The 144,179-nt window shown below is 36.6% G+C and overlaps 1 long non-coding RNA gene across 1 annotated transcript; it reads right to left on the reverse strand.

The window, feature by feature from the left end:
• Positions 1-27,010: 27,010 nt before the first annotated feature.
• Positions 27,011-56,350, reverse strand: LOC147343537 (uncharacterized). The gene is made up of 3 exons (XR_015156094.1): positions 55,715-56,350; positions 42,908-43,022; positions 27,011-28,585 (listed from the first exon to the last, which is right to left on the reverse strand). It is a non-coding gene; the product is annotated as an uncharacterized LOC147343537 (long non-coding RNA).
• Between the last annotated feature and the right edge of the window lie 87,829 nt (positions 56,351-144,179).

Below are 144,179 nucleotides of genomic sequence, written 5' to 3' on the forward strand. Positions count from 1 at the left end.
AGTCTCTTCAGTGCTTTATTTTTTCTGTTCAATCAGTCCCTATAAATCTCTTCATTCCCTGCTGAGCCTGGGCCCCATATTTGGTAATCAGAACCGTTCCATTCTAATATCTGATATTCTACAATGTTCTACACATTCCTATCCAGTAACTTGGCATCAGTACCAGGGTTCACTGTTTATTGTTACACCCAGACAGTATCCCACTTGGAAACGGTCACACAGTTGTGCATTTGGGATGCAGCATTCATTTCTGAGTTTCAGGAGACATCTTCTCAAGCCATTCATTGTCCTCTGTCAACCGCATTCTCTTTCTGCTGCCAGTGATCTCAAACCTTCACCAGTCTTCTCAAAATCTGATCTCCTCACCCCCGACATATGACAATTCCTGCCATTTACTGAGAATATTTTAAACATCTGGAATGGTTCTGTATGTTTCACTTCACCCATTCTATCTTCTAAAATATTGACAAACCCCTGTCCATCTATACCTATCTAATCTATTTCCTTTTAGGTTCAGGAGGTGAAAGCTGCTTCAAAGTCAAATTGTTCACCTACGCTATTAACCCAAACCTCTATTGCTTCATTCAAGGCTTTATCCAATCTGTCCCTTCTCTGTCTGTGTCACCACTCACCTCTTCTCTAAGAACTATTTCTCTAGATGAGTTTAGCTCTGCAATAATTAAAAACAGACACAGTCACCATACTCTGGCACACATGTGTGCCTGCATGCACACAGACCTTCCCCTGGACTCTTCTCCCCTCTTGGCTGCCTCTCTCCATCACGTTCATGAAATTTCTCTGAAGAGCAATTTCCAATCATTGCCTCTGACCTTCCAGCTCTGGCCCCTGCCCAACCTTCTGCCTTCTGGCTTCACATCCTTGGTCCACAGTGACGGCTTTAGTAGGATTCTAACAACCTGTTTGCCAAATTCACTGAGCATTGCCAGTTGTCGTGCTGGACTTTATTTTGACTTTTGTCTCTGCTAGTCACTCTGTCCTTCTCCAGACCCCCATTCCCATGTCGTCTGTGACTCTGTGCCACTCAAGTTAGACTGACACCATCCCCCCAGTTCTGTTCTGACTCTCTGCTGCTGCTGCTGCTAAGTCACTTCAGTTGTGTCCGACTCTGTGTGACCCCATAGATGGCAGCCCACCAAGCTCCCCCGTCCCTGGGATTCTCCAGGCAAGAACACTGGAGTGGGTTGCCGTTCCCTGCTCCAATGCATGAAAGTGAAAAGTGAAAGTGAAGTCGCTCAGTCGTGTCTGACTTTTAGCGACCGCATGGACTGCAGCCCCCCAGGCTCCTCCGTCCATGGGATTTTCCAGGCAAGAGTTCTGACTCTCTAGGGCTTATCATTTTTCTTTTTTCTTAAATTTTAATTTTCCACGTTTTTGTGATTCCATAACTGTCATATTGATTTTCTCGACCATCATACTCTCCCCAGGATTAGATTGGTAATATCTTATTAGACTGTAATATCTTGTTAGATGGCGCTGTAGTGCCATGTGGGCATGTCCACATGGATGTCTTCTTCCATAGCATCTGAAATTTCCAAAATTAAACTCATGATTTTTTTTTTCTCCTGAGCTGATCACGCTTCTATTTTCTTCATTTTTAGTCATTGGCACTACTATGTGTACGCAATTCCTGATAGTATGAAAGACTAATACCTAACTAGCATTTATTGGGTTCGTAGTATGTGCTTGACAATGCCAGGTACCTTATATGAATCATGTCAACTAATATTAACAGTTTGTGAAGCTGATGGCACTTTATTTCCATTTTATAATTTTGGTATATGAATTGAAATGTGTTAAATAATTTGCCAAAAGTCACTCAGGAAGAATAGCATTGGGATGCTCATTGGGAATGCATGTTGACCATATGGTCCTTCCTGGGAATGATTTTTTACTTTTCTTTAACCTTCTATTCTGAACAGTCACCTTGTCATTTTACTTCTCCAATATTTCTTGAGCTTCCCAGGTGGCACAGTGGTGAAGAATCCACCTTCCAATGCAGGAGCTACAGGAGAGGCAGGTTCGAGTGCTGGGTTGAGCCCTGGTTTCTTGAACATGTTGTCCTCCCCAAAGTCTCTCCATCTCATCAAAATACCCTTATATTTGTGCTTACTTTTACTATGTTGAAATATTGCATTGATACCCTTTCTTTCTTAAGAACTGTATACTTCTTAAATACATTAATCTAGCAATCTACAGGGGTTAATCTACAGGGATTCATATATGAATATATATGAGAAAAGCAAATCAAGATGAAAAACAGACACACTTTCTGGAGTTATTCTTCCCTGTTCAAAGTGTTTGCGTGGTTTCCACTGCTTCTGAGATAAATTCCAAACTCCTAAATGCATTTTGCAAGGCTCTGTTGACCAAGCCTCTGTGCACACACACCCCCAGCTCCCTCACTGCTGGTTCCCCTTTTCATTAGAGATGCATACTGCTGCGGCTCTGGCTGCAGCCTGCACTGTCCCTCCCTCCTTCCTTTTGCTCTCACTGCGGCCTCCTCCTGGGAGCCCTCCCCCTGCTCTTTCCCTTTAACTCTGGTCACTCCTGCAGTCCCCAGCCAATCAATCACCTGTCCATATCTGCTCCTTCTAACTGGTATGTCTCTGCTTCCAGAAAGTCTTCCTTGAATTTCAGAGCAAAATAACGACCATTTTCTTTTTTCCATGTTAATTTTTGTGATGTCTTTTGATGAACTTGTCATTTAGGTTTATAATCATCTATTTAGGGGGCTTCCCTGGTAGCTCAGCTGGTAAAGAATCCAGCTGCAATGCTGGAGACCCCGGTTCGATCACTGGGTTGGGAAGATCCCTAGGAGAAGGGAACAGCTACCCACTCTAGCATTCTGGCCTGGAGAATCCCATGGACTGTGTAGTCTGTGGACTGTGTGTAGTCCATGGGGTCTCAAAGACTCAGACATGACTGAGCGACTTTGACTTTCATTTCTATCTAGGCTTCTTGAAATCAGGGTCTATATTCTTTATATTCTATTGCCTAACCCTAGAATGCTCTATTTCCTTAGTGTGTTATTTCTTTTTCCACAAATAATAGTATTATTCCACAGAGTAAATGAATTTTGAGTTCGATCCTGAATAATAGGTTTAGAAATTGATTGACTAAAGGAGAGGAAATATATTTGAACATATACCTGACCATTTTTAGGATTAATTTTTCACTGTATCAAGTTGCACGGAGTCGGACACGACTGAAGCGATTTAGCAGCAGCAGCCTTTATATTTATAATAGTCCATGTGTTTTTTTGTACCATGTATTCCACACTGTATTTTTCATGAACTATGCATATATTTAGAAGGTGAGTAATGAACTAGGTATGGAAACAAAACTGTTTCCTAAAATCGGTTGATTGTGTGATTAATTATAAAGTACATTAAAAACTGCACTGAGTGACATGGCATCTATGGTTGGCAATAGACATGCTGGGGATAATTTATTATTAAAGACCTTTAACATTTAAAAAACCCAATTAAAAAAACTTATAATTGATGGATAGGAAAATTTCTCTTTAAAAAGCAGCAATAAGATTAGCAACATCACACAACCTCCAGGAAAATGCTGATCTCAAATAATAATAAATCATCTGCCTGGTCTTTGAGTGAGTTAAATATCACTGAAGAAACTTCACTGATAACACCTCAGGCTATGATCATGTTAGATTTCTTTAGATGATAAGAAATGGAGATCAGTCAGGGTAGGGAAAGGGGGGTGGAAATTTCAGAAAAGGAAAAAAAAATCTCCATCCTTATAGATGGCAGTCTTTATTTTCCTTTCTGATCTGAGACAGTCACTCTGACTCTAGATTAGTAGCTTAAATTCTTACTTCTCAGAACCAATTGCTTTTCTTTTCTAAGGCTGCTCAGTTACACATCTCCATTAGATAGTGAACTTGAGTGAAAATATTTGACAATAGAAAAAGATCATCACTATTTAAAATGCTCATATATGTTCTTATACAAAAATAAAATAAAAATTTCATATGAAAATTTTGTCAAGTTTAATTCTAAAATACTCTACATTTTAGTATTTATTATGATTTTCATATTTGTTTCTCAAACATTCAAAAATTAGCTTTGCTCTCTTAACTCCTTTGATTTGTTGATTTCTTGGGAGAGTTTTAAAAAATAATTTAAACACTTGTTAAAATAGCAGAAACCTGTTTGATAAAGTTGAATTGATTGAATTATTTTAAGATATTCATCACTGCATGTCCCTTCAGTATTATTCATCAACCTTTCTACTGAATTTTATTTTTTCTGATGTATCTTATGAGTAAAGGCATATGTTAAGGTAAATATTTTAAACTACTTTGACTGATGTAGTAGAAGATGCTGATGAATTGGAAAATCAAATGTTTCAGAGAACAGCTAGATTGGAAGAGAATGTGTTGTTACTTCCAGAAAAATTCCATTTTCCTGGCAAAATAATAAACATAAAATCAGTAGAAAGTGCCCTTGGAGACTTGGCAGCTGTTGTGCAAATGAAATCAGACCTGGTTATGTGAAGCAGGTTCATTTGGAGACGGAAAATGTGACTCTCTCAATCTTCATTTTCTGGTTAAACAGAGGCTAATAGAGTTTGTGGTCTTGTCACAATACCTCTTTTAAAGGTACATAGAGTCTTTAAAAGGAGACTAATTAAAAAAATTAAAGAGTGCCTGTCTCATCAAATGCTATAAACCTCTTCATTATTGATCTATTCCTTTGTAACAGCAGGAGAGTTGTTTATGTTAGAAGTTGCTCAGGATTCATAGAGAAATAGTTTCTGCTTTTCTGTAGTTGTTAACATTTCCGTTTAAATACAAGTAGGGGACCATCAGAGTTTTGCTAAATTCTTTGTTGCTGAAATAAGGCTTAAGAGAAAAAAAAAATTATATATATATATATATATATACACACACACAAATCGTTGCCATCTTTGGCAAAATCTTTTTGGCAACATATTCTTTGCCATCACTATAGTAAAAAAAAAAAAAGTCTTTTGTGCAATTTTATTCCACCATAAAAGCAAATTTCGAATTATGGATACTAGTGAGAAACAGGAAAACAAACTTAAAATGTGGTAAAGTTCATTTAAGCATTTATAATAAAGCTTAATTCGTATTTTATTATTTTTCATAGTGCGTTAGTACTAAACTGAAGTTGGCTTTGTATTACCCATCAAGAAATGAGTTCTGCAAACATGATGGGACATAAAATATAAAACAAATTTTAGTGTAAACATTTTGTAGGCAAAAATGTACTTATTCAGAAATCTATACCCTTTAAGTGAAAATCACTCAGTCGTGTCTGACTCTTTCTGACCCCGTGGACTGTAGCCTGTCAGGCTCCTACACCCTTTATTCCTGCACCCTTTACAACATATCATAATTAATATTATTTTAAGTAACACTTGTGTGTGTGTGCTAGGTCACTTCAGTCGTGTCCGATCCTTTGTGACCCTGTGAACTGTGGCGCCAGACCCCTATGTCCATGGGATTCCCCAGGCAAGAATATTGGAGTGGGAAGCCATTCCCGTTTCTAGGGGATCTTCCCCATTCAGGGATCAAACCCGGGTGTCTTGCATTGCATGTAGATTCTTTACTGTCTGGGTCACCAGGGAAGCCCCAAATAATACTTACATTGATTTAAAATATTGTCTTATTTTTATACCTCAGAATAGTCTCCACCAGTCTAGAGAATTGATTAATTTTTGTTTTATTTCTCACCAAAAATTTTATGAAATCTCAAAGAAGTGATGCATTTTAGTCTTTATTTTTATATCTTTGCTATCTTCTTCAATTTTCGAGAGATTAATACGCAGAAAGAAATGATCAAATAGACAAAAAGATAAAAGGAAAAATGATGATTTGCATTATTCCTGTAAAATCAATTCCAGAGTAATTAAATTCTGTTGCTGCCAATGCAAAATTTTATTGAAATTGTGTTGATATCTATCATTGAGGAAGTGCCAGTTTCTGTAACAACTTGATTACTTTGAGAGAAATTGCATTTTCTGTCAGCATATCTCCTAATCCTACTACTTTTGTCCAAATGATTAAAATGTGAGCAGGAAGACTCAAGACTGACTTTGTCATGTTCTCTTCCTCGAGGCCCTTGTAGTTTATAATATCTCAGCTTTTGCCATTTCTTTGTCCTTCCTCGGACCTTGAGATTCATGTATTTGGTCACATACTGACAAAAAAAAAAAAAAAAAAAGAAAGAAAAACATGTCCAAAAACAAACTCTTAATTGTTCTGCAAACAGACGGACTCCACTTGCCAACTTTGCTCTTGAGCTCCATCGCATGTGCGTGGTGGGCACGGTGCTGGGGCTGTGGGGGCAGCAGTGACTGCCCTCGAGGCTTCGCTGGCTTAGCCCTGGCCCGTCTCTTAGTCTCCCGTCCACAGCCCTGCCCCACTCAGGGGCCCTGGCATTCACCCTGTGCGTTCTTCCAGACCTCGCTTCCAAACCTAGGAAGGTTTTTGGCCATCCCCCACCTTTGTTTCTGATATAACTTCTGAACTCAAAAGGAATCCCTTGCATCCCATACTACTTGGCTCAGAAGTCATCAGAATTTTGAAATGAAGATATATTATACTTCCTTATTTTCTGTGTCCGTAATTTAGCTGATTCTGTATATCTCATTTCTTGTGTCTTTTGTAAATCAGTTTTTGTTAAATCAACTCTATTTCCATATCACAAACAATGCCTGCTTTGTGTTATCTGTTGCTGTTCCAATCCTCTTATTCCTCTTTACCACCTGGTCATAGATCACTTACCTTCTAAGTCCCCCTGAAGTTCAGTTATTCCTGGAAGACTTTACATCTCCAGTGATCATTTACCTTCAGCTTTTCTGTCATTCTTGCACGTAAGGGTCAGAGTCAGTCCTTAATTATTATCTAATCTTTCTTTCTCACTAGTTTGAGTTGGTTAAGTGCTTTAATGGTTTTCCATTGATCTGACAACAAACTAGAAAATCCCACCGTGGCTCACAAGGACCTTTACTCTCTGACCCATCTTTCCCTCAATATTAGCATCTCTCTGCCACATCCCATGATGACAGAGTCTAGTCAGGGCGGGGCCTCCACATTTTCACAAATACTCTAGTCTTCCTCAAGTTCCTAGGCCTTTGCACACACAGATTCTTCTACCTGGAACAGTCTCTTTTCATCAGACCTCCCTTCCACCTGTGGCAGACTTTGGAGAGTCTAGATGGTCGCGTCCTTCTCCAGTCTTGTTTATCAGGCCCATGGGAGCAGGCACGTCCTCTGTGCCCTCTCGAATACCCTGTAAGAGTCCTTTCCCGGGACTCACTGTTCTCTAGTGCCTTCCCTTTCAATGTGTGGAGGTCAGAATATGTCAATCCCATTCCATGTTTTATTCCCAGCATTTAGTGTATGTTTGTTGAAAGCGTGGAAAAATTAAAGTACTGCTGGTGTTTTCATTTATTTAGCTTAAGTTTTCCCTTTAGGTAGTTTTGAAGCTTCCCATGAACCTAAAGCATATCTAAAGCATAACTATATTACATTTAGTAACTTTCCTAAAAATACGTCAAGCAGAGGTGCTGTCACTTTTCACACAGGATATGGTTAATTAACTAAACCCTAATTCTGAAAAACATTTTTATTTTTTAGCATTCATGGTACTAAAGACTATGTATCCTTACTTTACTAGTAGAATCATTTATTTGCAGTTAAAGGCAAAGTACAAAAATGTAACAAGATAAAGTTTAGGGAAAAAAATACTCAAGTTTTCAACATTAAGTTCTTAGCAGTTATGAGAAAGACAACTTATTAACAGTAAAAGGGAACTTATCTCCAAAACAGAAAGAGACTCACAGGCATAGAAAACAAATTTAGAGTTACCAAAGGAAAAAGAGAGGGTGGGAGGATGGATAAATTAGGAGGTTGGGATTAATATGTACACACTATTATATATAAAGCAGGTAAGCAGCAAGAACCTACTGTATAGCACAGGCAACTGTAATTAATATCTTGTAATTGAAAAGGGAAGAGAATTTAAAGACTCATATATATTTCATATATATATACACACATGTATTTCAAAGTGAGCTAAATAAATGCATTTTTGTTTGATAAAACCACTAGTTCTAAGGATTAACTTTATGATGTTCTGATAACAACAGAGGGGATTTTAAATAGTAGATGTGCATCTGATGAGTTCACATATAGACTTAAAATTTGTAATCATCATGTGCTCTGGAAGTAGAAGGAGATCTGAAAAAAACATCCAGTCCAATGCCCATGTATTTTAAATAAGAAGAATAAAAAGGAAGAAAATTATAAGAAGTTCTCATAAGCCTAGGACAAGCTTAAGAAAAAACTAAGATTAAAATTTCAGTTTCAAACCAAGATTAAAACTAAATTATCACCCTATACTGTGTAAGATGTTCCTCAAAAGCTGGATGATAATTTGGGTTCAAAGACACCTGACATATGATTTACATACTGAACACAGTACAACTAATTCTAAATAGTGCAAGATCAAGAGAAAGACTAGATAAATTATTATTTAATGGGAAGTATGATATGAGAAATGACATACAGATGTATGTATTGTTTTTGTTTGGTTAGTTTGACTTTTATTGAAGTATAGTTGATTTATAATATTGTGTTAGTTTCAGGTGTACACCACAACAATTCATATATATATATATATATAAACATATATATGTAATATATATATATATATATATATATAATTTTGGTGGAGGAAATGGGAAACATTGCTTACACAAATTCTGACACCTTCTCTTGTGGTTTAGAAAAGTGAAGGAGACAGAAGGCAGAAGCGTGTACAAAGACAGGAGCGAAATGGTAGGACAGAAAATAAATGCAATGTCAAAAACGTTTTGAAGGCCAGGAAAGGTGCCGCGCGTGTGTGCATTAACCTAAACGTGGAGGAAGGAAAGCAGGGAGGCAGGGGTGTTCTTCTCCCGCGAGTCCTGACAGGAGGGGTTTCCAGAAAACAGCTGGCAGCGTGTGCGGCGTTTTACTCACGTCTGGAGACAGCTCAGTAAAGCAGCTTTTCCTTTTCCGGAAACACACCAATGCACCGAGACGAGGTGAGCCATGTGGTAGCCCCCGCTCTCTTCTGCCAACGGCAGGCTTGACCCTCGCGCCATTTCAATCATTTCTACAGCCAGAGAGTGGGAAATTGTAACTCTGGCAGGCTCTCCTCGGTGCCTTGACTTTAAGAGCTTCAAAATAAAAATTTAACAAAGGTAGTTTAAATTTAACTATAAATGCTCAGTCAATAGATCATAATTTCATGGGTGCTTGAACCGTTTGACTTTACTTTTTCAAGACAATAAATATCTTTTGTGCCAACCTGTAGCTTGCATTCAGGAAATGATTCCATACAAAGGAAAAAAAAAAAAAAGGAATTTAGTGTTTTGAAAGATTTTCTGTCACATAAAAATATTGTTTTGAAAATTAATAATTGTTGGAGTCATTTGATAAAACTATAAACACAAATCAAAATTTAATTTTTCTTTACAATCTTCTCAAAATATAATAACTCAAGCCTATGTGTAAATATTTCATTTTAATTATAGCTGACTTGCCAAATATGTATAGAAAAACCTATTTGTGTTGAATGACAGATTTCAAAGTCAAAAAGTTAAATTATTTTTTACTGAATATAAGTTTTAAAACTCTAAGCCACCTTTTTTCTGATCTTAATTTTAAATTACATCATCTGTTGAAAACTATCCACAAATAAGGACAAAAGTATGTCAAGTAACTCACTGGGATGTATATGTAAATGTGTTGGTTTTAATATAATTAGAGAATAAGCTGAAATCAATCAAATTGTTTACCTCTATGACTGAAAAATGCATCATGGGTGGGGGAATATATGTTTTCTCTAGACTCAGTGAAATATTTGAGGTTTGAAATAATAGCATTTTTTTTCCTTAATTCAGTTTATCAACTAAAAAAGTTTTATAATCTCTGCAGCATTTTCTACAAATATTTAATGACTGTCTAAGGGATTCGCTTGCCTTCAGAGTAATTATAATCTCATATGAGATATATGTCTGCAGTATATGATATAAGATGAATATTCCTTAAGGAAGTTACAAAAAATTCAAAGAAAGCAAAATTTTAGTTTCAGCATCTGATACAGTTGTAGAGCTGACCAGATAGTCTGTCTTTATTTTATAGTTTATGAAACAGAGGTCAGCAAGTTACTTCATTTTTTCCAAAAAGTGCTAAGACTGTAGTAAAAAATCATTAATTTGTTTTAAATACAAGAAAGAATGGCATAAGTATCATGGGACAGTGTAACTGAGATATGAAGACCGGACTGACACGTCAATTGAACGTGTCATAGTGGCCTCAACTTCCACGTCTGCAAATGAGAGTTTGCATTATAATACTTGTAAATGCCCCATCCAGCTCATAGTGTTTACAATTGTATAAAAAACTATTAGCAGTAAATTATATATTTGCTATGATTAAATGAAAAGCCTAATTTTAAAAGTATGTGGTTTTTCTTTTTTTTTAATTTTATTTTGTGTTTTGGAGGAAGAGGGTTTTAGTTGCTAAGCAGAACAGGTGGGGAGATTTGGGAGAATGGCATTGAAACATGTATAATATCATGTATGAAATGAGTCGCCAGTCCCGGTTCGATGCACGATGCTGGATGCTTGGGGCTGGTGCACTGGGACAACCCAGAGGGAGGGTATGGGGAGGGAGGAGGGAGGAGGGTTCAGGATGGGGAACACGTGTATACCTGTGGCGGATTCATTTTGATGTTTGGCAAAACTAATACAATATTGTAAAGTTTAAAAATAAAATAAAAAAAAATAGATAAACTCAACCTAACTTTATTTCACTCATGTTTGTGCTTGGTTGCATAGTCGTGTCCCCTCTTTGAGACCCTTTGACTGTAGCCCGCCAGGCTCCTCTGTCCACGGGATTTTTTCAGGCAAGAGGACTGGAGTGGGTTCCCATTTCCTCCTCCAGGGGATCTTACAGACCCAGAGACTGAACCCATGTCCCTGTGTTTCCTGCATTGCAGGTGGATTCTTTACCGCTGAGCCATCAGGAAAGCCTGGCAAATTTGTTCATACTTAGTATCATCAGCTGGCATAGAGCAGTATGCTTTTTCCAAAGGGTTTTACCATTCCTCCTGTTATATACTTTAAGCTACTCATTTGTTTATCATATTATTAAAGGTAGCCTTAAGGCCAGAGCCTGTTAAATGATCACAAATCCCAAATTTAATGAAGTAGAAATTAGTGACATTTTATTTCATTTTTTTCCCCGCATAATATCATACAATAAAAACCACACTGGCATTTTACAATATCTGGAGGACATAATAAACTACAGCAGCTATTCAAATAAAATCCCAACACCGTGGCTAAGGCTAGAAGGCTGACGGCTGTAGTAAAGAAGAGATCACAAATTCATTAATGAGGGTGCTCTTTATAATTGGATTATCTAGTCTTTTATTTGTTTTAAGTCATATATTATTCATTCAGTGGCCATTTATTGAGTGCATAATACTTTCCAGCTAAGAAAATTGAAGGGTGGAAGTGTGAAGTGATTACAAAAATAGAAACTCGAGATGAAGATGAAAGTAAAAGCTCAGGATTGTGCATGGGAGTGCAATGGATGGTGAGTATGAGGTGGAGAGACAGAAGAGCTTTGGAATGCTATGCCTGCACTAAAATCAAGTCAGACTAGGAGCAGGATTTATTTAGTCCTGAGTGCTTAGCATTTATCCTGGAGCAAGAAACTAAAAACAAACTGGAGAAACCAGTGGGCACTCAGTTCATCTGCTCCCTATAGTAAACTCTTTTATAGATTATAGATCTTTCACATATATAATTTTATTTGGCACACAAAACAAATACCTATTTATTTATTGTTTCTCCTCCGTTTATCTGCAACAGGGATTTCAGTTTGAGTCTATATTAAATTGTGCTACATTAGGGAATATCTAATACAGAGGTAGGATGGGCAACAAGAAAACTGTGTTCATGAAGACTGATTTATTTATCATAGGATAAATCACTGCTTAGGAATCAAGTCCCGTGCACCAAGAGGTTGGCTCAGAGAGGAAGTCTTAGTTTTCAAAGGGAGGTAGAATTCTAAATGCAGTCTGGAGACTGCCAATGTATTTATTTCATGGTTGAGCCAGCAGTTTTGGCCTGAGGTTCACAGAGACCTGTAAGTAACATTTGAAATTATACTTCTATGAACTTTGTGAAATATTAGGATGCCACTAATATCCCTTTGAAATGCCTTTAATAATATACCAGAAAGAGGACTGAACAGGACTGAACGTATATATATATGACTTTCCCGGTGGCTCATTGGTTGAGAATCTGCCTGAAATGCAGGAGATGCGAGTTCAGTCCCTGAGTTGGGAAGATCCCTTGGAGGAGGAAATGGAAACCCATTTCAGTATTCTTGCCTGGAAAATTCCAGGGACAGAGGGGCTTGGCAGGCTGCAGTCCATGGGGTTGCAAAGAGTCAGACATGGCTGAAATGACTGAGCATGCTTGCATATATATGTATATATGTATATTATACACACACACACACACATATATATATGAAGAGAATTGTAGGAATTGGCTCACATGGTTATGGAGTCTGAGAAGTTCCAAGGTCTCCTTTTTCATGATTGAGAACCTGGAAACCCAGTGGAAAAATTTAGCTCTGATCCAGAGGCCTGAGAATCTTGGGGCCACAGCTGTAAGTTCAGAGTCTGAAGGCCCAAGAACCATAAGCTCGATGGTCCTAGGGTAGAGGAAGGTGGGCATCCCGGTTCCACCAAAGGGAAAGAATTCAGCCTCCTTCTCCTTCTCCTTTCGTTTTGGTGGGACTCTCAGGGAATTGCATGATGTTTACCTGCATCAATGAGGGTGGATTTCTTTCTTCAGTCTCCTAAATCAAGTGGTAATTAATCTCTCCCAGAAACATTCTCACAGATATACTCAGACATAATGTATTATCCAGTCGCTGGGCATCTTTTAGCCCAGTCAAGGTGACACATAAAATTAATGATCACAAGATCTTCCTCAGTAAGTTATCTAGAGCCTGCTATGCAAATAAGTAATCTAAAGGCACTGATGATTGATATGATCAGTGGTGACACCAAGACACCAAAACCGGAAGAGATCGTGGGCTCAGCACAGATGTTTAGTGACGATCGCTGGCAGAGAGCGGCTATGCCATGTAAATTTGTAATGTGGAAAGCAGTGCCCAGGGACGTACCTTGCAGGAACGTGGTGGCAGCACATGTAGAAACAGCTGCATCTGTAGAGATCTGCCTTGTCTGGGAATCATGCAAGAGCAAGGCTGGAAATTTTGGTTAGACAGCTCTGGTTCTCAGCAGAAGCCGACGTTCTCAGTGACAGGCAACCCTCCCCTCAGAGAGTGATCGCCACACCTAGCAGAAAACACTGACAGTGGACACATGGCCAAAGAGAACGGACTTGTTTATGGGGTGTGTTCCCTTCTGGGGGTTATTTTCTCTTGGTTTTGCCTGACTTCAAAGATGTGATTCCACTAACCTCTCAAACTGTTCCTTTTCTGTAATCTCTAAGGATGCAGACTTGGAGCACACACTAAGGTGTTTTTGTTTTGTTTTTTTAAGCAGTGTTTTTGAAGATGGAAGCTATTTGTAAATAGGTTCTCAGAAGGAGTCAAAAGTAACTCAGGATTGCCCTACTAACATTGTATTAGTAGCTTCTTTTAATAAAGAATGCATTTATTGGCTACACTGGATCTTAGCTGTAGCACGTAGGATCTTCAGTCTTCCTTGCAGCCTGGAGGATCTTTAGTTGCAGCATGCAAACTCAGTTGCGGCAGGTGGGATCTAGCTCCCCAACCACAGATCTAAGCCGGCCCCCTGCATTGAGACTGCAAAGACTTTGCCACTGAACCGCCAGGGATGTCCCACTAAAAGCTTCTTCTTAAAGTCAGTGTGATAGAGAGAAAGGCAGGATGGAGTTGAGGAAGGAAGCTGAGAGTTGAGTGAGGAGACTCAGCGTCTGTGGGATGTATTTCGAGCTGTGTGCCCAGGTCCTCCTGTCTCATTGCTCTGAGTGTTCCAGCCCCAGAGCATGGTAATTTGAAGCACCATCGGAAGAACTCAAATGATTACCCTGAAAAACCACCTATGGAGACTCAGACTAGAGCATTTTGAAGATGTTCTTTGCGTTTGTCTAATCTGGCATTTCTTCCCCAAGATATTTTCTTGACTTGGTTTTTCCCTCCACTCAAATCCTGATGCAGGATGACCTTCTCGGGGAGGACTCTGTTCAGCCTGTCAGTTCCAGTCCTTCACCCATCATGACTCTGTCTACCCTTCTAACTAGACTATGTCTCTTCCAAATATACTATTTATTTCACTCACTTTTTGGTTCTTTATTTGTCTCCCCACCCCACCCCCAGTCCCATTAGAATGGAAATTCCATAGGGTGACTTGTTTTTGCCTGTGTTTTTTTTTTTTTTGCTTCTCTGTCTGTTGTGCCTGAAATAGTGCCCGACATAGAGTAGGCATTTCTTAAACATTGGTTGACAAGTGAAGCGATGAATAGAAATTGTAATGCTTTATGAAAACAAACAAACAAAAAAAAACAGCTGACTGAGTCTAATACGATGATGTAAAAGCTGTGCACAGTTATTAAGGACGTTTCATGCCTACAGTATTTCTTCCCGAAACCATGGCAGTGGCATCTTGGCTCGTCTTCCTGCTTCCAGCCTCCTTTTACAGCACACTGTCCATGGAGGAGTAAGACAGCTGATGTCAGCCTCGGACCCTCCAAGAACTAACTAACTAACCCCCTGGAACTCTGAAAGACCTAACTCTTCAACTCTGCAATAGAGCTCCCATTGATCTTGACTGAAACCTGGAGTCCTTCTTCAGCCCATTACATCCAGACATCTGCAGCCTGTCCACACGCTCCCTGTGATTCAGAATTCTCCTACCTTGCTGGTCTTTTTCACCTTCCTCCTGTCTCCCTGGTTATTCTACTGGCATTTGTGCTTGTTTTTCTTGCAGTTTAGAGCAAACTTTGGTATGGTTGGCTTGTGTGTATAAGTCATGTCTAAAAATTTTATATTTTAGCATTTTAAGAATGAGTTCAGTTCAATTCAGTTGCTCAGTCATGTCTGACTCTTGGGATCCCATGGACTGAAGCAATCTAGGCTTCCCTGTTCATCACCAACTCCTGGAGCTTGCTCAAATTCATATCCATCAAGTTGGTGATGCCATCCAATCATCTCGTCCTCTATTGTCCCCTTCTCCACCTGTCTTCAATCTTTCCCAGCATCAGGGTCTTTTCCAGTGAGTCAATTATTTGCATCAGGTGGCCAAAGTTTTGGAGCTTCAGCTTCAGCATCAGTCCTTCCAATGAATATTCAGGAGTGATCTTTAGGATGGACTGGTTGGATCTCTTTGCAGTCCAAGGGACTCTCAAGTGTCTTCTCCAACACCACAGTTCAAAAGCATATTTTAAGAATAAAGATGTGTAATTATAATAGAAGGAACACATTAACATTTTGTAAAACAATAGACACTTATATTTGCATATGAATAGTATTTATCAATATCTGTAACACGAAGCCATTGGTATCAAAACTTCATTTGTACATGAAAAATATAATGAAGCACCTATTATGCAGTGGACTGCAGAATTCAAAAGAGTAGTGAGAAGCTACAGTCCTAGTAGTAGGGGAGATGTAAAATGAGGTCTAGTTTGTTAGAAGACTGCATTATAATACCTAGCATTTTTGGAGTACTTCTATGTCCGGGACTATTTATTTAAATTGTATCTTCACAAAAAAATTTTGATGTAGATATTAGTGCAATCATTGTACAGATGTGAAAGATGGAAGTCAGGTGCGTGCATGCGTGCTAAGTCGCGTCAGTCGTGTCCGACTCTGTGCGACCCCAGAGACGGCAGCCCACCAGGCTCTCCCGTCCCTGGGGTTCTCCAGGCAAGAATACTAGTTTAAGTTAATTCTTCAAGATCTTGAATATAGAAAATGGGTTGCTAGGGCAAGTGTATCTGGCTTCAAAGCTCATGCTGCCTCTATAAGATGAAAGAAGTCTCAGATAAAAAGGAGCACAGTGGGAGGTGAGGGGTTAATCAGAGCACTCTGTGGTCAGAAAAAGCTTTCCACAGGAGATGGCCTGAAGCAGTGTGGAAGGACTGGGGAGTGCAAACACACAGATGAGGCTGAGGAAAATGATTCTTTCTGGAAAGTGCAAGTACTTCGGTATAATTAGAATATAGAATGAAAGAGAATGGACAGAAGTGGAGTGTTAAGACAGAAATGCGTGCAGTGCAAGGAGACTTGACTTAACCCTGTGGGTTACCACATCATTATGCAAAGATTTCAGCAAAATTATACATGGACCACAGTCTTAAGAAAGATTGGGATAAGGAGGAGATCTTTAGGAAGATTTGCAGTTTTTCAGGGGAGAGATGGTGATGATTCTGAAAGAAGAAACAGGTGTGACATGTGGAGAGCAGTGAAGGGACTGAATTCACATGTAGCAGGTAGAATCTATAGGAATTATTTGGATTTGGGGCTTGAGGCTGTGGTAGGAATTTAGAATAAAAACCCAAAGTTCGTGTCATGATGACTGTGTACCATTAAGGAATTTAGAGAAACACATTTCCTCTGTTAGTTTAAAAGTGCCTGAGGAACACTGATATGCTCACTGAACTATTTGAAACACAGGTTTGGAGGCCAGTATACCTTTTAGCTGTGGCTCTAGAGACGATGTGCCGTGTGCTAAGTCGCTCAGTAGTGTCTGATTCCGCACCATGTGGACAGTAGCCTGCCAGGCTCCTCTGTGCGTAGGAGACTCTAGGCAAGAATACTGAAGCAGGCTATCGTACCCTCCTCCAGGGGATCTTCCCAACCCAGGGACTGAACTGGCATCTTTTATGTCTCCCACATTGACAGTCCGCTTCTTTACCACTAGCGTCACTGGGAAAGCCCCTAGAGACAATGACTGTACATAAATCCCAACCCGATCACTTAAAATCTGTGAATAAATTGCTAAATTTCTCTAAACTTCAGTGTCTTAATCTATCAAATGGACAAAGTTTGTATTTCATGGAGTGTCCCCATGAAAATTGGATCGTTTAATCTATGGATTGCTTATAAAACAGAACCTAACAGATGTTTTGTGATTGTGACTACAGTTTCTACTGTTCCTTGTAATTTTGGTCTGTACTACTAGCACAGAAGAAACACAGTATCTTTAAAGAGCAATGAAAGAAGCTGTGCCTACATCTGTATATTAATACAAAAGAAATTAGGCATAGAGAAGCATATCTTATTTTATGCTCTCTTCACAGACAATGATTTTTTTTTTTTTTTTCACAAATTGAAGATCTGCAGGTACTGTATTTTGAGCTAGTCTATTTGGATTATTTTGCCAATGGCATTTGCTCACTTCATGTCTCTGTGTTATGCCTTGGTAAGTCTCACAATATTTAAAACTTTTAAAATTATTGTACTTGTTTTGGGGATCTGTGATCAGTGATCTTTGGTATTACTATTACAAAAGATTATGACTTGCTGGAGGCTCAGATGATGGTTAGAATTTTTAGCAGAAAGGTTTTTTGTTTGTTTGTTTGTTTTTTAATAAAGTATGTATGTTCTTTTTCGGGCTTCCCAGGTGGCTCAGTGGTTAAGTGCCCGCCTGCCAGTGCAGGAGACAAGGATTTGATCCCTCGAATGGGAAGATCCCTGGAGAAGGAAGTAGCAACCCTTTCCAGTATTCCTGCCTGGGAAATCCCATAGATAGAGGAGCTTCGTGGGCTACATTCCACGCAGGTGCAAAAGAGTCAGACATGACTTAGTGACTAAACAGCAGCAATGTACTTTTTTTTTTAACACACTATTTCACACTTAGTAGACCACAGTATAGTGCACTTGAAACCAAGAAATTCAGCACCTTGGTTTATTGTGATATTTTCTATATGGCAGAGGACTTAGAACCCGCACTATCTCTGAGATCTGCCAATACACGCTTATGAGTGTGTTAATATATCAGTAAGTGCGAGTTGAAGACCTAGTGTGAGATCATCTGGAAAGACTGGACAGCAGAAGGAAGGAACACTAAGACTCAAACTTTTGGGAACACCTGAACTTAATAAATAAGAGCAAAAAGTGAAAATGTGCTTGGGGGTGATTAGTCTGAGAGCAGGGGAAAAAGACAAGGGAGTGGGTGTTAAGAAGCCACAGGAGTTGATGAAGGAGAGAGTGATTAACATTTTAAATAATGCAGAGGTATAAAGAGAAATGAGAGCAACTTGTCAATTTAGAGATAGTAGAAGGGTGTCAGCGGTTGTGGTAGGGTCAGAAAAGGGCCAGAAATTACTGGGAGGTCTGAAAGTGGAGATCATGAGAATAGACTAATCATTGTCTTTAAAGTATAAAGGCAGTACTCATAATTAGTGCAAAAGGTCATGGAGAATAAGAGGAAAGGGAATCGAAAGGGCAAGCGGATGAATTAGTTTTTGAAACTTTCAAAACATTATGATGGCCTTGTTGATGTCTTATTACAATCTCTATGATTAATAAGATTGTCAATAAAAATGAGATGAAATATACAAATATCAGTAGTAGTATATAAAGAGGAAATGGCAGAGTGTGCTCAAAAAGCCAGAAAACAGAATGAACTTCTTTCATTTGTTTTAACACCTTTATAGATATGGAATTTACACACTACAAAATTCACGCATTTAATGAGCACAATTCTGTGATTTTTCATGGATTTAAAGAGCTGTGCAGCCATCACCATTATCTAATTTCATTCCCTCTCTTGCCATCCCTACCCAGTTGCAGGCAAACACTAATTACCTAATTTTCTATAGATTTGTCTGTTCCAGACATTTCTGGATCATGGGCTATTTTGGTCATTTCTAATGGACTTCTTTCACTTAGCATAGTGATTTTTGAAATATCCATGTTCTAACAGGAATCAATACTTTATTCTATTATTTACTGAATAATCCTCCATTGTATGGAATGCCAGATTTACATCAGTTGGTGAATATCTGGGTTGTTTCTGTCTTTCGGCTTTTTTGAACAATGCTGCTATGAACATTCATGCACAAGTTTCTGTGTGGATATATGTTTTAATTTTCTTGGGTTTGTAACTAGCTGTAGAATTTCTGGGTCACCTGGAAATTCTATTTAACATTTGGGCAACTCCATTTTTACATTCCCTCCAGCCCTAAATCAAAGCTCCAATTTCTACACATTCTCTTTCCCCCTTATTATTTACTTTTTTTCTTTTATAAAAGTATAGAATGAATTTGTTTTCATATAACAGGGAAGTTATAGTTTTATACAATATGCTCATTGTGTTTTTCTTTAATCTGCTGATACTTTTTCAGTAAAGTGGCCCTAAATTTAAAGCCATCAATTCAATTGTTAATGAGAAAATACACCTATTCAGTACACTATTTTCTCTGGGATCACAGATTTGGGGGAACACTGCCAGATATCTAGAATATACATATAGTTGTGTCTAATGCTTTTGAACTGTGGTGTTGGAGAAGACTCTTGAGAGTCCCTTGGACTGCAAGGAGAGCCAACCAGTCCATTCTAAAGGAGATCAATCCTGGGTGTTCATTCTGGGTGTTCATTGGAAGGACTGATGCTAAAGCTGAAACTCCAATACTTTGGCCACCTCATGAGAAGAGTTGACTCATTGGAAAAGACTCTGATGCTGGGAGGGATTGTGGGCAGGAGGAGAAGGGGACGACAGAGGATGAGATGGCTGGATGGCATCACTGACTCGATGGACGTGAGTCTGAGTGAACTCTGGGAGTTGGTGATGGACAGGGAGGCCTGGTGTGCTGCGATTCATGAGGTCGCAAAGAGTCGGACATGACTGAGCGACTAAACTGAACTGAACTGAATGTTAATGGGATATCCATTTCGGCAGTTGTGTCAGTGTTAATAGAGTAATCCAGTTTGTAAGAATTTAAAGTGTCATCGATGGAAACTCTGTCCAGCAGTCTCCAGAGCCCCTGTTTGATTTCTTCTGTTCGATTTTTGCTATGGTCCTCCATATGTCCTGGCATTTCTTGTTCCTGTCCTTTTTGGGAGCCTCATTCTTCTTCTACTGGCTGATTCTGGGAACTGCTCTGAAACCTTTCAACCTATTTCCTTTTTGTGTTAATCAGGGAATTCAGTGTTTATTTGAAACTAAGAATCATCAGTCATAAATCTGTGGTATTGTTTTCATGACTAATGAGCTAGGACACAAAAGCTTTGTTTTCTTTTTGTGGAAAAAAAGTGATATGAAAGGAAATATTAATTCAGCAAAGATGAAGAAAATCCCTGACATGGATAACTCATAAAACTCCCAGAGAAATGAAAACCATTCACACAAAAATCTGTACACAGATATTTGCAGCAGATTTATTTGTTAACAACCCCAAACTAGGAAGGACCAAGATGTTCTTTAGTAGGTGCTGCTAAGTCACTTCAGGAGGGATGAGCTAATAAAAAACACAACACCTAGGTTCAGGCTCCAGGATGAAAAAAATTGCACTGGATGAAAAAGGCTGGATCCAAAAAGTTATGTACTGGCTGATTCCATCATATGACATTTTTGAAATAACAAAATTTTAGAAATGGAGAGCAGTTTACTAGTTGACAGGGCTTAGGAAGGAGGGGTAATGCAAAGAAACCTGTGTGGTAGGAAAATGTTCTGTATCTTGACTGTGTTGATGTCAATGTCCAGATTGTTAGTTGCACTACAGTTTTGCAAGATGTTAGCACTGGGAAAACTTTGGTAAACGTGCATATGTTTTCTCTCTATTAATATTAAAAAACTATGTGAGTCTTTAGTTATCTTTAAGTTAAAAAATTTCTTGAAAAAGTCCATTGAGCAGTATGTACTTTCTCATGAGAAAAAAGAAAGACCTGATCTAAAAAGACTAAAAACTTATCGTTTTGATGTGTGGATTTTCTAAAACAAAAAACATTTCATTATGCTTCATGCAGAGTTGCTTATGTCCCTATTTTTTTTTAACCCACAGACAATTTGAGGTACCTTGGTTTCTTGGTGCCATGGAAAAAATACCGCTCCTTGGCACTTCAGGAGTGAGACAGATAAAGAAAAATTATTTGAAAAGCCTCCTTCAAATTGTAACATTCATCCTAGATCAGTGACATTTCATTGAATATTTTAAATATCAAAGAGAAGTGAAAGCCTCACAATTTCTGTTTAATAAGTAAATAAAAGAACTAATAACATCTGTCAGTTGTGTGCATCCTGGCACGATCAATGAAGTGTAATTTGGGGGGAACCTATTTGAAAATTTCAGGGACCACTGATTTTTTTAAAATAGAGAAATGTGACTTTACTGGTGAAAACGTCATTTGAAAGAAAAACTTCAGACTGCTTTGTGCAGTGGAAACCATTACAGACTTGATATCATATATGATTTTGGTTATTTGGTAAAAAAATGAAGCCATAGCTCTGAATCATGATTTTTCGTGAGCTTCTCTGTCATCAGAGATTCTGACAGATATTCTTAAAAGTATTTTCTTGCTATCCTAAACTTTTTCAAGGCACTTAATGTCAGGAAACTTCTTAAGAATTTTGCTAAGAAATAAAAGTATGATAATATTATATATATATATATATATATATATATATATATAGTTTTCTCAAAAGCATCTTGGAGCACTTGGTTCAAATTCAGGTGAAACTTGTGGGTTTTTTTTTTTTTTTGGTGCTGTTGGTTTGTTTTTTATTTTGTTTTGTGTTTTTCAATACAGCAAAATTCTCAGGCTAATGTTAGAAGAATAAATCTGACCTGAATAGTGCTTGGGTCATTTATGTGAATAATGAAAACATTTATGTAAATAATGAAAAACCATCTTTAGTTAAGCTCTGAGGTCATCATTACAGTACTGCTGGAAACAAAGGTGGGAGCCATTGTGCAGGGAGAAACTACAGGCAGCTCAAATTTCCCAGTGTTTGAAAAGTTAAGCCTCAAGTGGACTAAAATGACAATGAGTAAAACCTTGTCTGTTTATTGATTGGAAAACTCTATAAACACCTTAAAACACTGCAAACCATCATGAACATAAATTCTTAGATAACCTTAAATATGAAAAATATATTCAGAATTCTTTCTTACTAACAGCTGGGAACAGTGAAGAAGAACTCGCTGGAGATAATTTCCTCAAATTGAAGACAAAGACAGTAATGAGTCATAGCTTCAAAAGTGGATCCTTCAGCCACATCAACAATGGCAATTTTATTTTTGTATTTTTTTTAATGACATGGATTTTATAGTCAGGTTTTCTAATTCATATATCAGTGTTGTTGTTCAGCTGCTAAGTCGTGTCCAACTCTTTGTGACCCCATGGACTGCAGCATGCCAGGCTCCTCTGTCCTCTATTTGAAATTTGATCAAATTCATGTCAGTTGAGTTGGTGATGCTATCTAACCATCTCATTCTCTGTCTCCTCCTTTTCCTTTTGCCTTGACTCTTTCCCAGCATCAATATCTTTTCCAATGAGTCAGTTCTTTGCAATAGGGGGCCAGAGTGTTAGAGCTTCAACTTCAGCATCAGTCCTTCTAATGAATATTCAGGACTAATTTCATTTAGGATTGACTAGTTTGATCTCCTTGCAGTCCAGGGAACTCTCAAAGAGTCTTCTCCAGCACCACAGTTTGAAAGCATGAGTTCTTTGGCACTGAGCCTTCTTTATGGTCCAACTCTCACATCCATATATGACTGCTGGAAAAACCATAGCTTTTACTATGTGGACCTTTGTCACCAAAGTGATGCCTCTACTTTTTAATACACTGTCTAGGTTTGTCATAGCTTTTGTTACAAGGAGCAAGTATCTTTTAATTTCATGGCTGCAGTCTCTTATAAATACCAAATACAGAATATATGGGATATATTTTGTGAAGACTAAGTCTAATGTTTAAACACTTTAGCTCTCTTTAAGAAAAGAACTGTGAAATCTCGCAGACATCTATTTTTTGTGCAGAAATAAAATTTGAGGTCTTTTTTTGCAATTTTACTTGCGAAAGTTTTAAGTTTATTTTTCAAGAAGCAAAGAATTAATTGCATGAAAAATTAAAAAAAGAAAGCCAAATTACTTATAAAGATTATATTATGAATTCTCTACACGTGAAGAAATAGCTTTTAAATTTCAGTAAAATAAGCAAAAGTCTAAAATCAAGATTATTTTAGCGCTGGGACACATGCACACCATTATATACTGTTCTCAAATAGAATCAAGGCTCCACTCACTAAGAAATACTGATATACAGGTCATTGAAATGTTTTTATCTTATTTGTATGTCCATCTACTTCCATCTTCATACTCTACTATTTCTGGTCATCAGGAAGTCAGGGTAGATCCCTTTTTATTATCTATTTAATGTCATCTTTCTTTTTCTTTTCTTATTTTTTAATTTTTATTTATTTATTTTAAGAAAAGACGCTCTCTACTATAGGTGAGATCCTTGTAGCAGCATGTGGGCTTAGTTGCTCCACGGTGCATGGGATCTTAGTTCCCTGATCAGGGATTGCCCCTGTGTCCACAGCCATGGAAGGTGGATTCTTAACCAGTAGACCACCAGGGCGCCCCCATGAGACAAAATAGACACTAGTTCTGTTTTGTCATTAGTGACTTACTATCTCACAAGGCAAAATAAGTCTTGGTGGTGGATTGGAGCAAAAGTTTTATTGACTGAAGAGCTATCTCCAAGGTATTATCTATGAATTGGCTGGCATGATACTGCAAAAAATATGGGGGTTGGGCAGAGACAGACCTCGTTCATTGCTTTTACCAATAATTTGGTTTATGTATGTGCATGTTTTGTCTGTTAATGGTTCTATTTTATGTGGATATTGAAAAGCTAACAATAAAACATATAATCAGTGACTATAAATCTGTGGTCAGGAGTTCTAATAAAAGACTATTCTGGAAAAACACATATGAAAGAAAGCTAAACTGCTGGCAAATCAGTATAGGAAAGATCAGAGAAAACCCAGGAATCCTGGTTCCAATGATTAGATCAGTGTTTATAAACCTGTATCTGGAGTAAGAAGCCTCTTTGACTTTGCTTTTCTGCAAACTAAACGGCATTTACTGAACACTAATTAGATGTTTGAAAGGTATGATAGTGTAGCTTTAAAGTTAGAAACTATAAACCTCTTTTGTGGATGAAAGATTTAAAACAGAGAAAAAACACAGGCCAATAGTCTAGGATTGATGTCTGTGTACACTGGAATCCAGTGTGACTGTGGACAAGTCACTAACTTCTTCTGGGTCCCCTCATTCTCACTCTGTGAACTAAGAAAGATGGAACAGTTAGGAGTGTTTCAAAATAAGATTTTAAACCTAAAATTTTATGGTCCTCCTTAAAGCACTAAACACCCATATGCTAATTTTTCTTTCTAAAGAGGAACTTGAACATCTTTAGAAATTTAATTTTAATGTGGTCAAAATCTATTTTAATGTAATCATTACAACAATAAAAACATTATAGTTAGAAATGACTACAAAAGATGACACTAGTTTTTGGTTTTATTATCAGTTGTAGTTTCTAGAGAAGTAAAAATTTAAAAATAGCAATAACATGCAAGTGATTTACATAAAAGCTTCCTCAATAAAGTAATATGATCACAACTGTTTCTAATTCACTAAAGCAGCAACAAAAAAGATTTACATATATAACTGAACCATTTTGCTCTATAGCCTTGTAAATCAACTACTCTTCAATAAAAAATAAAAAAGTTTAGGTGTATCATGCAATGCAGTTAGGTTCACTTAGATTAAAAAAAAGAACTTATAGCTACTTCACTGGGTGTTTTATATTTTGCCATCAGTCTTTTGGTATATTTGTCAATATTTGATAATTAAGGAATTAGACAAAGATAGTTTTGTGGGTACTTTCTGATATCACCACCTAAGCTACTATGTAAGTATTCATGGACCAAAGTAGTCTAGTCCAGATTTTGAGAGGGTCATTTGTGCTGTACTGGAAGATCACCTTGGATTTACAGTCCTGCCTGTGACTGCCTGGGTTTGACTTGAGCTTTATTTCAGTGGGCAGATTCTGGCACAAAAGAAAACAGCAGGGTAAAAAGACAGAAGGAACAGGGCTGCGAGGGAAGTTTTGTGCATAAAGGTAAAGAGGAGTGGTTTGAATTGCTAAAAGATGAGAGACTAAGCCACTTAGATCTTTTAAAGTACAGAGACAGTCATTTTTAAGCAAAAGCAAGGCTCGGCACTTCAGAGAGTTCAGAGAACTTGGTCCTGGAGCTCCTGGAGCAGCCCCCTCCAGGGACTGAGAGACCGCGCCGGGCTCTCAGCTGTCAGGACAGACAGACGTCTCTATCAGATGGAGGCGGTCTGAGCTGGAGCGAGTGCTCCGCAGCATGACACCCTGGGAGCACGCAGCAGGCCTGGTGAACAAGGGCTCCCTGGTGTACTCTGATTTATCTCTATCTGTAAAGTCACTCCTGATAGAGTCCAAAAGAGAGACTGATCAAGAGCACGATCACTTGACATGCTTTCAGACTGTCCCCGCCTCCCTCAAGCTATTGTCCAGGGCTGCGAGGAAACAAAAGCATCAGAGGCTGGTCCAAGCAGTCTTTCCTTTCCTTTGACTGTGTTCAGTCGCTTCACTTGTGTCCGACGCTTCATGACCCCGTGAACTGTAGCCCACCAGGCTCCTCTGTCCGTAGGATTCTCCAGGCAAGAATACTGCAGTGGGTTGCCATGCCCTCCTCCAGGGGATCTTGTTGACTCAGGAATCAGACCTGCGTGTCTTATGTCTCCTGCCCTGGCAGGCAGGTTGGGACCTCTGGAAAGAACTACCACCGGAACCACCCTCACCTCCTGTGCTGGTGGAGAACTACAGGTACTTACACTGGCATTTTAAAGGCCATCCGGCTGATTGGCTGTCCCACCAATTGATGGTACTCATCATCTGAGAATTTATCGAATGCCGTCTATGGTGCACGTGAATGTGAAAGTGTTAGTTGCTTAGTCGTGTCCGACTCTTTGCAACGCCATGGACTGTAGCCCAGCTGGTGCCTCTGTCCATAGAGTTCTCCAGACAGGTATACTGGAGCGGATTGCCATTTCTTTCTCAAGGTGATCTTCCTGACCCAGGGAATGAATTCTGGTTTCCTGCATTGGAGGCAAATTCTTTACCATCTGAGCCACCAGGGAAGTCCCTCTGTGATACTGACAGTTGCTGACAAACTTCACATGCTCCTAAACAGGCAACTGGATCTCCTCTCTTGATCATTAGCATGTGTCTTGTGCTGTGTTTCATTCCCTGATATCTCTGGAATGATCATATAACATCTTCATTTCATTATACTTCCGGTTGCCCAAAGTCCAGACTGTATTGGATCTGTGATAGGATTAATGGGTAAAAACATGGGCATCATTATTTGGTTTCTGTTGGAATTGTCTATCCTTTGTAACTTACTGAAAGATAGGACTGAAATAAAATAAAAGCAAGTATTACTTTTTTTTTTTTTTTGAATTGTCTATCATTTGAAACTTACTGGAAGATAAGACTGGAACAAAAATAAAAGCAAATATGATATTTTTAACACAAGATACTTGTAAAGAAATTCAACTCATATATTGGGTTAGTTTTGAAAGAAGATGCATAAAGATGCCACAGAGAGCATGCATTCTGGATTTTATATTGTTGAATCCAAAGGCACTTACATATTTTGGCTTTGCTGTTGATAGACAGCATACTATAGCCAGAGATGCAGTTACTTAAAAGTATTATTTTATCAAGGTTTTAAATAGGGCAGGGGAGGATTAAAGATTTTAGGAGTGGTTGTAAAAAAAAATAAAAATAAACTCAGGGATTGACACAGTTGAATAAAATGTATTATTTGTGAGAGAAGAATGATGTAGGCCTAGTAGTAATTATGAAGAATTTTATAACTGAGGTTTTGCTTCCCCTTAAAGTCAGCGAAGGCAATTTTTAAACACCCTCCAAAAATTCTTCTTATTGAAGATAAATATATACATATTTTGCTTTTAATTACCATTCCCAAGATAGGAAACACCTAGGGAACTGAACTATGTCTTCTATACCACTGTAGGCAGATAGTCAAGTAGAATATTGTATGAATATAATAGCTTTCAGTAAACATTTGTTTATTATAAGGTAAACTATTAATATTATTCCAATAATAGTAACAATGTGTTGGATGATTATAAAATATATCTTTTAGATCCATTAAATGTTTTAAGTTAAAAAAATCAATTCTTCCATAGGGTTTGTCCTATTTTTTGTTTTAAATTTTTTGTGCATATCATTATTTTTGCCCTTGCAATATTGTCAACTGGAAAATTGCACAACCTAAGAGTTGAGAATTATATTTTATTTGGCAGACATCCTGAGGACTTCAGTCCAGGAGACAGCCTCTCAAATAGCCCTGAAAAACTGTTCTCAAGAGGTAATGGAGGAGCCAGGATATACAGGAGATTTTGCAAGAAAGACCAGGCAGTTGGAAAATTAAAATATTACTATTAATTAAAGGAAAAACAGACATCTCAAGGTAATGAGTTTAGCACTTTTGTACATCTAGGAAGATGCAAGAATCTGGACTCATTGAAATCATTCTTTGCTACGCCCCTTAACTATCCATGGCCAGGATCCTGTTTATTTTTTTTCCATCCTGAATCCCCTCAAGGTGCATAGTCTGGGGTGGCTACCATGACTGATGGCTTGATGACCACAGCATCCTTTGTTTACTGATACAGCAGGTGACTTCCTTTGTCTACAATCCCTAGTTTCTCCCAACCACTACTGCATTATTGTGTCTTTTGTTTGACTTTTCTATTTTTCCCTTCATAAAACTTGTTATGAGACTACTCCCAATATTCTGAAAGAGATATTCCCTTTCTAACTTTATTATAATTTCTCTTTTACCTATATTCAAGACCGAAATATTCATATTATATCATTTATTTCCCAGTTCACAATCCTTGGATAGACTGTGTGAGCTCTTTTGAAAATTATGATTTGAAAATTAAGAAGTACCCAGGTACCTTTTCAAAATTTTAAAACATAGTGTTTAGTGATTCCTTCATTAGAATCTCAGATCTTCTCAAATCTTCCAGAAAATACTGGGACTTATGGAAAGAGAAAAATGTCATTCGGCCTACTGAGTGTGAGAGCTCGACATCTTGAGTTTTTATATCCTCCTCTGACCTATTGTGTGCTTCTATCACTAAAGAAAAACACCGTGCTAAAATACACTCAAAACAAAGGCACCATTCAGTTTCTGACGGTGGAGGAGAGGGAAGCAGACATTTTCCCCAAATTTGCACGTCATGTCTGTGGCCTTGTGGAGCCATTGTTTGGGATGCACCTGTGGTTGTGGTTGGGGCACCAGAGGTACTGAGGAGGGGCAGGGCTCTTCCCCAGCTTCCTCCAGGAGCTGCAGCTGGGAGCAGAGCCACTGGCTGGCCGCACGCACACGCGTTGCTCACTGGGGTGCAGCTGTAGTCTCGCTGTATCTAAAAAGGAAGAGTTACATGTGATGAATATGTGGCATTCGTATCCATTTAATGAAATTTTAAGTGTTGATTTTTCAAATATGTAAATCCATGTTATCCTGTAGAAAACTGGCTCACTAAGAAGACTTCTTGACCATCTGCTTCTAATGCCCTCAGAGAGAGAAAGAAGCATCATGTGATAAGAACAAAAATCTACTTGGGATACGTTTGTTAACTAATTATGATCCAGCACAACTGGTTCATTCAAATTATTCATAAGCCATGTTGATATGTTTTAAACAAGTTCTGATAAGTAGTGAAAAACTTCTAAATGAACAACTGTTTTAGTAATAAAAATTTTGTGAATAAGATTATGGCTATTTCAGTGAAGTTTTGTTGATTAACTTTCAAAAAAGTAATAAGTGGTTTCATGTCTTTACTCAACTATGTATAAAGGTATAAAAGTGTTAGGCCCTCAGTCATGTCTGACTCTTTGTGACCCCATGGACTGTAGCCTGTCAGGCTCCTCCGTCCATGGGATTCTCCAGGCAAGAATACTGGAATACATTGCTACTTCCTCTTCCAGAAGATCTTCCCGACCCAGGGATCAAACCTGCATTGCAGGCAGATTCTAAACAACTATGTATATATTCCATATATTTTTAGGTACAGATAAGATTCTCTTTCCTTTGGTTATTCTTTTAAATTAATTCTAACTTCTAACACATCACTATTAATATGCACCATTTCCCTTGTGCAACAAGTTTGATGATGGGTGTGATATATTTGACATTATAATTCATATTTAAGATGCTAATAAGCTCATATTTATGTTTTAACACCTAATCCAATTTTGAAAGTAAAAATAAGAAATATTACTAGCACTGAATTTAAGCAATGAAAAATAAGTCATATATGGGTTCTGGGTTCCTTTTAAGCTGCCCATTCTTAAAGCAGTTTGTTAATGCAAAACTATGGAGAAGGTAGGTGTTGCAAGAAGGCATCAGAGGCCAGACACACTGAAACAATACTCACAGAAAACTAGTCAATCTAATCACACTAGGACCACAGCCTTGTCTAACTCAATAAAATTAAGCCATGCCCATGGGGCAACCTAAGATGGGCGGGTGATGGTGGAGAAATCTGCCAGAATGTGGTCCACTGGAAAAGGGAATGGCAAACCACTTCAGTATTCTTGCCTTGAGAACCCCATGAACAGTATGAAAAGGCAAAATGATAGGATACTGAAAGAGGAACTCCCCAGGTCAGTAGGTGCCCAATATGCTACTGGAGATCAGTGGAGAAATAACTCCAGAAAGAATGAAGGGATGGAGCCAAAGCAAAAAGAATACCCAGCTGTGGATGTGACTGGTGATAGAAGCAAGGTCTGATGCTGTAAAGAGCAATATTGTATAGGAACCTGGAATGTCAGGTCCATGAATCAAGGCAAATTGGAAGTGGTCAAACAAGAGATGGCAAGAGTGAATGTCAACATTCTAGGAACCAGCGAACTCAAATGGACTGGAATGGGTGAATTTAACTCAGATGACCATTATATCTACTACTGTGGGCAGGAATCCCTTAGAAGAAATGGAGTGGCCATCATGGTCAACAAAAGAGTCCAAAATGCAGTACTTGGATGCAATCTCAAAAACGACAGAATGATCTCTGTTCGTTTCCAAGGCAAACCATTCAATATCACAGTAATCCAAGTCTATGCCCCAACCAGTAAGGCGGAAGAAGCTGAAGTTGAACGGTTCTATGAAGACCTACAAGACCTTTTAGAACTAACACCCAAAAAAGATGTCCTTTTCATTATAGGGGACTGGAATGCAAAAGTAGGAAGTCAAAAAACACCTGGAGTAACAGGCAAATTTTGCCTTGGAATATGGAATGAAGCAGGGCAAAGACTAATAGAGTTTTGCCAAGAAAATGCACTGGTCATAGCAAACACCCTCTTCCAACAACACAAGAGAAGACTCTACACATGGACATCACCAGATGGTCAACACCGAAACCAGATTGATTATATTCTTTGCAGCCAAAGATGGAGAAGCTCTATAGTCAACAAAAACAAGACCAGGAGCTGACTGTGGCTCAGATCATGAACTCCTTATTACCAAATTCAGACTTAAATTGAAGAAAGTAGGGAAAACCACTAGACCATTCAGGTATGACCTAAATCAAATCCTTTATGATTATACAGTGGAAGTGAGAAATAGATTTAAGGGCCTAGACTGATAGATAGAGTGCCTGATGAACGATGGAATGAGGTTCGTGACATTGTACAGGAGACAGGGATCAAGACCATCCCCAGGGAAAAGAAATGCAAAAAAGTAAAATGGCTGTCTGAGGAGGCCTTACAAATAACTGTGAAAAGAAGAAGTGAAAAGCAAAGGAGAAAAGGAAAGATATAAGCATCTGAATGCAGAGTTCCAAAGAATAGCAAGAAGAGATAAGAAAGCCTTCCTCAGCAATCAATGCAAAGAAATAGAGGAAACCAACAGAATGGGAAAGACTAGAGTTCTCTTCAAGAAAATTAGAGATACCAGGGGAACATTTCATGCAAAGATAGGCTTGATAAAGGACAGAAATGGTATGGACCTAACAGAAGCAGAAGATATTAAGAAGAGGTGGCAAGAATACACAGAAGAACTATACAAAAAATATCTTCACGACCCAGATAATCACAATGGTGTGATCACTGACCTAGAGCCAGATATCACGGAATGTGAAGTCAAGTGGGCCTTAGAAAGAATCACTACGAACAAAGCTAGTGGAGGTGATGGAATTCCAGTTGAGCTCTTTGAAATCCTGAAAAATGATGCTGTGAAAGTGCTGCACTCAATATGCCAGCAAATTTGGAAAACTCAGCAGTGGCCACAGGACTGGAAAAGGTCAGTTTTCATTCGAATCCCAAAGAAAGGCAATGCCAAAGAATGCTCATACTACCGCACAATTGCACTCATCTCACACGCAGGTAAAGTAATGCTCAAAATTCTCCAAGCCAGGCTTCAGCAATATGTGAACTGTGAACTTCCTGATGTTCAAGCTGGTTTTAGAAAAAGCAGAGGAACCAGAGATCCAAAGCCTTTGACTGTGTGGATCCCAATAAACTGTGGAAATTCTGAAAGAGATGGGAATACCAGACCACCTGACCTGCCTCTTGAGAAATTTGTGTGCAGGTCAGGAAGCAACAGTTAGAACTGGACATGGAACAACAGACTGATTCCAAATAGGAAAAGGAGTACGTCAAGGCTGTATATTGTCACCCTGCTTATTTAACTTATATGCAGAGAACATCATGAGAAACGCTGGACTGGAAGAAGCACAAGCTGGAATCAAGATTGCCGGGAGAAATATCAATTAACCTCAGATATGCAGATGATACCACCCTTAAGGCAGAAAGTGAAGAGGAACTAAAAACCCTCTTGATGAAAGTGAAAGAGGAGAGTGAAAAAGTTGGCTTAAAGTTCAACATTCAGAAAACGAAGATCATGGTATCCAGTCCCATCACTTCATGGGAAATAGATGGGGAAACAGTGGAAACTGTGTCAGACCTTATTGTTTTGGGCTCCAAAATCACTGCAGATGGTGACTGCAGCCATGAAATTAAAAGACACTTACTCCTTGGAAGGAAAGTTATGACCAACCTATAGATAGCATATTCAAAAGCAGAGACTTTACTTTGCCAACAAAGGTCCGTCTCGTCAAGGCTATGGTTTTTCCTGTGGTCATGTATGGATGTGAGAGTTGGACTGTGAAGAAGTCTGAGCACCAAAGAATTGATGCTTTTGAACTGTGGTGTTGGAGAAGACTCTTGAGAGTCCCTTGGACTGCAGGGAGATCCAACCAGTCCATTCTGAAGGAGATCAGCCCTGGGATTTCTTTGGAAGGAATGATGCTAAAGCTGAAACTCCAGTACTTTGGCCACCTCATGTGAAGAGTTGACTCATTGGAAAAGACTCTGATGCTGGGAGGGATTGGGGGCAGGAGGAGAAGGGGACGACAGAGGATGAGATGGCTGGATGGCATCACCGACTCGATGGACGTGAGTTTGAGTGAACTCCGGGAGTTGGTGATGGACAGGGAGGCCTGGCGTTCTGCGATTCATGGGGTCGCAAAGAGTTCGTCATGACTGAGCGACTGAACTGAACTGATGGAGAAGGAAATGGCAACGCACTCCAATATTCTTGCCTGGAGAATCCCATGGACAGAGAAGCCTGGCAGGCTACAGTCCATGGAGTCGCAAAGAGTTGGACACAACTGAAGCAACTTTACTAATGCAAAACTAGTTGAAAACTAGTTCAGATACTTTGCATTAAGATAACACTTGGCTTGAAAGGTAATTATTTAGATAACCTTCGTTAGTTAGAGTTCAGAAAAGAGGCAGGGCTTTAAAAAACAGTTTCTAATGAAACAGGAGAGTATTCCAAACCTATGTTGGAAATGTTTGAAATATGTTTAAAACTGACACATTCAAGAAAATAAAATAATTAGCGATAGTAGAGATAATATATCGTTTTCCACTCTTGCTGGCATCAGCCATTATGTGATCCTCAGCTTAGTCTGTATCTTCAATTCTAAGATGTCAATATCTGTACAAGGTACCATTGATTTAACATCAGCTTTCCTGGGGGAAAAACAGAAATGGCTGGCAAGTTGCTTTTAAAAATCCATTGTAGGATGCAACCCAATTTAAGAAATGTTAAAATGTGAAGAAATATTGGTATTGGAATTGAGAAAATGTAGTAATGCACCTGTCTATTTACAATCTATGATATTCCAAATGAATCCCAGCATTTCGCTGCCAACAGTATTTCATCCAGAATGAATTTCCTTACCTAAAGCTATTATAGCTTTGCCAAGGTTGTTGTAAATACGTACATAATGATGAATCGGTACAGGTTGATATGAAATTATTTTTTCTTTTACTTTTAACTTTTAATGTTTTACTGAAGTATAGTTGAGATATCAAGTTATTGTATTATCACTCTGTCTCTGTAGTCAAATTTGTCAATATATGAAACATATTTTGAAATATTTCACCAAATGGCAACATCGTGTTACTAGGTGTGAAGAATTGTCCTTTGGGATATAGGAAATTTATATATTACTTTGATGAAATAAAAATCATGAGAACAAATAAATCATTACAAGATGAATTATTACTACCAGAGTCTTTCTTCCCAGTAAAGATTACTCATGAGAACAGTTTCAGGTAGAAAATGGAATCCGATTTTGTGAGATAGATTCTATTTAAAGTTACATGTTGATATTTGAATTAGCATAGTATAGAGTGAACCATTAAGACCAAAAAATGATATTATTAATAAAATAAATCAAACGTGTTTATTAAGATATGAAGCCTTCTAGTAATAAGATAAATAGATATGTTTTAAGAAAAAGGCATAAGTTATCCATATTACCTTTAAATTGGTGTCTTATTTACATGATATTTATATAAAATATTTTAAAATTTCTTAATTCGAGGTTTACACATGATATCAACATAATGAGTTCCCAAAACAAGAACCTTGCTTACTTTAGGTGAGCTCTTAAATTGAAGTATACTCTCAAACTAACACTTAACATTGGGGTATATAGATAAATACATATTTATCTTACGTGTTAGTACAAAATTGCCACTAAACTATTGTTTTTGTTGTATAGACCTATGCAAAACAAGCAGAATGGAATGAATTCAAATTGTCTCAATTAAGGCTGTCTTATAGGTTTCATTAGGCATGTACCAGTTTACAATACATCTGGACTATAAAAGAGGCATAATGAGTACCTGAACTAACATTTTGATGTTGTTCAAATTCCTCTGTGGTGTCTGTACATATTGGCGAGTCTGAGTAGGACAATAACTTACTTTCTTTCGTCTAGTGTGAGTCATGGTTATGCTTGGTGTGTGTGTGTATGTGTGCATTTGTGTATGTATCCAATTACTAGATCTGGAAGTGTAATCAACAAGGTCACAGAAGCAGAAGCCCAATGTGTGAGGCTTTGGGCCATTAATTTATAAAAATAACTTTTCAAAAGTTAGCCACTTTACAAATAGCAATTTAATATTAAGTAAAATAATATAAATGAGGGGAAATCCACTCATTTTCTATTATTTTAACAATTTTTCTTTCTTCTTTCCATTTCTCTACTTTTTGTCCTATTTACATATATTTTTCAATATTTTCTTATTACAAGAGTAAAATTTTGTATTGTCCTTTTTAACCTAGTATTTTAAAATATAGGACTCCTAATGATTATGTTCTGCAATAGTTATATAATATTCTTTTGAGATGATTTTAAATGTTTTTAAACAACTGGATCATTATAAAATTACATACCTCATATTTTAACTATTTATTGATGCTATGTGTAACCAGAATATTTTGCAGTCATAAATAAAACATATATAAACAGCAGTTATCAAAAAGCAAACAAACAATAATATGATGCTCAGAGTCAAAAAATAAAGTAATAACATATGCTATAATATTCAGACATAGGGAGATGCAACTGCAATAAAAAGCAGATTGAAGAGAGGTAAATTAAGAATGTATGTTGAGAATATTTTGCACTGGTTTAATTGTACCATTTTCACTAGAAGAAAAAATAAACATATATTTCTCATATATTTAAACTTTGTAACTACATGTTCTATTGAGAAACACAATATGAGAAGCATATTAAACTGTATGCTGTATGAATTTACAATTTATTCTCACTTTTGATTCTTGTTGCCTGTTTGAATATATCCTTATTATCAAAAGTATACATTTGTGTGATTTGACTTTGTATTTGCAAAACGCAGCTGTTTATTATTGATGTTGGTTAATTATATTAAATAAAACATCTGTCATAGTCAATAACACTTATAATGAATCAGTGTAATATAGAATATCACCTTGAAACTAATGATTTATCATTTATCCTTATAATTTTTAGAATTATTTATATATATTTTCATGTATATAAACATATGTATATACCTGTATATGGCTGTGGTGATAGTCTAAAGTAAAATAAGAAAAATGGTTTTTTTTAAGTACTTCTCAAGTATAAAATGTTTGCTTCCCTTTAATAAACATTGATTCCATTGCCCTGTGGTGAAAAGATCTACTTAATAAAGTACAGTATCAGTTGCTTATATCTACCAACAACTGAGATTTTGTTGAGCTTTATCTTCTCTTTTATATTAATGAAAAGTTTTTATGAATTTCAAACACAAAATGCACAATCACTAAATTATTTTTACCTGCATGAGTGTTCCAGGAAACCCACCACCCAGGTAGCAAGTTTTTACCTACTAAGTAAATACATGAAATGGGGCTTCCCTGGTGGCTCAGTGGTAAAGAATCTGCCTGCAGTGCAGGAGAAGCAGGAGACGCTGGTTCAGTCCCTGGGTTGAGAAGATCCCCTGGAGAATGGAATGGCAACCCACTCCAGTAATCTTTCCTGGAGAATCCCATGGACAGAGGAGCCTGGCGGGCTACAGACCATAGCGTTACAGAGAAGCGACTTAGCAGGCATGCACACAAATACGTTAAATACTTCACTTACTAAGTATCGTGATTAGCCACAATAAGAATAAATGAATTTGATAGAAGCAAGGTAGTGAGAAAACTCAGAAAAATCTAAAGATAGACTCAATAAAGTTAAGATTAGAAATTAAGTAGCAAATTCATTAATCAACCACTAGGTAACCTTTCTATTCATTTGTAATAAATATGGGATATTTTCATGGATGGTGATTGCATATTCAAAACATTAGAAAAGTTTTTAACATCTCTTGACTGGTACCTTTTAAAATCTGGATTATATTGTGATATTTTGTTATTTACTGAAAAAAAGAGGTAATTGACCTCCAGAGATCATAATTTCAAGATTATTTCAAAGAATTGTAACAAAAAATGTATAAACTCTGAAGAACATGTGTAATTTTTGGTCTTCACTCAACTAAGTATGGGATTAGATTAGATTCAGTATCCACATGTGTACTAAAAATCTGTGCTCTAGAAAAGTAAACTTTTAAGAATAAAAGGAAGAATCTGAAATGGGAACAGAGAGACAGAGTAGTAGGCAAAAAAAACATAAAGCTAAGAAACTGGCTCTCACATTAAAAGAGATTTAGTTTATATTCAAGAAAATTTCCCATGTTGTTCATGGGGTTCTCAAGGCAAGTATACTGGAGTTGTTTGCTGTTCCCGTCTCCAGTAGACCACATAGCCTGGCATGCTGCAGTCCACGGGGTTACAAAGAGTCAGACATGACTAAATGACAGAATAATAATGAGCAATAACAACAAGGAGACTTTATAAATCATCTAGTAGTCCTTGGGGTAAAGGATGCAAGGAATCAAACTCCAGTTTTGAACCCAACTTGTGACCTAGTTCCAGGATTGCAAGTTGGGCATGAGCTGGAGAAGTTAAATGCATGCTGTGTTTATACGAATTATAAACCACAGAGTGTGTGTGTGTGTGTACATGCAACTTATGTAAATATTCAAAATTCAGAGATTATAAACTCTAAAGTAGAACAATGCATTTGACTAAGATTTAAAACTTGTGAATGGTAAAGAAAGTAGTACATATATGTAAATGAACTTATATGTGTATGTATATCTATTTCTATATTAAATTAGTTATATGCATATCTGTGTGTATGTGTGTGTGTATAACAGAAAAAGTGTTAATAGACCCAACTGTACATATAGCTCATACAAAGCAATGAGAAAATGTCCAACAACTCATTAGAAAAATGGTCAGAGGAATAGGGTATGGGGTAACACGTTTAAAAAAGAAAAGAGTCACATCATTTAAAAGATTGAATCTCAAGAATATTAAGTAAAAATATACAAAGGTTAGTAATTATGTAATAGATAAGGTAGCATTTACTGTTTTTAAGTAGAGTAGGAAGATTGACTTTTGAAATACTTTATCCAAACTGGAAATGTGCATATATTTTGTCATATCAATTCTAATAATAATTCTATTAACTTGAATTTGATCAATTCTAATAACTTGAATTTGAAATGAGTAAATATTGAACCAGTGTTCAAAGACACTAAGATGTTCATTTCAGTGCTATGTTGAATACTACTTCTAATTTTAGTATCATTATGTGATGGAATATACATACTAAAAACAATCATGAGGATATTGAAATGTATTATGTAGATCAAACTTTATTGATATGAATGTTGGTTATACTATATTTTATAGTGTGAAAAGCCACATCATAAAATAGAATACCTACGCTTTTTACAGTAAAATTATTATGATTATATATGATAGGTGAGGGAATATATCTGGAAATTTATCAAAGTATAAATCTGGGTAATGGGGGGAGGGAATTCCTTTATTCAAAATATAAATCAGGGTGAGATGTGCGAGGGAGAACGATCAGATTATATAGTGTGACCAAATCCCAGAGAGGAATATTTGAGCATATATTACAGGAAGTGAGGGAATAAGACTTGAAGAAGGGAGTAGAGAGGACTGTGGTAAGAGAGTCCTTGCAAAGCAAGAAGGAAGTGCAAAGGCCATGTGGTGGAGACATGCTTGTTTGGCTTAGGGGCCTATTGCAATAACCCAGGCAGAAGATAATGGTGCCGTGTACCACACTGATAATTTTGGAAGCGATGAAAATTGACAGGATTCTGGAAATACTGTGAATGTAGTTCCAGATGGATTGCTGGGTTGTTGAATGTCGAGGGTGAAAGACAGACAAGAGGAAGAAAGTTTCAGACCGGGGCTGTATTCCTAACTTTGTTTAATTTAAATGAATTTAAATTTATATTCAAATGGCCATCCAAGGCTACTGTTAACCATATTGGACAGTGTGCAGCTCCAGGCAATGAGGACGTCAAGGGGACAGAAAAATCGAAGCCTGAAGTATTATTGGGCACCCCAAGTTAAGCCCTTAGACGTGGGGATGGACGAAACAGCGCAGGGGACAGAGAGCAGTGAGGTGGCAGAATCTGAGAGGGAGCCTGGCTCCTTATTGGTCAAGTGGAGAGACCGTTTCAGGATGAATTCAGGAGGGGCTGCTCCACTGGGTCAAGTGCTGGTGCGCAAATGGGTCAGACCATGGCTCAGACTTGACTGCTGGGTGTAACAGTGAGGATGGGACTTCCTGAGACTGCTCCATCTTGACAGGTCTCTTGAGCTGGTCGTTTTGGGGAAGAGAAAAGCCAGTCTTTCTTTTGTGTGTGTTTCTCCCTTCCATTCCCTAAATTACATTGCAAAGCCTTTGAACACATTTTTTTCTGCCTTTGGTATCTTTTGTATGAATAATTGCCTGATGCACTGCGGTTTTATTTTAACTATTTTAAAGGGTTAGAAATACAAATATTTTAAATAAAATTTATATATTTATAAATATATATACAATGCATTTTATAAAATATTTATAAATATATCAAAACATATTTAAATATTTTTATAAAAGATGTATTTATAAACATATAATATGTGTTTTATATAATACTTACATATTTATAAATATATAAAATATATTGTTAAAAAGTTTATATTTCTAACCCTTTAAAATAGTAAAAAAAATCCCCACTGGATTAGGTAATTATTCATACAAAAGATACCAAAGCTTCCCCAAGGCAGAATACTGGACTGAGTAGCCATTCCATTCTCCAAGGGATCTTCCTAACCCAGGGAACAAACCAAAGAACCAAAGTCTCCCGCACTGCAGGTGGATATTCTACCAGCTGAGCCACTAGGGAAACAGAAACATAAATACTTTAATTTTAGCTATCATTTATCCTTATAACTGTCCCATTATTAGTTAATAAATACATTAGTTTAAAAGATGATCAGTCCAAGGTTTGATGCACAATACTGGATGCTTGGGGCTAGTGCACTGGGACGACCCAGAGGGATGGTATGGGGAGGGAGGAGGGAGGAGGGTTCAGGATGGGGAACACATGTATACCTGTGGCGGATTCATTTTGATATTTGGCAAAACTAATACAATTATGTAAAGTTTAAAAATAAAAGAAAATTAAAAAAAAAACCTAAAAAAATAAAAAAAATAAAAGATGATCAAACATAAATACATTAGTTTAAAAGATGATTGAAAAATAAAAATACATTTTTTCTGATTATTAATTAATAATACATTAGTTTACAAGATGACCAAAAATAAATACAATATTTAAAAGATGATCAAAAACATGTGGTTCAAAACTAACAGAACTATTTAAATGATGAAATGGAGGAAAACTAAGATTCTTATTGGTTGATTAGGAAGACTTTCAGCAGGGATCCATGATTTTAAAAAGGGGTTAGTCAGGTGCTCAAAATATAATACTAATGTTACGGCCACAATTAAAAATAATAATCAGCCAGTAATGTCTAATGAGCTCCTTATCGCCAAGTGCAAAGTGCAAGTCTGTTGTGTCTGAATCTGTGACCCTATGGACTATACAGTCCATGGAATTCTCCAGGCCAGAATACTGGAGTGGGTAGCCTTTGCCTCCTCCAGGGGATCTTCCCAACCCAGGGATAGAACCCAGGTCTCTGGCATTGCAGGCGGATTCTTTACCAGCTGAGCCACAAGGGAATCCCACTTTTTGCCAAATTCAGACTTAAATTGAAGAAAATAGGGAAAACCATTAGACAGTTCAGGTATGATCTAAATCTAATTCTTAACGATTATACAGTGGAAGTGACAACAGATTCACGGGATTAGATATGATAGAGTGCCTGAAGAACTATGGATGGACGTTTGTGACATTATATAGGAGGCAGGGATCAAGATCACCCCCAAGAAAAAGAAATACAAAAAGGCAAAATAGTTGTCTGAGGAGGCCTTGCAAATACCTGAGAAAAGAAGAGAATCAAAAGGCAAAAGAGAAAAGGAAAGATATCTTAATGCAGAGTTCCAAAGAATAGCAAGGAGAGATAAGAAAGCCTTCCTCTGTGATCAGTGCAAAAAAATAGAGGAAAGCAACAGAATGGGAAAGACTGGAGATCTCTTCAAGAAAATTAGAGATACCAAGGGAACATTTCATGCAAAAATGGGCACAAGAAGAACAGAAATGGTATGGTCCTATCAGAAGCAGAAGATTTTAAGAAGAGGTGGCAGGAATACACAGAAGAACTAAACAAACAAACAAAAAAATCTTCGTGACCCAGAAAACCACAATAGTGTGATCACTCACCTAGAGCCAGAATCCAGGAATGTGAAGTCAAGTGGGCCTTAGGAAGTAATCACTATGAACAAAGCTAGTGGAGGTGGTGGAATTCCAGATGAGCTACTTCAAATCCTAACAGATGATGCTGTGAAAGTGCTGCATTCAATATACCAGCAAATTTGGAAAACTCAGCAGTGGTCACAGGACTGGAACAGGTCAGTTTTCATTCCAATCATAAAGAAAGGCAATGCCAAATAATGTTCAAACTACTGCAAAATTGCACTTATCTCACATGCTAGCAAAGTAATGCTCAAAATTCTTCAAGCTAGGCTTCACCAGTATGTAAACCATGAACTTCCAAATGTTCAAGCTGGATTTAGAAAAGGCAGAGGAACCAGAGATCAAATTGCCAACATCTGTTGGATCATAGAAAAAGCAAAAGAATTTCAAAAAAATATCTACTTCTGCTTTATTGACTACACCAAAGTCTTTGACTGTGTGGATCACAAACAAACTCTTTCCAGGCAAGAGTACTGGAGTGGGGTGCCATTGCCTTCTCCAGACAGCATATTAAAAAGCAGAGACATTAGTTTGCCAACAAAGTCTGTCAAAGCTAGGTTTTTTCTAGTAGTCATGTATGGATGTGAGAGTTGGACTATAAAGAAAGCTAAGCACTGAAGAATTAATGCTTTCAAACTGTGGTGTTGGAGATGACTCTTGAGAGTCCCTTGGACTGCAAGGAAATCCAACCAGTCTATGCTAAAGTATATCAATCCTGAATATTCATTGGAAGGACTGATGCTGAAGCTGAAACGCCAATACTTGGTCACCTGATGCAAAGAACTGACTCATTGGGAAAGTCCCTGATGCTGGGAAAGCTTGAAGGTGGGAGGAGAATGGGACGACAGAGCATAAAATGGTTGGATGGCATCACTGACTTGATGGAGATGCGTTTGAGTAGCCTCCGGGAGTTGGTGATGGACAGGAAGCCTGGCGTGCTGCAGTCCACGTGGTTGCAAAGAGTCAGACAGGACTGAGTGACTGAACTGAACTGAACTGAGTAATGTCTAATTACTTATAAAACCAATGATTATTCTAACTAAGGAAATAGCTTTCGCTAATTGTGTGAAAGTGTTTTTAGGCTGAAAGATATGATAATGTCTGTGATTATTCAACTAAAGAAAATAGCACTAATTTTGTGTACTTCAAGTAAAAGGTAAAACAGTGAATATGAGTATTGCACTGTATAATTAAATTAAATGATTAAATAAATATTGTGTTCAAATTTCATATTTTAATGTGTTTTAACTGTTTTCTTTTACATTTTAATATGAAGACTCTTTAATTAAATGTAAAAAAAATACATAACCTGAATCAAAATATGTCTGACAAATAAGTGTATCACTGAGTGAAAATGGAATAAGTATTTTTGCTTCTTTATGAACCTCCTGAAAAAATTAGGTAAGACTTTAATGAGCAAGTACAATTTACAAAGTTCACTACAGAATATAAAAAAGTTAAATACTGCATGAACTAATGCTTATAAACTTTTACCTTCAAGCAACTTTTTATTTTGGGGCAACTGGTTGAAGTCAGTAAATTTTTATGAAAAGTATTAAAAACATTATCCACCCAAGACTTCTGGCTTATTTGGCAGCAAATGAAATACAGATGATGTAAAAATACATGAAAATTGAAAATATACCCAAACTTTCCAAAATCACACTTTACTCTTTTCTTACTCAATCCCTTTGACTGTACAAACAAGCGAAAGAATACAAAACATTCAAAATCATAAACCTACGACACAGAAAATTACTGTTTCCTCAGGTGATTCTACAGTTTTCAAGTAAACACGTCTGGCTATAATTTGTGAAACTACTAACAGAAAACAACTCATCTTCAATCAATTCAACATTTTGACAACTTTATTATCACTTTGGACCAATGTGCATTAAGTCTTTATCCTCTATTCTCAATCTTGTCAGTGCTGTATCTTTCCAGGCTGATTCTTGAAAACAAATTGTTCATTGTTATTTGGATTATTAAATTGTCCAAAGGTTTCCCTCCTATATACAAATGCTTTTTTTTTTTTTAAACCAGTTACTGAACTAAAAATATTAGATGAAATCCTCAATATTAAAACCACCATTCACCATAGATTTTTAAAAAAAAGAAAAACTTACATAAGTCATGATTAACTTTGAAACTTCTTAACGACATATTTCTTGAAGTGGGTTATTTCTTGAGGTTATAATTTGTGCACTCCTCCAATTTTTCAGCCAATTGCTTGATTTTGCCCTGAAGAAACAGGCAAATATTTTTACATTTCTCTTGCTATAGCATCAGAAATTTGTCAGCAAATCTCTACACCATTGATTGACATACTGAGTTTTGTGAAAGCTAAGAGTAAGCGAAAGAAACGTTGTGAAATTGAAAGTAAACATATATATAATCAGAAACTATAACCACAAAGAGCTAACAAATTTCCTTCGTGTAAAATTAGCTGTAATTAATGATCTTGTAAAGTATATTCTGTATAGAATTTTTTAATGTGAAATGATGATGTGAAGAAAATGTATATAGGATGAGTTATTTAACATTTTCAGAATTCAATCCATACCAGCCTATCCATGTTTTTTCCATATAGAGACACAGTATATACCGTTAACTTAGTTTACTCTCAGTGATAAAAAATCTGATGTCTTACAAATATTTCTTGTCCAAACATGCCTTTATATGATGTGGATTAGTGTAGTGCTGATTAGAGACTCAGTTTTAACACTAATGACATAGTCATTGGAAAAGACTCTGTTGCTGGGAAAGATTGGCAACAAAAGGAGAAGGGGACAGCAAAGGATGAGATGGTTAGATGGCATCACCAACTCAATGGACATGAATTTGAGCAAACTCCAGGAGATAATGGAGGACACAGGAGATTGGCAAGCTGCAGTCCACAGGGTCACAAAGCATCGGACATAACTGAGCAACTGCATGACAACAACAGTACAGGATTAGACAGAATTATCTTATGTAACTATTGACTTAAACTGCTCAATGCATAAGCAGTTTTATAAGTGTAAATTTTGTTTTAAATGTTCCTTAACATTCACTCTTAAAAAATCAAGAGGTCTTTATTTATATATATATATATATATATACACACACACACACACACACATATATATGTATATGCATACATGTGTATATATTCCCTCATGTATATGGAAACTTCAAAAATGTTGCATATATTTGAACCATATTCTGAGAGTCAAATAAATATTTCCTTTTTATTTCCCATGTGTATTCTGTAATGATTTAACTCAGGCATTTAATATTTTAGCATGTTAATATTCATATCCTTATTGTTTAATTTCATGCAAATATGATACTTAAGAGGATTCAATTCTTATCAAACTTATTCAGTATATTTTCTTAGTATTTAAAATTGTATCATATATCTATACTTTTTTAATATCTATAAAATTGAAGTCTTGGCTGTAGTGTATTCTGTATCATGACAGTCCTTACTCAGTTGTTCAAAATTTTCTGTATTTTCTGTATTCTGTATCATGACAGTCCTTACTCAGTTGTTCTCATTTTCTGTCGTAAATAGTTTAGTCACAAAATAGCATAAATTCTTGGAAAGAATGTAGGATTAACATCATGAAAGTGGTTTGACTTTTTACTAGCAAATAAGTGATTTAAGAAAATAACAATATTTCTTAGCTTTGTTTTCCTAATATGTAATGTGAAGATGATAGTGATATTCCTTGTCTCATATATGAGTGAAGAATTGATATATAGTATTTACATATATTGAGCAATTACTGTCAGTTACTATTCTTTTGTATTATTGTTATACACATTTGTATGTTCATTTTTAGCCAAATATCTAGTGGCTCCAATTGTGGATTCAGTGTGTGAGAGTGAGGCAGACACTTTGCAAGGAAACAATGAGTGTGGGGTGTTAGGGGTAAATGGACAGTACTCTTCTCTGCATACTGAATCCCAAATTGGAAGTCCGAATGCACTGTTCATCTCTGACCATTATTTGTATTTTCAGTAATGGCTTGGTTCCCAGGCATGTTTACCAAAATATAATAAAGCCAAAATGTAGATACCTTAGTTAAATATTCTGGGAATTTAAATACCATTGAGAATATTGTTACAGCAGATTATATACTATACCCAAATATGTCCTGGAAATCTGACCTCTTTCTTACATATGAATTTCCTGTACTATAATAAAGAGCCTTCTAATTTTAAAATTCTCTGGCCAAAAAACAAACAAACAAAAAAAAAAACCCAAAAAAACAAAAAACCCCCCCAGAAACCTCTTTTGTTCCACAAATTACAGATTTGTTAATGTCTGAATACTAACTTTAGAAAATTTAACACAGAAAAATATCACTGGGGCACATTAAGACCTACTTATCTATATGGGTCTGTAAAGAAAAGAAACTGAAATAAACAACTAACAAGTAATATAAAATGTTGGCCAATCTAGTCAAGTTCCTTTTAAGTAATTTGTTTGAATAAATCAAATGGAGAAAGCTTGGCAATATCAGCCTGGTGACAAACAATAGTTAATTTCTTCAATTAATCATCTTGATTATTTGTGCAAAAACCTTGGTTGAGTAACAGCTGCAGAAAGCAATGAAAGATATATAAGTTTTGAGCTCAAATGTTGGTTTATAAATAATGTCATTCAGAACCTACTATGTTTTGTCTTTGTTTTATTTTTTTGGTCATAAAAACAGATCTTCTAAATATGGCATATGTGTGAAGTTTACATACTATTCTTTCTCAACCCATGAAATTTTAAGAGCCCTTTTGGTGCCGGGTGGCATAGGCATTCAGGAGGCAATTGAGTTCTATTGTCAACCATTCCTATGGGGCAGAAAGATGTTGTCCACCAAGAATAGAAGAGAAGGCTGAGAATGAGAGTCCTTGCTAAGAGCAAAAGAGACCTGACTTTCATTGATTGCTTTCCACAAGCTAAAAGAAAGCCAGTGCACAAGGTCCACAAGCCAGAGCATGGGTGAGTGTGAGTAGAGGCATGAATGGGACCGGAATGTTGAATGCAAGGATCACCATCTCCTTCTCCCCATCCTTTTAGTGTTTGCATCAAGCTTATAGTTCTGTATTCTCCAGCAGGTCACCAGCTCATTATAAGGTTATTGTCTTAACTAGAAAATTAATATCTGATACTGAAAAAAAATCAGTGCAGTGATTTTATATGAAATTCCTCTGTTGGGTCATGGCAATAAATATTGCTACCAGTATCCTACTCCAAGCTTACAAAACAATCAAAAATCACTTCCAAGTAGTGATGAAAAATTTTTTCAAAACTGGTCAGGGATTGACTGTAATTTTGCCAATGTTTGGGTAATAATGGTTTCCTCTTTCTAACAACCCTCATTAATGTTTCTCATAGAACTGTTGTTGGTTTCCAGTAATCATGACAATGAATCCTTGAGCAGCTTCAACTTAATTATTCACCCACCTAGAATTTCTACATTTGCATGAGCATAGTATACCAAACTTAATGGAAACTGAATCATAATACCCTGAAAGGTAGCACATACATTCTCAGTCATCAGTCAAGAAGGATTTCCCCACAGACTTCCTGGTTAGCTATTATATATTGCACAATGTTCGTCAAATCTTATAAGGGAGGGATCAGTGGTCATCACTGTCAGATCGAATGCAGGAAATGTTCATCTGGTCAGTGCTTCAGCATATATTTCTTGAGTGACTTTATGACTTAAAGGATTGACTGCATGCTGCAGTATATACTATACTGGTCGTACAGAGGAATAAGCAAAATGAGAAGGTGGGCTCAATCAACAACAAATATAATAACATTTTTGAGAGAATGTTTGTATTAAAGACATTCAGTGGCAATTACAGACATTTGTATACACACACACACATACACATACACATGTACTATTTCAGTCACTGAATAGTCCTTTTTAGCAATTGAAAAAAGATGATCATATCTGTACATAGAAACCTCATGTTCACAACATAAGCAAGAGTAGTTAAATTGCTTAAGTGAACAGGTGAAAAACATCTATCTTAAGTGATGCAAGACAATATAAAAAAGAGTTCTGACAATTCAGAGTCCCATAAGTGTTAAAGCAAAATATTATCTCTAAAATGTGAGAGCATAATGAAGAAATCAAAGTAACAAAGAGATTATAATGGAACAGAAGGAAATGAAGATCAAGCAGTCAGACTCTAGGAGGAAATACTGAAAGCATAAAGAAATGTACAAAAAAAAATTCTAAAATGAAACCAAAATAAATACATTTTTCAGTTGCAAAAATTGGCTGGGACATGATTACTTTTTGAAATATTTATCAAAAAATAAAATAGGATAAGTATAAATATAGACGTTACTAGAAAGGATATGAGAGAGTAAAGGGAAATAACAGAGAGCTAATGCATACATTATGGGATTCATAGACAGAAAAGTGAACAGATAAAAAGGAAACTTGCAGTTATAATTGAAAATACTTTGAATAAAATTCTTAATCTACAATCAATTCTTTGTCTTGGAATTTTATGTAGAATTATTACCAGTATATAAAATTATCTTTTGAAATTCCTTAATAGCAAGGATTCACAATTACACAACCAGGAAGGGAAAAAATAAATAATGTACCAGAGGCAAAGGAGGTATTAAAAATCAGGCTGGATATACTAACCAGTCAGAAAGGTGGTGGTTTCCCAACAGTTAAAGCTACTGTTGACTGACATCAGTAATGCATTTGGTGCTAGAGATTTTTAGTGGAGGAGGTGGGGAGACGCAGGTCTTTTATCACATTATTTATTCTTTAAGCTGCCTCCCCTCACAGTGAGGGAGATTGTAAGGGTCACATTAGGGGACTTCTGCTATTACTCCCTGTGACAAACACGAATCCATGAAATTCTAATTTTGGGAGGTGCAGGCAAGGGTGTTAATGCATTTGTATTTAAAATGTTTTTTTTTTTTTAATTAAGCAATGGTATCTTGAAACCTAGCAGTTTTCATTACTAGATATTAAGTATATTTCCATGAAGACAGCTTAAAACATATCAGTAGCCTTAAATAGCCTTTGCATTGTCAGTCCTATCCATTTGGTTTGATTTTTTTTTTTTCACTTCACTTCACTTTATTTTTTTTCTTTTTTAAAAAAATTATTTATTTTTTAAATATAAATTTATTTATTTTAATTGGAGGTTAATTACTTTACAGTATTGTATTGGTTTTGCCATACATCAACATGAATCTGCCACAGGTGTACACGTGTTCCCCATTCTGAATCCCCCTCCCTCCTCCGTCCCTGTACCATCCCTCTGGGTTGTCTCAGTGCACCAGCCCCAAGCATCCAGTATCATGCATTGAACCTGGACTGGCAATTCGTTTCATATATGATATTATACATGTTTCAATGCCATTCTCCCAAATCATCCCACCCTCTCCCTCTCCCACAGAGTCCAAAAGACTGTTCTATACATCTGTGTCTCTTTTGCTGTCTCACATACAGGGTTATCATTACCATCTTTCTAAATTCCATATATACGTGTTAGTATACTGTATTGGTGTTTTTCTTTCTGTCTTACTTCACTCTGTATAATAGGCTCCAGTTTCATCCATCTCATTAGAACTGATTCAAATGAATTCTTTTTAATGGCTGAGTAATACTTCATTGTGTATATGTACCACTGCTTTCTTATCCATTCATCTGCTGATGGGCATCTAGGTTGCTTCCATGTCCTGGCTATTATAAACAGTGCTGCGATGAACATTGGGGTACATGTGTCTCTTTCAATTCTGGTTTCCTCGGTGTGTATGCCCAGCAGTGGAATTGCTGGGTCATAAGGCAGTTCTATTTCCAGTTTTTTAAGGAATCTCTACACTGTTCTCCATAGTGGCTGTACTAGTTTGCATTCCCACCAACAGTGTAAGAGGGTTCCCTTTTCTCCACACCCTCTCTAGCATTTATTGCTTGTAGACTTTTGGATCGCAGCCATTCTGACTGGTGTGAAATGGTACCTCATTGTGGTTTTGACTTGCATTTCTCTGATAATGAGTGATGGTGAGCATCTTTTCATGTGTTTGTTAGCCATCTGTATGTCTTCTTTGGAGAAATGTCTATTTAGTTCTTTGGCCCGTTTTTTGATTGGGTCGTTTATTTTTCTGGACTTGAGCTGTAGGAGTTGCTTGTATATTTTTGAGATTAGTTGTTTGTCAGTTGCTTCATTTGCTATTATTTTCTCCCATTCTGAAGGCTGTCTTTTCACCTTGCTTATAGTTTCCTTTGTTGTGCAGAAGCTTTTAAGTTTAATTAGGTCCCATTTGTTTATTTTTGCTTTTATTTCCAATATTCTGGGAGGTGGGTCATAGAGGATCCTGCTGTGATGTATGTAGGAGAGTGTTTTGCCTATGTTCTTCACAAGGAGTTTTATAGTTTCTGGTCTTACATTTAGATCTTTAATCCATTTTGAGTTTATTTTTGTGTATGGTGTTAGAAAGTGTTCAAGTTTCACTCTTTTACAAGTGGTTGACCAGTTTTCTCAGCATCACTTGTTAAAGAGATTGTCTTTAATCCATTGTATATTCTTGCCTCCTTTGTCAAAGATAAGGTGTCCATATGTGTGTGGATTTATCTCTGGGCTTTCTATTTTGTTCCATTGATCTATATTTCTGTCTTTGTGCCAGTACCAGACCTATATATATAGAGAAAACTATAAAACACTGGTGAAAGAAATCAAAGACGATATTAATAGATAGAGAAATATACCATGTTCATGGATCAGAAGAATTAATATAGTGAAAATGAGTATACTATCCAAAGCAGTTTATAGATTCAATGCAATTCCTATCAAGCTACCAACGGTATTTTTCACAGAGCTAGAACAAATAATTTCACAATTTGTATGGAAATACAAAAAAAACCTTGAATAAACAAAGCAATCTTGAGAAAGAAGAATGGAACTGGAGGAATCAACCTGCCTGACTTCAGGCTCTACTACAAAGCCACAGTCATCAAGACAGTATGGTTTGATTTGAATTGTTCCTTGTTCAAGAGGAACAAGTCTGTTCCTCTCCCTTTGCAGATTGGAGAGCACTGAATCTGAGGATATCCCCGGATATTTTTCCTCTAGAGTCAGCTTGCTGTAGAAATGTGAGATTTATTTGTATGAATTCTTTTTAACAGATCTCTCACAATATTTAAATACGTATTATTTTAGTTAAACATAATATGATTATGCATCTCTTAATTATATGTAGAAGGATGAAACTGACTTCCCTATGACTGCTTCAATACCAAAAGCTAGTTTATTAATTCGTCAAAATATTCTAGGTCAATTTTATGATGATCATGTAACTGTTGAAACAAGCAAACAAAAATAATATATTTCCATCTTTCTTAGTATCCTAAATACAATTTATCTTTTTAATAGAAATATATGTGATTAAGATCAGTCTGTATGTGGAGATTCATTTCTTAGTGGGCAAGTAAAAGAAGTACTACTGGGCGTGAATTAATGCACATCTTAATATATGTTTGGTGGGCCTGATGATTTTTTGTATCATATACAAATTACATTTAAAAAATTCTTAATGATATGTTTACATAGTCTTCAGAAACTTATTATGTTCAGGAAAATATTCTACCATTTTCTTGTTGTTTTACACTGAAATTCTGTCAGTGTATTTAATAGTAAGACAGTTTGAATTTTTTTATTTTTCAGACTTGAATGAAGCGATAATGTAAATTAGAGAAAGGAGATAAAAATAACCTCTGGATATTCCTCTTGTGTGAGATTTATTCTGGATGAAGCATTAGGATCGTTACTGGAAGCGTATTACTGTAAGTATTTTCAAATGAAAGTAGAATGTTAATTTTTGGCCTTGATAATGTCGAGTGGGGTGCATGTTAACAGATTTAAGAGTAACATATATAGTGTGGGAGCAGTAATGGGGGAATACTCCAGACTGCTGAAACACTGGTGACGAGAGCATAGTAACCTGGAAAGAAAAAAATAATCCTGGATATAGAAGAACTTCATTATAGAACGCATATTTGATGAAAACACAAGTAAAGTGAGGGGCAATATGATCATTTTTTCTTACTTTCTCTTGGTGATCTTTGCCAGAATACATTTAGTAGTGTAAAAATTTTCTGACTAGAAAGTAAGGTATTCATAAAAATATACCGAGAAGAATGATCATGTTACTATGAATAATCAATACATTATTAGATACAGGTTAGAAAAATACAGAATGAAAACTTTTATAAGGCAGGCTGCTTAAATTTTGAATGATATTTGTAAATTTATCAAATGATCAGTAATAATTGCACCAAGTTCAGTTATTAGAATGCTTAATCTGTAGCTAATTTAGTTATCAAAACCTCTTTATTCACAGCATGTGCAATTTAATTATGTAAAACTATTGTATTCATAAAGAATAAAACAAACAGCAACAACAGCAAAAAAAAAAAAAAAAAAAAAACCTTTGTAAAAGCCTTGTAAACTGACCTGAGGGCTTGATTTGGTCATATAACTGAAGAAATACATTTTCCACATAATATTTCACAGCACTCTGCTGTAATTCACGGGTAAGTGCTATTATGATTGGTAAAGAGGTGGAAATGATAGCCATTTGCTGGTGGAATATAGGTGGCAGGTTATTACTCTTAGGTGGCAATGTCTCTGATGGCCCTGTGAATTACACAGCAAAACATAACCTCTGGGGGAAATTCAGGGTGATTGCATTTAGTAGTAAAACCCCCAGACAACTAGGGTTTCTTTAGCTTTTGGAATTATATGCAGCAGTCTCAGATGGTACTCAGAACTCATGAGTAGGAGTTTCGGACAGGTCAGGTCCATGCAAAACAGACAATTACAGATTTTGACACCCATCATTCAGGTTACAAAGAGGGTACAGCAACCTACTCCAGTGTTCTTGCCTGGAGAATCCCATGGACAGAAGAGTCTGGCAGACTACAGTCCATAGAATTGGCCAGAGTCAGACACGACTGAAGTGCCTTAGCCTGCAATAATGTCTTGCCTGTGACAAGATACAAGTTTTGCATTGTGTTATTAATCAGAAAGTATATTCAGATGATGGAAGTTTTTTTTTTTAATACCCTGTAACATCTAATATTTTCTTCCTAAATCTGAGCCTAGAATTTGAGAAATTCTTTGTGAATGAAACAACTTGTATTTCATTAGTTTTTTCCAGAATTACAGAGGTATTATTTCATATATGTGGTGATAACTTAGGTTTTCCACTTCAAAATGTGAACCTTTTATTTGTAGTATTATTTTACCCACCTCCAAGAATTGGGGCACCGGGACTAATTCATATTTTAAATGGGTAAGTAGAGGTTTTAAAATCAGTGTAAGACTTATTTTATTTAGCTGGGTCATAATTTTTATTCTCTCATCTCATAAAAGTTTGTATTCACAGTATAACTGAATAATGGGATTGATTTAAAAACAAATTACCACTCAAAGACAAAAATCAAATTTATTAAATGTGTGACTTGTTCAACTAAAGAAGGGATGTAAAGACAGTCATTTTTAATGTCTTCCATAATATAATTTGTCTAAGTTAGAATCATAGACAAGTTTTCATGAACATAAATATTCCTTTGAAATATAGAGACTACCTTGAATGAAGGTAAATTTATATTGTTGGTGACTAGTGACTGAAAGAAATTTGTAGGCTGCTTTAAAACTATTAATCTTCCTTAAAAATAGCACAGGCCATTTATCAGAACCATATTGTTAAATACAAATTTGCAGAAATAGTATGTATCATTTAAGAATAAGTGATATTTGAAGCCATACAGTTTATTTAACAGACTTAAATTGCCTAAAATAATATTCAGTCTATAAAATTTTCTTTGATCTAATCACTTTATTATTATTTTGCATGTTTATATATATTTTGTATCAATTTTTTATAACCTTGATTATAAGGATAAATATATAGAAGTTCATTTATACCAAGAAGACAACTTTGAAAAAGAAATTCTATTAAGCAAAACGTATTAAGCCCTCTAGTGGTATTAATATATAAAATATTTCATTGTGATATTTGCTTAGTGAAAGCAGGTTTTTGGTGTTTATTTCTTCCTTAAGTACATGTATTTAACTTACCCTAGACATCAGCTGTTTCCATGTTCCTGTTTGCTCTATTTGGCAGATAATTTGTGCCATACTTTAGGTATTTTTTCTAAAAATGAAAATCTTTACTTTAGGATTAAATGACTAGACTTAATGTTGAAGGAATAAGTAGCCTGCTGCTGCTGCTGCTAAGTCGCTTCAGTCGTGTCCGACTCTGTGCGACCCCATAGATGGCAGCCCACCAGGCTCCCCCGTCTCTGGGATTCTCCAGGCAAGAACACTGGATTGGGTTGCCATTTCCTTCTCCAATGCATGAAAGTGAAAAGTGAAAGTGAAGTCGCTCAGTCATAGCCAACTCTTAGCGACTCCATGGACTTCAGCCTACCAGGCTCCTCCGTTCATGGGATTTTCCAAGCAAGAGTACTGGAGTGGTGTGCCATTGCCTTCTCCAAATAAGTAGCCTACTAAGTGATAAACCATATGTTTTGAATCAGTTACTTTTGTCCTTTAGTCTAATGTTAAAAGATATTTGTATTGTTCCATACACATAATGATAATAATATTTTAAGAAAAACTATATTATTTATGAATTTAAGAAAGATTTCCATTTAAATAAACAACATATGAAGGATAAACTATAATTAACTCCTTAGTTCTTACTGAGATCTTTCATACTATTTAAGGTCCAAAGGATATTCATACTTAGTGATGTTTCCAATGATTTTTTTTTTCTTTTCAGATTATGGCTCTTATTATAGAAATTCTATACTTAGAAAGGAGCTTTAGTTGGCAGAGCTACAGAGTGTGTTTCAGTTATTAAGGAACACATTTTAATCTCATGCCAGCAGTATTTGCATTTCTTTCTTAAAGAAAATTTGAAGTGTTAACATTTGACACATTGCTAGAGAAAACTGAGGAACATCATCAGTAGAACTGGAAACATAACATGGACGAACCTAAGATGCAAAGATGAGTCTCAGAGATGACCTATGTTCAGAGGTGAATTCCTTGATTCCCTATCTTTTCCTGTAACTTTATTTTAGATTCAAATGAGCCTAACAGTGTAACCACTAAATGTACTCTGGTAGAAAGTGCTATAGGAGGTTTTTGAAGATCTTCATCACTTCTCAGCTCCATACAGTGCCCTTTACTGTAAAATGAGGACAGTCATAGTCCTGTCTTACCAGTACTTCCGAGGCTGGAGACCTTTCTTCTGGAAATGCGTGCATTGTTACTGCTTCTCACTGAAGAATTCATGCAGTTGGTGCACATGTGGTTGGTCTCCTTTTAACTCTACTTGTGAGAGCCTTGTTCTCAGAAGTGTCCAATTAAAACTGATGTAAAACAAAATGCTAAATCTGACTGATCTACTCTTTCATTCTCTAAGCCTATGGCGATGGAAAGATATGATACATTCTTATATCTTTAGCTTTCACTCTGAAATAAGTTCCTCTAGAAACTTGAAGAAGGAGAAGGCAATGGCAGCCCACTCCAGTACTCTTGCCTGGAAAATCCCATGGATAGGGGAGCCTGGTAGGCTGCAGCCCATGGGGTCTTGAAGCGTTGGACACGACTGAGCGACTTCACTTTCCCTTTTCACTCTTATGCATTGGAGAAGGAAATGGCAACATACTCCAGTGTTCTTGCCTGGAGAATCCCAGGGACGGCAGAGCCTGGTGGGCTGCCGTCTATGGGGTCTCACAGAGTCAGACACGACTGAAGCAACTTAACAGCAGCAGCAGCAGAAACTTGAATAAGTTGATGTTTTATGCTTGTGTGACAAAAACACGTGTATTTACACATCTGCTCTCAGGTTATCCTAATTTTTCCTCCAGTCATTTGTGTTTGGGGTGTCTTCATCACGTTTGATTTAGTGACATCACAGACACAAACTCCAAAAAAGGAACAAAGAAACAGGATATTCTGGAACTTGCATATTTCTGACTCAACCTTTGTCTCTAACTGTGCCCTCAAAGACTTCAGGTCCCCTATAGAATAAGCTGTAACTGCATTACAAAATCTCTATGTCTGCTAATCTGAGAGTATCCTAGGTATAAACCATGGACACCGCAAGGTTATATCCTCCTATAAAATGGAAATATCAAAATATTGTTCTGCTGAATATTCTCCCTTTGTAACCTCCTGGCATCATCCAGCTCTTTCTAAGTTCTTAAGGGATGAGCTGGACTGAGCAGAGCTGCCAGGTGTCTGAACTGTCAGTGAAGACAGTAAGCCAGAGTGAAAGTAATAGTCAAGCCTTTAATCACTTGCTGTAAATATATAAGCAAGAAACTCATTTGGAGAAATCCCTGTCTCTGCCAAAGATCCCAGCTAAGGAGGGCTCCAAACTGGTTTGAAATGTGATGTGTGTAAGAACGAGGTTGTCCAGGGGGCCTGAAACTCCTTCCAGAGACAGTGCACTGGCTGTGCCTGGTGAGGGGTGGGCAGGGGGCTGTGGTCAGGCCTGAAAAAGCATACAGTATGCAGAGGGTTTGGGTCTGAAGTGAAACCCCTCAATGGCTATCATCTTACTTGCTAAGTTTATTTAAGCATGGCCTCTGAACTCAGCTTGAGTTTCAATTAGGGAGTCAGATCCAATAAAATTGGTCTTTTATTTAGAATACTGTCTCAATAGCCTTATCCAATGAATTTCAACATAAAGAGGCTCTGACTCTGCTTGGTGTGAAATGTTAGTGATACTAAGATAAATCTCCCTCCTCAAGGAGTGCCTTTCCACTGGAGAGTTCAGAGAGAAAACATTATTTCTACAAACAGGATTGTAACAACTGCAGCATGCTTAGTCTACACCAGCTTGCTCAAAATGCACTGCTTTACCCTCCCCGCTGCTCACTTACTTGTGTACTATGGTCGTCTTCCAATCTGTGGATGTGAGAACAACGATTAAGTAAGGTTAAGAGAGGTTAAGTAAGCTGTCTGCTGGTAAGTGGTGAAGCTGAGTTCAGAGGCTACGTACTTAAGTCATTGCATTCCGCTTCTACTTGAAAGTATCCCAAGGTTTGAGATATGTGTAAAATGTTAGGGGAGAAGTGAAAAGAGGTACTTGTTTCCTGTGGGAAGTGGTCAAATGAGAATAAATCAAGCAGAGAGCAAAACAGGAGAGGCTGAGAATGCAGACAAGGGCTGGCTGGAGACCAAAGATGAACACTTGGAGGAGGCGAGACAAGACTGTCTCAGTACGCTGTTTTATACTGGGTGTTAGTGAACTAGAGCTCCAGGGAGGGGAGACAAGAAAATGTCCCATGCGGTTTTCATTTTTATTTGATGAATGATGCCTTACACTGAGGTAATAGTATACAGGGAGGTTTTGAGAAAGGTAATCTTTGCTTTGGGAATCTTGAGGATGTGAGAACCCACTGAACTACCAGGTGAAGGGAGTTTGCAGACAGTTTAAGTATGTAAATCACCAGTTGGAGGAGAAATGGGGTCTGGGGAGCTTGGGTCTCCAGTGAGAGCGTGGAGAAAAGGAAACCCCAAAGGCATCAAAGGGAAGGTCGGAGCAGGGCAAGAAAAGTCAGTCAAGACAGCTCTAAAGAGAAAGAAGTGAAGATGAGCCCACTGCGAAAGAGAAAGTTAAGGTCAGAGTTGAACTTCCCTGGGAAGGACTCCCTACTTAATAGGACTCAGGTTGTGCTGATCAGCGGCGCAGAGCGTGAGGCCCACATCAGGAGGGAAGGTCCTGGACAGTCAGTGATGGAGAGGCAGTGGGGAAGGAGGTCATGGGATCAAGGTAGGCTTCCTTACTGCTTTTTGACTCTTGGGTTAGTAGTTGAATGTTTTTTTAATTTCTCTTTTTAATTAGAGTGGGATGAAACTTAGAAAAAAACAGGAGAGAGAGAGAGAGAAGTGAAGATACATGCAAGGGGGAATACAGCTGAAAGCACGTTCCTGCGATCTGTTCTCAGGTTGAGATGCAGGCCTTGGCGTCAGGGCCTGTACCCCTTCCTCCACAGTTCTTTGGCGATGCGCTTTAATCTCTCATAGCTTCAGTTTCCTCCTCATTAACATGTGGATAAAAATAGCATTGATCTAAGAGGGTAATTGTGAAGATTAGGTGTTACAATGCATGAGACAATGATTTACAGGGAGACCTCATGGTCAAGCTTGCTGTTATTGTCAGCCTCAGAAATGCAGGGCTCTATAGATGAGCACATCACAGGAGACGAGAATAAAGGGGAAATGGTTGATATTTCTTGAGGCAAATTTGAAATATGAGACTCAGGGAGATAATGCCATATTGTTTAGTTGACTTAAGCACTTATACCTTTTTAAAAAGAATTACAGAAAACTAAAAGTCAGGACTCCATTTGTCCTAAAATTATAAACATCTGCTCAATTCCAAGATGTTTGGAAATAAAACCTTTAATGTCCTAAAACTCTATACATCTGTTTGGGAAAGTATATATATATAGATAGATAGATAGTGAGGCATATCTTGTTTTTCTGTAGGTGAGCTGGCAATATTATACTACTGAAATATAAAATATAACAAGCGTTCTTTCTTTGGCAAAGGAATTGACTGTTTAATATGGTCCTTTCATTGTTGTTTAATCGCCCAGGTGTGTCCAACTCTTTTTGACCCCACTGACTGAAGCCTGCCAGGTTCCTCTGTCCATGGAATTCTCCAGGCAAGAATACTGGAGTGGGTAGCCATTCCCTTCTCCAGGGGATCTTCCTGACCCAGTGATGATCAAACCCAGGTCTCCTGCATTGCAGGCAGATTCCTTAAGTCTGAGTCACCAGGGAAGCCCTATATGCTCCTTGAAGTGATAAAAAAACCTGTCTAAAACAGTTCTAACATACAAAGAGTAGGAAAACCATCACTATCTCCTTCCATTTAATTACTAAGGAATTTATAAACCCTTTTTGTGAATGATGCTAAATGGATTTAAATATTTTTGAATTATTTCTATTTACAAATACTTGAAGAGTTGCATTTTTTTCTTTCAACTTTGGTTATTTTCTCTGTGGGTGAGTCACATATTTAGATATAACCAAAAGGAATTTATCATGAGTTTGAAAGGGACTAATCAAGCTAGGGAATAAAAAAATAAATTTAAAGTAATAGAACTAATTTTCTTATATATATATTATAAACGGACTTTTTCTTATGGTGTGTGTGTATACTATATATCTTTTATTACGATTTCTATGTGTAATCCTCTTACTTGTACATGAGAACCATTCTGTGCTTTCTTTCATTTAACTTGAACCACTCTTTTTCTGATTCGGGTTAATTTATCCTGCTTTTCTGTTCTTTCAGAAATTGAAAGCTACACATAATCTCAGATGTGCTGAATGGAAACTAAACTTGAGACCCTAATATCAAATCTAAGGATGCCAGTTCCGAAATTTTGTTCTATTTCTGTATGTCCTACTCATGCAGATTTATAAGCTTTTCTGAGAGTAAAGATCTGTTTTTATTCTTAATTGTATATAGTGTTCAGTCTAATGTGATTTCCTCTGTACTCAAAGGTTTCCTATTTTTGCAGAAGCTGGCAGCATATGAATAATTTATACTTTTTGGCACTCGCCTGTTTGGGGCACAACCAGTTTCTTTGGGGAAATGATTTTTAATTAATAAATAGATCACTTTTCATCACCTTCAATGGCATAACTTTTAAGAGACCAGGAAACAAGGCTAGTGACACCTTCTTAGAACTGCCATCCCAAGAAGACCCTATAAGTTAATAAGCAGTGAAAGAATCATCAACTTCCCCCTCTTTCTAAGCTTCTGTTCCCATTTCAGTTTATTTCTGTGTTTTTTTTTTTTCTTTTCTTTTCTTTCTTTACTAAATTCTTTGTTTCTTGATAGTGTTCTTTTTGGTATCAAGGTTCTTCATGTTTATTTACAAAAGGGAAAAATTAATATTAGTGTAATAAACTTCAGTACCATTTAAGCAAACTTATAACACTTATGATAATGTTAAAAGTGGTTGTCCAGTCTTGGGGGAAAAAGGGATGGATTTTAATTTGCTACTTTTTTGTGTCGGTGCAGTTTTATAAGGAAGTTTATGCATATAACCCTCAGTGGTACTAAAACATAGTAAGTCAAATTCTGATCATTTCTTTTGTCAAAGATACATGATCTTAACTCATGAGTCACTGTTACATATAAGTATAATGTGGGGGAAAAATGAAAACACATTATGAGGATTTTTTTTGCCAATTTGTATAATTTTTCAGTTAAGCAGTCATAAATCAAGGAATATTATAGTTTTTGAGGATCATTAAAGAGACATTATACATCAGAATAGTGAAGTTGTCAGCATAATGAAATGATGAATGCCTGCAACTCTCTGTATGTAAATGATGTGAAACAGATTCAGGGTGTTACAAAGGAGAATAACAATCTCCCTGACAGTCCCCTGCAGGTACTGTTGCTGGATGCCAGTGACAGATGTTAAATGCAGACCCCCCCCAATGGCAAGCACTTATTAGCACTCAGTGGAAACTGGCAATATGAAATAAGACAAATAGCAGATAATATCATTTTAAATAAATTTGTTCAGGTAGGTGTGTGAGTCCTTTTTTAATGACCAAGGCCATATCCTAAATTAAAGGAAACATGCTAGAAAATACAATTGTTATTTTGAAAACTAGGATGTGAACACATATGTGTGTGTCTATATAATATATATATATATATATATATATATATATATATAAATTATGCTGGCCAATGTCCTACTTGTGTAGAAACCTTTCCATGAAGTAAATAATAGGTCAGACTGAATTTATCTTTATCCTATCAATGAAACCTATCTGCCTCGTACATTTAGCAGATGAATTCCTACTCTTACAGACTTTACATAGTGAGGCTTGTAATATGCATACCACTTTGTCAGCCATCATACCTAGCATGACTTATGAGTTCTGTTTGAATCTTCATGTTTGTTAAAGGCATGTCCCTTCTGTTTGAGTCTGCACAGATCATCTGTTGACAAGTCAGGACCTTCAGTCCCACATTTCAGGTGCTTTATGTCACTTACCAAAGAGGAGCCAGCAATAGATCACATAATTTTCTGGAGGTTCTCATTTATCTGTGCATTTAACAGCACCTGATTCAGGTGCCAAGTACATGAATGATTCCTCAGTGAAGAAGGAAGGGAGGGAGAGAAGAAGAGAGGAAAGGAATAATGCAAGGAGAGAAGGAAGACTTTTTGTCTAACGCGAGTCACTGATGAGTCTCTGTCATTGGCCAAGTTGTTTATACTCTCTGCACATATTCCCTCTTATTTTATTTTATTCAGCTTTTGTGATGCATACTTGACAAAACTGTAAGACATCTAAAGTGTACAATGTGATGGTTTGATATGATACATACATATACATTGTAAAAGGGTTGAGTTAACATATCTATCACCTCACTTATTTGCCTTTTTTCTTTTGAGGCTATTTATGTTCTATCTCTTATTTTACATAGGAGTGGTGATTCAGGTTCTACCTAGGCTATAGAGTTTGGAGAGGAAAACAAGAGACAGTATGTGGAATCATAGTTAGATTGATAATACTACAACTTATACACACATATGCAACATCATTATGATTTTAACAAACACTGTCAACCTCAGCATCTTGGGAAGAGAGAGAGCACACTGGATTGTGTAACTGAATGTGCATAGACAAAGTTATGTTAATAAAAAATATTCATATTCTGTGTGCTTTGGGGGGCCAGGGCTTTACCTTTTCAATTTTATTTAAGTATAGTTCCTTTGCAATGTTGTGTTAATTTATGCTGTATAGCAAAGTGATTTAGTTGTACATTTATATATTCTTTTTCATATTAGTTTTCCATTGTGGTTTATCAGAGGATATTTAATATAGTTCTTTATACTATACAGTAGTACCCTGCTGTTTATCCATTCTGTGTATAATAGTTTTGGAGGAGGTCATGGCAACCCACTCCAGTATTCTTGCCTGGAGAATCCCATGGACAGAAGTGCATCGCGGCTCCAGTCCATGGGAACGCAAAGAATCGGACATGACTGAGTAACACACACACATACGATAGTTTATGTCTTCTAACCCCAAATTCCCATTCCTTCCCTTCCCATTCCACCTCCTCCTTAGCTACGGCAAGTCTCTTCTCTCTGTGAATCTTTTTCTGTTTCATAGGTATGTTCATTTATGGTGCATTTTAGATTCCACCAAGAAGTGATGTTATATGGCGTTTTTCTCTTTCTGGTACTTCACTTAGTGTGATACTCTCTAGGCCCATGCATGTTGCTGTAAATGACATTATTGCATTTCTTATGGCTGATTAATATTCCATTGTGTGTATATATATACACATATACATCTTTATCCATTTATCTGTCTATAGACATTTCAGCTGTTTTCATGTCTTGGCTTTTATACATAGTGCTTCTGTGACTACAGGAGTGTATGTATCTTTTTGAGTCAGTTTTGTGTGATTATATGCCCAAGAGTGGGTCTGTTGGATCATTGGTGGTTTTATTATTTTTTTTTTTAGGAAGCTCCATAATGTTTTCCATAGTGGCTACACCAACGTACAATCCCACCAACAGTGTAGGGAGGTCCCCTTTCCTCCACATCCTCTGCAGCATTTGATATTTGCAAACTTTTTAATGATAGTCATCTGACCGGTGTAAGGTGGAGTTTATTATTTATGATAAAGGTTTCGTATACCTGTGCCATAGTATTTTAACACTTTATAAGTTATACATGAGTTTCTAGCAAGATTAATGGTACAATTTTCCCATAAAATACCAGTCAATGTAGTTTTTTTATCCTGATATATACATAATATGACTAAACATAGTATTTGATTAAAGATATATTCATAAAAATTATCCCTTATTTTACTTCTTTTTGCCTTGGGAATACAGCAAATTATGGACAAGTGAATTTTTTATTAATAGCTTTTTCTAACTTGTTGTGATATGAAAAACCCACAAGAACACAATAGTTGAAGATTCAACGGTCTCATTATTAACAGCAATAACTTTTAAATTGTTAATAGCGCTTTGAATATGCTAGTGTATACAATAATGTGTTATAATTATTTGCATATAATTTTTTTGTTAAAAAAAAGGATTTGAAACTCTCTAGTTACAATTCAAAAGACCATAGATAGCTATTATATAATTAAACTGAAATTAAAATATTTTGAGAAAATACACCATATTGTTTTATTTTTCCTTTTCATATTACCTACCATATATTCTGATCATTTTGCAAGTTTACTCACCAAAAGAAATACCTTCATGTTTTTATGGTATAATACCTCAACTTAATTCATACATAGACAAACATGCACACATAAACTGACAACATATATTATAAAATAATTTTATTATATCCAAACTTTCCCAGACCTAAATAAATATATTTAGGAAAATTTTGTGGTATCCTGTTCCATAGTTGACTGTCTGTTTTGCCTTAAAGGGAAGAAAGAAGCAATTAAAAGTTCTGAAAAGGGCACCACTATAAATGTTGGAAAGAGGCCTGGAGAGAAGAATCATAAAAATATAATTTCATCAACACTCTTTTTAGAGGAAAGGAAGACAGGGTTCTTATCATAGAAATTGTTATTTTTGAACAATTTACTTTTACTCTATGTCTACTGTTAAAGAGCCATCACTAAATTGTTGGAAAGTGTCACATAGATCAGTCTTGTTAACTTTATAGTTAAAGGGAAGTCGCTCAGTCGTGTCCGACTCTTCGCGACCCCATGGACTGGAGCCCACCAGGCTCCTCTGTCCATGGGATTTTCCAGGCAAGGGTACTGGAGTGGGGTGCCATTGCCTTCTCCAAACTTTATAGTTAAAGGCCTTGTAAATCTACCGCCATGTGTAAAGAATGAAATCTACTGATAAATTCTGTTTCCTTACAGTTACTTTTTAGTGTCTAAAGTAAAACTGTGACAAAGAGCAAACTGATCATTTCACTGACCAGGTATATATATATACACATATACATATATATATATTTTATATAAAATATATATTACATTATGGTCTCTTATTATTATAATTACATCTATATAGTTTTGTAATGATAAAAACATTTGTACAACTTTATATTAAAAATCCATATTAAATCTGTTACCTCATTGGTCAGCAACATAATTTGAATCACTGTCTTTTAATTTCAAGTATATTGCCCTTTCTAACCTATCATAGGGCTTCTTGATAAATCTCTTCAATTTAAATCCAGCAAAATGCACACTGCCATCCTTAGTGCACTTTGCCAAGCTTAAATTATAGTATATATAACAAGACTTATTTAATTGAGTGTTTTGTCACATAGCACATTTAATCGCTTTGTTTTAAAGGTAGTTAAAAGATAGATGAATAGTCAAGGAGATTGCTTGAGTTCAGAATAACATTTCCACCATTCTACTGCACAGAGTAATGATTCCAAAAAACATTTCTCAAAGCTGAAAGACATTCTATCTTATTACATAATTCTTCTTCCTTCCATTACATATCATTCATAAACATCACCAAATTATCCTTCACTGCCAATTGAAATAAATGACTTCAGCATTGTTATAACTATTTCAGTTTATTTTAAACTGTGTGTTTATGTGTATATATGTTATATGACAGATAATCTGTATATGTATATAAATTCCTAGTCAACTTCAGGTTTGTTAATCAGAAGCTAGCCTTCTAAGTCAGATTAAGAGGCCCTGAGCTAGAAAGCTCCAGAAAACATTTGTAAATAGTACTAGGATTATCTAGGAAGCTAAGAGCCTTGGAGTCATTATGAGTGTTAATCTGACTCCTTGTTGACCCCATGGACTGTAGCCCACCAGGCTCCTCTGTCCATGAAATTCTCCGGACAAGAATACTGGAATGGATAGCCATTCCCTTTTTCAGAGGATCTTCCCGACCCAGGGATTGAACACAGGTCTCTCGCACTGCAGGCAGATTCGTTAACATCTAAGCCACCAGAGAAGCCCAATGTGTGTTAATACTAGGGATCAATTAATTGTTTGGGGCATTTAGTGTCCCAAAATTTTGCAAATTGTAATGACCTTAGAAATTACCTGGTCTTAGGATGGCAATAGTTGAAAAATTAATGCTGCTTTAGACTGATTGGAACTTGCTGCCTGGACCACTGTGCAAGAATATATGAAGCATGTCATAGTCAAATAGCCTTACCTACCACAGGTGAGCCATGGAGACTGGTAGCATAGTTGCTGAGGCTCAGATTTTGCCTCACGTGCCCAAAGATGTACCGATCGTTAGCTCTGAATCCATGGCTATAAACAGGGCATCTGACTCATAATCCAGTACTATTTGCTCTGCTCTGTTGATAAAGTAGAAACATATCCAGTTGACTTTCTCAGAGTGAATCCACAGAGACATTCACAAGACTTAATTGAGAGCCTGAGGAGCCATGCAGGGCATGCTGGCTGCTCTGAATCGATGTCCTGTGCGTTAAACTTACTGAGATATATTTATGGTTATCAAGGCAGAATTTACTTAAGGTTGTTCTGAAGCACTTTGGGTGCTTTCTTTATTAATTATATTTATCATATTCTTGTTTTGTTTTTTTTATTGGAATTCATAATCAGGCATGCCTATTCTTGTATAGTCTGCTAATTGGATTTCTGTAAATTAAATATACTAAATATTCTCTATGTTCAAGGAAAAACTCCTCATGTGAAACAGAAAAGCTAGACGAAAAGCAAACATTTTCATTCCAGTGGGTAATTTTATCTATTAAAAATTTTTACTTGAAATCTAAAAATTGATTAACTTCTAATAGAGGCTAAAACAGTTTGACAAAATATAGACCATCACCAATGCTGGCTTTGCTCTGTAACCCCAAACCTTTTATAAAATCTTGTCTAGCTGATTAATATAACAGAGCACTTCAGCTTTGGTGAAATACACTTATTCAATTTCACTGAAGATTATAGGTTTCAAATAATAAAATTGGATTTTATTGAGGATTGAAGTGTGTAAATAGAACATTTGATTGAATTTAATAAAATGGTATCCTGCTGATGGAAGCAAGTCATTTCCTCTAGTTTTAACTTGATTACAAAGACAAGAAGTTTTATGAGCTATTCTGAATGGAAAATTTCTTTCTGTCTAGAGAAAAGGACTATATTGAGACTAAGAAAAGTAAGTAGTGCCATTTATCATTTTAAGTAAAATAGTTGTGAATATGTGATTAGTTTTGAAATTTAATAGAACTAATTTCTAATCTGTATTTGTGGCTATTTACTTGATTACTAGAGTTTACATGTGCTTAAGTCCAGGAGATACATTTATTTCTCTAGGCTTTGAATAGTTCTATCTTGATGACTTTCCTCATCTGATACTTGCAGTTCTGTTTTTAATCAGCTGCAGTGACCTCAGACCATTACTTCTTTTGTCACACAGGAAAAAATCACTACATAGTAAGTAACCAGTGTTACTCAAATTTTTGGTTTTCTGTAGTCAATTGTAAAGTTTCATGTAAAGAAACACATGGCAACTTTTTTTTTTTCTAATTTCTAACAAAAATATGTATATGAAATCTGGGAATGACTTATAATAACTTTGTGGAAATCAAAACCCTGTGCCAAATATTAAGGCATATGGAAAAAAAATCATATGAAAATACCAACATTTCAATGTTTTGTTAGACTAAAGAAAGCGAAAATGTCTGTTAGTCGTTCAGTCGTGTCCCACTCTTTGAGACCCCACGGACTGTAACCCGCCAGGTTCCTCTGTCCCTGGGATTTTCCAGGCAGGTATGCTAGAGAGGGTTGCCATTCCATTCTCAAGGGGATCCTCCTGATGCAGGGATCGAACCTGGGACTCCTGCTTTGGAGGCAGATTCTTTACCATCTAAATCACAAGGAAAATCAACTGAAAATGCCTTTTTCTTTAACTTTTTAATCACAGTGGAAACTTATTTTTTTTTTTTACAAAGAAAAACATTTTTAATATATCCATCACTTAGAACAAATTAACTTATTTTCTAATGTTTCTGTGGCATATTTTACATCCATATTTTTATATAAGAAAAGTATTTCACTATTTTAATAAAAATGAAACACACGTAGAAAAGAATCAGACATTGACAAATAATGCTGAATATTTTAAAATCTCCTCACATTCAATTACCCATAAATATTATTATCATTACATTAAATGCATATATTTTCAGATGTCTTTTTGTGTGTACACCTACAAGTATAGAGAGAGAGAAAGAGAGAGAGAGAGTGGGAGAGAGGGAGATGTGAGTCTTGAGACTGATTTTTTTTCCTTTGAAATGCCTTTGAGATCCAGTTGGGATGTTTTCTTTATTGGGCAGTGGCCATTCATTGATTTTCTTCCTCCTTCTGATAAGAGATGCTAATTTTCCTTTGGAGAATCATTCTTCCACTCATTCTCTGTTCTTAGTATACTCACCACCATACTTCCAACCCTAAGCTCCTGAGGTATTCACATAACCAAAACCTGTTCTCCAATGGCTGTCAGTGTGAGAGGAAAGGACAGTAATGGAGATGGTCTTATGCTGTCTATAATACACTATGCTAAAGTCTTTTTTTTTTCTATCTTTATTTTTTAATTTAAATTTATTTATTTTAATTGGAGGTTAATTACTTTACAATATTATATTGGTTTTGCCATACATCAACATGAATCTGCCACAGGTGTACACGTGTTCCCAATCCTGAACCCCCTCCCACCTCCCTTCCCATACCATCCCTCTGGGTCATCCCAGTGCTCCAGCCCCAAGCATCCAGTATCGTGCATCGAACCTGGACTGGTGATTCGTTTCTTATATGATATTATACATGTTTCAATGCCATTCTCCCAAACCATCCCACCCTCTCCCTCTCCCACAGAGTCCATAAGACTGTTCTATACATCTGTGTCTCTTTTGCTGTCTCGCATACAGGGTTATCGTTACCATCTTTCTAAATTCCATATATATGTGTTAGTATACTGTATTGGTGTTTTTCTTTCTGACTTACTTCACTCTGTATAATAGGCTCCAGTTTCATCCACCTCATTAGAACTGATTCAAATGTATTCTTTTTAAATGGCTGAGTAATACTTCATTGTGTATATGTACCACAGCTTTCTTATCCATTCATCTGCTGATGGACACCTAGGTTGCTTCCATGTCCTGGCTATTATAAACAGTGCTGCGATAAACATTGGGGTACACGTGTCTCTTTAAAAGATTCTTAAGTTTCAAAGAGAATATTTGTAAGCCAGAAGATAGGCTAGATTGTTCATGAGGTATCTTTATAAACGTAGGATTAGAATTAAGAAATGCCAGAATTGCAGACATTATGTTTACTGGATTGATAATAAACAGTTCTGGAGCAAGATGGATTTCAGTGTAGCCTAAAAGAGTATTTTGGATTGATTATCGTTCAGCAGCTGATTCAAAGTATCTGCCATTTCTATTCTTTTATGCAGCAGTGTTTTCAAAGAAATAAAAAGGTAAACAGTTATTAAAAGGAGGATGTATCTATTTATGTGATAATGGCTATGTGTTGTTTTTAATGCTTCAGAGAAAGTTACATTATATGGGGAGAGGGAAGGGTCACCATAGAGAATAGGGGTAAGACAAAAGTAAGAGTAATGGAGTGGATATAGCCCCAATTATGGGAAAACAGTTTAAAAACAAAAGAGGCAACAGCAAAAATTACAAGCGCTATATGGGAAAATGCCTTTGGTTCAGACTCTGATCGCACTGGGAGCTATTTGAGGGCAAATATTACAATGCCTATTTGAAAACAGAAAGAATGTGTTAATATGTGAAGGATGATAGCTTGATATGATAGAACTGAGATGAATAGAAGGAAGAGCTATAATTAGAATAAAAGTCAGATACGACTGAGCGACTTCCCTTTCACTTTTCACTTTCATGCATTGGAGAAGGAAATGGCAATCCACTCCAGTGTCCTTGCCTGGAGAATCCCAGGGACAGGGGAGCCTGGTGGGCTTCCGTCTCTGGGGTCGCACAGAGTCGGACACGACTGAAGTGACTTAGCAGCAGCAGAATAAAAGTAGCTATACTTTAAAAGGTTTGAACCATAGAAGACCACCTCATCAAACACATCAAATCAATTAGCTTGAAATGTGTTCTGAAAAAAATTTCCAGATGTGTTTTTAGTAGGTGTAAATTTTGTAATTTGAGAGAGGAGCCACAAAGCAAGAAGGATGAGAAAGCATCTGAAAACATTTCATGTAAAAGATGTAGAAAAGTAGATGGAGTAAGTATAGAAAAAGGATTATCATTTAGGATGGGAGTCTAGAAAAGGCAAGATAAGTGAATCAAAATGTTTAAACAGAAACGTATGTAAATGGTAGATAAGAGTGTCATACAGTATGAAGCAGGACTTTTCACTTTGAAAGAGAGTCTCTAATAGAACCTTGGGTGATGTGTGTTAATTTTACGATCACGAAAAATATATATGTAGGGACTTCCCTGGTGGTCCAGTGGTTAAGATTTCGCCCCCCAATGCAAGGAGTGCAGGTTCAATCCTTGGTTGGGGAGCTGAGATCCCACATGCCTTAGGACCAAAAATCCAAAACATAAAACAGAAGCAATATTGTAACAAATTCTATAAAGATTTTAAAATGGCCCACATTAAAAACAAAATCTTAAAAAAAAAAAAAAAAAAAAAAAAGGACTTCGCTGCTAAGACTCCATGCTCCCAATGCAGGGGGCGCAACTGAAAGATCCCACTTGCAGCAACAAAGATCAAAGATTCTGCGTGCTGCAACTAAGACAGTGCAACCAAAGAAACAAACAAATAAGTGTTATGAATATTTATGCAATTCATTGAATGTCTAATATATACCTTGCTTCCTCTTTCTCTAGCTAGCTGTCCAAAATGTACGCATGTTTGTTAAGTCATATATGTGGTCACTTTAACTTCCTCCCTGTAGTCTTGTATGATTATTAGAAACAAATACAATACCCAAAGTATCAGTTATATTGGGACACTGTCAGTATTCTTAAGAGAAACACCATTCTATAGCTTCTTTTCATTTCTGTGAATTAGTTGAAGAAAACAACTTTTTGGTTATCAAAATAATTTTAACACAAGCCATCCTCATGCCGTGCCTAGTATGAGTATCACTTTTCTTCTGTGTGAAAATGAAATCACCAAACATCTATTATAACATCCATATTACCAGCTAAAATATTGGTATTAAGCTCAGAATTGACCTGTGGATCTCATTACCTGTAGGATGATTAACATCTTCACTGAATGGTAAAGAAAGAAAACAGAAGCTGAATAATGTTAATAAAATAAATCAGTTTCGAAAGTAAATGAAACCCAAAGCAACCATTCTAACACATCTCATTTTTACCCTCACTAGGGCCTCTCTTCCACACTAACATTTGTTTCAAAGTCAGACAGAAAACAGCCACCTGCTTTACTTGTTTTTTCAGCTTGTATTCCATTTCTACACATAAGGTACCAAATAAAAAAAGACTTCTATATTATCTTCTATACCCTGTAGGAGCATGGTAGAAAAATAATTTTGAAAAATAGAAAACATAAACTATGTATATAGTAGTGTTTAGTAGTAAACAAATGTTAAACTCTTAAGGCATTTATGAAAAAGAGGAAACTTTGTTTATTAAATAAATCAATTTGTGAAAGCAAGTTTTGGGACATAAATATTTATAGGTTTACAAAGTTTCAAAATCTAAAATAGCATTCAAGATAATGATTAATGCTATCAAATTGAAGCATCAATAAAATAAAGATATAATTATCTTTTGAAATATATCCATCCCTATGTAAATTTTATGTCAGTATTGCTGCTGCTGCTGCTAAGTCACTTCAGTCGTGTCCGACTCTGCGACCGTATTACATGTCTATTTTGAGAATAATGGCTAATAAAGCTACAGAAGCAGTAAACAATTCAAACTACAGAACTTTGATTTGGAAGTATCTTTGCAGGTCATGCAGTATATTTTATATATGTTTTAGGTAAGGAAGTTGAGTGGTATGGAGATTCTAATTGAATGGTACAAAATCTTGTGTCACAAAAGTGAATTATTCTTACTCCCAGTTTAGACACATACCACTGTGTAATTGTCCCTTGTAATGACTTAATCTCAAGATTTTTATGAGCGACAATACACTTTCATTCTAGGTGGTTATTTTTGTAGTCAGTTACATATATTGCCGTTACTCTCATTACAATCAACTCCCTCGTTTCATTTAAGTGAAGTCAAACTGCATCATGTTGCAGTTTTAGTTAATCAAAATGATAAAATAGAAATTTATAAAGGTTACAATAAGTGTTGCTTAACAAGATTTTCAAGCATCATCTGTTGCTTTGTATGTATTGTTTTAACAGAATGACACAAGGCTCAAAGGGCTTAATATATACATTTGAATGTAATAGTTATGTCTCACTTACCGAGGAAAGATAAGTTGTCAAAATTCTGGAAAGTACAGTGAAACAGTATAACTCAGAGAAGGTCAAAGGGGATGGTATTGGCAGACTGTAGTAGTATCCAAGACACTGAAGAGTATCAGTCTCCATATATTTCTACACCACGAGTGTCTCCAGGAAAAAGCGGGAAGCCTCAGCTAATTGGCCCTTTTTCAGAAACAGTGCCAGGCTGGGAGCAGAGAGCGCTGGCTGAGTGTTGTGATCCCCATTCCAGACGGAGAGCAGGAGAGATGCCAAGCGTCCTAGTCACACCTCACTCCAGCCCCTGTCGTGCTTTTTGACTGCAGATACTACAAAGATCAGGTGGCTTTTTAGTTGGAACTCTGGTGAAGGCAGTCAGGAAAGGCAACACTGGCAACCAAGCTTTGCTCTATGAGAGCAAATAGAAAAATCTCAGCGAAGCTGCCCACGTTAGCCAGAAAGCTATCAACAACATAAACGAAGATCTTGAGCAAATTACAGAGGAGGCTGAGCAAAGAAATCTAGCAATTGGTGCAGCATGAAGGAAGCCCGTCAATAGTGAAAGAGGAAGGAGAGAAAAACACCACGATTTCCTGGTGGTCCAATGGTTAAGAATCCTCCTGCCAGTGCAGGGAACGTGGGTTCTGTCCCTGGTCTGGGGAGACTCCATATGCCTCGGGGCAACTCAGCCCTTATGCCACAACTATTGAAGCTGGCACCCCCCGGAACCCGTGCTGCTTAACAAGAGGAGCCACCACAATGAGAAGCCCGCGGACCGCCACGAAGTGTAGCCCCTACTTGCTGCAATTAGAGAAAGCCCGCATGCAACAACGAAGACCCAGGGCAGCCAAAAATAAATTTAAAAAAAAAAAAAAGAAAACTAACAAATGGAATAGTAAAAGTGTTCAGCAACAAAACAGGATTTTTTTCCTGAAATAAATGAGGAACTGTATCTTCAGCTCTGATGGATAATAGGATATTAGTATTAGAAATGGGAATGAAGACATAGGATGAGAACAAAAGTTGAAAAAAGGACCAAAAAAATAATAGTATGGACTGACATTTGCTGGAAAGGAAAACAGAGGAGAGAAGAGTGAGATTTCTAACCAGTTCCTTTAAGAGCTCTATTAGACAGTTGTTTAGGATTTTTTGGACATAGTACTGTGTGGCATTCAAGGAATCTTTCCTTGACATCTCTTTGCAGAAGAAAAACAAAAACCACCTAATCATATTCTGCTGTTTTATTTGGATGATGCAAAGGCACTCCTATTGACTGGACAACATGCTGAGTGAGATCAAAATCTGCTTCAGGTGTCCTTGGATTTGGGTCACAACACACTCTTTAGGTTAAACTGGTGTATAGAAATGATCCCTGAACATACTTTTACAGTGCCTGCTATTGGATGATCGCCATGAGAGGGAGAGGAGAGTTCCCAAGAACCAGCCATGGAGAGTCTTGGAATGTCTAATTCAGAGGGAAATTGTGAAAGTTGCAATGATGTTAAAACTGCTAATGTAGTGTAGGACTGCATTTCAAATAGGGAATAAATATAGGAAATATTTCATTACTTAAAAAAGGGAAGAGCTCTCATTGACAGTACATGCTACAATTATATTTGTTTTTATTCAACCTTCACACCTAGTGTTTTAATAAACTGGACCAGTATAAGGCATTTGCTCTACTCATTAAGCTAGTAACAGAACCCCTGAGAACTAGGTTACATTATGGCACAGGAGATCAAGCTGAATATAGAGCCTCAGATAAAGGTTCAGTGCTAAGGAAGAAAAATGTAAGGAACATTTTTCCAGGGGACATAAGACTGAGTTATCATTGCCAGAGGCCACAGGTATGTGGCAAAAGGGCTGAAAAATCTGAAGATTGAGAGCCTGATGAATCCGGAATTCCACCGTTTTTGATCAAAGTCATATAAAGTCTTCTGTTTTCCTGGCAGACTGCCTGAATATTCCAGAGTGTAGAGTTGCTTAGAATTTTCTGCTTGGTTAATTCCCTTTTTCATTGCTAATCACATCACTTATGCAAAAGGATGTAACCACGGAGTCCTGGGGGTCATGAGCATGGGGCCACTGATGTAAGTGGGAACCCTGTTTTTCACAGAAGGGAAGTCACTGAGTTTGGCAGAGAGACCAAGAATAATTTACTATATCTCCCTTTTCACTAGAATGTCAAAAGTTATTTTTCATCCCTGGTATTAACTTGGAAAGAGCTAGAATCTTATAGAACCGTGGAAGTATCAACCTCCATTCCCGAGCTGTGCTGTGCTGAGCACCTGAACATCTACATGTTGGGCCCATTTTGACTTGGAGGAAATGGCTCTGTGGTGTACAAAGTGCAAATCCGAGCCCGTTTCTTATGGAAGCATTTTAATCTATGATTATACACTAAAAATAACTGGGTAGTATTTTATTAATATACTAATGATATCTTAGCAAACGGTATATCAAAGACCATGTTAATCTCGTATATCGCTGTGTCCTCCACAGCAACACAGCAAATGGCGTATATGGTACTTTGTAAAGGTTTATTGAATAACTGGATTAAGTGATATTTATTACATGACCACAATAAAGATACTTTATGAGAACATGGATTAAAAATTCCATATAGCTTTTAAGTTAAATTTTATAACTCAACATACTCATAAATTATGACTTTGTGTTTTAATATAAATGAAAGACATTAAGAGATTACATATAGTATGCATTTTACTATGTTTGGTCATTTTCTTTCCAGTAGAGTTAACACATATGCCTTGTTTACATACCTAAAACATTTTAAAGGTTAAAAAAATATGAATTAACAAATTAGATTTATCATCAAGGTACCTAATTAATTTTAACATGGTAAAATCATTCCATTTGTATTCTGCTTATTGATGGATTAATATTTGATAAGTTAAATAAAGATCCTATAGAACATTTATTATATTTTTGAGAATTCTCAGATGTTTATCTGTACTCAAAACCACATACTGTATTTTGATTTGTTTTATTATATTGATTATTACTAAAAGTATATGATTTGCTTACTTCCCCCAAAGGATCTGGAGACTGATAGATTTTCCACATACATTGAAAGAGTTTAGTTATTGAACAGAGACCTTAATGTTGACTTTTATGTCTGCTGGTGGGCAAAACAACAATCATCTCATTTTATATTTCTGAACCTCAACATTCTTCATCTGCCATATGTTATGCACAAAACTTGACTCCTGTTTTATTACAGAAACTCTCTTGGGTGGCAATCAATGATTTTATGTAGTTTATCTTTACTTCATGTTCTCAGTCTGAAATTTCTCTTCTTGGCCTGAGTTTCTAGTGGAAATTTGATAGTAATAGGCATTGGCATTCTGAGGAATAAAGACAGATGATGATTCTTTCTGCAGAGCATATGTTACTGTTATTAGTAATAATGATCTTTAATTTCATTTCTGCTGTTTTACTAACAAACTACACAGATCAGAGATTGCAAAGTCAAATGTCCAAAATCAAACTTCTCTTCTCTGTTTAGTTTTCCTCCTCCTTTCCCCACTGCATTGATTAATAGCTCTGCTTTGCACTGCATTTATGGGCAAAGCACAGTGAGGAAGAAATGTCTTATTCTGCAGATACTCTGCAGACCGTTCAGGGGTGAGAATGTGGTGCAGTTCCTAAGACCCAGACTCCAGAATATAAGAAGAGCCCTAAAGAGAGAAAAAGTACTGATTTTAGGGCTTGGTGATCATACACAATTATAAAGAGGAGTTTTAAAATTGTACAAATAATAAAATAGAGCATTCTCATAAAATAGGCTGGGAGCATACTTAGAGAGCTGCATTCTCTCCTTTTTGCAGATATTGTTACAGATGAAGACATGATGTCAAAAGAGTTTTGTTTTTATAAAGTGTTATTCTGCCCTTTATGAGGAAATTCTTAACAGTAATTGTGACTTTTATTTACTAGGCTGCAGAACATTCCTTTAGAAATAAATCGGATGAGTGTGAGGGAAGGAATGAAGTAAAAGAAAAGCATTAAATAAAAACAATAAGAGATAAAACTGGGACTTTTATTGAAAATGATAAGAAATATCATAGAAGTACATTTACAAATGATGAGATAGTGGGAGAGGAAAGTTACCATATTGTTTTTGTCTCTCTTAATTTAAGATGGTCTTAACCTAAGGCAAACATTTCAGTGCTGAAAAGCCCAACCAATTATCTTTTTTACTGAAGTGATTTCCATCAGAAAGGGATAGATACTAGAAAATGAAATGATGAAAAAAGAGAGTACCCTGGGAATATTGTGCCAAAATGCATGTATTTAGCTCTCAAGTTTAGCAAATCTGACAGGGAGCCACCACCCGGTAACTGCAGTGATAGAAAATAGTTTTATTTACTAAGAATAGAGTATGAACTTTAAAAAGGACCCTTCATACTTTATAAAAATCTGTCTGTATCAGTTACATAGTCCTTTTCTTGTTAAGCAGATGTTCTTGATGTAAGGAAACCTAGCAAATATTTCAAATGTCTGACATTTTGTGATACTATGCACAAATGTTCGTGATAAAACATGATAGTAGTTTGAAGGTGTAATCCTAAGGCCTATCATGTTGTTATATAATTAAGTATATGCATTTATAATAAAAACCAGATATTGCTTAAAACTAAATAGACACAGATATGCTGCATTATAATACTTGTATACATATTATATTTTCAAAATTACCATCCTCTTTTGAAGAGATATCTAGATAAAAAATGAATAGAAGAAAATTATGCCCATAAATTCTCCAAACCCATTTCAGGGCATTCAGGCTTTAAAATTTTGATAGAGCTATTGAAGAAGTGTAAACTGTAATTGAGTACGCTTTCTTATTCTTTGAGCAGAAAGCATTTTGTGCCATTTAAAGTACTCTTATTCAGTCTAAAACTTTTTTTTTTTTTACTTTACAATATTGTATTGGTTTTGCATTCAGCAACATGAATCTGCCATGGGTGTACACGTGTTCCCAATCCTGAACCCTCCTCCCACCTCCCTCCCCATACCATCCCTCTGGGTCATCCCAGTGCACCAGCCCCAAGCATCCTGTATCCTGCATCAAACCTGGACTGGCGATTGATTAATACACAGTTTTGCAGAGGAAAGATATGCAGTTATCCTTACAATGTGCAAGAATTGTAGAGTATTAAATGTAAATTTAATGAGAAGTTGAAAAGGCATCACAGACATACATGCCTCTGTATCACCTATATGGCAGTGGTTATGAATCCTGGCTGCAATTTATGATAGAACCTTCAAGTTCCCAAATTGAAAGCCTGAGAACTACTCTAGACTTACTATATCTTCATCTCAAGAACATTAACCTCAAGATATTTATTTAGAAAGCATTGCATTACTGATTGTAAAGTTCAGTCAGTGTTGAAAACTGTTGATAAATGTATTGTTCTTCATAATCATGAAAGTTTATAACTGAAAGGATTATAACTGAAAGGGTCCTACAATTCATCCACTTCAATCTGTACATCAATATTGAACTCAAATACATTTTACTTTGGTTTTTATTAGTGTATATAATAAAAATAACATGTGTATGAATGTGTATGTATATATATAGTAATATACATATACACATATATGAACATCAGTTTAACAGTTAAACTTGGATATGTATGTATATATTCATGTATATATATACATAAACATAAATGCACAGACTTATATACACATACTTATACACTGAAACATTTTCCAATGGCAGCTAATAGAGAGGAAAAAAATACAGAAATGTTGTGCTTTAGTTAAAATACATATACACAAAGTTCAAGGCAATATTTACATAAGGTACTGGTGTAATACAAAAGAAGTTATCCTTAATTCCTAAAAGAACAGCAAGGATTTGTAATTCTTTGATCTGGTTTTTAACATTGGAAAAGGAGTTTTAACTTGGAAGAGGTAAGGCAAAAGAAGGAATGAAGACTAAGAGAACAGAGTGTGCAAAGTAACAGGCATAGAACATTAATACTTAATTCAGCAAATACTTAGTTCAGCAATGACTGTGAAATGTGGAAGAGAAATTTATCTATCCATAGCCTTATTTGCGTATTTCTTTTTTCCACAAAGGCTGATTGCTGAGGATATATTTGTCCTATCATAAGGGTTGTTGTTTAATCACTAAGTCATGTCCGACTTTGCGACCCACCAGGCTCCTCTGTACATGGGATTTCCCAGGCAAGAATCCTGGAGTGGGTTGCCGTTTTCTTCTCCAATCATAAGGATATTCAATCACAAAAAAAAGCAAGGAATAAAAGATAGTGAGAAGGAAATTAGATATACTGTTAAACATTTTGTTACTTATTTTAAATCTATATTATATTCTTAAAATAATGCTCATTTTTTGAGGGTTTTAGATTGTATTCAATATTGTGGGAAGATTTCTGAAGACAGTTTCTAAAGAAAACTGGTAGTAACATGAATTTGTGTTAAAATTGAAGGCACTTTAAAACAATTTTTTTAATTGAAGCAATTTTTTTAGTTGCTTTACAGAATTTTGTGGTTTTCCATCATACATCAACAGGAATCAGTCGGAGTTAGACCCATGTCCCCTCCCTCCCTGACCTGCCTCCCATCTCCCTACCCACCCACCCTGCAACCTGTCACAGAGCCCTTGTTGGAGTTCCTTGAGTCATACAGCAAATGAAAGCACTTTAAAGAAACATTTTGGAAAGTTTATAATGTCATTTATTTTATCCATAGAAATTTGTAGTAGCACTTTTAAAGAAGTTTGTTTTGGTAACATTTTTTCTTAGTGCTTATTTTTATGCTTAGCTAATTGTTGTTATTGATACTAAAGGAATATGTGATTTGCTAATCCTGTTGGATATTAACTCAGATTGGACCCCTAGAGCTGGAAACAGGTCATTAAGTCAATTCGTTTTTCATCTTGAATTGATGAAAATGTATTTTATTTTGAATTTGTGTTAGACATTTATTGCATAGTTTATTTTTGTTTCTTTTCTTTTTATTTTGCAGCATCGATCTCTTTTCCAATCCATAATGTATTGCTATTAAAGTTTAAACCCTGTCTGTGTCACTCACAAATCTTGAGTGTTCTTTGAAGCCCCGATTCAAGTCAAAATACCACTGAGGGAAAATTTCACTGCTCGCTTTTGTAGAAAACCACTGTACTCTCTTCTTGCTTGCACCCACAATCCAGTTTCCCACCAGTGGGACCCCTGCTCTATTGGCCTCTGTGCTCCAGCATGCCACCAGTGACAGATAGTCAACTGAGCCTCTCTTTCAAGACCAAGCATACATGTTTTCCCCTAATTTTTGCCCATTTAAGCTCATCAGTATCTTTCCCTGATCTCAGCTACCAATGACTCTTTTTTCTGTGCTTCTCTTATAGACCTTTTCTATACAGAGATCTTCATACTCATGTACCTGTTTGCTTTCTTATCACAGTGGGAGTGTATGTTTTGATTGCTGAAGGTAGAATTTCTGTCTTTAGTCATTATTCTATTGATGCAGTGCCTAAAAGAGGACTTGGCAGCTGTGACAGAGCCTTTGTGGATATTTGTCCAAGTACGCATTTGTGTGTTTTCCTCCGATTTAGGAGTTTTCCAACTGTGTTTTGATTTTCTTTGCTGATTTCTCAGTCCTGGGCTCTTCAGACTGTCTCTTCCATGTGCAGTTTCAAACTGCAAATAATAAATCTTGCATACCTCATATATTATGTTCTAGGACATCTCTGTGCTTGTGCTCAGATGCTTCAGTCATGTCTGACTCTTTGTGACCCCGTGGACTGTATGTAGCCCTTGAGGCTCCTCCGTCCACGGGATTCTCTAGACAAGAATACTTGAGTTATTACCATGCTCTTCTCCAGGGGATCTTCCCAACACAGGGATTGAACCCTTGTTCCCTGGGGCTTTTATTACTCATTTTAATGATTAATACTCTTCAATAAAATGTTATAATATGTAACTCATTACCTATTCCTTGAGCTACAAGTTCAATTTTTTTTCTTCTTTTATCCTTAAAAAAGTGGAAAAAGAGAACCCTTCTATCTGAATAGTATGAACTTCATTATCACTTTAAAAATATTTCTGGGACCTCTACCAGCTTATCATTGTTCTTTTATGATTCATTTGACAATCCAGATTATATCATCTAATTTAGTTAACAAAATCCATTGATGACTATTAAGATAGTTATATCTCAAAGGTATTCCTTTTGAATCTTTGTTGAATTAAGCACCTTTTTATAACAGTATAGAACTTAACTAAAGTTAAATAGCATAATGCCTAAAACCTAATACTCTGATATACCATCTAATGGAATAATTCGGAAAATAATTTAAAATTTTAAATGAGGAGCAAAAGAGGAAAAGGACCAATTTAAAATAAAGAATTAAGACAAGCATATTCATCAGTTACCATTTGGGCACAGTGGAAAAACTGGCCTGAGGACTATTCAATTTAAAATGTTCCATAGGTGCTATTGGCTCCCTGAAGCAAAATGTAATAAGGGGTTGGTGTCCCAATTAAAGTATTGGAAATGTCAGCAAGCTGAATGGAATGGCTTTATATGGTTTGAGAGACAAGTGTGCTGGTAAGGCAGTTTGGGCATGAATTTGTGGAATATTTCGAGAATAATCAGACCGTTTTCTTAAGTTATAACTTTTGCTTTCTCTTTATTTCCCTGAAGGGATTTACTTGTCCAGTGCTCAGAAGCAGTTATTATGAACAGTAGATAAGATCATTGTGAAATCGTTCAGAGCCTTCAATAACCAAAAATCCAAAGGTTTTGCATCAGGCTAGTGAGCCCTTCAGCACTTTAAACACTGATTGTACTTTAAAGAAAGATGAAATCAGCCATGCTTAGTATTTTGAAATTCTTTCTGCTTCCTTAAAACATAATGTGATGAATTTTTAACATTTTCAGTATTTGAACTGAGATATAGTATTTCTATAATCAAATGAATGAATCACCAATTCCCTAATTGTAACTCTGTGAAAAAAAATTACTTCCAATTAAAGTCATAGCATTTAAAATACACTTTTGTAACCACTTCATCTTGTAAGCCACAAAATTTCATGTAGTTATGTAAGTGTTTGGAAGATAATATCTCTAAACTACTTACAAAGACCTATCCTAGTCCGTTGCTTAGAAGTTCTCTTTTGGGAAAGGTATTAAATCTCTCGGCGCCTCATTTCTCTTGTACATGGGTAATACTTGTGCTTATTTTATGAGTATTTAGTGAATTAGTACATTTTAACAATTTCGAATGCTACCTGGCCCATGATAAACAGCCAAGAGTTATTAGTTATTCTTTTACACGTCCTTATCATTATTAATATCATGAATTTGATAATTATGAGTTCAAGTACTTCTTTAAAGTTTTCTTTTGTTATCCAATTCTAATTTGAAACTGAAAATACTGAATGTAAATATAATTAATGAGGGGGCAAAAGCACTAACAATCAAAATTGTGCTTTGTCGTATTTCACAGGAAATTGAGAGTAAATATTATTCTTTTACAGTAAGGTGAGAGGGAAAGATACCTGCTGTCACAACTTTTATTTTCTTTCTTTCTAAAAGTATTAGATGAAACAAGAAAGGGAAGCTATATTAAGAGGTGAAGGGAAGAGAAAGATTAGTAAATCATTATTTTGACAGATCATATCATTAGAGACTTGGGCTTCTCAAGTGGCGCAGTGGTAAAGAATCTGCCTGTCTATGCAGGACATGTGTGTTCAGTCTCTGGGTTGGGAAGGTTCCCTGGAGAAGGGAATGGCAATCCACTACAGTATTCTTTTTTTACCCCCCTTTTTTTTAAAATTATTTTTTAATTGAAGGATAATTGACTTATAGCATTTTATTGTTTTTTGTCAAACATCAACATGAATCAGCCATAGGTATATATATGTCCCTGCCTGGGAAATCCCATGGACAGAGGAGACTGGAGAGCTACAGTCCATGGGGTCACAAAGAGTCATATATGACTGAACATACACAATTAGATACTTAAAGTCAATAAAATTAACACATAGTCATTAAGCAATTTAATAGTATATAGTATTAGTGATAATATAAAATAAACATAAAGTGTTTATGCTTCTCTTAACAATAATATTTAGAAAACATAAGGCTAAATAATTTATTCATAACACCAACCAAAAATAAGATTCTTGGATGTTAACCTAAGGAAAAAATTCATATCTAATCTATATGCATATGTATCTGTATTATGTTTTCTTTGTAAAAATCATGAAGATAACCTGAACAATTAAAGGCATACCAAAATTTCAGAAAGTTCAATTGTTTTTAAAGATGTTAGTTATCCTAAAGTGAGACACACACTGAGAGAAAATAAATAGCCAAAAACAGAAAACAAAAATAATTATTTGTTGGAACTAGCAGACGTGATCTTGCAACAAGCAATTGCAAGGATAAATAGGGGTGACCAATAATGAAAAATAAGCATAAAAGTAGAAGGAGAAGAAACTCCCACTATAAATAAATACAGCACATAAATCAATGTACTATTAAATGGTGAGTGCTTACAATGTAATTTTAAATGGAAATGTTATATACACAATATGAATTGATAATCAAGTATGGAAAGGAGGTATCTTTGGGTCTGTGTTTAACGATGCTGTTACTTTGGATCATACTTTGATCACCTGCCTCTACCCAAACTCCAAACCCACAGCAATGATAGATAAATTATAAAAAGGAACAGGCAAGTGCCGGGGTCCAGCCCCGGCGGATCCAGGGAATTCGAAGCGGGGACGGCGTCGGCGAGGATCAGGAAACAACTGCTTAATTAAACGTTAATTAAGGATATAAAGAGTAATAGAATAAGGACAGCTCAGTAGGAAAATTCAGTGAAGAAAAGAGGCTGAAATAAGGATAGCTCAGTGAGGAAATTCAGTGGAGAAAAGAGGCTGAATAATTCAGCCAGAAGGTGAGAGAAAGAATAACATGGGGAGACCAAGTTTCGGTGAACAAGGCCCGCACTTTATTTTCCAAAGTAGTTTTTATACCTTAAGTTATGCATAGAGGATAATGGGGGAAGGGGAAGAGCCATGCAGTAAGCCAGGCTTTCTTCCTGCAAACTTATCATATGCAAAAGCTTAGGTGATTTGCATCATCTTCTGGCCCAGAGGCCTGTTAACATTTTAAGACCCTTTCTTCAGAAAACTTATTTTTCTCTAAAGGTGATTAGTCAGGAGCCACCCTCCAAAAGCATTAGATAAAGTTGCATTCCTACAGAGCAAAGGTGTGGTGGGCTATAACAAGAAAAAGAATTAACTCAAGGGTCCCAGGTTACAAACATTAAAGCTACTACTTATACCAATTCTATTAATCAATACACTGCCAGGGACACAGCAGGTAAGGGATATAGAAACTTAGCAGCAAACATTGGCCCAACAAGTGAAAATCCCTTCACCAATACAATTTCTAAACAATCTTTTAACTGCTCAAAGGAATCTGTATTTAGACAGTTTAGAACATCTCATGCCTCTCACAGCTGGGAGGCTCTGAGCAATCACATGTGGCCAGAAAAACCTATTCAGGCAGGCTAGAGGACTTCCAAAGGAGTTTGTAGGTTGAAACACTGTCACACCCAGGAATTATTAACTGGAGCTGTAAGCTAACTCTTTTTTCAGAGAGAGGTAGTGGGGGACAGCCCCTCGTAAAGTCAGAGGTGTAGGTGAAAGCACAAAGCAGAAAGTAGGCAGACTCTGGTTTGGGGGGTAATGCTCGAGAATTTCCAGGAGAACTCCTGAGGCTCGATCCCACCTTTGCATATGCCAAGCCTCCTTCCTCATGACCTTTGCCACAGGCGGAGCTCGCTCCCAGCAGGCAAGGAATATACAGACTTTTCCTGCTGAGTTCTGGGTCCTGATAACAGTCAAAATTACTGTGACTGGGAGTTTCGTTCACATAATGTTCAGAATTGCGCTTTGTAAGGTGGTGAAGTGAAATAAGGTTCAAACTCAAGCTTTGGTATAATGATTTCCCACATGTGACAGGAGGCATAAGAAGGCTGTTAATTGGGGCTACAGCTTACAGGAGGTGGGCAGATACAGGCCCAAGCTTGCAATTAAATACTAAGCCAAGTCGTTGGGTGGATCATTTGGATCAGAAATTTCTATATATTGCCATAGTGCAGGGAGACCAAATTGCTAATATAAACGTGGGTTTGCATTCTAAAATATGAGTGGCCAGATAGAGCCTGTTGTATAAAACTATGCAAGGGGACTGTGGAGAGGGATGGCAATACAAATAGAAAAAGGATAAATTAGGGGGAAAAGCAGAGAAGGCAATGGCACCCCACTCCAGTACTCTTGCCTGGAAAATCCCATGGGTGGAGGAGCCTGCAAAAGGCTGCAGTCCATGGGGTCCCTAAGGGTTGGACACGACTGAGCGATTTCACTTTCACTTTTCACCTTGATGCATTGGAGAAGGAAATGGCAACCCACTCCAGTGTTCTTGCCTGGAGAATCCCAGGGACGGTGGAGCCTGGTGGGCTGCCATCTGTGGGGTCGCACAGAGTCAGACACAACTGAAGCGACTTAGCAGCAGCAGCAGGGGGAAAAAACACAGCTTAATTTTTTCCTCTAAGCTATGATTTTAAATAATGAAGACAACTAGAACTTAGTTCAGTTCAGTCGCTCAGTCGTGTCTAACTTTTCGCGACCCCATGGACTGCAGCATTGCAGGCCTCCCTGTCCATTGGTGATGTCAGCCAACCTTCTTATCCTCTGTCGTCCCCTTCCCCTCCTGCCTTCAATCTTTCCCAGCATCAGGGTCTTTTCAAATGAGTCAGTTCTTTGCATCAGGTGGCCAAAGTACTGGAGTTTCAGCTTCAGCATCAGTCCTTCCAATGAATATCCAGGACTGATTTCCTTTAGAATGGACTGGTTGGATCTCCTTGCAGTCCAAGGGACTCTCAAGAGTCTTCTCCAACACCACAGTTCAAAAGCATCAATTCTTCAGTGCTCAACTTTCTTTAGAGTCCAACACATACATCCATACATGACTACTGGAAAAAGCATAGCTTTGACTAGATGGACCTTTGTCTGGAAAGTAATGTCTCTGCTTTTTAATATGCTGTCTAGGTTGGTCATAACTTTTCTTCCAAAAAGTACGAGTCTTTTAATTTCATGGCTGCAGTCACCATCTGCAGTGATTTTGGAGCCCAAAAAAATAAAGTCTGTCACTGTTTCCACTGTTTTCCAATCTATTTGCCATGAAGTGATGGGACCAGATGCCATGATCTCAGTTTTCTGTATATTGAGTTTTAAGCCAACTTCTTCATTCTCCTCTTTCACTTTCATCAAGACGCTCTTTAGTTCTTCTTCGCTTTCTGCCATAAGGGTGGTTTCATCTGCATATCTGAGGCTATTGATATTTCTCCTGGCAATCTTGATTCCAGCTTGTGCTTCATCCAGCCCAGCATTTCTCATGATGTACTCTACATATAAGTTAAATAAGCAGGGTGACAATATACAGCCTTGATGTACTCCTTTTCCTATTTGGAACCAGTTTGTTGTTTCACATCCAGTTCTAACTGTTACTTCCTGACCTGTATACAGATTTCTCAGGAGGCAGGTTAGGTGGTCTGGTAAGAAAACCAAATATATCATTAATCAAAAGAAAATATCAAAATAATTTGAAATCTGTAAAAGACTATATGTTTATGGCCTCAAAGTGATAAATGGTCAAACATGTATAAAATGAAAGAAATTTGTGGAACATATGAAAATGATATAAAACAAAAATAGTAGCAAGGAAAAATAAATGATTATAAAAAGTACATATTGTGGTGTTCAACCTTAAGGGAAATAATAGTATTCTTTGAATCTAAAAATAAAATTTAAAAGAATGCTAGCTGCAGGGTTTTTTTTTACTTTGTTTTGTACTTAGATTTGAGGAAGTAACTAAATCTTCGCATTGAAACTACAATGTTATATCAGATAAGTAAAATTTAGTATCCTCTTAGGCACACGTTTGTAAATACAGATAATGAAAATTTAACAGATCTTCAAGGCACCAAGAAAAGAAAGATTTACATATGAACAAATGAAAATGAGACTGCAACAGATTTCCTGGCAGTACATTAGTTGTCAGAATATAATAAATAATAACTTCAAAGAGCTGAAGGAAAACAACTACGCATATAATATAGCTTCTACCTAGATAGCATATTCAAAAGCAGAGACATTACTTTGCCAGCAAAGGTTCGTGTAGTCAAGGCTATGGTTTTTCCTGTGGTCATATATGGATGTGAGAGTTGGACTGTGAAGAAGGCTGAGCGTTGAAGAATTGATGCTTTTGAACTGTGGTGTTGGAGAAGACTCTTGAGAGTCCCTTGGACTGCAAGGAGATCCAACCAGTCCATTCTGAAGGACATCAGCCCTGGGTTTTCTTTGGAGGGAATGATGCTAAAGCTGAAACTCCAGTACTTTGGCCACCTCATGCGAAGAGTTGATTCATTGGAAAAGACCCTGATGCTGGGAGGGATTGGGGGCAGGAGGAGAAGGGGATGACAGAGGATGAGATGGCTGGATGGCATCACTGACTCGATGGACGTGAGTCTCAGTGAACTCAGTGATCTGATCAAAATATCATTCAAGAATTATACCTGTTGAATGTATGGCAAAAACCACCACAATATTGTAAAGTAATCAGCCTCTAATTAAAATTCAAAAAAATTTTTTAAGAATATACCAAAAAAACGGAGAAGGTGATGGCACCCCACTCCAGTACTCTTGCCTGGAAAATCCCATGGATGGAGGAGCCTGGTAGGCTGTAGTCCATGGGGTCATGAAGAGTTGGACATGACTAAATGACTTCCCTTTCACTTTTCACTTTCATGCATTGGAGAAGGAAATGGCAACCCACTCCAGTGTTCTTGCCTGGAGAATCTCAGGGACAGGGGAGCCTGGTTGGCTGCCGTCTATGGAGTCACACAGAGTCGGACACGACTGAAGTGACTTAGCAGCAGCAGCATCATACCAAAATAAAAATAATTTTAGACCAGCCCTAAGAGAGTAAACCAACAACGTCTTTTTCTGAAAGAACTATTCAAGAATATAGCTTGGCTAGAAGAATATAGAATAGCATTGAAACATGGCAATATATGTGAAACAGATCGCCAGTCCAGGTTCGATGCATGAGACGGGGTAATCAGGGCTGGTGTACTGGGATGACCCAGAGGGATGGGATGGGGAGGGAGGTGAGAGGGAGGGTCAGGATGGGGAACATATGTACACCCATGGGTGATTCTTGTCAACGTATGGCAAAACCGCCACAATACTGTAAAGTAATTAGCCTCCAATTAAAAAAAAAATAAACCATAGTGAAGAATTAAAAAATTGGTATAAAAATGAGTTAGTTTTAAATTTAATTACCATTTGATAAAATACTATTTTGTGATTTAAAAGTTGAAAGTATAACTGAAGATAAAATGATCTGGAATTCAGTGGGAGGGTAAAGCTTGTTAAGTCCCTGTTCAAGAGATAAACACAAATCCTGGATAGTGGTGTAGAGGGATATTGTCTATTATTTACAAAGTTATTGAGTTAATGGAAGAGTATAAAGGGACGAAAATGATGTATTTATCAATAAAAAGCAAGAAGGAGTAATAAAGGATGGGAAAGTATTAAAAAGAGAAAAATCAGACCATAAAATTACTTGAAAACCACAATAAAAATAATAAGGTAAGCTCACCAATGAAAAAGCAGGATAACAGATGGATTTTTTTCAAAAAATGCCTGAATAAGAGCACAGACTCAGAGGTGTTTGAAACATGACTTTTATCATGACACAGTACCAGCTTACAGAAGGAACTGAAGGTGTGAAGAGCAAATTCACCATTCCTGACATGTGAGGTTCAGGGTTCTTTTTGAGGTGTTCACTTTTATGAGAAATCAGTCAAGATCCCCTCCTGCACTCCTTTCTGGAACTTGTTTGGGATTCATAGAGGAGGCAGGTCTGTGTACTCAGGGGTAAATAAGTTCCAATGTAGATTTGAAAAGAAATTTATAGTCTATAATTTTAAAACCAAAGATAGCAAAATAAAGGAGAAATAGATAACTATACATAGATTCAAACATATTTTTAAGTCATAGTAAGTAAATTGAAAAGAGATTAGATACACAGGTGAAGAGAAAGGAAGTTACAATACTTGTTCAGTAAAAAAGAAATGTAAGGAATGAAAATATTAAGGACATTCTTAGTTTATTTATTAAACTTTTATAATACATGATATATGTCCTTTTGATTCAGTTAAAATAAATCATACAGGCATTGATAAATAAGTAGTGAAAAAAAGACATTAAACAGTAAATGAAAATAAGAAGATAGTATAGCAATATTAATATCAGGCAAAATAAAATTTAGGACAAAATATCAGTAATAGATATAAATAAAAACATAATAGTAAAAAAGTTTTAAGAAAATATAATAGCCATGAATTATCTGTATTTAACATTTCTTTAATTTATATATAGGAATGATAAAAATTAAATTTGTAGTTAGACAATTTTACATTGTTTTATAGATCAATTAAAGAAACAGAATTCATGTTTTTGAAAATCAAATTTAACAAATATAATCTAAGAGATAAAGGTAGAAAATGGCTTATCCACCATTAGAGAATATTCTTCATGTTCAGCAAATAAGGGGAGGTTTCTAGAAAATTAAGTATGTTATTAGGCCACACATGTATTTTCATCAAATTTCAAACAACTGACATAACAGAGATCTTATTTTGTGGCTGTTATGCCATTAAATACCAATTTAAAAGTAAATGTACCAAGTACGTGTCCGTATCAGTAGAATATATGCCCTATGTCTTCAATTGGCTTCACATTCACTATTTTCCCTTTTTCATCCCTTTTTATTCATGTCTGAGCTCCAGGAATTTGTTTCAGTTTACACTGTCTTCATCACCTCCACCACCTAGTTCCCTGGGAACCCCTGGGCCCGCCGTGTCATATTATTACACCACCAATTTTACATAATCCGTTACCAGCCCCTTCTCAAATTGTCTCAACATGTGTGTGCCCTCTGGTTTTTACATCTAGGACCCTAATAATTCAGGTATTTAAACAAGTATTTAGAAACAAGTCACAAAATTATGAAATATCAAATCTTGCAGTGGATGAACATGGTAGCTAGAGATAAATATAGAACATTAATGCATTAATCAAGAAACAAATAAGCATGTTACTATTTCAAATCAAGATGGCAGAATGATATATATAGCATTATACTTAAGGAAATTAGAAATGAAATTGTAACTCTAAAAGCAGAATTAAATCAAACATAAAACAAAACCATAGTAGAAAGGATCAGTGAAGCCAAATACTAATTATTTTAAAACAAGTGTTATTTAAAAAAAAAAAAAAATTTTTTTTAATCAAAAAAGAAGAATGAAAATAGCAAGTTGTTAAAAGTACTTTATTTCAGGGCTGTCTTACTAGTTGGAGTGAGGTGAATTTTCTTTATAGTTTTCAAAAATTTTCAAATTTTCTGCAAATCAACACGCCTTAACACTTTGGTGGAGAAGACAATGGCAACCCACTCCAGTGTTCTTGCCTGGAGAATCTCTTGGACAGAAGAGCTTGGTGGGCTGCTGTCCGTGGGGTCACACAGCGTCGGGCACAACTGAAGTGACTTAGCAGCAGCAGCAACACTTTGGTAATTGGAATAAAAGGTAAATACAGATTGTTTGAATAAGCTTGGTACAAAATTTACTGGATAATCCAGTATGTATACTTTGCTAAAAGTTCTAGCTCAAGTCAACAAGAACCTGTAATATTGTTAATTTTACATTTTCCATATCCTTTATAAGAAAAAGTGCATCATGCTGTTATTAATCTTCATTCTCTGAGTATTTTTCAAGCCATCTCTCTCAAATATATAAGAAAAAAATTAAGGGAAGAGTTAACCAAAGAACCATATGGTACTTTATTTAGTGGTGCCAAACAAGTATCAATAGCACAAATATAGCAAGTTCCCAGCATAATTAATAGGGCTTACACTAATCATTAAAATGTCTACTAAATAAAATTATAAATCTTCATGTGTTGGATAAGAAATGACTATAATGACATCTGAAACATAAATGTTCTCATTATTTATTAAATTCATTTTTTCCAAGTTAAAGATATATGTAATGTATAATAAAGCTCTTGTTCAAGTTCTTCCATGCTAATTCAAATATAAATGCATAATTATTAGTTTGGGTCATTCTCCCACAGTTGTGCCAAGGGTAGAAACTGCATGCCTATGTTTTTTCTGATATTTATTTATTTTTTGATAGTATCAGGAATAGTTATATAAATATATTAATTTTAGACCTATAATTAAGACCATGTTAACTGGCCTTCAAATGAAAAAAATAGAATTTTTAAGAAATATGTGTTCCTATTAATAGAAACCTAATAATAGAAAATAAAATATAGAGTAGAGAAATAGACAAATGAAAATTTGAAGCCTGAGAGTACTTTTTTATTTCAATTTCTAAATTAAATATGCCTGAAGCAGTATAACTTTATCCTAATTTGGTGGTGATAGTAAAACGATGTAATAAGCTGATATACAGTATTACTAGTTTTTATAATATTACTATTTCAGTATATGTTTATTAAGTTATATGGTAATGTGCTTACGAACAAAATAATCTATATAGTGGAACTTATTTTAAACATAAGCATTTAAAGATCACATTAAGAAAATTTATAAATATCCTTATAGAGATAATAAATATGAAGTTCATAACCCTGATATTGGAAACCAAAAATATACATCACATTTGAATACACAGATGTTGATTCTGTTTAGTATATGAAACCAGTGCTTTTAAAACTACTTTGTGAGAATGGTAATGTACCTTTTTTTGTTACTTTATTCCTTACACATTTTGGCAGCATTCCATATTTTAGCAAGGGATCCTTTGAGGTATTTTTTCTTTGCCAAATAGATAAATATATTGACATAGTCTGGAAGAAATATAAAATATGATAAAACCGTCTGAGGGAGGTTGGGATACATTTGAAGAATAGGTTGATTTTATGTAAAGCAAAGTGATTGGTAAAAAAAAAAAATCTATATAGCTGTCAGAAATGCTTTTGGAATCATATTTTAATACCAGTGTATTCTACCAGGAAGATAAAGGGTCTAGCCTTACTCCTGATTTTATATTTAATTTCAAAACTTTAATGTGAATGAATTCTTGAAAATCAGAATTGGAGCTTTTTTTTTAGTAACCACATAGAAAGGATCACGTTTAGAAAATCTGAAAATAAAGTCCAAAGTGAACATGTTTCTGTGTACCCAAATGTATACAAGGATTGAAGTTATTTAGAGGGAGAAAAAATGCCTTGTGCACACCAATATGTGTATTAATAGAGAGCACCATGGTATGAACTTACAATGATCATAATTCATGAAGAAATAACATTTAAAAATTACGTAAAAACAAGAAAAACTACCATTAGAAAACAATGAAAAGAAAAAAATATTTCTGATCCTTCCACAATCTGTGATGTAGGATGTTACTTCTGCACAAAGTCATCTTTGTGATAGTATGCAACACTGTTTACTGAAAACCTCACCATAGATAACTATGAAACTGTCAAAAGGCATGTGTGTACAAGATAACAGATATTTAGAACATTAGAAAGATCTTCAGCTTATTTTTAATTTTTAGTGTCTTTGATATTTAAATATTATATTGTCATTTAACTTTCAGTTCAGTTCAGTGTCTCAGTCGTGTCCAACTCTTTGCGACCCCATGAATCGCAGCACACCAGGCCTCCCTATCCATCACCAACTCCCGGAGTTCACTCAAACTCACGTCCATCGAATCAGTGATGCCATCCAGCTATCTCATCCTCTGCCGTCCCCTTCTCCTCCAGTTCCCAATCCCTCCCAGCATCAGGGTCTTTTCAGATGAGTAAACTCTTCGTATGAGGTGGCCAAAGTATTGGAGTTTGAGCTTCAGCATCAGTCCTTCCAATGAACACCCAGGACTGATCTCCTTTAGGGTGGACTGGTTAGATCTCCTTGCAATCCAAGGGACTCTCAAGAGTCTTCTCCAACACCACAGTTCAAAATCATCAATTCTTTGGCGCTCAGCTTTCTTCATAGTCCAACTCTCACGTCTATACATGGCTACTGGAAAAACCATATAGCCCTGACTAGACGGACCTTTGTTGGCAAAGTAATATCTCTGCTTTTCAATATACTATCTAGGTTGGTCATAACTTTCCTTCCAAGGAATAAGCGTCTTTTAATTTCTTCCCTGCAGTCACCATCTGCAGTGATTTTGGAGCCCCCAAAAATACAATCTGACACTGTTTCCACTGTTTCCCCATCTATTTCCCATGAAGTGATGGAACCAGATGCCATGATCTTAGTTTTCTGAATGTTGAGCTTTAAGCCAACTTTTTCACTCTCCTCTTTCACTTTCATCAAGAGGCTTTTTAGTTCCTCTTCACTTTCTGCCATAAGGGTGATGTCATCTGCCTATCTGAAGTTATTGATATTTCTCCTGGAAATCTTGATTCCAGCTTGTGCTTCTTCCAGTCCAGCGTTTCTCATGATGTACTCCTCATAAAAGTTAAATAAGCAGGGTGACAATATACAGCCTTGATGTACTCCTTTTCCTATTTGGAACCAGTCTGTTGTTCCATGTCCAGTTCTAACTGTTGCTTCCTGACTTGCATATAGGTTTGTCAAGAGGCAGGTCAGGTGGTCTGGTATTCCCATCTCTCTCAGATTTTTCCACAATTTATTGTTATCCACACAGTCAAAGGCTTTGTCATAGTCAATAAAGCAGAAGTGGATGTTTTTCTGGAACTCTCTTGCTTTTTCCATGATCCAGTGGATGTTGGCAATTTGATCTCTGGTTCCTCTGCCTTTAATTAATTTTTCCTAACTTTCCTATAGAATAAATTGAAAATGAAAAAGAAAATAGGTGAATTCCATCTTGGTTATTTTCAGGGTCATTGGGAAGTTTCAGTTATACCTTAATAATCTATAAGAAACTTCTATGTGGGATGTTGATTTTATTCTGTAGATACATCGCTGTTGTGGTGGTGGTGGAGCAGGTTTCCATTTCCTTCTCCTGAGGGCCTTCCTGACTCAGGGAGTGAATCCAGGTCTCCTGCATTGCAGGTGGTCTCCTCCACTGCAGGCAGATTCTTTACTGACTGAGCCACCAGGGAAGTACATTGCTATAAAATTAATTTAATAAATATATTTGCATTAGCAATTTATAAAGTTTTCTAATTTTGTTGAAAAAAATAGTAGCCAAGTTTGATATAATCATGTTTACCTAGCAGCATTTTCTTTGAAAAAGGAATATATTGTCCATTATGAAATCATCACACTTGTACTTTATGCACAAGTGAGGTAAAAGGAATCTTACTTGAGAAAAAATAAGAGACTCTTCTCACAGTATATGTTTTAATTGTGGGCAATACTACCTATATATCCAGCCTCCCATATATGTGCAAACTACCAGGTTTAATAAAATTGTTATTTGAAGCTCTGTCAACATACTGTTTTTAATAATTCATTCAGATTATATGAACTTTAAAAAAATCACAGAGAATTATAATACATTTTTATAATATATATGGCATTCCCATTAAATAAAGACTAACAGACTTGCTATGTAATAGAATACCATAATTACACAGATTCTTATTAAAATTGTACAAGACAGTTATTCACATGCCTTAAAATATGGTACCATTAAATATTCAAATATATTCAAATATACTGCACAGTTCTTCTGATCAACCAGAACTTGGAGAAATCCTTGATGAATTTGCTAAATATATATGACACAGAACTAGAAGTGACAAGTGAGCTCAAAGATGATATATTTTTCAAACTAAAATGTAGTTTTACACTCATTTTATTTATTAAAAATGGTGAAGTGAAGCAAGATGTTATAGCAGAAGCTGTAGTAATATTCTTCCTAATCATGTAAGGTATATTAAAAACAGTAGCCAATGAGTAAGCGTTTGAGTAAGCGTTAATTAACAGAGCATTTACCTCCATTAATATTTCTAGAGCCAGGTCACTTTTGTCTCATGTCTAGAATAATAAAATCTAATTGTAAGATAGTCTCCAGCACAATAGATTCTGTATGCCACTGTCGTACTTATCTTTCATAAGGACATCACAGATATTTTCGTTGACTGATTAAAGTCTGATAAATTCCATGCTATACACCCTAATATTACAGTCTTCAACCCCCTGACCCATAGTCCCTTTCTCACCCTAACTCTAAACGTTCCTCAAAAAATAATAGTTTCTCCCCCTCTAGTTATTAGAATATTCACTTTTATTTGTATTTGCAGAACACTTTATGTTTGCTTATGGGCTTCCCTGATAGCTCAGCTGGCAAAGAATCTGCCTGCAATGCAAGGGATCCTGGTTTGACCCCTGGGTTGGGAAGATTCCCTGGAGCAGGGAAGGGCTGCTGCTGCTGCGTTGCTTCAGTCATGTCTGACTCTGTGCGACCCTGTAGCTTCCAGCCCACCAGGCTTCCCGTCCCTGGGATTCTCCAGGCAAGAACACTGGAGTGGGTTGCCATTTCCTTCTCCAATGCAGGAAAGTGAAAAGTGAAAGTGAAGTCACTCAGTCGTGTCCGACTCTAGCGACCCCATGGACTGCAGCCTACCAGGCTCCTCCGTCCATGGGATTTTCTAGGCAAAAGTACTGGAGTGGGGTGCCATTGCCTTCTCCGAGGGAAGGGCTACCCACTCCATTATTCTGGCCTGGAGAATTCCATGGACTGGGTAGTCCATGGGGTCGCATATAGTCGGACCTGACTCTCTGCCTTTCACTTTCACTTTCTGTCTGCTTGGTCAGTTGTACTGAAGTGTTCCTTTTGTACTGAAAGTTTTTGCACACCTCTGTTAATGCAGATACTATTCATCTCTTAAGGTCCAGCTGAAACAGTGTATGCGTGAAGTTTTCTTAACCCATCTAGAAGTGACTTTCCACTCATTTTCTGCCCTAATGAAGATATTTATTAGACTATGCTTTAAAATATAGATATTACTATGCATATATGTCTCCTAATATAATTAGGGACTGTGAGGACAAAACCTTACAGATTGTACCATATGTCAACTGAATGTTTCTGAAAGTCAGGCAAAGAAAAAACAAATAATAGGCAATTAATAATTCAGTTAAACATCCTTTAAAGTGTTTATAGCAGTCTGTGGCAATAGGGAACTTTTAATAAATTTCAACTATTTTTATCATATTAACGCTAAAACCTGTTGAGACACATTTTGAAAAACAGACATATCTATAATTCTGTTTCCTTACAAGCTTTTCATTCAAAGCTTTGCCTGTAAGAGGAAATAATAACTTGTCAATGTTTATGAACTCTGGCTTTAAGCTAAGTCATTGCCTAGAAATGAGGTGAAATTGCTCATAAGATGGACCCTATACTTTTCATTTCTCACAAAACAATGATTATGTCATCACTGTGGTGTCACACAAGGTTATCACCAGTATGTGTATGGGAGAAAAAGATTTTCCAAATTGTGATACCCCTTCATGTGTGGTCAAGACTTGATTCTTGTTTCTGGGTGGTTCTTAAAACAGTGCCAGCCTTCTTTTTCTTTTTTTTTTTAATTGATGTATAGTTGATTTATAATATTGGTTACTTTCAGCTATACAGCAAAATGACTCAGTTATACTTAAATAAGTACTATTTTTCATATTCTTTTCCATCATGACTTATTTCAGGATATTGAATATAGTGGACTTCCTCGATAGCTCAGCAGTAAAGAATCTGCCTGCAATGTAAGAGACATGAGTTAGATTCCTGGATTAAGAAGATCCCCCTGGAGAAGGAAATGGCAACCCACTCTAATATTCTTGCCTGAAAAAATCCCATGGACAGAGGAGCCAAGTAGGCTACAGACCAAAGGGATGCAGATTCAGAAATGACTGGGTGACTAAGCACACACAAACGCTGAACATAGTTTCCTATGCTATATTGTAGGACCTTATTGATTATCCATCTTATATATAATAGTTTGCATCTGCTCATTCCAAACTGCCAGTGCCTTGCCCATCCCCCTCATCCCTTGTCAACCAAGTCTGTTCTTTATATTTGTGAGTCTAAAACAATGCTGCACTTCCTACTTGCTTTTGTACATAAGCAAGGCTGGGCTCCAGAAAGAGAAATTGAATCAAATTTTCTGCACGGGCATAGACTTAGAGTCCATGGACATTATGCAAAAGAAATGTCTTGGGTTAATTCTCTGGAGGCCACTTTTATTGTTACTATTGAATTTTCCTGACAGCACTAAAGTTTTGTTACCATTATTTTTTCTAAATTACATTAAGTTTTTGCAAACATGGAAGTAGATATTGTGTTCAGTCATTCAGTTGTGTCTGACTCTCTGTGACCCCATGGACTCTAGCCTGCAAGCCTCCTCTGTCCATGGGATTATCCTGGCAAGAATATGGAAATGGGTTGCCGTTTCCTTCTCCAAGAAGAAAATATTGGATATGTTATAATTCAATGTCTTAAGAATAGTAAATATTTCTAACTCTTGGGAAAATGCCTCCAAATTATGTTATAAACATTAAATGAAAAATTCATTGAGATATAAAAATTGATTTCTATAAGTCAAAAGGAAGCAAACTGGATGATATTTACAAGTGTTTCCTCAGCCCAATTTAAATCTGGCTTTTGATCTTTATCCCACTTCATGAATGTGATCCCATTCTGAGTGGCTGTTATACAATGTGGTTCTTGGCTACAAGTATTCCTAGGGTTATTGTAGACATTGATTGTAATTCATTAATAAGTTTCACATGCCAGCCTTGCATCAAAAATACTAAGTTAGAAGACTTTATTACATTCAAAAGTGTGTAACTTATTACTGTCTTTATTTATCTTAGAATGGTTTCCTTGGAGAAACTTTATTAACGATTACTCTGGAGAGAAAACAGAAAAGAGGTCTATAGAAGCAGCAATAAGAGCAGAAATAGGGAACCCCCTGTGTCCTAACCACCGGATTCTCTGGGTAACAATTCCAGGAGGTGACTGAAAGCCATTCCCTGAAGATGCTCTCATATGAACATCTTTATAGTCAGGACTGTGCAGAGAGAGCTGCACCAGATGTAGAAATTTCACACCATCTGACAGAACATAGCCTTATCCCTCAGAGTGTAAATAAACTAGCTCAAGATTACTAGCAAATCTGGACCATCCAGATGGCCCAGGCAGACACTTAATTGATAAGACAAGGAAACAAATATTATCTAGTATATTTTCATTTTATTTCATGCCATAATTTTAGGTATTGAAGGGGCTGGAGTTATAGGAAGTGAAATAATGAAATGCTTTTATTTTTTCCCTCACTCCATTGTCTTTGAAACATACAGTTGTAGATCTCCATTTTCTGTCTCAGGACAATGTTAATGGCAGATCCTATAACATTTGTGGTTATTTTAGATATTAAAAGTCTCATTTTCAAGAAATAAAAGTGCAATTCAGTTCAGTCGCTCAGTCATGTCTGATTCTTTGAGACCCCATGGACTGCAGAACACCAGGCCTCCCTACCCATCACCAACTTCTGGAGCTTGCTAAAACTCATGTCCATCGAGTCAGTGATGCCATCCAACCATCTCCTCCTCTGTCGGCCCCTTCTCCTCCTGCTTTCGGTCTTTCCCAGGATCAGGGTCTCTTCCAGTGAGTCAGTTCTTTGTATCAGATGGGCAAAGTATTGGAGCTTCAGCTTCAGCATCAGTCCTTCCAATGAATATTCAAGGACTCATTTCCTTTAGGATGGACTGGTTGGATCTTCTTGCTGTCCAAGTGACTCTCAACAGTATTCTCCAACACCACAGTTCAAAAGCATCAATTCTTGGCCACTCAGCTGAGCCAAATCTCATATGCATACATGACTACTGGAAAAACCATAGCTTTAACTAGATGGACCTTTGTTGGCAAATAAATGTCTCTGCTTTTGAATATGCTTTTTAGGTTTGTCATAGCTTTTCTTCCAAGAATCAAGCGTCTTTTAATTTCAGGGCTTCAGTCACCATCTACAGTGATGTTGGAGCCCAAGAAAATAAAGTCTTACTGTTTCCATTGTTTCCCCTTCTATTTACCATGAAGTGATGGGACCAGATACCATGATCTTAGTTTTCTGAATGTTGAATTTTAAGCCAACTTTTCACTCTCTTTCACTTTCATCAAGAGGCTCTTTAGTTCTTCTTCGCTTTCTGCCACAAGAGTGGTGTCATCTGCATATTGACGTTATTGATATTTCTCCCGGAAATCTTGATTCCAGCTTGTGCTTCATCCAGCCCGGCATTTCACATGATGTACTCTGCATATAAGTTCAATAAGCAGGGTGACAATATACAGTTTGATGTATCCTGTCCCAGTGAACCTGTCCATTGTTCCATGTCTGGTTCTAACTGGTTCTCTTTGACCTGCCTACAGATTTCTCAGGAGGCAGGTAAGGTGGTCTGGTATTTCCATCTCTTGAAGAATTTTCCACAGCTTGTTGTGATCCACACAGTCAAAGGTTTTGACATAGTCAATAAAGCAGAAGTAAATGTTTTTCTGGAACCCTTTTGCTTTTTCTGTGGTCCAACAGATGTTTGCAGTTTGATCTCTGGTTCCTCTGACTTCTCTAAACCCAGTTTGAATGTCTGCAAGTTCTCAGTTCATGTACTCTTGAAGCCTGGCTTGGAGAATTTGAGCATTACTTTACAGCATGTGAGATGTGTGCAATTGTGTGGTAGTTTGAACATTCTTTGGCATTGCCTTTGTTTGGGATTGAAATGAAAACTGACATTTTCCAGTCTGGTGGCCACTGCTGAACTTTCCAAATTTGCTGGCATATTGAGTGCAGCACACAGCATCATCTTTTAGGATTTGAAATAGCTCAACTGGAATTCCATCACCTCCACTAGCTTTGTTCATAGTGATGCTTCCAAAGGCCTACTTGACTTCGCTTTCCAGGATGTCTGGCTCTAGGTGAGAGATTAGATCGTAGTAGTTATCTGGGTCATTAAGATCTTTTTTCATATAGTTCTTTTTTTTATTTTATTTTTAAACTTTACATAATTGTATTAGTTTTGCCAAATATCAAAATGAATCCGCCACAGGTATACACGTGTTCCCCATCCTGAACCCTCCTCCCTCCTCCCTCCCTATACCATCCCTCTGGGCCGTTCTCTGTGTATTCTTGCCGCCCCTTAATATCTTTTGCTTCTGTTAGGTAAGTACTGTTTCTGTTCTTTATTGTGCCCATCTTTGCATGAAATGTTCCCTTGGTATCTCTAATTTTCTTGAAGAGGTCTCTAGTCTTTCCCATTCTGTTGTTTTCCTCTATTTCTTTGCATTGATCATTGAGGAAGGTTTTCTTATCTCTCCTTGGTATTCTTTGGAACTCTGTGTTCAGAAGGGTGTATCTTTCCTTTTTTCCTTTGCCCTTTGCTTCTCTTCTTTTCTCGGCTATTTGTAGGGCCTCCTCAGACAACCATTTTACCTTTATGCTTTTCTTTATCTTCAGGATGGTCTTGATCACTGCCTCCTGTACAATATCATGAACATCCATCCTTAGTTCTTCAGGCATTCTGTGTGTCAGATGTAATCCCTTGAATCTATTTGTCACTTCCACTGTATAATCATAAGGGATTTGATTTAGGTCATACCTGAATGGTCTAATGGTTTTCCCTACTTTCTTCAATTTAAGTCTAAATTTTGCAATAAAGAGTTCATGATCTGAGCCACAGTCAGCTCCTACTCTTGTTTTTGCTGACCGTTTAGAGCTTCTCTATCTTCAGCTGCAAAGAATATAATCAATCTGATTTTCATGTTGATCATCTGGTGACGTCCATGTGTAGAGTCATCTTTTGTGTTGTTGGTTGGCCAGCCAGCTCCTCCAGGACACAGTCATGCCGCCAGCCCCTCCACGCCATGCTTTCTGCCAACAAAAATTTCAGTATTATTTAAAACAAAATGTAGATATTTCATTAAATTCATTGTTTCCCCTCTATGGCATGTTGAACCCCACTGAGGTCCCAAAACTTGCAGTTAGAAGGACTGCATGGTCATTTGCTTCTGTCTTCTTTGCTTAACTGTTTTATTCAATGATAGTTGTCCCTTCATACTTCTCCTATAGTCAGATTCAGAGGGGAAATTTTCTTTGAGATCATGGCGAGGTCATAAATGATAGTGTATTTGTAATCTGGCGTTGGTGCCCTAGCCTTGAAAGACACCCGGATGAATCCTTTATGTCACAAGGAGCTGTTTTGTGGGTTCTTCTTAACTACCCTGTGGGTAATTCCCACTGGAACACTTCCTGAGGTCAAAATACCACCAGCTGAGCATTTCACAGCCCTTTACCTCCTGTTCCTAGTGCTACACCCTGGAGAGACTCCTTCTGATGAAGTCAGCTCACTCAGCTTGTCAGTGTTACCTTCAGGATGATAATAATTTGCTTGTCATTGTCCTCATGACCCGAGGTGCCTGTGCTTCACCCTTTTAATAGTGTTTCTAGCTTTCTGTCAGTTCTTTTCCTCAGCTTTACTTTATAAAAATGTCTAAACCAGAGTCATATATTCTTATGTCTGTCATATATAAGAATATACATATATATATATATCCCTTGTATCCTATAGCCCAAAGTCTAGGGTCTGTAGATCAAGTTCTCTGGGTGATTGATTTGAGAAAATTGGAGGCATGACAGATGATTATTGAGCCTTCTAGCAGTTCTTTCAAATAGATACTCACTACCATCTTCGTCTATTCATATACACAATTAGGCGCATGATGAGTCAAAGGTGGAAGACCTGGCCTTGAGCCAAACCCTTAGAAGTCCTGCAAAGGTGGTGAAGCATTTCTCCAAGTTATTCAAGGATAGTCATCACTTACTGCTCCTAGTGTTGGTTCTCAGTTAAAACTGAGATAATAGGGATGCCTCTTTTTGATATCCTGTCATTTATATACTTCGATGGTACGTTTAAAGTGTTAGTCACTCAGTTGTGTCTGACTCTTTGCCACCCGATAGACTGTAGCCCGCCAGGCTCCTCTGCCCATGGAATTCTCCAGGCAAGAACACTGGAGTGGATTGCTTTCCCTTATCTTCCTGACCTGGGGGTCGAACCCTAGTCTCCTGCATCAGAGGCGGTTTCTTTACTACCTTAGCCGCCAGAGAAGCCGTCTAGGGCAGGGGTGGCTTTTGTCAGTTTGCTTGTTTGTTCATTGTTTTTTTTTTTTTTTTTTTTTTAATTTGATATCATAGTACCCTTTACACAAGCATTTAAACATTCAACCAAGTTCACTTCCTGCTGCCCAGGGAAAAAAATTAAGTACTTATTTGAGCTCTGAATTGCACTGCATATATTTAGCTTGATAGTTTTAAGGAAACATATAATAATATTAAAAATTAATTAGAAAACCTTTTAAAAATTAGTTTTTATCGTCCCCAAGTCACTTTAACTTACATTATGCTATAACTTTAGTTACTTCTACTCATAAACGTTTATGGTTAGAATGTAGCTATTCTAGTTAAAAAGGCAAAAATGAAACAATCAGGATGTATGATACTGTCGTATACACTGTATATGCTGCACTCAAGCTTTATATAGAGGCAAACATACAGCACCACCAGCGTATATTTGATAGTAGAAAGAAACATTGGGAAAAAAAAAACAGTTCAATAGCTTCAACAAAGACAAATATGTTTTAAATGTGTATAAACTGGTTACCAGAGTTTCTAAAGAAAAGTTTAAATCATTATATTTTAAATGGAAAAGATAAAAACTCGACGTCCGTATTTCAAAACTTACGCTATTTAGGCTATCACAAATTTCTGGATTTTTTAATTTCATTTTATTTATTCAGTGAAGATCTGTTGAGTTTTTATGTGCAAGACCCTATGGGGCTTTCAAGGTGATAATCGTCAAATAAAGAAGATATGATATGCAGCATCTGATAAGACAGTGATGACAATGTTGAATCAGGAAGCAGTAAATACATGATGAACAGGGCGTCTCCACAGTACTTGACTTTTACTAATAGTTTTTACTGTATGACTTGAGTGGCAACTTAGCGGAATTTATGATAAGGGTTGTGTGACTTTTTTGGCCTAGGACAAGTTACATATTTTATTTTCTCTTAATGATATAGGTTTAATTATAGTTCCTGATGCACAGAGTTGTGAGAATTTTATGATATCTGCACTTCAGATGGTGCTAGTCATACAATAAACCCTCAGTTAAGAGTAGTGATTTAATATAAAAATGCTTCTAGAAAATTGCATTATTGCTTTCACTTCACAAAAACATAAATGTAGCAATCTGAGGTTGGCAGGGTTACCCCAGGATGTGTCTCTACCTGTTGCTCTGGATTGCTGAGAAAGGTTCACTGACCTCGTTACCTGGTTGTCCATTTCCTCCTTCATCACTTAACATTTGGCCTTCTGGGTGTTTTATCCTCCCTCCAAAAGATACAGAGGGGAATATTCAAGAAATGACACCCTTTTGTTAGGACCCACATGACTCAACTCAAAGTCAGGTCCCTGTTGGCAGCCCAGCAGATCTTTTATTGCAGTAAAAGGAGAAAAATCAGAGAGTGGGGTTATTTGGGGTAGAGGGAAGTGACTAGAATTTAAGCTGGATGCAAAGGTGGGTATGTTAGGTAGGACTGCATTTATCTTCAGAGGCAGAATATTCAACTAAATATAGAGGGTTTATTTTTCTCATATAAAATAATGTTCAGAGCCTGGTTCGGAGGCTCAAGATGATAAGGTGAAAGTTCTCTTCTCATTTCTTTGTTTTACTAGATGAGTGTTGAAATGCTACCCATTACAAAATTATTTAGAAAGCAAGGAAGAAAAAGGAAAAGAAAGGTCAGCCTTGGATTAGTAGATCAAAATTTCCTTCAAACGTCCAGTAAATATCCACTTTTATCTCGGTATTCAGAATTGTGTCATATGAACATCACTTGTAATAAAACATTCTAGAAAGATGAAGTTTTAGCTTCCGTGATAGAGTGAATCACAGAGTAAATTAATTAAAATGTATATGGAATGAACATTGATTACCCGTCGTGGAAATGGGCATACTTGAATGACCAGAGATGGTAGAAGGGAATTATAGGCAAGACAGAGGGTTGTGGAGAATAGTGAATAATACGGTGGGGATCAGAAAGCAGAGATCCTTGAAAATCAGCCACAGGAGTTAGGAAACATTATTTAAAAACATGGAAAAAAGATTCAAGAGAAAGGTATAAATACATAAAGGCAGGATTCTACCATGCAGTTGAGGATGGCAGGATCACAGTTAAGGAACATACAATAAAATGCCCCTGATTCAAAAGTGTCAGTTCTGACTTTAGAGAAAAAAAAAAAAAATTCTGGTAGCCTCTCTGGGAAATAACAATATTTTTTGCTTCAGTTAATTGGTGGAAGAGACTAGGAGCTAGGAAGACACACAGATATTTTCAGAAGTCTTGTTGTCAAGGAAGGAAAGAATCAAGTTAAAAAAGCCTTGAAGTTTGTGCTGTTGCTTTTGTGGTGTTGTTTGAATGCTGATGAGGAAACTTTAGCATGTGTGAAAAATGTTGGTAGAGAGAGATTGAAAAGGAAAGGAGAGAGGATACACAGTTTATTTTTTTCACAGATCGTTTACTTATTTTTGAGTATTCAAAGTCCAATGATGTAAGTAATGATACACAGACTGGTAAACTTCTTACATGTATTTCAAATATTTTAATAAGAGGGGATAACATGCATTGGATGCAGATATTTTACAATTGCAAAATTCATGAGTAACTACCTCAAAATATTGTTGTGAATATGTAATTATTAATACATAGAAATGCTGAAAATGGGTCCTAACATATATTATAATCTGTGCATTGTTATGATTAATAATAACAGTAGTAATATTCTTTTATAGGTAGTGTCTTGTACAGAAACTGCAGTGTATATCATTTAATAAATGGATCTGAAGTAATTCAGTTAACAAATCAGAATCCTATCTCAGATGTATCTGAGCCCAAATTCCACAGAATTTCAGCAGGAAGAACAAATTTGAGGAAGACCTTAGGGTTGTGTCAGCAGATGGGGTTATAATCACAGACCTGCCTTAAGGGACAGAGTCGCGGTGTGGAATGGAGGTTGTCATGGGCAATAGGCAATCCTGAGGCGAATGCTAGGCTCTCAAGATAAGGCTTCAGTTATCAAAGTGGACTCAGGTGGGAACTAATCTCAGCAGTCAAATGGTACCCAGCGAGAGCTCAGGTTTGCGTCAGTATCAGTCTTGTGGTATTTGCTAATTTAGTGTGATGCTTCTTCAATTCCTAAAACCATGATAATTAGTTTGGCATTACACTTCTCAGCATTTATGGAACCTGAGTTTAGTTGGACAATATCTTTAAGGCATTGAGGTATAATGGCTATGAATCTAGAACTGGGTGTTGAGTCATCTTTTTCAGAATGAAAAGTTTGCAACTCCTGTTCAGGATAAAAACTACCAGGAGTGACTCATCCTTTAAACGAATTTTGTTAATGATGAGTCAAGTGTTATTATACAGATTTAACAAACATTTTATTTATGGACAAATAATAATGCCAAGTTATTGGATAACAATGTCATAAAGGTCAGACGAGGGGTGTTTATAATTAAAGTACACTGTTATCGCAGTGTTTCTCTGAAGCTTTCTAAAACTAAATATGTGCTATAAAATTTCAGGAGTATCCAACAATGAAACAAATACTGAGCTTATACTTTCAAATTCAACAGGAAAACTGTGATTAAACCTAATAATTATAAATTGACTGTGAAATGTTTTAATAAAGTTAAAGATATATGGAATAGATGTAAAAAAAAAAAGTTTGATTATATACTTCTCATGCATGTGTGATAAGTGGTTTCATTCATGTCCGATTCTTTGTGACCCCGTGGACTCTAGCCACCAGGCTACTCTGTCCATGGGATTCTCCAGGCAAGAATATTAGAATTGGTTGCCATGCCCTCCTCTAGGGGATCTTCTTGACCCAGGGATTGAACCCATGTCTCTTGTGTTTCCTTCATTGGCAGGTGGGTTCTTTACCACTAGTACCAGCTAGGAAGCCCAAAATACTTTTCATAAGTGTACCTACAATTTAAGGAAATGAAACTTAGTGATACACACTTTTGTAGTTACTATTAAACTTTATTGAAAAGGTTTTAAGTTTTTAAGATGATGATATATATAGATATTGAATATATATCAGTATATATGATTGAAATATATAGCTATTGAAAAGGAAGAAAACTAAATGTCAATATTTATAAATAATAAGATTGTTTATGTAAAAACCATAATTGACACTCCAGACAGATTATTAAAAAAAAATAAGTATCTAGGTAGGTAGCTGCTTATGAGATCAAGAAAAACAGAAGTTTTCTTAAACAGGCACAAACAACCATCATAACCAGGCTAAACTTTGCTATTTACTTATTTGTACCAGACTCTTCTTGAGCGACTTCACTTCACTTCCCTTCTCATCACTTTACATGATTGGAGTCATTCAAGCCTCACAACAGCATTAAGAGACAAATGCCCCAACACCTCATTTTAGAGTCTGACCCATTTTATATGGAAAAATTGGTGTATAACTGAACTGGCATTTGCAATTCAGTAAAGAATAGATGGTGTAAGGGCAACTGGTAAGCAATATGGAAAAAGCATGAAATTGGATTTCTCCCTTAAAACCATACTCAGAAGTATTTGCAAGTTAACTCTCTCCTCTACTTTGAGTGTTTGCTCAGATGTCATCCATCTTGGCAACGATGCCTTCCTCCTCCTAACTTTTTAGAAATTTGCAACGTGTCCCTCTTCCCTGGTGCGCCTGATTTCCCTTAGCTCATTCTAAAGATTTTCCTCCATAGAACCTGTCACCTTCTTACATAATGTTTGATTTGCTTACTCATGATTATTGTTCTTGTCTTCTCTCTTGAAAAGTAACTCCACAAAGATGGGAGACCTTACCTTTCTTCTAGTAATGAATCTCAAGTGTCCAGGAGGGTCCCTGGCGCATAAAAAATGCTGATTAAATATTCTGAACTGGGGTATAGCTCCATCAGTATTAATCAGTAGATTTGGGAGCTTAGTTGGGATTATACAGTAATTAGTACCCTGTTATACATAAACCGATTTGTGTTTCTGAAAGAAAAAAAAAATTCCTTTAGAAGCCTTAGTAAGTTGTAATTCATTCACTGTGATTTTGGGCTCTTTACTCACTGTATAAATATGAAATAAGCAAAGCAAAAACATAGTTAATATACAAATAAGATGTTTGTTATGTGTATTTTATTAAGTGTATTTTATGTCTTATATATCGTTGTTCTAAGAGGTTAGAGAATCTGCATACCAAATACTAGAGATGAAGAAATCTGGACTTGGAGTTCTGTTGATTTACTAGGTGATCATAAGCATATATTTTATATAAAATATAAATGTAAAAGCATGTATTTTATATAAACTATAAACAGGCATCAGATATGTCTGACTTATTCATTGTTGAATCCCAAACATGTGTCATTGGATGAAAAGAAGTAGTGTAGGATGGGTGATCTGTCTTAAATGGAAGGGTAGAGACTGAAAGGCAAACCTAGATGCCAGTGATTAAACCAGCTGTATGAACACACTTCACCCCATCCTGTATAACCTACAACCCTCTCAGCACAAGGTCTTGTCCACTCACAGTTTGACTTTGACCAGATAAATATCATCTGTGGTCTGTAATTTTTAAAGCTCAGTGGCAGGCTACATGTAGTTGTACAAAGGGGATCTCCTCATTGTAAGTGCTGAAAATGCCTTAAGTTACTTCTTATAAAGTAATAATTGTCATTATCTTGCACAATAACCTTTCAAAAGATATGCTTCTTTCTGAGTTAAAAGTACCAGATTTAAATGCAAGAGAGAGAGGAATAAATGAAGGATTACTCAAAAAAAAATCAAGAATTTTTTTTTAGAGAGGGTATAATGAACACACCCATATTTATGTATATATACAGGTCCAGTACTCTTGCCTGGCAAATCCCATGGACAGAGGAGCCTGGTAGGCTGCAGTCCATGGGGTCGCTAGGAGTTGGACACGACTGAGCGACTTCACTTTCACTTTTCACTTTTATGCACTGAAGAAGGAAATGGCAAGCCACTCCAGTGTTCTTGCCTGGAGAATCCCAGGGATGGGGGAGCCTGGTGGGAGGCCGTCTATGGGGTTGCACAGAGTCGGACACGACTGAAGCGACTCAGCAGCAGCAGCAGCACAGGTATATACAGAGTGAATTAGGTAAATGTTTATATATGCCAACATTTCTATATCAACCTATATATACATGTATGCATTTATAAAATTACATATATATCTATTGGCATTTATTTAATCATATTGCCCTTTCTGTTAGTCCAGGAATCAAATTAGGCTAAAAATCTAAACTCCGAGATTATAAGTAGCTCTGTTCTGTGCATATATATTACCTATTATTGAGATTTCTTATTAAATGTGAATTAAGCTTTGTAAATTCTCCATTACTTAATTTGCTAAAACATTCATCTTAATGTTTCTCAGTCACAAAAATAAATGCATGTTTAATATTAGCATAAGTGCTACAATTGCTAGAGGGAAACTTGGTTTTAAGAGTCTAACACTGAAAAATACAGTTTTTATTTCATTAGCATAAGTGGAATATTGACAGTACTTCACAAATCAAAAACAGAAAATGTAGTCACTTTTTCTTGTCATTTTGAGAAATATAGTAAAAGCAAACTTGATGGAGAGGTGATACCCAGACACACATTAATGGATGCTCATTGTTAAATATCCCTGACAAAACATGGCCTTAGTTTGGGGTCAGACCACTGAGACTTTGTATAAATTCTATTACATCAAAGTGAACTTGGACTTTCCCACCTAGGTCATTTTTTATACAAACTTCTTAATTTTGTGTTCACTTATTCATTCATTAAAATTGAGAAAATCACTAAGAAACATTTAAAGTATTTTTACATGAATGTCATTTTATGTCATTATAATACAACATAAAACATGATATATATATGTGTGTGTGTGTGTGTGTGAACACTTATAGAAATATATATATAAGTAGTTGGTATATATGTCTTCTAACATTATGATATCTGATTGGAAAGTTTAGTAGAACTCATTCATTTCAAATTGTCCTCCGATTAAGAGAGACTAGTTACTCATCATTAAAATACATTGTCAGAGACACTTTGTGGCTTAAGGTGTGCATTTAAGTTACATAGAATAAGCTGAGCTTTAGAAATAATGCTTTATGTTTCATTTTCTATATGTATAATGAAATAATACTTATGTAGTATTTTTTGACAATAAGAATTAGGACACAATTTAAAATAGTTAAATGGAATGAAATGCATTAGATAAAAAGGTGGTGCTTGGCACTGATACTTTCTTGTACTAGAGAATAGGTGTTAGTCACTCAGTTGTGTCTAACTCTTTGCAACCCCATAGGCTAGACCCACAAGGTTTCTCTGTCTGTGGAATTCTCCAGGCAGGAATACTGGCGTGCATTGCCATCCCTTCTCCAGGGCATCATCCTGACCTAAGGGATCAAACCCGGGTCTCCTGTGTTGGAGGCAGAGTCTTTTTACCTCTGAGCCACCAGTAAGAATATCTTATTAGTTCACTCCTATTCCCTGGTAGCTCAGTCAGTAAAGAATCTGCCTGCAGCGCAGAGACCTGGGTTCAATCCTCAGGTCAGGAAGATATGCTGGAGAAGGAAATGGCGACCCTGTCCAGTGTTCTTGCCTGGAAAATCCCATGGATAGAGGAGCCTGGCAGGCTACAGCCCATGGGGTCACAAGAGTTGGACACAATCTAGCAACTAAACCACCACAAGCTTTTCATATAGATATACTCAGTATAACTTTGTTTCCAGACAAATAATTTGAATTATTTCTACTCATGATACTATTAGTAATAATTATCACGTATTGAATCTTACTTTCACAGTAGCCTAAGAACATAATTGCTATTATTGGCTATATTGGAGATAAAAATGACACAGATAGATTGAATAATTTAACTAAAGATCAACTTAAATTACACAAAATGACATTTTATGTATACTTCTTATATACAATTAAGTAACTTTCATTCACACAATCAATAAATCAATGTGAACAGAGTAAACAATTTGTTCAGTTAGTGGAAATAGTGAGGAAAGATGGAAAAATGAGCAGGGTGACCTCAGAGTTTAGTGGAGAGCTTGAGTGTTTTCCTCAAAGATTTGTAAAGGAGAAATGCATATCCAGAAGGCTGTTTTGCTCTTAGACCAATGGGAAATAAAAGTACTGTGAATGCTGGGTTTCTTTGTAGTTCTGCAACATCCTGATTTTTCCAACAGCCCAATCTCTAATTCTCTGGATCCTGGTGTCTCTGTTGGGTGGTGATTAGCACCCTTAACCTTAGATTGAAGAATTTCTTCTTTGCCCAGATGTCATTATTTGAATTTCACATCTCTTTAGAAGAGGAAAGATTGAGAGGACCTATGTAATAGTGCAGATAAAATATGTTTTAGAAACATTTTCAACATCACTATGTTAAAAAAATTGAGCAGCTCCTACTAGCTTGCCAAAGTTACATGTGTACAGCTTGTACACATGCTGTAAAATTAGCTTAAAAATAAAGTAAAGACATTTAAAACTATTAACAAAATAGCTGTGTGATCATAAAATAATTATATGTGGGAAGCATATCTTCCTATACTCAGGTGAATATACTCACTGAAAAAGACTGAGGAAAACACCAAAATATGAGATTAGAGAAAAGAACATCCCAATAATATATATATATATATATGTCTTATAAGAAATATGTGTATTTATTTAATATATTTATAAAGAGAACATTTAAAATATCACATATATGTGTGTATATTGAATTAATAAAGGACACTGTTTCTAAAATTAGCTCCTATTTAGTTTAGCAACAGACTTATTCCAGAAAGTAGATCTTCTTCTATGATGTGATATTAAAGATATTTGAAAAAATCCAGCGTTTCCAAGTTTTACATATTCATTGCATGATGCAAGAAAATTTACAGGTGCTATATTATTTTATTTAAGAATTTGAAGTCTCCTAACTGCAGAAAACTGATGTCAAATAAATATGTTATCTGTTGTTGTTCAGTTGCTAAGTTGTGTACGACTCTTTGTGACCCCATGGACTACAGCACACCAAGCTTCTCTGTCCTTCCCTATCTCCCTGAGTTTGCTCAGACTCATGTCTACTGAGTCAGTGATGCCATCCAACCATCTCATCCTCTGTTGCCCCCTTCTCCTCTTGCCCTCAATCTCCAGGCAAGAATATGGGAACGGGTTGCCATTTCCTTCACTAGGGAATCTTCTCCTCCCAGGGATCAATCCCGATCTCCCGTGTTGTAGGCAGATTATTTACTGTCTGAGCCACCAGGGAAGCCTTCAGTATTAACTGAATGATCATATTTGGGAAAACAGTTTTATTCCCCCTTTGGAGCATAAAGTGAAGTATACTAGGCACTGGAGAAGTGCTAAAAATCTGATGCCAAATATGCCCAAATAACAACCTAGTGTAACAATCAGGTTAGCCCTGATTAAATTAAATGAACTGATAATTTAGTTGTTGTATCAGTTGATGTGACTAAGGATTCAATCACTTCAAACGTAAATTTTAGTAAAACTCTTTCTGATAGATATCTTTTGATGACAATACTGTAGTTAATTTTCATTGAATTTACTCTTTTTAAATTCCATCACAGATATGATTGGATGTGCTATCTAAATAACACAGGTATTTTAGCTGTTTTGTGTAATACTTTATTGTGCATCTGTGATTTTTCAGAGGAAAAATGCCTATCATTGGAATTTATAGATTAACTGCTGGCTGTGAGCCAAAGGAAAGAAAATTGAGTCATAAATAATTATAGGATGACTCACATCATGGTTATTAAGAAAATTAGAATGGATTGCCAATTATAAAAACCCATTAACTGTGTGTAATGTAAAATAAACTGTTGGTTTGGAGAAATATTTTGGTGCCAAAAAAAGTTTTTTTTAATTTATTTTTTATTAAAATTACCTTAGTCACATATTTGCCTTTTTTCCTAGGCAATTATGCATATTGCCTATCAATAGAAAAGCATTTACTAAAATGAGGTTTATGGAGCAGTGATGGGGGAGCTCTAAGAAAAAAAATTGAAAAACCCCTGGAATGATGAGGCAGTCACTGCCAGGAAAAAGGACCTGTGCTCAGAAGACACTGGTTATCCTTCCTCCCTCACTTGAAGAGCCTCAGAAGGCTTGCACTGTAAGACCTGTATCATGTTGTTTAACCTAGTGCTTCCCCAAATTATTTGGCATTGGTAATTCTTTACAAATTCACGTACCTTCATTTCCAGGAAATATATTTTGGGAGAAGCTGTGATAGTGTTAACTCCACAATAGATAACCCAAATGAGCTCCTAATACCAATTCTCTCTCTTTCCAAGAGCTTCATTTCCTATTTCAGCTTCATCTTTATAAGAGGCAGTCATTTACTGACAGTGCTAGATCTTCAACAAAATGAGTAATACCTGATTTCTGACCATGACTTATGCTTACAAAGCAGAGTATGATTATTATAGCATCTTGTAGAACTTGCTCTCAAATATCATTTAAGCCCTTCTATATTTGCTGACACTTTGAACACTCACTCATTAAATTTTTTTTTTTCTTTTCCCTTTGGTAGTGCTTTATTGACTTCTCTGTACCCATATTGGAGAAGGAAATGGCAACCCACTCCAGTACTTTTGCCTGGAAAATCTCATGCATGGAGGAGCCTGGTAGGCTGCAGTCCATGGGGCTGCTAAGAGTCGAACACGACTGAGCGATTTCCCTTTCACTTTTCACTTTCATGCATTGGAGAAGGAAATGGCAACCCACTCCAGTGTTCTTGCCTGGAGAATCCCAGGGACGGGGGAGCCTGGTGGGCTGCCGTCTATGGGGTCGCACAGAGTTGGACATGACTGAAGCGACTTAGCAGCAGCAGCAGCGGCTGTACCCATATTACAAATTTTTCCCCTGCCAATCTTCACACAAACCCTGCAAGGCAACGTATTTATTCTTTTTCTTTGTGAAAGATAAGACAACTAGCTTAAAGAAATCTAACTTGACCATGATCACTGAGAGACAGATTCAGGATATGAACTTGAGTGGGTTTAGCCAGTTACAGAGATGTGTAGTTTGCAAGCCTCCTTCACAACTGCAGGCTGGATTCAAGGAACTCTGGAGCACACACTGTAGTTCCAATCTGAACTCAAGGGTGGGGATGCTATTCTGTTTGATGTTGCTCTCATATGTAACAGTGGTTTGCATTCTTAGGAGATGCTTGCTAAATGTTGAATTATCTTTATGTACTTAGTGGACAATTACAGTATTGTTTTAATGGGGAAATGTGCTCAGATTCAACACATCCAACTTACAATATATGTAGGCTGAATATTAACTCTATCACACCAATTTATGTTTCTTACACTTGACTGTCATTTACAGAAATTGATATTTGCTAATGTGAGTAAGTGTGTTGTCGGCTGAGGTGATCAACTGATAAATCTGAAAACATTTCAGAGAACAGAGTCTGGTGTCTGTAGAATAGTTTCTTTCTTTCTTTTCTTTTTTAATTTGGCCTAAATTCTTAAATGATAAAAATTTACAGTAAAAGAAGAATACTTAGGATCTTATATCTGAGACAAAAGACTCAAAATTTCAGGGTTTTTGGCAGGATGCATAGAAGAGATTCGAGATACATAGATAATATGTCTTCTCTGGGAATTTCTTTTTAATAGAGTAACTGTCTTTTTGTATAGTATGCCTGATGGGGTTATTAAATAATTTAAAAGGATTATGTTATCAGTGAGAAACTAATGTTCTCATGGAGATAGAATGAAATCCACACAATAGTTTACTAACAATACAGAAATATTTAATCATTCTTGTATTTGCCCTGAGGACTTAAAAATAAGAAGATTATTTGAATTGTGAATCCACTTATTGAAAAGGCTATTCTAAGGGGAAAGAAAGAGCGAGACTAATTTCTAACTAGTGTTCCACCTAGGGGAATGTTTGAATGGGAACAAACTTTGTGTGAGAATATAAAGAATGTAGAAAATGTTTCCATTTGGAGATGTATGTGTGTATCAGTTTCCTAGGGTTGCTGATAGATACAAAGTACCAAAAACTAGGTGGCTTAAAACAACAGAAATATTTTGTTTCATAGTTAGGGAGCCCAAAACTCAGCATCAAGTTGTCAGCTGCTGCTGCTGCTGCTGCTAAGTCGCTTCAGTCATGTCCAACTCTGTGCGACCCCATAGACGGCAGCCCGCCAGGCTCCCCCGTCCCTGGGATTCTCCAGGCAAGAACACTGGAGTGGGGTGCCATTTCCTTCTCCAATGCATGAAAGTGAAAAGTGAAAGTGAAGTTGCTCAGTCATGTCCGACTCCTAACGACCCCATGGACTGCAGCCTATCAGGCTCCTCCATCCATAGGATTTTCCAGGCAAGCGTACTGGAGTGGGGTGCCATTGCCTTCTCCGCAAGTTGTCAGCAGGACCATGTTTTATCTGATGTCTGTCTGGGAGACGCTTTCCTTGCCTCCTTCGAACTGTGATACTTGCCACCAGTTCCTGGTACTCTTAGCTTGCTTCTGCAGCACTGCAATCTCTGCTTCCATTCACACAGCATTCTGACTGCCTGTGTCTGTGTCTACCGGCACTTTCCTCCTCTTATATGGACATCAGTCTTACTGGATTAGGGTCCACTCTAATAAGCCCATCTTAAGTTGACTGTATCTAAAATACCCTATGTCTAAAAGTCAGGTCACACTCACAGGCATCAGTGGTTAGGACTTCACCATCACTTTTTGGAGGACATAGGACAGTCCATAACCATGTATATCTACTCAAATCAAGAAAGTGAATATACACGTGATTAAAGAATGAAAGATGGTGGCTACACATCATCCAAGTCACTACGAAGGGGCTGAAGGGTCAGACTGGGAAGGCTTGGCGCACTTGATGCTTGGAGATCAATACATTTTTAGTGCAAAATGGATACTTTTGACTTTTTTTCTTTTAAAAGTGAATCGGAAAACACACATACATGATATACTCTAAAGAAAATGAAATTTTACCAAATTGGAAATCTTAAAGCACCACAGTCTCATCACCATATAGCTATAAGTTTTCTGAAGCATTTGATACCATTTGGTAATAGGGAGCAGTGTAGGATAAAACTCTTAGCCAGCTGAGTACAGGCAGCTCATCTCTGAAAGTAGAGTTTAATTTGTAGAAGTTTCTGCATTCTTCATAAAATGCATATTGTCCAATTCAATATGAGAATGAGTGTAATGTTTCTGTAGAGTAAATTTATAGTTTTATCCTGGAGACTGTAACCTTTGCTTCCTAGAATGAAACATGGTAAATATGGTATATCTGAATGATAGCATTAGAACATAGCATATGCAAAGACAGTGTAGAGAGCAAAGCTGTGATGGGGTTATATTCATACCATGGATTATAGTGCATGATGCAAATATATATAGTGCATGATAACTATATGAGATAACCATGTCTTATAAATTAGTAAATTCATTTCTAAAATTGCTGCCATACATCTTTAAAGATTCCTGACAGGAAAATGAAGTTTCAGATGACTTCTAGTAATATTATAGGATTCTAGTAAAAAGATGAGTTCGTGGTAGCAAACAGAAACCAAGTCACACTTACCTTAGGCAGAAACAATTTACTGAAAGGGTATGGAAAGTTGGGCTCATAAACAAACCGGAATAGTAGAATCCTAGTATGTAGCCTCGGAGAAGGCAATGGCACCCCACTCCGGTGCTCTTGCCTGGAAAATCCCATGGATGGAGGAGCCTGGTGGGCTGCAGTCCATGGGGTCGCTGGGAGTCGGACACGGCTGAGTGACTTCACTTTCACTTTTCACTTTCATACATTGGAGAAGGAAATGGCAACCCACTCCAGTATTCTTGCCTGGAGAATCCCAGGGACGGGGGAGCCTGGTGGGCTGCCGTCTATGGGGTCGCACAGAGTCAGACACGACTGAAGCGACTTAGCAGCAGCAGCAGTATGTAGCCTAAGTTCTGGAAGAAATAAAGAAGCAGCATATTACTTTATGGAAATCTGTATAACCAGTCTGAGATTGGCACTACTGGTATTGCAATCACTATTTCTGTTAGAATAATATGCTTCTACCCTATCCTTTGTCCAGGTCACTGCTTAACATCACTCTAGGTGAAAGCATTAATTTGCCAAGTTGATATACACGCCACATCAAAAGAAAAAATCTGGCCCCCATGGCTTCTGTAGTGGAAAGGAGTTCTTTTCATCAAGACTACACATGAGATAGTTACTACCCCAAATAGAATTTGGCTTAAATTAGGATAGAAAATTACTTTACTGAAAAAGGTCTATCTAGTCAAAACTATGGTTTTTCCAGTAGTCATGTATGGATGTGAGAGTTGGAACATAGAGAAAGCTGAGGGCTGAAGAATTGATGCTTTTAAACTGTGGTGTTGGAGAGGATTACTGAGAGTCTGGACTGCAAGGAAATCAAACCAGTCAATCCTAAAGAAAATCAGTCCTGAATATTCATTGGAAGGACTGACACTGAAGCTGAAACTCCAGAACTTTGGCCACCTGATGCAAAGAACTGACTCACTGGAAAAGACCCTGATGCTGGGAAAGATTGAAGGCAGGAGAAGAAGGGGATGACAATGGATGAAATGGTTGGATGGCATCACCGACTCAATTGACATGAATTTGAGCAAGCTCTGGGAGTTGGTGATGGACAGGGAGGCCTGGCGTGCTGCAGTCCATGGGGTCACAAAGAGTGGGACATGACTGAGCGACTGAACCTAACTGAGGATAACAAATAGATGCTGGGTATAAGGAGTAGTGATGTCAGAACAGTTAATAATATTGGTAGCAGTAGTTAACAATATTTATAGTGAAATGATCTTATAACATTAGACAGATAACCTCAGAAGATAATCTTGTTAAAAATGTGAACCAAAAGTCTGCATAAAATCATGTAAAACAGAAAGGCGTTTTTTGGAAACATGATGAGAAGTACATTGTGATGAGCAGATTTTGTTTCACTAATCCTCAGTGGAGGTAAATGGGATAAATTGTTGCCAAAACTTCTCATTTTGTAGTCTTTTTTTTTAGATTTATGTCCTTTTCCCCATCATTACGTATTTCCCAAACCCCATTCTCACATCCCGTGGTTTTTGCTACCCGCGTTCATTACATTTTCCTTCTTGTTGCTATATCATCATTTCTCAGAGAAATGAGAAAATATATGTAATCTATCAAGCGAATTTGTATTGCAACTTCATTTTTTTCTTCTGAAATATACTTCACTAATGTTACATGAGACATGAATTTTATGTCTATTTTATTCCATAATTTTTTTGTTTCAAGAAACAACAACAAAAATCCATAAAATGAACTCAAGTAGAGGAGACTTAACTTTAAGGAGGCATTTGGCAAGAGAAAACATCAATAGATGCCATAGAAGATGAGCTACTGAAAGGTCTCTGGGGAACTGAGTGAGAGGCTGCCAGGAAGTAATCCTGTCCTCCGTCTTTCAGGACCTGATGCACCTGGTTTCTCGTTTTCTCTGCTTCTGTCTCCTCTTTCATTCTGCATCTGCTGCTTGGCCAGCCCTGAATCAAAGAGCCATTGGAGGTCCAGTGCATACTCTAGATTAGCTACAACTCTCGTTCACTTGGAAAGAACAAGAGCTAATATAAGGTACAGAAGTGTCTCAGTTATTAGCTCCTTGGCTTGTGACTCCAAAAATATTAAGTATTTCTCAACACTAAAGAAATACAAACAGAAAAAAAAAATCATAACTTCTATTGCTCCCCAAAGATATTCCTGTTCCTGCCAAATTCTCAGGTTACATTCACTCTCTCTACTTCCTTAGACTGGTTCACTCTTTGATTCTTAAAACTTCCCTTCTAATAGTTACCCTCTCTCCTTCCTTATTCTTTTTATATTCAAGTAGCTCCAATGGCCAGCTGTTCCTTAAAATTCTTCTGCATTGAACCTTTGGGTGCAGTCGGAAGAGTCAGGAAGATTGTAATTTTACAACTTCCTGCCTTTAGGCACTCCATGTCAGCAGAAAGCTTAATACACAAAGTTAGATAGTGAAAAATATTTCTTATTCATATGGTAAAAGATCCTAATTAATATATAAACTTCAATTGCTGTTAGCTGGAGAGGACAACTATCCATACTTTTTTCTTTAAAGCCATCATTATGAAAATGGAAATTACCTAATTTCAGGTAAAATTAAAAACAGAACTTTATGCATACTAAATGATAGGATGATCCATGAATCAGAAACCTGGTAATATCCTTCCTTTGTATTAGTTGGAGAAGAATCATTATTAGTTCATAGAAATTCCAAAGAAAAGGCATTTGCAATAATAAGGTCTGAAAATATTCTTTAAAGGTGTTATAGTGAAGAGGAGCAGACACTAAAACATATTCATGAAAACATTTTAGGTCTATTTAATCATGTTAACCTTTATCTTTAAGTTAAATTGTCATAAATATGAAATCATAAGGTCTAAAGAAGAAATATATAAGACAACCAACTCTTTTTAGATGAATACCTGTCATATCTTTTGGAAGAAAAGATTATGTAAGTGTAGAGTTCTGTACAACAAGGAACTACATCTGAAATTCAAACAAATGACTATAATAGAAAGGTAGTCTATACTTTTCTAATTATTGATAGACATTAATGAAAAAGCAATAAAGAAAGAATTTCTAGTGAAACAGAAGTACTTCATTCATCATCCTACCATCATGCCAATTGGGCAGGAACACCACAGAGAGAGAGTTAAAGGAGACCTTATGGTTCACATGGATTTTGGGTTCTATTGTGTTTCCATGTTTTTACTTCTGATTGTGAGAATAGAGGATGGTAAAATCAGAGGCAAGAACAAAGACAGAAACTGAAACAAAGACACTTTTATTTTCTTTTTAAGAGTATTTTGCGAGTCATGAAATGATGGAAACATTGAGATAGCAAAAAAAAGCCTGGAGTTATCAAGAGAAATCTTAGCATTTTAAAAGATAAGATATCACTCATAGTTTGAGAGATAATGCCATTGACACTCCTAAAGCTGCAAAGAAATGCATTCTTTCTTTGTCCAATGTGTAAAGAGGACTATGATAAAATACTATTATTGCTAATATCTGAGAAGTGAGAAAGAATTAATTTGTAACATATATGCAGGTATGTATCTGTGTGTGTGTGTGTGTGTGTGTGTGTCAGATGAGATTTTCACATAGAGACATGGACATAAAATGGCCTTTTCTATGATGCAGTGATGCTTAGGTATGCCCAGTGGTGATCATGGTAGAAAGCTGCACTTGCTGAACTGTTGACTTCAGACATAGAACTTTCTTAAGCTGCAAATACTCTGCTGTACCAAAGCAGTGCAATCCATCCTGGTATTTTTTTTCCACTCATGATAATCCTACATGGCATGTTTATGTGCAATCTTCATTTTATAGTGTCATTATGCACTATTAAGGCAAATGCCAACACTATCATAATGATTTGGTTCTGTCACTCAATGTATAAGCAGATGATGCTCGTTCTATACCCTCCTTGACGTGAGGGGAAGTCGGGCCGCCTCCCAGGTTCCCTCCTTCATCACCCCCTCGGATGTCTCCCCAGCCTCCCTCCCTGTCTTCTCACTGCAATAATAATTCCCTCAGGAAGGCCTTGCAGGCTTTTAGGTTCTGTTGGTGATTACAGGAATAATTTATTTTCAAATGGATGTTAATCTGATAGACGTAGTCAAATTTTCCCTGAGCTCAGGCAGAAACAAACTTCTTCATGGCAAGTGTACTGATTCCGTCCACTATTATTGTGATGGGGAAGACAAATTATCCAATTACTAAACACACTGCTCTAGGCAATACAAAATAACATCCTGATTAATCTAACTACATAGGAGAGATACTTCTGTTTAGAACAAGTCCCCTAAAAACAAACACTATTGGATTAAGAATAAAGATGAGTCATATTTGTTTGGTAGTACTTATGGATATTTGAATGATGAATAAGAGCCTCCTTAAGGTGAGAGACATTTATATAAATCTTCTTAACATATTATATAGTTAAAATTACATTCAAGAGTAAAAGTGTTAGTATATTTGTGAAGTCATTCATGAGATAAAACACTAAAGATTTCATTCTGGCTCCTTCACACCAGTAAGAAACATTTCACTTCTTTCTCCTTTGTATTATGTATTTAAAAATGAAATATTATAGATATGGGAGTATATGCTGAGATGAATACGTGTTCACTATGGCCATGTACTATATTTTGTGAAAGTCAAATGACTCAGTTATTTCTCTGGAAAGACAGCACAAAGCAGTACACATTTTCATGAGGGGGGTAAACATTTAAAGATTGTCAAGCAAATTATTAAAGTAATATTTCACCTTTAATGATGGACCTAGGAAATCATTGGCCCTGTGAGAAATAAGGGCAGTAAAAGAAGCTAAAAATTAATTAACCTTCGACCTATGAGATCTCAGATGCTCTCATTCCTGCTTGCAATCTACCTGTAGTCTTTCAAGTTCATATTCTATAAGCTTGACCCCTTCCATTCATCTGCCTCTCCTATCCCCTGTCCTTGACTAAGAGATGACGGTCTTGACTGAGGTGTCTTGCAATTCTGAACATGGGCCAGCAACATAATTCACGTTCCCTTGATTCTGACTTCACGTCCTGTTTCCTGCTGCCTCTTCACCTTGATCTCAGTGAGTTTCCAGTCATATCCTATACACATGGCTCCAATTCCTGACCTGATTTCTTGTTGGATTGTTAAGCTTAAAGATGGTTGACACAGAAGTGTGGCAGAGTTGGCCTCAGGAACCTACGTTCCCTGAGAAGGACCAAAGTCATTCATAAAATAACCTTCATTTTGCAGAGATGCAAAAGGGCATGGCCTAATAATCACATATGAAAAATTTACTCAAAGGATCAGTGAAGGCATGCCAGTGGAGCCCGAGAATGGGGAATAATGAACCCTGCCCTCCAGGAGGGACATCGGTTGGAGCTGTCAGAGAGCAAGGGCTCACCTGCACAGCCAGGTGACTTCAGTCAATGCAGGCCAGTAGGACTGTAAATGTCAAAGCCAGGTCACCTCATATGCAGAGGTCAGCACACTTTTTTTTTTTTTTCTTTTTTTTTGTGGTGTGAGGCTTTAGTAATGGATGAGTCTTAGTCGAAAATGTCTGTCAAATCACCCACATTATGTAATTTAATTTTAGAAAAATACAGTTCCAAACTTCCTTTAAATATTGGCTCTTCCACTTTCTACGAAGGTGACATTGATAAGTTATTAAACGTGCTAAGTCACAATTTTCTTAAATGTAAAAAGAGAGAAAAAAAATTGTATCTATGTCACAAAGTTCATGGTAAAACCCAATGATTTAGCTCATAGGAAATCACCTAGCATGTTTCTTGATAAAAAGTATGATTAATAATACCTTTTTTAAACAGCAAGATTAGTAAGTCATCCTAATTAATATCCTGCTACTGCTGCTGCTGCTAAGTTGCTTCAGTCGTATCCGACTCTGTGCGACCCCACAGACGGCAGCCCACCAGGTTCCCCCGTCCCTGATATTCTCCAGGCAAGAACACTGGAGTGGGTTGCCACTTCCTTCTCCAATGCATGAAAGTGAAAAGCGACAGTGAAGTCGCTCAGTCGTGTCCGACTCTTTGCGACCCCGTGGTCTGAAGCCTACCAGGCTCCTCTGTCTAACACATCTCAAATACTACATTAATTTCCTCCATTTTTTTTAGAAAGAAGATGTTCATATGTTTTGTCCTGAGATATTTGGTTTCAAGAAACAGAAAAGTACTCACACCAGACAGAGAAAAAGGGGATCCGATGAAATGAGTTTTTATCTCTGTTCCCTCATTTACATCCCTCCCGAAGCATACTGTGGCTCTGATAACTGAAGCAGTTGCAACCAAAGTCAGAGAAGTTGGCTTTAGATAGACCCTTTGGGAGATGCTAACAATGGCACCCCACTCCAGTACTCTTGCCTGGAAGATCCCATGGACAGAGGAGCCTGGTGGGCTGCGGTCCATGGGGTCACGAAGAGCTGCACACGACTGAGCGACTTCAATTTCACTTCTCACTTTCATGCATTGGAGAAGGAAATGGCAACCCACTCCAGTGTTCTTGCCTGGAGAATCCCAGGGACGGGGGAGCCTGGTGGGCTGCCGTCTATGGGGTTGCACAGTCGGATGACTGAAGCGACTTAGCAGCAGCAGCAACAGGAAGTGTAAAAGACCTTATTATCTATGATAGATGTGACAATAATGACCCCTAGTGACCTACATGCCCACTCCTTCATACGCTGTGGAGTCCATTGACTCTGGGCTTGGTCATGTAACTTGCTATGACTCATATGTATCACCAACAATGATCTGAGCAGAAGCTTGATAAGCACAGCACACCGGGGCTTGCTATCTTGAAACATTCCATCATGGGACAAGTTCCATGCTGTAGGAAATCTAGGTGCTTCTTCTGAAAGAAAAACTTCCTGGGAGAGGTTCTGGAGGCTAAAAAGGCACAGGGAGAAAGTGGTCATGTGGAAAAGAACTGAGCCAGCTTCCGGTTGAATGCAGTACATGAGTGACCTCGCCAGCATTGCAGCGTGCCACAGAAAGACACCCCAATAACACACATGGTTAGGAGAAGTAATAAACAGCTGCTGTTTTAAGCCAGTAAGTTTTGGAGTGGTCTGTTTCACAGGAATAGATAAACTGAGACCTTGTCTCTGAGATAATATGTTGGGGTACTGTGGTCAGCACCTCTCTCACCATTTCTCCATGCTCAAGAAGCTCAGGTTCATTTCTTGTCACCATGACAATTTTCACAGGAGGCTAAGCTTATAAATAATTGAAACTCAGAAGGAGAAGGTCTAAATTAAGCTAGATGACACAGATGAGAAAAAGAAGAATTCCCAATACCACAAAACCCATCTGGCTGTATCGTAAATGGTAAAGCGAATGCAATGGCTCATGTGACCAAAGATGATTAAAGTCGAAGAGTTAAGTGAAGCCTCCTCCTTTGTTTCCTTTCAGTATCTTTAGTTCTGCACTTCTCCTAGTGTGGCTTTCCCCGTAGACAAAAGTGGGTAACCACATAGCTCTTCCTTGACATGCAGAAAGAGGGAGAGACAGCCCTTTCCAAAATGTCAGGCACAACTTCTGTCTTCCTTGAATTGCTCTGAGCCATGGAGGTGAAGGGAAAGCCATGCACTCAGTGACTTTGAGCTGTTACAGGTACATTACCAATAACCCCTGAGGCATAAAGGATGCCATTATCCTAATTGGATGAAAGTCACCAACTGTTAACCTGTAATAGGGATTAGCAAACGCCCAAATAAAGATGTCATCAGAGCCCTCATTCTCTCTTTTCTGCTCAGCCAAATCAACATATTAAAATCTGTTCTGTGTGACTGGGTCTTTGCATGAATTAATAGTGTAAGATGCTTTTAGCTGCAAGTAACAGAAATATCTAATTCAAACTGGGTTAGACAATAGGGTTTATCTTTGAAATTAAAATGTTCAGAGCTGGAGCCAGCTTTCGGCTCTGTGTGACTAGGGCTCAGCTTCTGTTTATCTTAGATTCTCTCCGCTTGCTTCTCTTCTAAGATTAATCTCTATATGGTTCTCACATGAGAAAATGGTGCCAGTAGATTGGAAATGTGCATAGTTCCTAGTTTCAGACTTTCTGGGTTCACAGTCCAGCTCAACGACTGATTATACATGTAACCTTGTACATTTGTTTAACCTCTGTATACTTCAGTTCTCACATACGGATTATTTGAGCAAGCACAGAATTTATGTCAGAGAAATATTATGAGATTTCGATAAGCTAATTCATCTGATAGAATACATGGTATCTGGCATATAATAAGCACATCATAAATTTTAGCTCTTATTATCATTATATTCTGTTGACATCCGGTGGGAGAAAGGGGATTCTCATAGTCATTAAATACAGATCATAAACTTGCCTTACCTTGGGTCATCTCTAAGTTAACAACCATGGCATACATGGTCAGTCAAAACTGCTCCCTTCTAAATCACATTCATGACCTCAGGGGCTCTAATGGATCTTGGAAGACAGCCTACTGCATCCATGGAGGACATGTCCATTGCATATCCAAGTAACAAGAATGAGTTGCTACCCACTGTAGTTATGAGCTTAGAGGAAAAGTGAAAGTTAAAGTCGCTCAGTCATGTCCGACTCTTTGCAACCCCATAGACTGTAGCCCACCAGGCTCCTCTGTCCAGGGGATTTCCCTGGTAAGACTATTAGAGCTGGTAACCATTCCCTTCTCCTGGGAATCTTCCCCCCCCCCACTGATCTAACCTGGGTCTCCTGCATTGCAGGCAGATTCTTTACCATCTGAGCCACCAGGGAAGTCCACTGAGCTTAGAGGAAGTGAATGAATTAAAGGTAATTGAATAGCAGTTCATAAATCTCCATCATCCTGCTTGTACTTTTTGGTATGGAATGTATGCCTTCAACTAAAAACTAGAAGAACACCTGCGCGTTCTATGGTGTTTTGTGTCTGCTTAAGCAACTGTTCCCTTCATAGTAGTGGGGACATCAACTGGAGGCTTCCCAGGTGGCACAGTGGTAAAAAATTTGCCTGCCAATGCAGGATACACAAGAGATGCAGACTCAGTCTCTGGTTTGGGAAGATCCTCTGGAGTAGGAAATGCAACCTGCTCCAGTATTTTTGCCTGGAAAATTCCATGGACAGAAGAGTCTGTCAGGCTATAGTCTACTGGGTTGCAAAGAGTTGGATATAACTGAGTGAGCACACAGTACTTTGTTTTAAAGTGGGAGAAATGTTGGCTGAAGTTATTGAAATCTAACTACATGTGAAAGAAAGCATCATGTAACCGAACAAAGAACATTTAACCAGTGCGTTTCATTGTTAATTAGTTGTGCTAAAGAATGAAAGTGAACTCACAAGAGTGAGAATGGCTTTCAGGATACCTTCTCAAGGAATGCGAGTCTTAGGGCACTGTGCTCTTACTGCGGTAGCTGATGGATGAGTGTAATTCTCTCGAATGAATGTTTCAATCAAAGCTGGGAGGATGCAAGACTGTGTAAGTCTGTTATCAGGTCATCACTCACAGGATCTCTGAGATCAGATGAAAGGAAGGGGAAACAAGAAGCATGCTGACTATTGTAATGGACAATAGACAATTTCAGAGCCTTTAAGGAAACAGAGAAGGTAAAATCAGGATACAAAGGACTAGAACTCTAAAGATAGGGACTAAAACATTGCCACTCACTCTCAGGGCAGAGTTACTGAGGCTAGGAACCTTTGTCTTTTGCAAGTGCTGCATCAGTGTTCATGAAGAAATGCAATAATATGCAGAGTTTTCAGGTGTGATCACAGACTGTCAGTATCTCTCTCTGATGATACAGAGAAACAGTACTGATTTAATAAATCTGTAACCAGTATTGGGTACCATACTGGTACTTTGTAAATGGCCCATAGAGTTTACCGTACTACAAATGTTATCAATCTGATCCGTGATCTTGGAAATCCATTTCACCTCTTTTTTATACTTTGGACTTTCAAGGAAGCTAGGATATGAGTGACACACTCTGAAGATTGTTTTTAAATTTTGAAACTGGACAAAATATGTTGTGGACCCAAGTACATGGACAAAATATAATTCCAATTAGGATTCAGGTCAAACAATTGTAGGCATCTGTCGTTTGTATAACACTGTTTGAACAATGAGAAATGAATAAAATAAAAAATACCCAACTCACCTTCCTTCCCTGAAATAAAACACTGGACTCTGGAGATTAATTATATTTGTAACAGCAAACTTGAAAAGCAATGAATCCTGTTTTCACCTCTTAGAAATTAAGAGTAAAATCAGCCTATCAAAGTGTCTGATAAGCTCAATTATGTATTAAGTTGAGCAGATTCCTAATTTTAATGATAATCAGGAACTTGTTTGTGTGGATCATAGACAGGCATCACTGAGGCACTAGATTTCCATGGACAAATGTGTGATGTGATGTTTGTTTTAAGAATGTGTATGTTTAATATAATAGGATAAAGTTGGTGCAGCAGTGGGAGGAAAGGAGAATGCGACTTGGGAGGAAGAAGTTTATTACACTCCCAGGTCCCAGGGAAGGGATCGTGGCATGTCACAGAGGGAAGACACCAGCATCCATCAGGAGGCAGAAGAGCCAGGAGCAGCAGAAGGTTTAAGCAAGGCAAGACAAGGAGGCATAAACTGCGTGGAACTGGCTCGTTCAAATGATCGCAGAAGGCTCTGGGATACCTGGTGGGTCACTCGTTGCCCGATGCCTGGCCCTCGGGATACTTTAGAGCGTGAAAGTATTGGCTTGGTGTGTGTGAGAAAGATAAGAGTGGAGTTGGAGGTATGAACCCAGGACTGGTTGGTTTGCATATGAAAGGTACTCTCTTAGGTGAGGATTATCTTCTTTGCTAGCCCTGGGAAGGGCGTCTCTCTCTAGCCAGAAAGGTTTCTAAGATGTCAAAGCATAATATACAGAAAAAAAAGAAAATTAAAGAGTTTATAATACAGTATTCTGGTTCGTTCTTATCAGAGTGAATGATACCATGGCACACGTTAAAAAAATAACATAACATTGTGGCTAAAAAATGAAACATTGTCACGGTCATGTATAAAAATTAGAATTTGAGGAATATTTTATAGAAAGTGAGAGTTTATAGCAAGTATTTAATTTTTAATACTTTTTATTGAAGTATAGTTGATTTACAACTTTATATTAGTTCCATGTGTACAGCAAAGCGATTCGGATATGTATATATTTTTTCAGATTCTTTTCCCTTATGTGCTAAGTTGCTTTAGTCATGTCCAACTCTGTGCAGCCCTATGGACTGCAGCCCTCCAGGCTCCTCTGTCCATGGGATTCTCTACGCAAGACAACTGGAGTGGATTGCCATTCCCTTCTCCAGGGGACCTTCCTGACCCAAGAATCGAATGGGCCTTTTCCCTTATAGGTTATTACAAAATATTGAGTGTAGTTCCTTAGCTATACAGTAGGTCCTCGTTTGTTACCTATTTTATGTACGCATGCACTCAGTCGTGTCCACTTCTTTGCAACCCACTGGACTGTAGCCCATCAGACTTCTTTGTCCATGAAATTCTCCAGGCAAGAATACTGCAGTGGGTTGTCATTTCCTTCTCCAGGGAGTCTTCCCAAACCAGGGATCAAATTGTGACTCCTTTATTGGCAGGCAGACACTTTAACCACTGAACCACTTTTGAAGCCCCGTTTTATGTATAGCAATGTGTTTATGTTAATCCTAAACTCCTAATGTATCCCCTCTTTAATTTTTAATTAAAATTTAACCTAATTTTTAATTCTACATTTCTTTTATAGATACGTTGAAATATATGGGTACCGTATTTCTTTACATAAGCAGATTTAAGAAATCCTTGTACTTTATATAGAAGCAGAATGACATAAAAAGGCAATGAAAACAAACGGTCATTTTCAAAGTGTAATATTAATATGCACATTTCACTCTTGCTGATGAATTCTGCTGATGGCATTTGTGACTCTTTATACTTAATCTCCTATCTGCAATGTCCTTCTACACAGGATGTGGAAACATACATTTTCCAGGCCTAGAATACCTCCCCATACTCACTGTTCAGTTCTTACTCCTGAATGCCTTTGGAAAATTTCAAAAATTATGTTTCATTTCTCCAGGTCTTGCAGCAATGTACTTCTCTCTCTTTGCTCAGGAGATACACAGTTACAGGTCTTGTGATTCTGCTGCATGCTTATCTAAAAAATTAAGACAGAAATCCTCCTAGAGTAGTGGACTCTTCCTTCTTGTGTAACAGCTTCAGTAATGCTACATTATTTTGCCCTAGTTTCTTTTGTGAATTAAAGAAACTACATGTAATAAAGAGGGAAGCTTCCTTTTTGATGGTCGACCATTGATCACTTTCACTGCCCTTGCTTGCCCTTCCTCCTCTTCTGTATCTGGGCTGCTCCTCATTCCTTGGCACTGGCAGAAATTTCAAACCATGCAAATGCAAGCTGTTGTGTGAGCAGCTGTCCCAGCCTTACCTCCTAAACACAGTAAAAGCCTACGGCAACAGCCTTGCTTCCCTTTTGACTTTGGCCTGGCTAGTGCCTTCCGTGTTCCCCGTTAAGTCCCCTATGTCTAAATAATAAGCTAAAGTTCCTTTCATTCCTCTTGTTGAGTGCATGGTGTCATTAGTCTCCACATCTGAAGGAATTTTAGGTCGGGGTTGAACCTACCCTTTACAGGGCAACAGTATAGAATGCCTCAATTAAAAATATATGCATATGTGTATATTATATATAATATTTGTGTGTGTGTGTGTGTGTGTACCCTTTAGATGGGTCGTAAATTGTCCATTTTGCCTCAGTGTCCACTCTCCTTTAAGATAGGACCTGTGACATCCGCTGTTTTTTACATCATCTGTTTGGTCCCCATAATAAGCTTCTGTTTTGGCAGCTGCAGCCATAATTGCTAAGAACCACAAATATAATCTGATGATGTGAGAACTCTCTCTCACAGAGAACTGTCTGATTACACCTACGTCAATAGTCTTACAACATAACTCTATGAAAAAAATTGTTTAAAAAATGCAGCCTCCTTTAATAATTTATAGAGTATGAATTATGCAAAGTAGAAAGGATCCAAAATAAATTTGGTTAAGTAGTGTTATTTCTTTTTAGCTTTTAGTTTATAGTAGATCCCCTGGAAAAGGAAATGGCGACCCACTCCAGTATCCTTGCCTGGGAAATCCCATGGACAGAGGAGCCTTGCAGGCTACAGTCCATGGGACTGCAAAAGATTTGGGCATGACTTAGTGACTGAACAATAATAGATACATGTTATATGGAGCTTAGTTATTAAAATAATTATGAAACGTATTTCTAACAATGAAGTGATTCTGAAAGAAGTCTGCCCAGTGTTGCTAATGCTTCTTGCTTTGAAAATATCAGCTTAGCTTAATAGAATAATAGATGTTTACTGTTTTAATACACATTAGTTTAAAGGATTTTGTTTGAATTATTCTAGTATGAAGTTTTCACAAGAGGTTATTTATCTTTAGAGCAAAATTTTTAATGAAATATACTTAAGAACTGTCACCAAAGATGCCTGGTGACTTTGCCACGGCAAGAAAGTTTGTCCCCATTCTGTCCTCAGTTAAAATGAGATTTGGACAAGAATCTAGGTGAACAAAAATTTCCAGTCAAAACCCTGTGACATGCGATGAAATGTACAGCTATCCTGTATTCCTCTCAAGTGAGGTGGCCTATATTCTAAAACATGCTTTTGAGAGCTCACCATGCACTAGACTTACCAAGTACTTTATACATATTAACCATGGTATTCTTTACAAGAACCCTACATTGTCCTCTACACCTAGGACTGTAGGATGACTGTTAACAAATATCGGGTTCCCCTTTCGTATATGTGTGTATGTGTACTTTCCTTCCACTGCACCCGTTGCTCAATAAGGAATATGCACCCCTCACTCAGACTCAGCGAAATGACTTCTACATTCCATGGCACTGGAAGAAAGCAATGATGACAGGCTGTAGAATGGACAGTTGTTTGCATTTAAAATAAGAAGTTAAAATTGCCAAACATATTAGAGATTGCTAGCGTTACAACTCCATTGATTGCAAAGGCCTCTCTCAGTGTGGACATAAATAAATAGTTTAATTTAATAAATGACATAAATATATAAATAAATACAGTGTGGATGTAAATAAAAAGCTACACTTCACTTGCTTTCAGTTTGTAAATTTTAGGAGGTAAGAGACTTTAGTACAAAAATATTTTTAGGTCCTTTGAAGTGAAATTTATAATTTGTGGATTAGATATTCTAATCGAATTTCCCTTTTTCCCCCCAAATTTTGTACAGACAGAATTTGGAAACCGAAGAATTCATATTTTATTTCACTTTTCCCTCGCCTTTTAGGTTAAATAGCCTATATTCACATAATACAGTTAACATCCATCCCTCCTCTTTCCTGACTTCTGGACTCTGTGTCTGCATTTCCACGTTGCCGACACCAGATGGTGCACTCTCATATTTACTTCACCATAACAGTACTAAGCAATTCTTCAAATCCTAATTTAGAAGATAACAAGGGTGGATCTTGGCCATTAAATGTGTTTGGAGACTTAGGAGGAAAAAAGAGGTTTGATGGGAAAGACAATAAATTGAGGATTGTATATGTTAAATTTGAGGCATTTATCTGTTTTCCTGCTGAAATGTCCAAATTGTAGATGGAGAAAAATACGGATGTTGGAGAAAAAGATTATGCTGAATGTATTGATTTCCAAGTTCTCAAAATACAGGTAGACTTAAACCCCCAAACATGTATAAGCTCAGTTAGATGGTGGGTTTAAAGGGTTTAAAGGTGTGTAGGTTGAGTATAGAAATCTAGGGAACACATATATGCAGATTAAAGGAGAGGCAATCACAAAGAAATAAAGCAAGAGTCAGATATTACTGTTTAAGTTCAGTGTTTTGCAAAGCCAAAACAATTGTTTTAAGAAATAACAAAAATTCAACACTACCAAATGAAATATAGATTCCAGTGCAATACGAGCTCCCCCAATATTCACTGGATTGAAAACAAAAAAATTAAATTGTATCATTGTTACTGCAACACGAAGAGAAGATGTGGAATTCAAATACCAGTGGATTGAAAAATGAGGTAGGATAAGAAGATGATACATTTTAATTTTGTGAATGTAGACTAGTTTTTTTTAAAGATGGGCATGCAAAGGAAAGGTAAACTGGTTAGTAGCCAGATATATCTGTAAGATTTTTAAAATATTTTAGAAAACATTTATAAATAAATGCTGAAATTGTTGTTTAGTCACTAACTTGTATCCGTCTCTTCTGTGACCCCATGGACTGTAGCCTGCCAGGCTCCTCTGTCCATGAAATTTCTCAGTCTGGGAATACTGGAGTGGGTTGCATTTCCTACTCCAGAGGATCTTCCCAACCCAGGGATTGAACCCTCATCTCCTGCACTGACAGACAGGATCTTTACCACTGAACCACCAGGGAAGCCCAAATGTCTGAAGAACCACTTGTAAATAAACTTGAGTGTTTAGTTAGCAACAACATCACCTACCTGACTTCCAAACTTAAAAAAAAAAAAATAAGTAACATTTGTGGGCTACACAGGCAACCCATAGGACTCTGCAACATAGATTTTATTATTTGTATTCTGTGTATATTCAGAATATTTGGGTAATTGGAACAAGATCTCAATGTTTGTTAGGCAGTAGAGATGAGACATGAAAGCATATTTTTCCATAACTATTGCTCTCATGTACAAGGAGTCATATACAATGATATTTCTCAAGCATAAGCCCCCATTACACTCCAAAATGCCCACAGAACCCACTTTGAGAATCACTACATTAAAAACATTAAACAACTTTTTGTGATCACTCAGTGCTGGTAATGTAGAAGTCCCCAGAATTATGTTTCTGCATTTGGTCATTGAAATAGTCAAAATTACACATATAGAGCTTGCAGATCTGCTGTTGATTCACTCTTGCTCATTTGCAGTTGAAGAGACTGAGCTCCCATCAATTTGAGTAAATATGCCAGGAATACACAGGTTAATTTGTAGATTCGGGATTTAGATTCATACTCTGACTCCAAAGTGTGCTATATTCCCTGTTTTGTAGACGTGTAGAAAATGGATTACAGCCTCACCCCTGTAATGTAAACAACAGAATATGTCATGTGTGTCTCTATTTAAACTTTTGTAGCTCAAGCTCTCCTATCTGAAGTCACGTGGCCACTAATCATTGTGAATATGACAATTAATACAAAAAGAAGTAAAGTTGTATGTATGCCATTCAAATAAATCCCTAAATTGAGTCAAACTGCCTGTGTTTATAGCCCAATTCTCAAAGTAGAAAACATTGGAGATGACCTGCAACACTTTCGGTTGCTACGTGTAACATGTTTCATATCAAATGATAGTCTGTTCAGAGAAGTGCTGCTGCTGCTGCTAAGTCGCTTCAGTCGTGTCCGACTCTGTGCGACCCCATAGACGGCAGCCCACCAGGCTCCCCCGTCCCTGGGATTCTCCAGGCAAGAACACTGGAGTGGGTTGCCATTTCCTTCTCCAGTGCAGGAAAATGAAAAGTGAAAGTGAAGTCGCTCAGTCGTGTCTGACTCTAGCGACCCCATGGACTGCAGCCCACCAGGCTCCTCCATCCATGGGATTTTCCAGGCAAGAGTACTGGAATGGGGTGCGATTTCAGTGGATTTAGTCCTCTTCCTTTCGTTATTCAGACAGAGGTTGCTAGCTTAGCAGCCTTGTGTTGTAAGTGTGTGTTACAGAGGACAGGTTTGTAGTTGAACCTGATTGTTTCCCAAGCACCATCTGGCCTCCCTATTTATAATGTCAAATGAGACTGCCCAAGGTGTGAGGGAAATCTTAATTTCTCTTTTATTCAGGTTGTATTGCTTGAGGATTCTCTGGCTACAACTCAAACTGCACCAATGAAACATCTATATTTTTACTCCAGCCCACATGTCTTTTAATATTTCTAAATTCTCTTGAATGCTTTTCTGATTTTCACTACCTTCCCCTTTTTGGATCCCTAACTATTAAAGGTTTTCACCTTCCCTCACTCATAACGTTAAGCATCTTGCTACAGTATACAGATTATTATAAACTTCAGTAGAATAATTTAATATTTTGAAAAACAGATGTCTTTGAATAGACCTTGCTCATATTCTTTTCTGTTGGAGTCAAGTTTCCATTTGCCGAGATAAAAAAAAATATATATATATATATAAACTACAAATGTATATATTATCACTCAGCTGTGTCCTGTTCTCTGTGACCCCATGGCTCCTCTGTCCATGAAGTTCTCCAGGCTAGAATACTGGAGTTGGTAGCCATTCCCTTCTCCAGGGGACATTCCCAGTTGAACCTGGTTTTCCTACATTGAAGGCAGATTCTTTACTGTCTGAATCACCAGGCATGACCATATAAATATACAAATATTTAGAAACGAACTATTGCCTCTTATAAAGAAAAAATACTCATGCATATATGGACATCTTGAAAAATTTACTTGTAATTAATAATAATTTATGCTCAAGTGAAATTTTAGCAGAAACTTAATCACTCAGGAATTTTTAAATAAGTGACCAAATAGTCAGATAAAACTAAGAAAATAAACATTTTACTCTGCATTAGACACTCCTGACAAAATGTGTTTCATTAGAAGGAAATGCTGAGAAATATTTTATAAAGTACATTAGACACTAAATTACCTTTATAATTATATAATGACCTTTACTTCCCTCATTGAAAGAATGATTAGTAGTAATATCTAGAAAAATATATTTGATAAAAATATACTCCTTTAATACTCTGAAAATAATGCAAATTATGAATATATGTTCTAATTGATTCAATGCCAAAATTATATTGAGAAAAAAACCATTTTATATAGAAATTGATTCCTATTTAGAAAGTGGAGATTGCATATTACTAATTTAAATTAATATGAAAAGCTTATGAAACATGATTTTTTTCTTTGAAATGTTATATTTCTTTGTGTAACCCCTTAATTGTTAGTTAAATGAAAGCTCCAGGAAAGGTATTACCAAAAAGTATTCTGACATTTAAAGAATGAGAATTCTCACAGTCATTTCATAGTGCACTTCTTCTTAAATAGTTTTAAAATTCTACTTCTGTGATCATTACTACTGATTTTTTTAATGTCAGTAAAACTTATATTTTTAAATTAAAATTTGAATCTGAAAGGATAAATAGAATTTATTAAAAAATATAAAGAATTTGTGAAAATTTCTCATAATGTACCTTACTGTACATACATGTTTTTCTCAGAATGCATACATTAAGACAGAGCTCAACAAAAGGATCCCATGTTAATGGTCTGTTCTCAAATCAGAGGACTATAGTACTGCCAATTCTTACCTTAGTGATGGTTAACAAAGTAGGTTATGAGAAAAAGGCAAGTCATTTATATTCAGTTCAGTTCAGTTCAATCACTCAGTTGTGTCCAACTCTTTGCGACCCCATGAATCGCAGCACGCCAGGCCTCCCTGTCCATCACCAACTCCTGGAGTTCATTCAGACTCACGTCCATCGAGTCAGCGATGCCATCCAGCCATCTCATCCTCTGTCGTCCCCTTCTCCTCCTGCCCCCAATCCCTCCCAGCATCAGAGTCTTTTCCAATGAGTCAACTCTTGGCATGAGGTGGCCAAAGTACTGGAGTTTCAGCTTTAGCATCATTCCTTCCAAAAAAAATCCTAGTGGAGGATAAAATATACCAGAACAGAACCGTTCCCCTCTTTGGTCTGATGCATGAAATGTCAGTACTCTATAACTGATATGATAGTTTGAATTATATATTTCTATGATAAGAATTGCATTTTTCAAACAGCTTAAAATCAGTTTAATATATATCATTTCTCAGTTAATCATATTGAATGTTAAATGTTACTGATATTACTATGAAGTATGCAAAACTTTGAAGTCCTGAAATGAAGTAGTCAAATTCTTTCTAAAGTAATTCAGCAATAGCAGTTTTATTAACTGTATACTTTAATTTTTAAAATAACTCAGTTGCTCATTTGGCTTTTAAATAGTTTTTCCCCTAAAACTACATAGAAATAATTCTTCAAAAATAAGTAAATTAATACATATGTACTGCTTTCAGAGAAGTATAATTACATGCTATGAAGAAATAATAGTTGATTTTGTGTCTCCATATATTATGTAAAAACTTAGAAATTAGATAATGTTGACCCTTTCTATTTTAATTGCATAATTATAATGTTCATGAAAACTTTTACAGAGCTGTTATTTACCAAGTCAATTTCATAATTAGATGTTGTATTTCACATGAACTGCAGTTAACTTTATTATCAGTCTGATATAATCAAATTATATACAGGTAGCTTTTAGATAGTTCATGAAAGATATACTGACATAAATATTAAGAAAGGCAAAAAAAAAAAGAAAATCTAAGCTTTTACTTCTTCCAGAAATACCAGTCATTAATTTTGAATGAGATTTTGTTATACAAACTCATCTTAATATCAGCCTAAGCAAAATATCATAAACAAAGATATTGTAGTAAAAAGCAATTAAATAATTATCTTTGTGATCCTTTCTACTTTGGTATTTTTAGCTTTTGGACGTGTTTGCCATTTTCAAGTATCTATTTGCTTTTTAAATTATATACCTTTTTTAGTATGTGAAGTGTTATTCTTCACCTGGGCAAATAACTGTTCTTTTGAAAAGCAACAAAAATATAAACTGCTCATAATAATAATGAGCCTGATTGCTAAGAATGAATCTTTCATGAATGCTAATCAGAAACTTCAAAAAAAGAAACCATGTGTAATGAAAATGCAATTCTCCTTGGTTGGTTTTGAAGATGTATTTTAAACAAATTGCTTTTTTAGTTAGAAGCCCAAGTTCCCTTTCTCTCTTCAAACTATGGTTATGACAATTCAGCCTGTTATTACAGAAAGGGTTGTGAGGTTTGAAACTGTGTTGAAATTTCACCACTCTATCAGTTTACATAAGAAATTGCATGCTATGAGGTGGATGTTTTAAATTTACTTAACTATTTAACTTCAATGTTCTTTGAATATTAAAAATAAATACTAAAATCTATAAAATACTTTGGGTGTTTTTTTTTTTTATTTGAAAGCCTTTCCCTTAAAATCTGTTTATTGAATAAAGCATTTTCATTCAACTTTCCATAGAGACTATTTCAAAATGGAATATTGATTTTTTTCCTGTAATCTGGGATTTCAGGTTGTATTTTATTCTACACAGTGTAATAGTGAAGAATTAGAAAATTAATACAATGAATAAAATACTGTGATATGATATATGATAAATTGTTTATTCATTGTTGGAATACTCATAGTTTATATGTAACATTCTTCTACATAATTTTAAATATTTATGGGCTATACAAGGTTCAGGAAATTTGATAGACTGAAAATTCCTTGCTAAGCTGGCATCATGATTTCCTTGATGAGCAGGCCTTCACTAACTGCTTGAGTTGCACTTGAATGGCTCATTTCTTAACATCAGCAGAAACTCTTGGCTGAAATACTGCCATAGAGTCAGGCAAGGTCATCTGTCAGTACAAGTGCTGAGGGAATAAGTAATAGATACTTAAACAAAATGTGCATGAACACTTGTAATGTGAATATACTAACAACGGAGAGAAGTTATTGGTAAACTGTGGGCTTCCCTGCTGGCTCAGACAGTAAAGAATCTGCCTATCAATGTGGGAGACTTAGGGTAGGATCCCTGAGTTGGGAAGATCACCTGGAAGAGGGCATGTCAGCCCACTCCAGTATTCTCGCCTGGAGAATTCCATGAACAGAAGAGCCTGGTGGGCTACAGTCCATGGGGTTGCAAAGAGTGAGACGTGACTGCATGACTAAACACGGCACATGGGTTTTTTAATTGAAGTATAGTTAGTGTGCATTATTATATATTAGAGGTGTACAATACAGTGAATCACAATTTTTAAGGGTTATAATCCATTTCTAATTATAAAATATTGAGTGCAGTTCCTGTGTTGTACTACATATCCTGGTAGCTTATTTTATACATAGTAGCTTGTACATGTTAATTCCATACCCTATATTGTCCCTCTCCCTCTGCCTTCTCCCCACTGGTACCCACTAGTTTGTTCTCTTTATCTGTGAGTCTGTTACTTTTTTATTATTATTTTCATTTTATTTTATTTTTTTTAATTTGTTAGTTTGTCAAGTTTTTTAGCTTGTGCATGTAAATTATGCAATATTTGTCTTTCTCTGACATTCTTCACAATGTATAATATTTTCTAGGTCCTTTCATGTTGCTGAAAATAGAAAATTTTTATTCATTTTTATGGCTGAGTAGTAGTCTATTGTGTGTGTGTTAAGTGTATACACATATCAATCTCTCTCTCTACATATATATACATATATCTTTCACATCTTTATTCATTAATCAGTTGGTGGACACTTAGAGTGTCTACATTTTGTAATAATGTAAATAATGCTATGAACATTGAGGTATATGTATCTTTTTGAAAGTGTTTTTGCCTTTTTTATGTGTAAATACCCAGTTCTATCGTTAGCTTTTTTGAGAAACTGCTATCCTGTTTTCCACAGTGACTATGTCAGTTTACATTCCCACCAACAGCATATGAGGGTTCCCCTTTCTCCACACTCTCACCAATATTTGTTATTTGTGTTCTTTTTGATGATAGGCATTCTGGCAGATTTGAGGTGATATCTAATTTTATTGTTGATTTGCTTTTCTCTGATGATTAGTGAGGGCTTCCCTGGTAGCTCAATTGGTTGGTAAAGAATCTTCCTGCAATGCAAGAGACCCCGGTTCAATTCCTGGGCTGGGAAGATCTGGTGGAGAAGGGATAGGCTACCCACTCCAGTATCCTTGGGCTTCCCTTGTGGCTCAGCTGGTAAAGAATCTGCCCACAATGCGAGAGACCTGGGTTTGATCCCTGGGTTCAGAAGATCCCCTGGAAAAGGGAAAGGCTACCCACTCCAGTATTCTGGCCTGGAGAATTCCATGGACTGTATAGTCCATTCTGTATAGTCCATGGGGTCACAAAGAGTCGGACATGATTGAGTGACTTTCACATGATTAGTGACGTCGAGCATGTGTTCATGTGTCTGTTTTCCTGTGGTTCAGACGGTGAAGAATCTGTCTGCAGTGCACTAGGCCTGGGTTCGATCCCTGGGTCAGGAAGAGACCTTGGAAAAGAGAATGGCAACCCAATCCAGTATTCTTGCCTGGAGAATCCCCTGGACAGAGGAGCCTGGTGGGCTACATTCTATGGGATGTCAAAGAGTCAGACATGACTGAGTAACTGATGCTTCACTTTGGCCATTTGCAATCCCTGTCAATATGTCGATAACAATTTGCACAGAATCAGGATAAATATCTTTTAAATTTGTATAGAAAGACAAAGGGACTTCCCTGGTGGTCCAGAGGTTAAGAATTTGCCTGCCAAGGCAGGAGGCATGGGTTTGATCCCTGGTCCAGGAAGATTTCACATACTGTGGGGCAACTAAGCCCATGTGCCACAACTACTGAGCACGTGCTCTGCAGAAGGAAACACATATTCATAAAATGGTTTATCAGTATTGTAACAGTTTTGCTGTATACTTATTCAGCATACCTAATTTGACTATGCAAACGATCACATATTTTTTTCTTCCACAGCTATATTTTAAGTTATGATCATATTGGCAATATTTCAGATCCTTCACAATTCTTCTTTCCTGGCAAATTAAATATGTACTTAGTCTGAAAGTCACGATCCTCCACAATGTAACCAAGCCTTTGTTGCATCTCACTCTTTCTCTTACATCTCTCATCAGGGAAAAGCTGATTATTATTATTTTTCAAATATATATAAGCATAGTTGGCTCTGTTGAGTCAAGCAGTCTTGTGTCTATTTCTTAAAAGATGCACCGTTTTAAGTAAAATATGTGAATGTGTCCAAAAATTTTTTTCATTAAACAAGATCTACTATTCCGTTCCCAGGCCATTGGAATTTTACTCTATTTCTATCTTCTTGACTTATACCTTTTCTTATACAGTCAAATTTCTAATGAAGTTATTATTAACTAAATTACCATATTAATATTCTCCTCTTAGGACCAAAACCACTTTTAAAAATAAATCGTATAACAATCTATAGTATAAATAAAAAACAACAACAGCAACAAACTTAACCTTTATCTGATTTTTCAATAACCTTTATCTGGAATATGTGCTTAAACTGACATAAAATTAGTTATAAAGAGATATTAGTCTCTGTATATTTTTTATTTATTTATTTTTTTTGTGTGTGTGTGGTTTTTTTTTGTATATTTTTTAAATATCTTATATTGGTTTTCTGAATCTAACTGAAAACTGCTTGAATGCAAAAATATGATATTAGTTTTGAATCATTCCTTCTAAAAAGTATTTTTAATCTACTTTTCTGTTGTCAGTTGTTTATGCTTTTGAAAACTTCCCATTATAGTCTTGTAAATAACACTTAAGTGTAATTCTAAATGTTATTTTATATTATTAGGATCACCTAAATGAGACCACAGATGCACCTAAAGCAAGTTATTTGTGCTAATATGTACTAATGAACTCATCTGCTGCCCTGTGCCGTAATCCGATTTCTCCATCATCGTCTTCTTTCCTGCCCCTGGCTTCTTATCTCTGCCTTTCATTGTTCCTGCTGTCTGGCAGCAGTATTGAAACTACAGTTTGAGATAAAAGATGATGAGGAAAGAAAAAAGGCGGTGATTTTGAATTGTGGAAATAGATGTAGATAAGGGTAAGCATGGAACTAATTAAATCATTTTGTCTTCTGGAGGCCTAAAGTTGCAACGCTTAGTTTAGTATCTGCGTTGAATGACTTGTATATATTTGGCATCAGAGAACAATGATGGCCTTAGACTTAGCCACTTTGACAACATTTATTTAGAATCTTATATATGAGCTCTGGTACTAGAATACTCTGGGGCTGGAAATTGGATTAAGACACAGTCTATCCTCAAAAAGAGAGAGGACAGTTAACATGCATTGCAAGAGTACCTGCAGTCAGGCTTTGTTGCCTGCCTAAGGAGCTTAAAATTTACTGTCAGAGAAAAATGTTAATACTTTTTTAAAAAAGTGAATAAGAACAGGGATAAAGGAGTAATTAATGAAAGCGGACTAAGGAGTTTAAATTTAGAGCCAAATTGAAATTTGATGTTAAAGTAAGAAAGAGGTCTGCCAAGGTGAAATTGCCGCAACATTCTCTGATATCTGGGGCGTGGGGTCCATGCCAAGTTAAGCAAACACATAAACAGTTCAAAAATGCAGGACTCCTTCCCTTCTTGACTTTTCCCTTCTTGGCCCTGCCCCCTTCATTTTAAGTTTGCGTATTTATTTAGCTTTGCCTCTGCTACTGGACAAGTTTGATGTGCGGTAGAGATTTCTCTGTCTCTGTCTATTTTTCTCCCGTTTCTGCTACTTTCCAGCACTGGGACTTTTGAGAAAGAACCTGAACTACCTAGACCTTCCTTCCTTTTCCTTAAAATGATATATAGACATCAGTTTCTGGTGGATTCAGTTGAAGGGTAAACTAGCTACTTATGAAAAGTGTTCAAAATAGCACTGGATAGCATACTCTAAGGAAATATTGGCGTTTATTATAATATATAATTTTTGAAAATGCATTTTTCTTCTTCACAGCTATCTTAGATTCTGGCCCCTATAAAAATGTTTAAAAATAATAAAAAAATTATTCATTTTAATTTGTATCTCAAGAGACCTTGTAGAGGTCCACTTATCCATATTTTGCTTGTCATTAGTAGGTTCTAGGGATTCTTACTGTTTTTGATATAGGAACTCAGTCACATATTTTAATTGTCAAATAAATTATAGTACACTATTGATGTTGTATGGATTCCTTTCTGAAAAGTGTAAGTATTTATCTCTCTGTGTATTTTAAATTTTCTTTATTTAAAATTTTATTGCTGAATATCTGTTGTCTTCCTTTCTACCTCCCTCCAAGTTCATCTTAAATTTCCTTTTTACTTAGGAAAAATTCCATAATGAAATAGCCAAGCAGTGTGATGATATTTTAAATGTCTCAAACAGTAATTACAGGATGGTACTCAAACTGTGATCTGATAATTGACAGCATCAGTGTCACCTGGAAACTTCTTGAATATTGAAATTCTTGGGTCACATCTCAGACATTGTGAACCAGCATCTCTGAGGATAGGGCCCAGGAATCTGTCTTTTGTCAGCTATCCAGGTAATTCTCATGCGCAAGAAAGTCAGAAAAGAATTTATCTAACAGAAGCCACTAATATAATGTAAGAGATTCATTTTTGTTTACATGAGAATCCAAACTCCTATAGAGTAAGTATCTAACACATTTGTACTTAGTTTACAAGATATTCCTGGAATGTAACATTTCTGGAATTCAAAGCTAGACTTACTCATCTATTTATTAACTTGGTATTTCTTAAAGTATGATTGAAGAATTACCCATGTGTCAGATCTGGCCAGAGAGATTGTTGAAAATGTGATCCCTGGGTCCAGCTTATACCACTGAAGAAACTGAATCTTTGTGAATAGGAAACAGAAATCTGCATTTTAAGCAATTTTCGGTAGTGTTTTTAGAAACACTAAAATAGGAAGACTAATTGATGGCTGTTGGTAACTTAGTGGTTTGGTTAGCTCCTTTAAATTTATGTAACAGAGTGATTCATGTGCAGAAAGTTATTTCTCAGCAGATATGAATTGATTCATTCACATACCAAGAAAAACCTTAACAATAAAAATATTTAATAGATATTAACAGTACCTGGCAATATGTGTTTATTTTTTTCATTCTTTTCTTGCACACACATTTCTTCTTGTCAGCATTACAGAGTAATTAAGAGCACAGCCTCTGGAGTCAGGGAGCATTTGTAGGGGGACGATTTTGCCAGTAATATAAGCATGTCCTATATAAAGATAAAATAAATGTAAAGATAAAATAAGCCACAGTATGTTCATCTTTAGAATGTAATGGAAAACAGTAATTAATCCATGGGTTGACTGTGATGATATATTTAAATTCTAAATTTAAAATACTTGTTATTCTGACTTCCTCTCCCCTGAATTGTAAACAATGAAACTAATAAACAGAGTTATCTGGTAATTAAAATACAGTATAATATTTGTGTCCTCCAAATATAGGCCATCTTGTGGAGGCTGTCATAGAATTACCAGTTAGATAGCCTCCTTATACCTATCCTGAATCTAGATCTTAGAGCCTGCTGAGGTAGGCCTGCCAAGTTTAACAAACAGAAAGACTGGAAGCCCAGCTAATTTGAATTTCAGTTAAATAATGAAATATCTTACATGTGGTATATGAGACATACTTGATTAAAAGTTTTTCATTGTTTCTCTTAATTCAAATTTAACTGGACGTCCTTTAGTTCATTTGACATGGCTGAACTAGAGAGAAGGTTGTTTCCACCACATGACATGTACCTAACCAACCTGATGAAAATGAGAATCTATTAATATTTAATTATTTGGTCTTTGGGTAAACAAAGAAGACAAAAAGATGGGCCTTACAGCCCCCAGGGCCTTCTCATTGGTATTAAAACTAGACTTTCAAGAAAAATGCCTCTTGGGACTATTCTGGTTTAAAGAGTCTTGAGAGTGTTCGGATTTAAAGTTTTGAGAGTGGTACAGAGAGGGAGATCAGCCCTCTGAGAAAATGGCAGACCCGACCATGGTTTCAAAAGGACTTCGTCACATCCGAAAGTCCTGTCTGTGAGGTGGGTCCCTCCTCCCTGGGGAAGGACTGGGTAAAGCATCAGAAAGAGTGAGTTTTGGCGCATCCTTGCTTGTTTTCCTCAGAAAGCACAGGTCCTAGGAGACTTCCCTTTTAGGAACTGGGGGGGCGGATATTGATGATAAATCACAATGACATTGTTGATATTTTAAGATCAATGACCCTGTCTTCTTTTTAGTTGGTGCTACAATGAATGTGTAATGCTAGGTATTTCTTGATGCCTTGAATGTTTGCTATTTTATAGGAAAGAGTTTATGCTAACTATAACTTGAAAATCATGCTAACATTATTTCAGACAAACCTTGTTGATCATGTGCTTTATATCAAGTTGACTTTAATGACTAAAACGTAATTTTAAAATGTCAGGTTTACCTGTATCAAAATGACAGGTTTACCTATCAGATTTAAATCCAACCATTATTCGTGGCAGTTTCTTCCCTCCTACAGTGTGTTAGTTGCTAAGTTGTGTCTGACGCTTTGCCACCCCATGGACTGTAGCCCCCAGGCTCCTTGGTCCATGGAATTCTCCAGGCAAGAATACTGGAGTGGGTTGACATTTCCTCCTCCAGCGGATCTTCCCAACCCAGGGATCTAGCCTGGGTCTCCTGCGTTGTAGGCTGATTCTTTACCATATGAGTCACCAGGGAAGTCCTCTTTCCCCCTGCCCTCTTCCAGGTGAGTTCTTTAGTGTTACATGTACATATTTCAGATTAAGACGTAAATTCTTCTACCTATCTGTTCTGCCATTTTAGTTTAGCTTTATATCAACTGGCAAAGGATGATTGTCCTTAACCTTGGATTTTGGTTTCCTAAACAGCCAATAAGAAAAAAGAATATGTAGATTATGCCTCCCAGAAAAATACAAAGTAAATAAAATCATATTCATAAACCTATTTGGGGTAAGTCCAACTTCAAAGATTCAGGCAAATATTAAACTGCCCATACATTTTGTTTTTGTCAGAGGTGAATGTAGAGAAAATCATCATGAGGGAGGAGATAAACTATATTATAAATGCAACATATGTAGAAACTAACTTTTTAGAAAAGCATATACTTTTTTTTTCAAAAAAGGTCACACCATCCGCTGTTTTAAAAAATATGTTGTGTTCTAATAAATTATCTAAACAAATATGCTTTTATTTTGGTTATAATTTTCTTCATCTTTGAAAATTTGGCATTGATATTATTAGCAGTTTATTTTTGTAGCTTTTCTGGGAGGTTTTTTTGCAGCTCGATTTGTTGCACCACATGGTGTTACTTTGTTCTCTAAGCCTGCCCTGCTTGCTAAAATGTACTGGAAATAATTCCCTGTTCATCCCTTGTCTTTGATTGAGTTATCCTTTGCTAGGAAGAGTGTGGTTAGCTTTCATGCTCCTTACTAGCTCCCAGCAGCCCTCCCCATAGACTGCAGCCATAGCCTTGCCAGGAGCCCAAGCTCCCTACATGGAAGAGATCAAATCTCCACAACAGGGATCTTCAAGGCAGGTCGAGTTCAAAAAAAAAAAAAAAGTCAAGAGTCAGCTTGGAAAACTGGAAAACTTGGAAATCTATATCACAAAAGATGAGATGACTCATTGGAAATTCTTTTCTGTAGATTGTTTCCACTTCTAAAACTGAGTGATATATCAAGTTCAAATCCAATCCCATATTCCTGGCAATTTCTTGCCTCCTACCGTCTTCACATGTAAGTTCTTTAGTGTTACATATACTTGCTTCAGAAGAAGCTGCCTGTCTGCTGTGCCACTTAAGGTCAGCTTTATATCTAATTGGCAAAGGATGATTTGTTTTATCCTCCAGATTAGTCTACACTGTACATGTAATATACATGCATTCTAGTGGATTTGAATACTATGTAAAAGGGCAGAGAAGAAAATGAAATTTATCACTGGTCTTACCTGTCCCAACAAGCAGTGTTTGTCATTTGGACATGTAAGTTCAGTTGTGTCTTTTCTATTTGAATATTCTATGATAGTTATTTTCTCACTAATTTCTCTGCAAATTAGTTTTCAGCGGTCGGTAGTTTACCTTGCCTTTCACAGTGTATTGTTACCTAGTTTAGAAGTTGGCGGTCCTGGATGTATGCATTAATTTCAATTCTTCAGATATGAAGAATGATTATCATTAAAGTTCTTTGAGAATAAAATCTTTTCCAATGTGTATATCTTTCCTATATATTCCTGGATGTGAATTATTTCAGCATATTATGAACTATTTTCCTGAAGGCATTTGGTATGTGTTAAGAAATTACATTAGAAAAATTTGAGAGCTTACTTCACCTAATCTTTGCATTATCTCTAAGTGTCCATATTAAGATACAAACCAGTCTTAGTCACTTTTTTTAATAGTTAGGTTGAACAGTTTCCATGCATTTATTCACTGTTTATATGCTAACTTTTTTGTATTTGTTTATATAATATAAATGCTCAGTAAATTCAGGCTTCATGATGTTAGGGTCCCTTTGCATTCATTAATTAGGGTTTTTGTGCATAAAGTATTAATTTTTGTGAATGGGACAATTATTATTGCTCCCAGTTCTTTGTTTATTGAAAATTGACTAATTTGCTATCAATAAAATCTATACTACTATTTTCTTTGTAATTTCTTCTAAAAATGATGTTTTGCACCAAAGTAACATAAGAGCAAAACTCATGAGACAATTCAGATGTCAGAACATCTTTGACTTAAAATTTATCTTGTACTAGTTTAAAATTTTTCATGGAAGTTTAAAAATATATGCATATATATGTTTTTTTTTCTAAAGCCCATGTCGTTTCTTGCCTCAACAATATCAAGGTAGAATTTTTACACTCTCCTTTTTTGTAAGAATCTGTACCAAAATACATTTACAGAAATTATTCCGATATACTCTCTTAAATTGATGCCAGTTGAGTGTATTTCACAGTTTAAGAAACAAGGCTTCAGTTGTAGGAATTTCAGAGTGCATTTTCACCACGTACCTTTGGAAATTAGACTGCCATCCTGTTACTGAAATGCTTGCATCAAATTGTTTATCAGGTCATTTTCTCTTGGTATATAAAAGTAGCAAGCTTGGATAAAGTAGATATATTTTCAAAAGATAATAAAAAATGAGTGTGGAGTGGGTCTTTTCCCAAGGAGAATTAAGGCAACTAGACTGAAATGTAGAAAAGTGAGGGAAACTGGCACAGAAGGAGAGAGAGAAAGATGATATCTGTTTTAAAAGATAATGGGAAATGGAAAAAGATTTTACTATTCCAGAAATCTAAAGCCCATGGGAGCTAAATACCTAAACTGGGAAACTGCACCATTTGATACTTTCTGATTATAAGGCACACTCCATATTAATAACTGAAGAAACTTTTCTGCTCTCGCCCCTAACAGTCTAGATAAGGCTTAGGGATGACAGTCTGTACAAGCTCTGCATTCACCACCAACAGTTCTGAGCTAGTTTCTGATTCCCCCGCCCCCCGGGGGTTGCAAAAAACTTTTGCTTCCAGCAAGAGAAATAAACAACATGTAACTGAATCTGGAAACCTAGCAGTATCCGGTACAGCTCTGAAGTCAGAATGGTTACTGTAATTTGTGCAAATCTGGACACAACATTTCTGCACTATCAATAAACTATTGAAAACTGAAATACTTAATGACTAATGCACCCATCAGAGGGGAGGTACACATGTACATATAAAATGAGGGAGAATAATTGGATAATAAGATGTATTTATTAGTCAAAAGGAACATGGCATTCATGTTTTGTGTGCAGACTAATGCTTTGTATTATGTTTAGTTTACCCAGGTATTTATGATTAGAACTTAAACAAAAGTCACTACTTATTACAATCATTGTAAAATACTTGCAGGATAAACAAAATATAAATGAAATGACTGTAGATTTTCAAATAAAACCTATATGTTGCATCTAAATGATTATAATGGACTTTAAATCATTTTCTGAGGAATTTGTATTGAAATGTAAAATTTAATTCCCCAGCAAAAAAACAAAGAAGTGTCTGCTACTTAGTGATAGCTCTAATGGACAGCTCAGATATCTCCAATACGGATAGCTCAAAATACAGAAAAGAGAAGCTCATATATTTCACTAGGATTATTTGATATGCCATCTGTTTTAAAATTAGTTTCTTCAATCTCATCTTTAAAATAAAATTCTGCTCCCAGGAAGATGAAAGAGATGTATTTTTTCCTCTAAGTAAAACTAAAATCAATGGAAATTACATGTAAAATAAACATTTGAAGACTTTGAAAAGTGGAGAGAAGAATTCAGACCAACTA

Source organism: Bos grunniens, chromosome 27 (assembly GCF_055505025.1).
Source record: "Bos grunniens cultivar Pamir isolate PY7600 chromosome 27, Bosgru_T2T1.0, whole genome shotgun sequence".
Classification (NCBI taxonomy): Eukaryota; Metazoa; Chordata; class Mammalia; order Artiodactyla; family Bovidae; genus Bos; species Bos grunniens.